This window comes from Aquarana catesbeiana, linkage group LG11, assembly GCF_042186555.1.
Source record: "Aquarana catesbeiana isolate 2022-GZ linkage group LG11, ASM4218655v1, whole genome shotgun sequence".
Lineage (NCBI taxonomy): Eukaryota > Metazoa > Chordata > Amphibia > Anura > Ranidae > Aquarana > Aquarana catesbeiana.
The window spans coordinates 29081671-29217248 of record NC_133334.1 but is presented as its reverse complement, the minus strand read 5'-3'; the positions used below and the strand labels follow the sequence as shown (position 1 = coordinate 29217248).

The 135578-nt window shown below is 45.1% G+C and overlaps 1 protein-coding gene across 7 annotated transcripts; it reads right to left on the bottom strand.

Annotated features, from left to right (window-relative positions):
* Positions 1–21669: 21669 nt before the first annotated feature.
* ACCS (1-aminocyclopropane-1-carboxylate synthase homolog (inactive)) lies at positions 21670–92713 on the bottom strand. Of its 7 annotated transcripts, none has more exons than XM_073604135.1 (16): positions 92436–92706; positions 69446–71260; positions 64254–64786; positions 58303–58362; positions 57778–57848; positions 55214–55283; positions 51962–52028; positions 50072–50169; positions 45608–45685; positions 45401–45501; positions 41046–41135; positions 37229–37274; positions 34183–34324; positions 32906–33048; positions 29290–29443; positions 21670–26167 (listed from the first exon to the last, which is right to left on the bottom strand). In XM_073604135.1, the coding sequence occupies exons 2-16, from the start codon at positions 70074–70076 to the stop codon at positions 25887–25889; spliced, it is 2565 nt and encodes an 854-aa protein (XP_073460236.1). In that variant the 5' UTR covers positions 70077–71260; positions 92436–92706; the 3' UTR covers positions 21670–25886. The 7 variants fall into 7 exon arrangements, with proteins under 7 accessions (XP_073460236.1, XP_073460235.1, XP_073460237.1 ...); XM_073604134.1 differs by lacking the exon at positions 92436–92706 and adding an exon at positions 72003–72386; XM_073604136.1 differs by lacking the exon at positions 69446–71260 and having other exon boundaries at positions 92436–92713.
* Between the last annotated feature and the right edge of the window lie 42865 nt (positions 92714–135578).

Here is a 135578-nt window from a genome sequence, read left to right as displayed (position 1 = left end):
TTACATTACACGGGACCTCTGCACTCGGTGTCACCTACTACTGACCTCTGCACTCAGTGTCACATACTACTGACCTCTGCACTCTGTGTCACCTACTACTGACCTCTGCACTCTGTGTCACATACTACTGACCTCTGAACCCTGTGTCACCTACTACTGACCTCTGCACTCTGTGTCACATACTACTGACCTCTGAACCCTGTGTCACCTACTACTGACCTCTGAACCCTGTGTCACCTACTACTGACCTCTGCACTCTGTGTCACATACTACTGACCTCTGAACCCTGTGTCACCTACTACTGACCTCTGAACCCTGTGTCACCTACTACTGACCTCTGAACCCTGTGTCACCTACTACTGATCTCTGCACTCAGTTTCACATACTACTGACCTCTGCACTCAGTGTTACTCTTGACCCCTGAACTGTAAATGCCAAGTTCCTCACTAAAGCTGATATGGTAGAATAAGTTTATATTTTATGCTGACATTTGTATTATTCTATTTTCCCAACTTTTCTTCAAACCTTCGTCACTTTTTTAATGTGGTTTTTCTAGGTTGAAGCGCCCCGCATGCTGCACCCCGGTGACCTTCAATCTCTTCCACGCCGGTCAGGTAGATCTCCCCCTCTCCAGGGTCGCCTCCCCTTACTTTAAAATGAAGGTACTTTCCCTTTAATGACACATTGCTCTTATATAAAGGTCTCTCAGTAACATTCAAAGTGCATTTCCTGCTGCGGTTTCTCGCTGTCTTACACGGAGGAAGAAGAAGAAGAAGGGACCAGAAATGGAATCATTCGGAGGCTGAGTGCAGCAAACGCTCAGAAGACACATCACACTCAGCGACTGTTCCCACCAGAAGCTGCAGAACTTTCTGTTTTGTTTTCCGTTCTATAAAATGAAACAAGTGAGACCCGGGACTCTCCGATAAAAAACCCCCAAAAAACCCCCCCGGAATCCAACAAACACGCATCACCGTGTTCCCTTTCTGGGCTTCCCCTGCCAACCGGATCCAGGGAGGGGGGGGGGCTTTTCACTCTTCAGTTCATTTACTGGATATTCAGATTCACATCCTCAGAACATCGTCCACGTCGGGATTGCTTTAGAAAGTCTCTGGAACCAACTTACATTTTTTTTTGGCTACAAAAAAAAAAAGATGAGAAGATTTTCCGGTTGTGAATACTCCGTTGGAATCGATCGATAGTTAAGGATCCTTCGCTATGTACCGCAGGTCCGCGGGTTATTTGCTACAGGGGGTTCTGGGGTTACTGGGTACGACTGCCCTGATGGTCTCGGTCCTCACCTCTCGATGGTACAACAATAGAGGATTGTGGGACGAAGTGACAGATAAAGCGAAAGCCACCAATCAGACGGCGCTTTTACAAAACAGCCGAGGTAAGCAGAGTAAGCGAAATCTTCAATTAGACACATTTTGTAATATTTGAATCAGAGTTTTTTTTTTTTTTTAAGTAACTGTTACTATTGTGGGTGATTGAAAATCTTTTTTTTTTTATATTATCTAATCCAGCGTTTCTCATCGGGGTGGTACAGCATTCTGGGGGTACCTTCTGGACTAGTCAGCAGGGCCATCTTAATAGGATCACGGGCCCCCCCCCCGGAAAAGTAATGCCCTGGGGCCCCCTACCAACCTGCCCCAATGTATGCACCTACCCTCAATATTTAAAGTATAAATAGTGGATGGAATTAACCGCTTCAGCCCCGGAAGGTTTTCACCCCCTTCCCGACCAGAGCTCTTTTTGCGATACGGCGCTGCGTCGCTTTAACTGACCATTGCGCGGTCGTGCGACGTCGCACCCAAACAAAATTGACGTCCTTTTTTTCCCACAAATAGAGCTTTCTTTGGGTGGTATTTGATCATTTCTGCGGTTTTTGTGTTTTGCGCTATAAATAAAAAAAGAGCGTAAATTTTGAAAAAAAAACCCACAATATTTTGTACTTTTTGCTATAATAAATATCCCCATTTTTTTTTTTAAAAAGCACATTTTTCCTCATTTTAGGCCGATATATATTCTTCTACATATTTTTGGTTATAAAAATCGCAATAAGCGTATATTAATTGGTTTGCACAAAAGTTATAGCATCCTCAAAATAGGGGATAGATTTATAGCATTTTTTTTTATTATTTTTTTTTTTTACTAGTAATGTCGGCGATCTGCGATTTTTATCATGACTGCGACATTATGGCGGACATATCAGACAATTTTGACACATTTTTGGGACCATTGGCATTTATGCAGCGATCAGTGCTATAAAAATGCATTGATTACTGTAAAAATATCACTGGTAGGGAATGGGGTTACCACTAGGGGGGCGATCAAGGGGTTAATTGTGTTCCCTAGTGTGTGTTCTAACTGAAGGGGGGAGGGGACTGACTAGGGGAGATGACAGATCGCCGTTCATACTTTGTACGAACATGTCGCTTCTCCCCTCAGAAAACCAGGATCTCGCCGCGTTACGAGCAATCGCGGGAGCCCGGCCGTCATGGAGCCTGCTGGGCACTCGCATCGGCCCCAGGGGGGCGAGCTGCGGGCGCGCGTGGCGCGTTAAGGAGTGACGTAACATAACAGCGATTCGCCTGCCTGTGCCGTTCTGCCGCAGTACAACTGCGACAGCTGGTCGGCAAGCGGTTAAACATGTATTTATTAGTACTTTTAATAAAATCGATTTTACACAATAAGAAAACATGCCATAAATCAAAGACTAATCAACACAAAGGGCACAGTATGGGGGGCACAGAAGGTCTGGTCACAGTACAGCTTCTAGGATGCTGCCCAAGACATGGCCGTCCCGGGACATCTTAGTAAAAACGTGACTGTCCCGGCAAAACCGGAACGGTTGCCAAATTTGCTGTAATGCAAGGTTATCATGGGACCCCCATGCACCTGGGGGCCCCTGGGCAATCCCCAGGGGTGCCCAGGCATTAAGACAGCCGTGCCAGGCAGAGGTGTGTCTGCACCCCTTAGTTTGGCGCAGCGTCATGCAGCATTTCCACGAATCAGACTGGGCAGCCAAGGACTGTAATGTGAAAGTAAGGGCTGAGAAGTGTGATTTAAAAGGAAGGGGGAACTGTTGACTCTTGGGTGAAGTGTGTCACAATTTTTTTGAGAATTACAAAATTAAAAAAAAAAAAAAATCACAATTTTTTACATACTGTCACCAGTGCGGTACAGCGTCACCAAACGACTGGTGTGGCAGTGATCAGAGACACTGAATGGTGACAGTATGTAAAAAAAAAAAAAAAACTGCCAGTGACATTTACACTGTAATCAGTGCATTTTTATAGCACTGATCGCTGTATAAACGTCAATGGTCCCAAAAAAGTGCCCGATCTGTCCGCCATAATGTCGCAGTCCCGATAGAAATCGCAGATCACCGCCATTACTAGTTAAAAAAATAAAAATAAATAAATAAATGCCATAAATATAGCCCCTATTTTGTAGACGCTATAACTTTTGTGCAAGCCAATCAATATACCCTTGTTGTGATTTTTTTTTTACCAAAAATATGTAGAAACAATACATATTGACCTAAACTGAGGAAAAAAATTAGTTTTTTTAATAAAATGTATGTGTATATATATATATATATATATATATATATATATATATATATATATACATTTATTTATTATAGCAAAAAGAAAAAAAAAATATATATATTTTTTTTAATTGTCACTCTTTTTTTTGTTTATAGCGCAAAAGATAAAAAATGGTAGAGGTGATCAAATACCACCAAAAGAAAGCTCTATTTGTGGGGGAAAAAAAAAGGATGTCAATATTGTTTTTGTACAAAGTCGCACGACCGCGCAATTGTCAGTTAAAACGACGCAGTGAGGGGAAGATGGCCCCCACCCGTCTCCATAACAATGCAGGGCGGAAGCGACGTCAAAACATCACTTCCGCCCATAGCTCTTAAAGGGCCCTTTTTTTTTTTCAAATGACAACATTTTTTTTTTTCTAGTGTAAATGTGAGATCTGAGGTCTTTTTGACCCCCAGATCTCATATTTAAGAGGTCCTGTCATGCTTTCTTTCTATTACAAGGGATGTTTACATTCCTTGTAATAGGAATAAAAGTGACACAGTTTTTTTTTTTTAAAGAACGGTGTAAAAGTAAAAAATAAAAGGTAAAATAAATAAGAAAAAAATTTGTAAACGCGCCCCGTCCCGCCGAGCTCGCGTGCAGAAGCGAACTCTTACGTGAGTAGTGCCCGCATATGAAAACGGTGTTCAAACCACACATATGAGGTATTGCCACGATCGGTAGAGCGAGAGCAATAATTCTAGCCCTAGACCTCCTCTGTAACTCAAAACATGCAACCTGTAGAATTTTTTAAACGTCGCCTATGGAGATTTTTAAGGGTAAATGTTTGTCGCCATTCCACAAGCAGGCACAATTTTGAAGCGTGACATGTTGGGTATCAATTTACTCGGCGTAACATTATCTTTCACAATATAAAAAAAAAATTGGGCTAACTTTACTGTTGTCTTATTTTTTAATTAAAAAATAATGTATTTTTTCACAAAAAAGTGCGCTTGTAAGACCGCTGCGCAAATACGGTGTGACAGAAAATATTGCAACGACCGCCATTTTATTCTCTAGAGTGTTAGAAAAAAAAAAAAGTATAATGTTTGGGGATTCTAAGTAATTTCCCAGCAAAAAAAAAAAACTGTTTTTAACTTGTAAAGAACAAATCTCAGAAAGAGGCTCGGTCCTAGTGGTTAATACTGCTTTAAGAAATCCTTAGAGTATATTCAGTATATATGACTTTTCTTTTTCTTGTTACAGTTCATGGAGCTCAGATGTTCTTCGCTGGACTATCCTTCGTCATGGCTGCTGCGGGTTCCTGCATCTGCCTGGTTTACTTGTTTTGTCTGAGGCCACCAAGACACCCCCATCCGACCTTCCAGATGCCGAAACCAGGAAGCCTTCTTCTGGCCGTGCTTCCTCCTACGGGTGAGCAGAACTTCTCCTGTAGTCCATTCTGCAGGCCAACAGTCAGGATCTTCACCTAGAACTGATATCACACATACCGCCATTGTTATAACCGCACAGCCCCCCTCTTCTTCCTGCATGCAAACGCAAACACCTTTGCACTTCACTACAAGCTTGTTACTCAACAAATAGAAAGTGAAATATCTTCAATAGAACCGTTTTTTTCTTTCGTTTCATTTTTTTAACACTTTCCCTTGAATTTTTTTCTTCTGACCACTTTTATTCCTGTAATGTAAACATCCCTTGCAGTGGCGGCTGGTGTTTTTTTTTTTGGGGGGGGGGGGGGCGACATACAACCACCCCCCCGGCGGCCGGCAGCACCTCCAACACCCAAGCCTCCCCACCCCCCGCCTGCTCGCTCGCTGTCTTACCCCATCTAGGTGGCAGGCATCAGCAGCAGGCAGCGGCGTCGACATCGGGCAGCTGCCCCTGTGTCCTCTCGTCCATCAAGGTGGGCGTGCGTCTCCTCCCCTCCTTCTAGGCGTCCAAAAGGATCACCTGTCCTTTCAGCCAATTGCCTGACGAGTCTCACGACCCGCTTCCTGAGGATCAGTCTTATAATAGCAAATGTTCATTTGCCATTTTAACACACCTGGGTTCGCATTCTCTGTGCCCCCGAGCCCACATTATTTTGAAGCCTATTAGAGCCTCGGGCTCTAATCATTGCTTTAAAAAAAAAAAAATCCCCCCCCCCCATTTGAATCCATGCTTCCGGCATCCTGAAAGGGGCCGGAGGCATGGATAGGGGGGGGCGGCATCCTTAATGAACGGGCCGCCCCTGATCCCACATGATAGAAATAAGGGAGGACTGGTCCTCTTTGTGGAGACATCAGGGATCTGGGACATCTGGGACCCCAGATCTCTCCTCTACCCTTGAAAGCATCAAATAAAAAATATATATTTATTAATTTGATGCTTTAAAAAAAAAAAGAAAAAATTTACATCCGCCCTAGACCAGAAGTGACATCATGACGTCGCTCCAGTCCTCCTAGATCATAGAGGTGAGGAAAGATGATCTGGTCCCTCCTCACTTCTGTGTCCAGCTGCGTGATCGTTTCTCGGGCTCGGCGGTGAGAACGGTAAGCCCGAGAAACACCAGAGAGCGGTGGGGCGTATGACCCCTCCCGCTGTTTCTGAAAGCGATCCAGCGGTTAATTGGCCGCTCGCATCACTTTTATCTAAAAGAGTTGCTGGCTGCAAGAAAAAATACTGGGATTATGGCTGATGGCTTCAGCCATAACCCTGGTAAACCATTTCAAACCCATAGCGTAAGTGTATGTTAGGGGGGCTTGAAGTGGTTAAGAAGTGGAGGGGCACAATGAGCAAGGAAATACGTTAACTGCCTGCCTTCCTGAATACTCAGATATGGCGGCTCCAGAGTACGGTCAACCAGCAAATATCCACATATTACATTATTCTATGCAGTCCAATAGGTCTCCGATTTGATTCATTTTGGTCTCTATTTGCAGGGTTCTTCTTCTCCGTGGCCTGGACCATCTTCACGTGGCAGCACCGGGAGGTGATAACAACTAACTGGACTAGATTGGGTTTCTCCTACTGGCTGGGGGGTGTAGCATGGACTGCACTGTTGCTTTTACTTCCTTTCCTGTACCTGATGGAGGAATGTGCGCTCACGGCGAGTCACAAACCATTCCTCGTCTGACGGAAGAGATCTCAGAGGGCGGAAGAGATCTCAGAGGATGAAAGAGATCTCAGAGGGCGGAAGAGATCTCAGAGGGCGGAAGAGATCTCAGAGGGCGGAAGAGATCTCAGAGGGCGGAAGAGATCTCAGAGGGCGGAAGAGATCTCCGAGGGCGGAAGAGATCTCAGAGAATGGAGCAACTACAAGTGTGAGATGATAGTGACTGTTCCCCTTTCTTATGATTTCCTGTCCCACTGATGGGTGTCAGACCGCGAAAAAAAACTTCCATGTTACAGATTCATGCCCCTTGTTGTCCTGTAATTAGGATAATTTGTATGTGATTTAATTCTGCACTGACGGTCTTTGAAATTGCCCGGGCCCCTGTTCAAATCCAATCTGGGGACAAAACCGGGGAAAGACTTGGTCCGTGGACTGTCCCCGGGAACCAAGGACATCTGGTCACCCTATTGTAACCCTCTTAATGATTCGTAAGGACAACAGAACAAGTCGACGACATATTGCAACATCTATCTGTTTCCATTCTTCAAGAACGACCTCTTTTAGAGCCGGGATGCTGGATGGAGAGTGATACTCAACTTGTCTCTTCAGGATTCCCCATAGGTGTTCCCCGACTGGGTTCAGATCAGGAGATATACTTGGCAGCTGAATCACTTTCACCCTGTTCTTCAGAAATGCAACAGTGGCCTTAGATGTGTGTTTTGGATCATTGTCATTTCGAAAAAGTGCACGACGACCATGGGCACGGAGTGATGGTAGCATCTTCTCTTTCAATATAGAACATTACATCTGTGAATTCATGATACTATCAATGAAATTCAGCTCCCTGACATCAGCAGCACTCATGCAGCCCCACAGAAGGACACGGCCACCACCATGTCTCACTGTAGGCACCATGCATTTTTCTTTGTACTCCTCACCTTTGAAGCTATCAGTTCCAAAAACATTTATCTTGGTCTCATCACTCCAGAGTCCCAGTAGTCTTCTTCTTTTTCAGCATGGGCCCTGGCAAATTCTAGGTGGTCTTTTTTGTTCATGGGCTTTAGGAGAGCCTTCATGGACAACACCCATGCATGCCATTCCTCTGCAGTGTACGCCGTATTGTGTCTTGGGAAACAATCACCCCAGTTTTGCTTTCTACTTCTTTAGCTAACTGCAGTGAACTTGCATGGCAATTTTCTTCAACCCTTCTCATCAGAAGACGCTCCTGTCGAGGTGATAACTTCCATGGATGGCCTGGACATCTCTGTGAGATGGTTGCAGTTCCATCTTTGTTTTTTCCATCACTTTTGCTACAGGATTCTGACTGATAAGTAAAGCTTTGCTGATCTTCTTGTAGCCTTCACCTTTCTTGTGTAAAGAAATTATTTTCTTTCTCCAGCCTTGTGACATTTCTCTTCCATGTGGTGCCACTGCTGACCGCATGAAATGGGAGGGGTTTTCTTTGTTAAGTAACACCCCTTTTATAATCACCTGTCTGTTGGACAACCTGATTAATAAATAATTACACTCACCTGTAGATGAATTCTTGTTAATTAGGATTTTGTTGTCTAAAATGTAGCTTTGCTCTTAAGACTTTCATTGGGGTGTATTCATTTTTGCAACATGATTTTGAATGAATTTGTTAGGAAAAATACTTTTTTTTGTGTGTGCAAATTAACACATCTTGGTTGCAATCAATGGCCCGCATTTGTGGGAGTATTTTGTAGTATTGTGTCCCGTAGAAAATGGTGATTCTGAAAGGATAGTAAAGGTTTTCTGACAAATCTGTTGGGGTGTACTCATTAATGCTGAGCACTGTATGTCTTACAGTTTATTTTCTTTAGAAAACAGCCACAGCCTGAATAAAAAAAATAAAAAATGTCCCCTGCCAGCATGCTGTAGAGAAGGGCCCTTGCTTTCTAAGTTGAAGCAGTGGTATCTCTGCAGCATATCAACACATATCCTGCCGAGTCAGACCTGTAGCTCTGCATTTAACAAAACCATGCTTTACACAATAATCTAGAATATGGGTGACTGGGGACAAAGAGAAGGCAAATTTATTAAATACTTTCTACAGCTCTGTGTATACAAAGGAGCATGGGGGAGCTCATGTCCCTAATGGGGGTGGTAATGACACAGCCCCCAAATGATCCACAATGGCTCAAAAGTGATATGGTCCAGAAATATTTAGACAGAATAAAGGTGGATAAAGCACCTGGACCAGATGCCATCCACCCATGGATCCTAAAAGAATTGAGCTCTGTCATTTCAAAGCCATTGTTTCTAATATTTAGGGACTCGTTAATGATGGGAATAGTACCACTGGATTGGTGCAGGGCCAATGCGGTGCCCATACTTAAAAAGGGATCAAAGTCTTTACCAAGTAACTAAAGACCTGTTAGTTTAACTTCAGTCGGGAAGATACTGAAGAGTTTAATAAAAGACTGCATAGATGAGTTCTTGTCGGAAAAAAATATTTTAAGCAACAGATGGCATGGATTCACGAAAGACAGAAGTTGTCAGACAAATCTGATTTATTTTTATGAAGAGGTAAGTAAAACCTTGGACAGAGGGGTGGCTGTGGACGTGGTATACTTGGACAGAGGGGTGGCTGTGGATGTGGTATACTTGGACAGAGGGGTGGCTGTGGAAGTGGTATACCTGGACAGAGGGGTGGCTGTGGACGTGGTATACTTGAACAGAGGGGTGGCTGTGGACGTGGTATACTTGGACAGAGGGGTGGCTGTGGATGTGGTATACTTGGACAGAGGGGTGGCTGTGGACGTGATATACTTGGACAGAGGGGTGGCAGTGGACGTGGTATACCTGGACAGAGGGGTGGCTGTGGACGTGGTATACATGAACAGAGGGGTGGTGGTGGACGTGGGATACTTGGATTTCGCAAAAGTGTTCGATAAAGTTCCCCACACACGGCTCATGTGTAAGGGAAAGTCTACAGGCTTGGAAAGATCAATTTATAAATAGAAAACTGGCTAAAAGACAGAATTCAGAGAGTAGTGGTTAATGATTCTTACTCTGAATGGTCTCAGGTTATCAGTGGTGTACCTCAAGGTTCAGTGTTGGGGCACTTACTTTTTAATCTCTTTATAAATGATACAGGGTCTGGGATTAAAAGTACCATTTCATTTTTTGCAAATGACACCAAGCTATGCAGTGGAATAACGTCCTTACAGGACAAGCCGACCTCAATGTACTGTCTAATTTGGGTGACTATGTGGCAAATGAGGTTTGATGTTGATAAATGTAAAGTTATGCACTTGGGGGCTAAGAATATGAATAATACATACTAGGGGGAGTACAACTGGGGGAATCAATGGTGGAGAAGGATCTGGGGGGGTTTTGGTAGATCATAAGCTCAATAATAGCATGCAATGCCAAGCTGCGGTTTCCAAAGTGACCAAAGTCCTTTCTTGTATTAGGAGAGGTATGGACTCCAGAGAGAGAGATATCATTTTGCCCCCTGTACAAATCATTAGTAAGACCTCATCTGGAATATGAAGTTCAGTTTTGGGCACCAGTTCTCAAAAAGGATATCGGGGAACTGGAGAAAGTGCAGAGAAGGGCAACCAAACTGATAGGAGGCATGGGGGAGCTCAGCTATGAGGAAAGATTAGAGGAAATGAATCTATTCTCTTTTGAGAAGAGGAGATTAAGGGGGTATACGATCACCATGTATAAATACATAAGGGGTCCATATAGTGAACTTGGTGTTGAGTTATTCACTTTAAGGTCATCACAGAGGACAAGGGGGCACTCTTTACGCCGAGAGGAAAAGAGATTTCATTTCCAAATACGGAAAGGTTTCTTCACAGTTAGAGCTGCGAAAATGTGGAATAGACTCCCTCCAGAGGTGGTTCTCGCAAGTTCAGTCGATTGCTTTTAAAAAAGGCCTGGATTCTTTCCTAAATCCAATTGCCTCTTGGGGGATCACAAAGGAATTTTTTTCCCCTGCTGTAGCAAATTGGATCATGCTTTGCTGGGGTTTTTCGCCTTCCTCTGGATCTATCGTGGTTGAAGGATTGTGTGTATGGGATTGTAGGATTGTATGTGTCTTTTTTCAACCTGACTAACTATGTAACCATACCTTCCAACTTTTTGAAATTGGAACAAGGGGCACCTATTAGAAAAATGATGTAGGCATAGGACACACCCCTGCCACACCCCCTTAAAGGAAAAATATACAAAACAAATCATTGGTTAAACCCACGTGTTTTTTACCACTACTATTTCTTTATATTGGCTTTGGAAATGTACAAATGCAGCAATTTAGAAATTGGATGAAAGGTTTAGCACTGGGAAACACTTTTGAAAGATAAAAAGTTTCCATTTTATATACAACTATATAGATCAGACCAAAATGAGGGACAAATGAGGAGGAAAGAGGGGCAGAGGGACATTGTTCCAAATCAGGGACAGTCCTTCCAATTAGGGGACAGTTGGGAGCTATGGCAAAACGTTTTCTCCTCTGATTGCAAACCTCTAGCAGGAGGTGTATCAGCAATCACGTGGTCTGAAAACTCAACAAGCAATCGGAACCTTTCGGTTAGTCGACCGTACCTGTGCATAGGCAGCAATTCATGCAAATATGCAGCCCCTCGATGATAAGGATTTCTTAGGATAATCTTTTGTTTTGAGGCATCTTGGCTGAATTTAGCTGACTGAAACTGCAAGTTCGATTAGGCTTAAGGGACCTTTCACGCTGATCAATGGAACAAAAATGCATGAAAAATGTATCCCTTTAAAGTGATATTAAAGTCTTGCTTGTTCTAAAAAAAAAAACCAAAAACATATTATACTTAGCTGCTCTGAGTAATGGTTTTGCACAGAGCAGCCCAGATCCTCTTCTTTTCAGGTCCCACATTGGCGCCCTTGCTTCCTCCCTCCAGCAGGGGGCCCCCACCCGGGCTGAGGCTCTGTGTGTCCATTCACACACGGAGCCACGGCTCGACCCTGCTCCCTCCATCTCCTGATTGGCTCATTGGCTGTGATTGACAGCAGCGGGAACCAATGGCTCCTGCTGCTGCCAAAAGCCAATCGGAAGTGTGAGTCCCTGGAGACACAAGGCTCTCATGGACATTGCTGGATCCAGAGGGTCCTCAGGTGAGTATCGGGGGGGGGGGGGGGACTGCTGCACACAGAAGGTTTTTTACCTTCATGCATAGAATACATGAAGGTAAAAAACCTTGTGCCTTTGCAACCACTTTAAATCCTATGGAATGCTTCACATCAATGTGCTGCATTTTTAAATGTCCTGCATGCTGCATGTTTACAGTGAGGCAAAAAAGTATTTGACCCCCTGCTGATTTTGTACATTTGCCCACTGACAAAGAAATGATCAGTCTATAATTTTAATGGCCGGTTTATTTTAACAGTGAGAGACAGAATAACAACAAAAATATCAAGAAAAAACACATTTCAAAAAAGTTATACGTTTTGACTTGCATTTTAATGAGTGAAATAAGTATTTGATCCCCTATCAAATCAGCAAGATTTCTGGCTCCCAGGTGTCTTCTATACAGGTAATGAGCTGAGATTAGGAGCACTCTCTTAACTACTTAAGGACTGGAAGGATTCGCCCCCTTAATGACCAGGCCATTTTTTGCAATACGGCACTGCGTCGCTTTAACTGACAATTGCGCAGTCGTGCCACTTTGTACCCAAACAAAGTTTGTGTCCTTTTTTTTACCACAAATAGAGCTTTCTTTTGGTGGTATTTGTTCACTTCTGCGGTTATTTTGTGAGCTATAAACAAACAAACAGTGACAATTTTGGCTATAATACATAGAGTCCGCCTGACCCGCGGGCATGCTCCCGCTGGATGCTGTTGGAGCGTGCCCGCGGGTCAGGCGGACTCTGCAACTGCGCGAACCGCTGTACAGCTACGTTGATTCGCACAGGAGAGCAAGCGGTTAATCTCAGCGTGTTACCGGTATCAGATTCCAATCTCTCCACCATGGCCAAGACCAAAGAGCTGTCCAAGGATGTCAGGGAGAAGATTGTAGACCTACACAAGGCTGGAATGGGCTACAAGACCATCGCCAAGCAGCTTGGTGAGAGGGTGACCACAGTTGGTGCGATTATTTGCAAATGGAAGAAACAAAATAACTGTCAATCTCCCTCGGTCTGGGGCTCCATGGAGGATCTCACCTCGTGGAGTTTCAATGATCATGAGAACAGTGAGGAATCAGCCCAGAACTACACAGGAGAATCTTGTCAATGATCTCAAGTCAGCTGGGACCATAGTCACCAAGAAAACAATTGGTAACACACTACACTGTGAAGGACTGAAATCCTGCAGCGCCCGCAAGGTCCCCCTGCTCAAGAAATCACATGTACAGGTCCATCTGAAGTTTGCTAATGAACATCTGAATGATTTAGAGGAGAACTGGGTGAAAGTGTTGTGATCAGATGAGACCAAAATTTAGTTCTTTGGCATCAACTCAACTCGCCGTATTTGGAGGAGGAGGAGGAATGCTGCCTATGACCCCGAGAACACCATCCCCATCATCAAACATGGAGGTGGAAAAACTATGCTTTGGGTGTGTTTTTCTGCTAAGCGGACAGGACAAATTCACCGCATCAAAGGGACAATGGACGGGTCCATGTACTGTCAAATCCTGAGTGAGAACCTTCTTCCCTCAGCCAGGGCATTGAAAATATGCCATGGATGGGTATTCCAACATGACAATGACCCAAAGCACACATCCAAGGCAACAAAGGAGTGGCTCAAGAAGAAGCACATTAAGGTCCTGGAGTGGACTAGCAAGTCTCCAGACCTTAATCCCATAGAAAATATGTGGAGGGAGCTGAAGGTTCGAGTTACCAAACGTCAGCCTTGAAACCTTAATGACTTGGAGAGGATCTGCAAAGAGGACAAAATCCCTCCTGAGATGTGTGAAAACCTGGTGGCCAACTACAAGAAATGTTTGACCTCTGTGATTGCCAACAAGGGTTTTGCCACCAAAAACTAAGTTATGTTTTGTGAAGGGGTCAAATACTTATTTCACTCATTAAAATGCAAATCAATTTATAGCTTCTTTGAAATGCGTTTTTCTGGATATTTTTGTTGTTATTCTGTCTCTCACTGTTAAAATAAACTGACCACTAAAATCATAGACTGATCATTTCTTTGTCAGTGGGGCAAATGTATAAAATCAGCAGGGGATCAAATACTTTTTTCCCTCACTATGGGAGCCTTTCATGCAAATGCATTTTTCTGTGTTTTTACGTTGCTAAAAGTGCAAGAAAAAAATGTCTCTTTAAATCCTATGGGACCGAAAAGTCCTGCATGCCGCATCTTTGGTGCGCTTCTCAAAACCGCACCAAAAACACAGCTCCTCATTGAAATAAATGGTAAACGCTTAAAATTGTACCAAGAAAAGCACCACAATTTACCTTTTTAGTTATTTCTTTTAAGTCGTGTCAATGTGTCACAGGTAACTGCCAACAGAAAATGCACCAAAAACACATAAAAAAACGCATGTTTTTTAATGTGGTTTTTTTTAATGGAGCAGTGTAATAACACCCTTAAAAAAGCACAACAGAAACACACCTCCCCATTGAAATGAATGGAAAACGCATCACAAGCGCATCAAAAATGCACTGCGATTGTGTTTTTGTTGGGCTTTTTGAGTCACGTGTCCATGTTTCACAGATGCACATGGGAGTCGGGCAATCAGAAAATGCACCAAAAATCCATTAAAAACGCATATGCATTTTTTTTTTTGCATTTTTTTAAAATGAAGCAGTTAGAAAGGACCCTTACACAGAGCGGGAAAAAAATATTGGGGAAAATTATTCTGAAATATAAAAACTTTTGTAGGAAATCCCCTTTAAATGAGATGAAGTCTGTTTGCTGCAGGGGGGACTTTTGCTTGTTATTACTATTAATAAAGGTTTTGGGAAAGTGTTCAACATCAACAAACAACATACAAAGTCGCATTAATAAGCGTTCTTGTCTCTGGCAAAAATATTGCGAGCCAGCTGGCTCAGTGCACAAATGCGCCACGTCAGCCAACCCCTCCCGCAACATTCACAGGATGGTTGATGAAATTAAAAAAAAAAGAAACAAAAAGAAAAACAAATATATGAAAATGGATACTTGTAACTTTCATAAAGATACACTGAACCCTCCCAGCAACAAACCTGAACCCAAGTTGTGTCTAGTATTAAAGCGGTTGTAAAGGCAGGACTTTTTTTCCCTGAAGTGACTACCAATAAATGGTGTATTACAATGCATCCGGGAAGTATTCACAGCGCTTCACTTTTTCCACATTTTGTTTTGTTACAGCCTTATTCCAAAATGGATTAAATTGATTATTTTCTTCAAAATTCTACAAACAATACCCCATAATGACAACGTGAAAGAAGTTTGTTTGAAATTTTTGCAAATTTATTAAAAATAAAAAACAAAAAAATCCCATGTACATAAATATTCACAGCCTTTGCCATGACACTCAATAGTGAGCTCAGGTCCATCCTGTTTCCACTGATCATCCTTGAGATGTTTCTACAACTTGATTGGACTCCACCTGTGGTCAATTCAGTTGATTGGACATGATTTGGAAAGGCACACACCTGTCTATATAAGGTCCCACAGTTAACAGTGCATGTCAGAGCACAAACCAAGCCAGGAAGCCCAGGGAATTATCTGTAGACCTCAGAGACAGGATTGTATCGAGGCACAGATCTGGGGAAGGGTACAGAAACATTTCTGCAGCATTGAAGGCCCCAATGAGCACAGTGGCCGTCATCATCCGTAAGTGGAAGAAGTTTGGAACCAACAGGACTCTTCCTATAGCGGGTCACCTGACCAAACTGAGCGATCGGGGGAGAAGGGCCTTAGTCGGGGAGGTGACCAAGAACCTGATGGTCACTCTGACAGAGCTCCAGCATTTCTCTGTGGAGAGAGGAGAACCTTCCAGAAGAACAACCATCTCTGCAGCACTCCACCAATCAGGCCTGTATGGTAGAGTGGCCAGACGGAAGCCATTTGTCAGTAAAAGGCACATGACAGCCCACCTGGAGTTTGCCAAAAGCACCTGAAGGACTCTCAGACCATGAGAAACAAAATTCTCTGGTCTGACGAAACAAGGATTAAACTCTTTGGCCTGAATGGCAAGTGCCATGTCTGGAGGAAACCAGGCACCGCTCATCACCTGGCAGCCTATACCATCCCTACAGTGAAGCATGGTGGTGGCAGCATCATGCTGTGGGGATGTTTTTAAGCGTCAGGAACTGGAAGACTAGTCAGGATCGAGGGAAAGATGAATGTAGCAATGTACAGAGACATCTTTGATGAAAATCTGCTCCAGAGTGCTCTGGACCTCAGATTGGGGTGAAGGTTCATCTTCCAACAGGACAATGACTCTAAACACACAGCCAAGATAACAAAGGGGTGGCTACGGGACAACTCCTGTGAATGTCCTTGAGTGGTGCAGTGAGATCCCAGACTTGAACCCGATTGAACATCCCTGGAGAGATCTGAAAATTGCTGTGCACCGAAGCTCCTCATCCAACTTGATGGAGCTTGAGAGGTCCTGCAAAGAAGAATAGGACAAACTGCCCAAAAATAGGTGTGCCAAGCTTGTAGCATCATACTCAAAAAGATTTGAGGCTGTAATTGGTGCCAAAGGTGCATCAACATGTTCATACTCACTTAGTCACTATGAGATACATTTTCTGTATTCTACAAAAAACCTGGTTGATCCTGCTGCTCTCTATCTACCCCTTCTGTCCATGCCCTCAGTTCAGCTAGGGATTTTGCAGAGCAGTGTTGGCAGCTCTGCACATGCTCAGTTTTCAGTGAGTTTCTATGCTGAGCATTTCCTCCTATCACATCTGAGCAGCCCATGTGACTATAGTGACACATGTGGGAGTACACAGTGGTAAATAACAACCCACTCCCTCCTCCTCCATGCCCACTAACCAGCTAAACAGATTGGGGGCGGGATATTACATGTAGATTAATGGAGGCTTCACCTCCCTCTTGTTCTGGGACACAGGTTGGAGGGGCGTGACTCAGCCTGTGACTGGCAGAAATCCGCCCACAACATGTTATTTCCACAAAATAAAAAAGATTTAATTTCAAATATATACCGTATTTGTATGATAATTTAAAACAGTTTATTGATATTAATTATTTATTTTTACTCTGTATTCCAAAGGCTGTTTTTTTTTTTTTTTGATCTTGAACATGTGACCAGCAGCAGAGAACTAGAAGCTCCTCCTGCTTATGTCCCTGGCCGCTGTCATTAGCTGGGCTAGGATGTTGTCACTCCTGCGCATGTGCGGTTGTTCAATCAGATGTGGCATTGACAAATTTGTACAGTGAGCTGTGCATGCAAGGGTGGACAAGCAGGGAAGTAACTTTAAAGCAGAACTACACTTCATCTGAGCACCACAAACCAAAAATGCAATTTAACCACTTACGGACCGCCCGCTGTCATTATATGTCAGCAATTTGAAGAGGAATATCTTTGGTATGGCAGCAGCTAGCTGCCATAACCCCAGTATCCTCTTCTTTAGTGGGCGGTCCGCTTTCAGATAAAAGTGGTCTCAGCGGCGGATTCACCGCAAGATCACTTTTATTGGGGGCGAGAAAGGCCCCCCTCCGCCACGCTCCGGTGCCCTCCACCGCTTACCGGAGCCGTTGGTAGCGATTTTAAGACCGGTGCACAAACACAGTGTAACAGAAAGTATTGCAACAACCGCCATTTTATTCTCTAGGGTGTTATATATATATATATATATATATATATAATGTTTGGGGGAACTTCTAAGTAATTTTCTAGCAAAAAAAAACAAACTGATTTTAACTTGTAAACAAGTTTGAAAAAATAGGCTTGGTCTTAAAGTGGTTAATTCATTTTTAGTATTCAAAGCGATCTTCCCCATCCATCCATGTCTACATGCTTTATTTTGTTGAGAAATCACCTTGACAAAGAACTAGCATTACTGGCGGTGGCCATCTTGAGGAAGGGCAGATGATTCATGTAGCATTTACTTGCTTTAATCCATCTGCCCTTAGCTCAGGCATGCAAGCAGGAGAGGGTGTGCTTAGCTGAGAAAGCCCCTCCTCCCCTACTGAAGACTCTTTGGATGTAGGTTATCATTTGCCTAGGCATGGAAACCAGGAAGTAACTGAAGAAATGTAAAAACAAGAGTTTAAAACAAGTAAATATGATACTTTCCTATTTACGAATACTAGCAGCAGTGGTGGCTGGTGGTATATTTTTTGTGTGTGTGTGTGTGTGGGGGGGGGGTGGCAAACCATGCACCCATTGTCACCATCACCAGCCCCACACGACCCTCATCTAGTTCAGCGGGCGGTGGCTTCCCCTGCGTCTCCTCCTCCTTGGCATCACGGCGACTTCCACCGTGCGTCTCCTCCCTCCTCCTCCTAGGCGGTCAATAAGATCGCTTCTCCTCTCGGCCAATCGGGGGACAGGTCTCAGGACCCAGGTTCCTGATTGGCCGGGAGAAGAATCAAGGAAGACAATAGCAAGTATTAATTCGCTATTGTTACACAACTGGGTGAGCTCGGGGCACAGTGCTCTGCCCACCCTTTTTTGAAGCTAATTAGAGCCTCGGGCTCTAATCACATAAAAAAAACCTCCATTGGAATCCATGCGTCCGGCGCCCTGCATTTAGATGAGGGGCCGGGTGCATGGATTAGGGGGGCTTATGGATGGGCCGTCACTGACTAGCAGCATGAGGAAAAATAATCAATGTTGATTGAATGAGTGAAGTTCCATTTGAACTAATTTCCTGCCCTCCCACCGTCAAATGATGGAGGGGCGGTGCCACTTTCGTTCTGGGCGGATGTCATATGACGTCGGCCCATTCAAACAAGGCACGCGCGCGATTGGTACCATGCCCAAATACCAGCACAGGAACTTCAAATCCCCCAACTACCAGCACTGGCGTGTCACGTCCCCCAGGAGCCAGGGCCGCTACATATCTCCCAGATGGTCTTGCCCTGATTATCAGTGCCAGTGTCCCTTTAACACAAGTCGGTTATCGGCTCTCTTCTGTTCTCCCCATGCTGTCAGCGTGAGGAAAGAAAAGCCTATAATTGGCTTTTGTTTACTACTGTAATCAGCTGGCATTGGACACAGCTGATCACGTGGTAAAGGGGTGCTGTGATTGGCCCTTTACCCCGATCTGTGATCAACTGAGTCCGAAGGACTTAGCGATCACAGAGCATGCCACCCGCGTGATCACGGGAGGATGTCCATGTACGCCCTCCCAGCAAATTAAGCCTGCGCTGTAGCCGTCTTTCGACTGCAGCACGGGCGGGAAGAGGTTAAAGTTGTCCCACAATATCTAAGAAAGCCTCTAACATCTTGGTTATCTTAGTTACCTTAGCTGACTTAAACCAAAGGAATGTCATTCCAAACTGACCACATAAGTCCTTTATACTACAGTTATAATGTATCATGCATGCGTCTATGATCCCCTGTGTGCCGAGCCATATGAAAAGCAGGCGGGACTCCGTGGTGAAGCAGCATCTTTAGTTAAGTATTCTTGTTATATTTTCTAATATTATTACATTTATTGTCTCTGTCATTACTTGTGACATGTTATAATGTATACGGTATTTGTGTGCTCTCTCTTTGCACATACAACCCAAAAAATGTAAACCATCTCGTAGCCCTGATAAAATAATTTTATATATATAGTTTTTTTTAATATCGAAATATTGAAAAGGAAATTTATCTTTTGCGATAAAATAGTATTAAACACTCAAAAACACGCTTTTTTTTTTTTTTTTTTCTGAAACACCATGATATCTAGGAAGGGTTGCTCCGAAATTTACCTGCCAGGTATAGTTGCCTTGGCCAAGTGTTAGGGATCAATTGATTACACCCTAAATCTGGAATTGCTGCACTTCTCTTCTGTCGCTGGGTGGCATTTCTATTTGTGGCATTGTACTCCCGACGAGGAAACGAAACGTGCGGCGAGTTCACATCCTGCCCTCAATCTTTCGATTTCCATAAGGAACACTCATCATGTACCTGCTGTATGGTTCCAAACACCATTATGTATTTATCTCTATGAATTAAGCTTTATTTGTCATTTATCATGTGTCAGCCTAACCACTTCCGGACCACCGATATCCGTCCTCAATTTGAGGATGGATATCGTTGTTATGGCAGCAACTAGCTGCCATAACCCCAGTATCCTCGTGTACGGCCGGCGGTCCGCTACAAGATAAAAGTGGTCTCTGCGGCGGATTCGCCGCAAGATCACTTTTATCGGCGGTGGGAGAGGCCCCCCTCCCGTCGTGCTCCTGTCCCCTCCGCCACTTACCGGGGCCATTGGCAGCGGTGGAGGCGATCGGATCCTTTCTGTGGCTGTGCATGGAGACGAGCGAGGAGAAGATGGCACCCACCCGTCTCCATGACATTGCAGGGCGGAAGCGACGTCAAAACGTCACTTCCACCCATAGCTCTTAGAGCCCTTTCACACCGGGCCGCCCATAGCGTCGGTGGTAAAGCGTTTTACCGTTGGATTAGCGGCGCATTTCGGTCGCTAGCGGGGAGCTTTTAACCCCCGCTAGCGGCCGAGAAAGGGTTAAAACCGCCCGCAATAGCGGCGTTTTGCCGGCGGTATCCAAGCGCTGCCCCATTGATTTCAATGGGGAGCAGCGGTGGAGGAGCGGTAAACACACCGCTCCTTCACCACTCCAAAGAAGCTGCTGGCAGGACTTTATTTCCTGTCCTGCCAGCGCAGCGCTCCTCGGGCTTTCACACTGGAGACAATGCTGCAGCTGTTTGAGGGCGGATTGCCGGCGCTATTTTTAACGCTATAGCGCCTGCAAAACGCCCTCGGTGTGAAAGGGGTCTTAAAGGGCCATTTTTAAAAAAATAATTTATTTAAATTACAATTTTTTTTTTTTTTTTATTGCATTTTAGTGTAAATATGAGATCTGAGGTCTTTTTGACCCCAGATCTCATATTTAAGAGGACCTGTCATGCTTTATTTCTATTACAATGGATGTTTACAATAAATAAATCTTATTTATTTTACCTTTTGTTTAAAATAAAAAGGTAAAATAAATAAGAATAAAAGAACATTTAAATGCGCCCGGCGCGCCGAGCTCGCGTGCAGAAGTGAACGCATACATGAGTAACGCCCGCATATGAAAACGATGTTCAAACCACACATGTGAGGTATCGCCGCGATCGGTAGAGCGAGAGCAATAATTCTAGCCCTAGACCTCCTCTGTAACTCAAAACATTCAACCTGTATAATTTTTTTTAAACGTCGCCTATGGAGATTTTTAAGGGTAAAAGTTTGTCGCCATTCCACGAGCGGGCGCAATTTTTAAGCGTAACATGTTGGGTATCAATTTACTCGGCGGAACATTATCTTTCACAACATAAAAAAAATTGGTTAACTTTTTGTTGTCTTATTTTTTTTTAATTCAAAAAAGTGTATTCTTTGCAAAAAAAAAGTGCGCTTGTACGACCGCTGCGCAAATACGGTGTGACAAAAAGTATTGCAACGACCGCCATTTTATTCTCTAGGGTGTTCGAAAAAAATGTATAATGTTTGGGGGTTCTAAGTAATTTTCTAGCAAAAAAACTTGTAAACAACACATCTAAAAAAGAGGCCTGGTCCTTATGTGGTTAAAATGGCCTTTTTTGGGATCTGTTCTTATACTGATTGTATTTTGTACCTTGAGATAATGAAATGTTTCAGCTCATAAAATAAATATTTTTACTTACTTTACTCTTATGCGATTTTACATTGTTGCTTTTTTTATTTCAGGTACTTATATAGCGCCGTCAATTTACACAGCGCTTTACATATACATTGTACATTCACATCAGTCCCTACCCTCAAGGAGCTTACAACCTAAGGTTCCTAAGCTTTTTCATTTGTGACACGCCTCATTCAAAGTCCCATAACCAATTTTCCTCTCTGCATTACATACACAAGACTATAAGTTAATTCAACAGCATCTAGAAATAACTTAGAAAAATGAAAGTTTTATTATCACTTTAATGTTTTATAAACCTTGCTTCCAAAGTGTAATTTCGGTGGCCGCCACCGGGGGCAGCCATCCTTGCTCATTACATATACAAGGTCCTTTTTCTGGGTAAGTGCTGAACTGGTGATTGTGTTTCACTGCAAATCTACTGGTCAGACCCAACCGGACGGAATAAACCTCTTTTTAAGGCTAAATAAACCAATTTTCACAGTCATAAAGCAGGGATGCGAATGACATTCTCTGATACACAAATGACCACTAGAGTACGAGTATATGGAGTGCAGGAGCATATGGAATGCAAATAACATAAATAAGGAAGATAAAGATAAGAAAGTGATGTTACCCCCCCCCCCCGGGGTCACACTGGTGCGACTTGTGATCGTTTCAAATCGCATGACAAGTCGCACCCTAATGGACGCTGTCAAATCGGTGCAACTCCGACTCCACGAGAGTCGCACCCATTTTGAAAGTAGTTCCTGCACTACTTCTTGCAAGTTCAGGTGCGACTTGCGTTGACATCTATGCATGAAAAGTAAGATACTGCGGCTCACAGGGGAGTCACACAGACCATAATCCACAAAGCGTGCTGCAAGCGATGGGGGTGCACGCCCTGCCACTGCTAGCAGAGATCAAATAGGAACAAAAAAAGATGAATGGCTGCACACCCAAACAGCGCAATGTCGTCTTTATTGGTATACAAAAATATTGTAAGAACAACCAAGCACGGACAGGCAGGGGATGATGAGGTTGACGCGTTTCAAAACCCTGACAAAGCACGAGCTTCGAGTGAAACGCGTCAACCTCCTCATTTTTGATACCAATAAAGCCGACATTGCTCTGTGTGGGTGTGCAGCCATTCGTCTTTTTTGAAGTTGCACAGATGTTTATCCTAGTCGCACCCGAAGTCGCCCTGACATGCAACTTTGAAATTGTGCGACTTCAAGTGAAGTCGCACGATTTCAAAGTCGGATTGGGTGTGACTGAAGCCCTTTAAAAACGGGTAGGCAAAATTAACTCAAAATGAGCACTTGCTGGAATAATCTCTGTTTATAAACTTTGCAAAAAGTGTAGCAAGAAATGGGAAATGCCTCATTACATCCACCACCCGCTACAATGTTCACCGTTCCCTTATTGCTGAAGTCTCATTGTAGTGCGTTTAAAAGACCCTTTCATGTCAAAATGTTGCTTTATTATGCAAGGCTCTATGGTCGGCCAGCATAGGCTAGGTTCACACAGGTGGCAATCTCTACTACCCCCTATGAAAAGTGATATGTGATAGATCGCTTTACAGAGGGTGGTAGAGCAGTGGCTTCTAGGTGGTTTTTTTTTTTTTTTGCCATCTGTGTGATTTCCCTTCACTTCCTGTCCCATAGCCAAAACAGGAAGTGGGAGGAAATCCTGTAAATTAGGGGAATTCCTTAGGGTCCCCCAGCTTACTAGAGCTAGTGTCCCCATTGGAAGATTTCCCCTCTATTACTTTTCTGGGGGACAACCCAAAATTTGGGGGTTTTCTTTTACTTTCACTGATAATGTTAAAAAATACAAATGGAGATGCCGATTCTACTTAATGGGGGCACAGACAGCAATAAAAACGGACAGGGGTTCTAATCCCTCTCCACTCTATACAAAACAAAACAAAGCTTTGGATTTAGTTATACTTTAAAGTAGGGTTGCACCGATACGGTTTTTATTTTTTATCAGCCAATACAAGTACCGATACTTTCGGGCAAGTACTCGCTGATACTGAGTACCGATACTTTGCAGTGCAATTTGCATCAATACACAAAACGAATGAGCTCAAATCTCACTGCAGAGTCGCATGCGATTTGAACAGGAAGATGGTGCAATTCGGATCGCATGCGCTTTCCCCCACCGCTCCTGTGTGAACCCAGAGTAGAAGGGAAGCGCCATCTAGTGGGCAGTTTATTAAAAAGGTTATAACTCACATTAACCACTTCAGCCCCGAAAGGGTATACCCCCTGATTGACCAGGCCATTTTTTTGCGATACGGCTCTGCGTCGCCTTAACTGACAATTGCGCAGTCGTGCGACGTTGTACCCAAACAATATTGATGTCCTTTTTTTCCCCACAAATGGAACTTTCTTTTGGTGGTATTTGATCACCTCTGCGTTTTTAATTTTTTGCGCTATAAACAAAAAAAGAGCGACAATTTTGAAAAAAAAAAAAATATATTTTTTACTTTTTGCTATAATAAATATCCCATAAAAAAAAAAAATCTTCACCAGTTTAGGCCAATACGTATTCTTCTAATTCTTTCTAACTGTGGGGGGAGGGGACTGACAGGGAGTAGAGAGAGATCGCTGTTCCTGATCACTAGGAACAGCAGATCTCTCTCTACTTCCCTTTCAGAACAGGGATCTGTCTGTTCACATTGACAGATCCCCGTTCTGTCTCTCTCAGGAGCGATCGCGGGTCCCCGGTGGACATCGCAGCCGCCGGCCACACGCTTCAAAAACAGGGTCGCACCCCCTATAGCCCTTAAAGCGGCCACCGTACAGCTACACCGATTCGCGCAGGGGAGCCAACCTGCCGCCGTGGTGTTAAAGTACATATATGCTTAAACCCAACTCTGCACAGTGTCCCCGTCCCGCCGATGATAGAAAACCACGGCCGTTGGAGGAGATGTAAACGCAGTCTGCCCTATACCCACAGGGTTGGGTTTGAGCATACAGTGGAACCTCGGATTACGAGCATAATCCGTTCCAGAACTATGCTCGTAATCCAAAGTACTCGCATATCAAAGCGAGTTTCCCCATTGAAGTCAATGGAAACGAAAATAATTTGTTCCGCATTGACTTCAATGGCATGCAATACCGCATGCAGCCAGAGGCGGGGAGGGGGCGCCGGAGAGCCTCGGAAACAGCCGGAAAGGCCCGAGGACAGTTCAGCTGACCTCGGCAAACCTCGGAAAGGTTTGGGAATGTAGTATTTCCGAGTCTTTCCAAGCATTTCCGAAAGGCTCCGATTGGCTACAATCGGCGCCCCCCCCCCCCACCTCAGGCCAAACGCGGTACTGCACACTGCTTTGGCCTGAATCATGCTCGTTTTGCGAGACAACACTCGCAAACTGAGTTAGGATTTTTCAAAATACAGACGCTCGTTAACCGCAATCCGAGGTTCCACTGTATATGTACTTTAACACCACGGCGGCAGATTGGCTCCCCTGTGCGAATCGCTGTAGCTGAATGATGGACGCTTTATGGGCTATAGGGGGCCAACCCTGGAGTCGATACGCGTGGCCGGCGGCCGCGATGTGCTTCTATCATTGGCGGGACGGGGGCACCATGCAGAGTTAGATTGGAGCAGATATGTACTGTAATGTAAGTTATATAAAATGCCCACTAGATGGCACTTCCCTTCTATACTGGGTTCACACAGGAGTGGTGGGGGGAAAGCGCATGCGATCCGTAGAGGAATCGTACCACATTCCGGTTTAAATCATATGCGATTCTTTGCAGTGCGATTTGCACCCATTCATTTCGCATTGACACAACTCGTACCGCAAAGTATCGGTTTCGGTACCGGGAGCATTTTCACGAGTACTTGTGAAAATACTGGGTATCAGCACCAATACCAATGCATCTCTACTTTAAAGTGTATGTAAAGCCAAAACTTATTTTTTATTGTTAAATATTGTAGGGAAGGGTTACACCCCTATTGGGTAACTCTTTTGCTTCCTGGATCCCGCTGGGGAGATTTCCCTTCACTTCCTGTCCTAGAGACGTGATGGGATATGAGAGGAAATCTCTCCGAAAGGAATGGAAGTCCCATCTTAGAGAGTTGTCTCCACTGGAGAGTTTTCCCTCACCTCTTGCTTTGGTGACAACTCAACATTTTTGGATTTTCCCCTCACTCTTTATCTCACCAGGAAAAATAAAGGGCAAATCTCCCCAACAGGTGCCCAGAGAGCAATAGAAGACCTGATTTATCGGCTTTAACCCTTCTCCACTCAAAATCCAAACTCTAATCCCAAAAAATATCCTTTACATGGACTTTAATAAAGAAGGAACATCTAAGCGCGGCCTTCTACATATTCTATTCTGGCCCCATAGGGCGTTCTAAATCCCTGTAGCTTTTGGCTGTATGTCATTCATAATAGTGGGACCAGCCCACCAGTCTATATGTACAATATAGTGCCAGGACCGCACTGTACAGTGACCGAGATATTGCCCCCCCCCTGCGGTTCCGTTCACTTCTTCCCCATGTAGTTGCTGTAGACCTGGAAGACCTCCGGGTTATGCTTGGCAAAGCTTTCCGCCGTGTTCTGCTGCAGCCAATCCGAGGAGCGCATCTGGTGCTGGAGCTGGACTATGAGGTCGCTCAGGTTGGAGCCGGAGGGTTCGCGGTGGCTGGAGACGTAGATGACCTCGTCGGTGCTGTCTGCCTTACCGTCTTCTTCTGCCTGGTTCCTCTGCTGCAGCTGAAGCTCTTTCTCCCTCAGCTCCAGGACCTTCCGGATCCGCTGCATTCCTGATGGTGGGAAAAAAAAGACACCAATGCAATCTGAAGGGTGATGTGACTGAAGAGAAAACAATTATACTTTGTTATTTAACATAGCGGCCCTTAGTACAAGCCAACATGTTCTAAAAAGGATGTGTACTGCAATCAGGCAAAGTATTAGAACACACAGATCTGCATGGATTTTTTTTCTTGCCTACTTACATACTGAAAGGGCCATTATCTTTATCTTTTAGTGGAAGAATCAAGACATCCCTTAAAAAAAAAAAGGGATGCAAAAGTAATTTTTTTTCTCTTTTTGAAGAGCACTCTGGCTCCTTGGGGGGGGGGGAGCACTCTGGCTCCTGGAGGGGAGGCACTGTGGTTCCTTGGGGGAAGAGCACCGTGGTTCCTGGGTGGGGGCGCTGTGGTTCCTTGGGGGAGGGGCGCTGTAGTTCCTGGTGGGAGAGCACTGTGGTTCCTGGGGGGAGAGCACTGTGATTCCTGGGGGGAGAGCATTGTGGTTCCTGGGGGGAGAGCATTGTGGTTCCTTGAGGGGGGGGGGCACTCTGGCTCCTTGGAGGGTGAGCACTGTGGTTCCTGGGGGGGGGGTGGAGAGCACTGTGGTTCCTGGGGGGGTGGAGAGCACTGTGGTTCCTTGGGGGAAAGCACTGTGGTTCCTGGGGGGAGAGCACTGTGGTTTCTGGGGGGAGAGCACTGTGGTTCCTGGGGGGAGAGCACTGTGGTTCCTTGGGGGAGAGCACTGTGGTTCCTTGGGGGGGGGGGCACCGTGGTTCCTTGGGGGGGGGGGGCACTGTGGTTCCTTGGGGGGGGAGCACTGTGGTTCCTTGGGGGGGAGAACTGTGGTTCCTTGAGGGGACAGAACTGTGGTTCCTGGGGGGGGACAGCACTCTGGCTCCTTGGGGGGGGGGGGGAGCATTGTGGTTCCTGGGGGGGGGGAGAGAGCACTCTGGCTCCTTGGGGAGGGGGCACACTGGTTCCTTGGGGGGGCACTCTGACTCCTTGGGGAGGAGAGCACTGTGGTTCCTTGGGGGAGAGCACTGTGGTTCCTGGGGGGAGAGCACTGTGGTTCCTGGGGGGAGAGCACTGTGGTTCCTGGGGGGAGAGCACTGTGGTTCCTGGGGGGAGAGCACTGTGGTTCCTGGGGGGAGAGCACTGTGGTTCCTGGGGGGAGAGCATTGTGGTTCCTGGGGGGAGAGCATTGTGGCTCCTTGGGGGGGCGAGCACTCTGACTCCTTGGGGGGGCGAGCACTCTGGCTCCTTGGGGGGGCGAGCACTCTGGCTCCTTGGGGGGGCGAGCACTCTGGCTCCTTGGGGGGGCGAGCACTCTGGCTCCTTGGGGGGGCGAGCACTCTGGCTCCTTGGGGGCGTGAGCACTGTAGCTCCTTGGGGGTGGGACTTAAACTTGTTTCATGACCAAAGGTCACTGGTGTCTGCATGCCATGGCCGGATTCAGTAGAGTCAGCATATGTGGGTTAACTAAGCAATATTTCCATGATTTCTGGGTGATTTTAACAAACTTTGTTGCAGATTCCTACCTTTTTGTTATTCTGTGTGTTTCTCCATACCCTTGTGGGAAAATGAGTCTAATGGGAGTGGTTTCATAATTATCAATCAGCTGTTCTCCTGCAGGGCTCTAATGAGGAAAGCTGCTGGGCCTGCATCCCTTTAGACGTGATTTCCAATTGGGAGTATCTCACCAAAAATGACATTTTTGTTGCAGGGGATGCCTGAAATCTGACTTAGCGCAGACTTCTTGGGAAATCAGTGAGCCAATCACACAAGCAGGAAATTATGTTTCTGGGGGTGGGACGTTCTGTCCACATTCTGTGGACAGAACACCCCCAGGTGGCCATATTGCATTTTCAGAAAATTACACAGCTGCAGATTGAAAAGGAAAGGTAATTTTTAATAACATTTAATTACAAATTGACTTGTGTCGCAATTATATATGCATTATTATTTTTTTTTGTTTATTGGCTATTTTTTCCCCCATGAAAGTGGAGTTACCCTTTAATAATTTACACGCAAGGACGTATAAGGCTTTCTTTTGGTACACAGACTACCAAAAGAAAGCCTAACCTGCTTTTTATTGTAGGTTGACAAATGCACCAATGGAAAACTATCTTTTTAGCCCCCCATTTAATTACTTACCGGTGGTGGCCACTCATATCCCAATCCTTGCGGCTGGCCCCTAATCTCCATTCAGGGCGCCGGATGGGTGGATTTCAATTGGAGTTTTTTTTTTTTTTTTAAGCACATGATTAGAGCCCGAGGCTCTAATTGGCTTCTAAAAGGGTGGGCTTGAGGTGCACAGTGACATTAGTGAATTAATATTTTCTGTCTTCCTCCTTCTCCTCCCGGCAAATCAGGAAGCGGGTCCTGAGACCCGATTGGCCAGAAGTCCTAAGACCCGACTGGCCGGGAGTCCTAAGACCCGACTGGCCGGGAGTCCTAAGACCCGACTGGCCGGGAGTCCTAAGACCCGACTGGCCGGGAGTCCTAAGACCCGACTGGCCGGGAGACCTAAGACCCGATTGGCCGGGAGTCCTAAGACCCGATTGGCCGGGAGGAGAAGCGACCGCTGGGACTCAGGAGGAGAGTCGGGGGGGGGGGAGCTGCCGAAGCCACAACCTAAATGGGGTAAGTGCGGGGCTGGCGGGCAGACAGGCAAGCGGGCGATCGATCGAGCGTGCCTGTTGGGAGGAGTTCTGCAAATATCACAATGTAAATTTACAGCCATGTGTATATTGCTGGTGCTATATAAATGCTTGCAGTAATAACACCTTGATGAGTAAGTGTCAGTCTGGAGGAGTGGGCTTTTCTAGGCAGGCTGCGTTTGCATGCATACTGCTCTAGGTAACACCTACCTGTGGTGCTGAGCCTTCATTACATGAAAGAACCAAATCCAATGAATAAAAGGGGCGTGGCCAGGGACAGTCACGGTCAAGAAAATCGCCAGCCCGCCCAGGAAACGAGGCAGGCGCTGACTTCTCATGCACACAGTTGGAAGCTCACAGTGTGCAGTGAAATCAGAGTAAGTCATCTCAGTCCAGGAGAGGAGCCGGGACAACTGTGCAGGACTGAAGGAAAGGATGGAGTTTGGGTGTAATGACCGTCCTCATAGCACTCACCTAGCTGCAGTCGGTGGGTCTTGTCTGAGAATATGACTCGAAACCAACCCGGCTCACAACATTCAAAGGCTTTCCCGCAGGACAGGAGAACTTTGTTATCCAGAAAATGTTGCCACAAAATGACTTCCTCCTCGAAGGTCGGAGCCCTCAGATACTGCAAGATGAAAGGAGAAAGACGAGGTCAGTGCTAGAGATGCTTAGAACACTTTAATCATATGAAGCCAAAGAGACTGTAGGATCCTCGATTTACTCCACAAACCCGTCAAATATCCACTTTCCAATTGGCCCATTGCAGCTTTATTGCTATATGGGGTCGTTCTGCGCAGAATCATGTATATATACACGTGATCCTGCTCTTCCAGGTAGGGGGCGCAGGCGCGCTGCTTCTGCTGTGATTAGTCGCAGCAGAAGCCAATCAGCGGGTGCCGGCCAATGGATGACTGCCGGCACCCGCTGATCAGCGAGGTGACAGACTAGACAAAGCTCCGTAAACAGTGGCGGCTGGTGTTTTTATTGTGGGGGGGGGGGGGGGGCGGGGCGGCAAACAAACCCCCGCCCTGAGCGGCACCCACCTCGCGTCGTTTCCCGGTTGGTCTGGCGGGTGGTGGGTGGCAAGCAGCGTGGTGCAGCGGCTCCGTGTCCTCTCCTCCATGGCGGCTTCCAGCTCCTCCCCTCCTCCTCTTAGGCATCCAATAGGATCACCTGTCCTTTCAGCCAACTGGGTGACCGGTGTCAATGCCAGCTTCCTGATTGGCTGGGAGGAGGATCAGTGTTACAACAGCGAATATTTATTCGCTGTTGTAACACACCAGGGTGGGATCGGAGCACACTCTCTATGACCCAAGCCCACACTATATTGAAGCCTATTAGAGCCTCTGGCTCTAATCAGGTGCTTAAAAAAAAAACAGCCCCTCCGCATTGGAATCCATGCGCCACTGTCCTGAAAGGGGCCGAATGCATGATTGGGGGGGGGGGGGGGGGGGGTGGTGATGGACAGGGGGGCGGCGCCTGTGCTCCCTTAATGGACGGGCCGCCCCTGTCTGTAAACACATCCCTTAGTAAAAGCACCACATAATATACAAAAACACTGGCTAGGCACACATTTAACCTTTTGATCACCGTACATTTTTAACCTCTTCCCAGCCAGTGTCATTAGTACAGTGACAGTGCATATTTTTAGCACTGATCACTGTAATAAATGTCAGTGGTTCCCTCAAAGTGTCAAAAGTGTTAGTTATTGTCAGATTGCCCGCCATACTATCACAGTCGCTGATTGCCGCCATTACTAGTATCAAAAAAAAAAAAAAAAATTCCAGTATATATTCCATAATTTGTAGACGCTTTAACCATTGTGCAAAGCAATCAATATACACTTATTGGGATTTTTTAACCAAAAAATATGTAGCAGAATACATATTGGCCTAAATTTATGAAGAAATTGGATTTTTTTAATATTTTTTTTATTGCAGAGAGTAAAAAAATATTGTTTCTTTTTCTAAATTGTCGGCCGTTTTTTGTTTATAGCGCAAAAAATAACAATACGCAAAGATGATCAAACAACACCAAAAGTAAGCTCTATTTGTAAAGGGGAAAATTATATAAAAAATTGTCAGTTAAAGTAACGCAGTGCTGTATCGCAAAATATGGCCTAGTCAGGAAGGGGGGTAAATCTTGCAGAGGGCAAGTAGATATTTAAAGTGTAGCAATGGATAAAATAAAAAATGACATATATGATGCAATCTGTCACCAGCAGTAACACAGCAGGCTTTATTTTTCTGAGACCCCCCCCCCCCCCATAACATAGTTGATCCTGCCAGTAGATCTGCAATTCTTTTACTTCCTTCACCAGGCCAAGCTGTCCAAAAAAAAAAAAAAAAAGTGACAGTTATAGTGGTTAGGACAGAACATATAGTCCTGCTGGGGGTGCTTACAATAGTCAGGTTCTATTCATATGGTTTAAAGATTTTTTTTTCCCCCCAAAACAACATTGCTGCGACTGCTTAGAAAAAAAAAAAAAATGGTATAGCCATTTGTCTGGTGAATCTGCATATACAGTTTTACTGCTACAGGGCGGCCGCTGTGTGCAGGATCACATGTATATTATAGTTATATACACACACGTGATCCTGCACTTCCAGGTAGGGGGCGCGAATGCACGCTCCCACTGGAGTCCGCCAGCCAATCATCATCCACAGTGACAGAATGACGACCTGCCTATGTAAACAAGGCAGATCGCCATTCTGTCAGTAGGGAAGGCATGGATCCTGTGTCTCTGCAAAGCATTGACATGGATCCATGGCTTCCCCTAGTAAAAGCCCCTCCCCCACCGTACACTAAAATACTGGTCAGGCACACAGTCAGTGGCGGCTGGTATTTTTTCTGTTTGGGGGGGGGGGGGGCAGCAAACAACCGATCTGCCCCCCCCCCCCGGCCAACTCAAACCCCCCCATCCTCCCTGCTGACTGCCGGTCGCTTCACCGGCACTTACCCCACCTAGGTGGCAGGGGATCGGGCATCCGAGGAGCAGCAGCTGGGATCAGGCATCTGAAGAGCGGCAGGGATCGGGGCACCAAGAAGCAGCGGGGTTTGGGCATCCAGGCATCGGGCTAGGGGCTCTTCTCCTCCTCGCTTACGCCGTGCGTCTCCTCCCCTCCTCCTAGGCATCCAATAGGATCGCCTGTCCTTTCAGCCAATCGGGTGACGAGTATCACAGCCGCTTCCCGATTGGCCAGGAGGAGGATCAGTGTTGCAACAGTGAATACTCATTCTCTGTTGCAACACAACTGGGTGGGCTGCAGGCGCAATGCTCTGCATCCCGAGCCCACCCTATTTTTAAGCCTATTAGAGCCTCTGGCTCTAATCAGGTGCTTCAAAAAAAAAAAAAAAAAACAAAAACAAAAAACCCTGCCACAGTAATTCATGCGCCCAGTGCCCTAAAAGGGGCCGGGCACATGGATAGGGGGGGCAGCGCCCATTCACCCACAATGGATGGGCCGCCCCTGCAGACAGTTAACTCTTTGATCACCCCTGATGTTAACCCCTTCCCAGCCAGTGTCAGTACAGTGACAGTGAATATTTGTAGCACTGATCACTGTATTTGTGTCACTGGTCCCCAAATAGTGTCAAAAGTGTCAGTTAGTGTCCAATTTGTCTGCCGCAATATTGCAGTCCCGATATAAGTTGCTGATCGCCGACATTACTAGTAAAAAAAAAAAAAAAAAAATATCCCATAGTTTGTAGACGCTAAACTAATCAATTTACGCTTATTGGGATTTTTTTTAACCAAAGACATGTAGAAGAATACATACTGGCCTAAACTGATGAAGAAATTAGATTTTTAAAAAATTTTTTATTGGATATGTTTTTTAGAATTGTCGTCCTTTTTTTTTTTGTTTGTTTATAGCGCAGAAGTGATCAAATACCACCAAAAGAAAGCTCTATTTGTGGGGAAAAAAAGAAATACATTTTATTTGGGTACAGTGTCGCACGACCGCGCAATTGTCAGGTAAATTAACGCAGTTCGTATCGTAGAAAAATGGCCTGGTCAGGTAGGGGGGTGGTAAATCTAAGTGGTAAAACGAGAACACATACGGCAGATACACCATTCAACTCTCACCTTCCGAAAGTCAATCCAGATGAAAAATCCGGCTCCTCGGTTTAGGAAGGGAACATGAAGAGCTCGGAGTTCGTCCGCCACAAAGTCCTGGGCAGCCCGCAGGCGAGTGTGGTTCACCCGCAAGTAAGTCTGGTTAATCCAGTCTGTTATAGAACAAGCAGGGAAATAGAAGTATATAAAGATATTGTTAGAATAGAACTATGAGGCATAGTATGATATACAAAGCTGGTTTATAGCACAGATAAAGCCTAAGGGACCTTTCACACTTGTGCGACTTGTCTGAGCCCTTCGTTCCCTCGGCGGGGACGCGCTGTCTCTCTGTCCCGGGTTCAAGGCTCTTGATTGGATAGATTGATAGCAGCGCAGCCATTGGCTCCCGCTGCTGTCAATCAAATCCAATGATGTGGGCGCCGGGGGGGGGGGGGGGTGCCCAAGTCCGGCATTCTGTGTCTATAGACGCAAATGCTGGACTCGGGAGCGCGCCCGCAAAGTAACCCCCCCCCCAGGGAGGGCGCTTCACAAAGGGGGTTATCTGATGCAGGAAGGAGCCACAAGAGCCGCCGGGGGACCCCAGAAGACGAGGATCGAGGCCACTCTGTGCAAAATTAACTGCACAGTGTAAGTATGATATGTTTGTTATTTAAAACAAAAAAAAAATCGAAGGTTTAAGGGTGTCGCTTTAAGGGTAGATATAGGAACGCTGTCTTGCAAGATGAACAGAATTCAAGCCTCTGGGGTGTGCAGTACCGCATTTGGCCAGACGTGCGGGGGCGCCGGTGACGCTCGGAAACACTCCGTTTCCTGAGTGGTCTCCGAGAGTCTCCGGCGCCCCCGCACGTCTGGCCAAATGCGGTACTGCATAGACAAGCAGTGGCTGTGGAACGGATTATCTGAGTTTCCATTATTTCCTATGGGGAAACTCGCTTTGATATACGAGTGCTTTGGATTACACGCATTCTTCTAGATCTAATTATGCTCGTAATCCAAGGTATTACTGTATTTCACTTCACTTCCTGTTTAGGTGACAAAATGCATGACATGCCATCCATGGGGCATAAGGCTCAAATGATAACACATCTGGATAATAATACTTTTAAAAAAAAATTAAAAATTGTTATTGACAGCCGAGTCCAATGAGATTTGAAAGTTACAGTCACATGACAAAAATACAGATCCTTGTGCTAACGTTTCTATGTATTGAACCAATAGACAGCAATTAAAACCTGACGGGGTTCTACTTTAGGATAGCACTACCCCCAATCGACATCCCATCTCACCGCGGTCACGAAGCAGCTGAGCCATCTTGTACTGAATAGGTCCACAGACCCCATGAAAGTAGCAGAGAGAGGCCACTCCATTGCAGACATCTTGATTCTGGGAGTAGAGGGTGCCGAAACGCACCCCGGAGACAGCAAAGTCCTGAGGGGAAAAGGAGGATCTGATGAGGCAAGGGGCTTCCTATGTCAATCGAAACAATTTATTACAATGCATATAAGCTTGATGGCAGGGGGAAAAAAAAAGACACACACAAAGCCACCAGTACTTTAATCACTTGCGGATTTCGAGCGTAAGAGATATGTACTAAAAAACTTCAAGTGGTTGTAAACCTCAGACATGAAATATGAACAAAGCATATGTGTGTACTTGCCTCAATCCAGAGCACTAAGTGTTATTTCTCTCTTCTGCCTCATTCCTCTGCTATCTATACGAGTCACATCTGACATGTTTTCCTGACACCCAGAGAAAAAAAGAGGTGACAGAGGAGGGAGCTCCAGCACACAGCCTATAATTTACAGTCTCAGCACTGTACCTGTGTGCAGGGGGTGTGCCGCTCAGACAAACTGTATAAATTCTGCACTTTGAACGGCCGTAGACAGAAGAGAGGGCTACAGATAAACGGGTACAGCTTATGTAGGAGGATTTGCTTCATCTCTGTATATCACCTGAGGCCAGTCACTTCACTGGGTCTATGTAAGGGTTTACAACCACTTTGAGTTTTTAATATGTATTTATATATATATATTTATATGTATACATTTTTATGACGCATTACTTATGTCCGGCTCCCTTAGCTCTGTTGCCACTATGCTCCTCCTTATTTATTACCAGAAATTACTGGCTGTCAAAATGACAGCCGGTAATTGCTTTGTATTAAACAGCAAAAGTGCTTGTCAAACACTCCGATGTAAAATGATACTTGCAGATTGTTGTAGATCGAAACCCATTTGTTTTTGGTTATGGTGTCTCTTTGGGGAGATGTTCTTCCTGTCCTGAGACACAACAGGAAGTTAGAAGAAATCTCTCCAAAAGAGGGAAAATCTTCTCTTAGGCTAGGGGTCTCCAAACTTTCTAAAAGGGGGGCTGGACTGTCAGCATTGGGAGTAGAAAAGGTCCTGACCAGTGGCGTAGCGTGGGTTTTCAGCGCCCGGGGCCAGGCAAGTAATTTCGCCCCCTAACCGTGTTTTTTTTGTTAAATACCCCCACCTTGATCACACCCCCATTTCAACCTCCCCCCCCTTATTCTGATCACACCCCCCACATACCCCCACCCTGATAACACCCCTCAGATAACCCCCTAATCTGATCACATAACACCACCCCCCCTCTAGATCCCTCCACTCTGATCACACCTCCAGATCCCTTCCAGATCCCTCCACTCTGATCACGCCTCCAAATCCCCCCAGATCCCTCCACTCTGATCACACCTCCAGATCCCTTCCAGATCCCTCCACTCTGATCACGCCTCCAGATCCCTCCACTCTGATCACACCTCCAGATCCCTCCACTCTGATCACACCTCCAGATCCCTCCACTCTGATCACACCTCCAGATCCCCCCAGATCCCTCCACTTTGATCACACCTCCAGATCCCTCCACTCTGATCACAACTCCATATCCCCCCAGATCCCTCCACTCTGATCACACCTCCAGATCCCTCCACTCTGATCACACCTCCAGATCCCTCCACTCTGATCACACCTCCAGATCCCCCCAGATGCCTCCACTTTGATCACACCTCCAGATCCCCCCAGATCCCTCCACTCTGATCACAACTCCATATCCCCCCAGATCCCTCCACTCTGATCACACCTCCAGATCCCTCCACTCTGATCACACCTCCAGATCCCTCCACTCTGATCACACCTCCAGATCCCTCCACTCTGATCACACCTCCAGATCCCCCCCAGATCCCTCCACTTTGATCACACCTCCAGATCCCTCCACTCTGATCATTCTTCCAGATCCCCCCCAGATCCCTCCACTCTGATCACACCTCCAGATCCCTCCACTCTGATCACACCTCCAGATCCCTCCACTCTGATAACACCTCCAGATCCCCCCAGATCCCTCCACTCTGATCACACCTCCAGATCCCTCCACTCTGATCACACCTCCAGATCCCCCCAGATCCCTCCACTCTGATCACACCTCCAGATCCCCCCAGATCCCTCCACTCTGATCACATCTCCAGATCCCCCCAGATCCCTCCACTCTGATCACACCTCCAGATCCCTCCACTCTGATCACACCTCCAGATCCCTCCACTCTGATCATGCCTCCAGATCCCCCCAGATCCCTCCACTCTGATCACATCTCCAGATCCCCCCAGATCCCTCCACTCTGATCACACCTCCAGATCCCTCCACTCTGATCATGCCTCCAGATCTCCCCAGATCCCTCCACTCTGATCACACCTCCAGATCCCTCCACTCTGATCATGCCTCCAGATCTCCCCAGATCCCTCCACTCTGATCACACCTCCAGATCCCTCCACTCTGATCATGCCTCCAGATCTCCCCAGATCCCTCCACTCTGATCACACCCCCAGATCCCTCCACTCTGATCACAGCTCCAGATCATTGTATACACCCCCCCCCCTTGTTGGGCGTCATTGGGAGGACTCGTGCCCCATCTTTGGTGTCATTGGGAGGACTTCTGCCCCCTCATTGGTGTCAGTGGGGGGAGGGGGGAATATGCCCCATTGTTGGTATTAGTGGATGACAACCATGTCCCAAGGGTCGGATAAAAGGAAGCAAAGGGCTGCATCTGGACCCCAGTCCGTGGTTTGGAGACCACCGTCCTAGACAGCGGTCACTGGAACAGGGGTCTCCATTGGAAGATTCACCTCCATTTCTGTTCTGATGACAACTAGAAATTTTGGATTTTTTCTCACTTTCAGTCCTGTTGATAATGGTAAACTAGGACAAACCGAGAGAGGAGACACAGACAAGAATAAAAAACTGACACAGCTCTTTTATACTTCATAGGAAACAAAAAAGTTGGCACACACAGAGTTCCTAGGAGCATGCTTACTGCACTTACCTTACTAATCCCCCACATCACATGGGTCCTTTGGGGGTCAGGAAGCCTGTGAATACACAAAACTTGTAAATAAATCAAATATTAGGCAGTGAAAAAAAAAAAAAAATCAATTGAGAAAAAAATAATGTTTTTATACAAATAGCCATTTTTGAAAGTTAATCGACCATTTGAAACTGTGAACTGTACCCAGAAAGTGGTAATCCTCTAAAATAAAACGTCACCTTTGTTGGGAAATCCTACAGTCTGTTATAAACCAAAAGGGATAAAATATTCTAAAAAGAGTAACCAAAGGTTTGAAGGCTATCCACAATTTATTTATTACAGGTACTTATATAGCGCCGTCAATTTACGCAGCGATTTACACACACACATATACATTATATATATATTTCAATCAATGTGCAGACTGAAATATTAACCTTGCGTCTAAAAATGTGTTCTAGAATGTTATACAAGTTCCTTCCGGAATGTTATACAAGTGAAAACTCCTTCTGGAATGGTCTGTAGAGCCCCAATGTGTCTTTTTTTTTTTTCTTTTTTCTTCAGGGTATGGTCGGTAAAGAACTCTTTCATCCTGAAGCCTGGCCAAAAACTGGCATGGGGGTCTAGAAAAAATATGCTGTTTAAATGTCACTGTCAGGAAAGACGTCTGCGTGGTACAGCTGCCGTTCCCAGACACACACCTGTGTGCAGGCGCCAACAAGGAACGAGCAGAACAGCCACAGGCACATCTGCGAACGCGCATGCGTGACCGCGCGCGCGCGCCTGTCACCAGGACTGGCGCCAAACGGCCTATTTAAGTGGAGCTTCAGCGCTGTCTAATTGCTGCTTGGTCTAAAACATTTATGTGAATCCTGATTCCTTCGTTTGACTTCTGATACTGATCCGGCTTGCTCCCGACTACCCCTGTCTGCTTCCCGCTCTGACCCCTGGCTTTACTACGGACTTCGTCTCTGCCTGCTGCTCCTGTTTGCCCTGCATCTGTTGCCAACCCTGCCCGTGACCCGACTACACTCCTGCCTGCCATTTATGCCTGATCTGCATGTCTGTTACCGACCAGGCTCATCTCACCCCGCTTCCAGCTCTTCCAGCCTGCTACAGCTCCTTCAGTGCAGCTCAGCACCTCCAGGTTCCTGCTTCCTGTTGTGCATCCAGTCTGTCATCTGCCAAGTCTGCCAGCCTGTCTGCTGCCTCTCCTGCCAACTACCAGCCAAGTCCGGCTTCCCGCCTGTGAGTTCCTGGCTACTACCTGTACAGACTTCTGGACTGATCCTAGGCACCCTTACCCCGTCGTGCTCCAGTGGATGCTGTCTCATTATCAGTGGCTCTTAAGCTGGAGCTGTACGAGAGGCCTTCCTCTACAGGTCAGGCTCAACCAGGTACGTGACAGTCACAGCATTTGCACAGCCATCGCAAATACTGTCCATAACCACTTGCCGACCGCTGCACGCCGATATACGTCGGCACAATGGCAGCGGTGGGCAAATGGGCTTACCTGTACGTCCCCTTTAATTGGCGGGGCTAGCAGGCACACGCGCGTGCCCACCACGTGATCGTGCCTGCGGGTTTCGCAGACTCGATGTCCGCTGGTGTCCCGCAATCGTGTCACGGAGCTGCAGAGCGGGGAGATGTAAACAAGGGATTTCCCCGTTCTGCCTAGTGACATGACAGAGATCTACTGCTCCCTGTCATCGGGAGCAGCGATCTCTGTCATGTTCTAGTGAGGTAACCCCCCCCCCCCCCACAGTTAGAATCACTCCCTAGGACACACTTAACCCCTTGATCGCCCCCTATCCTTCCCTGCCAGTGCCATTTACACAGTAATCAGTGCATTTTTATAGCACTGATCGCTGTATAAATGACAATGATCCCAAAATAGTGTCAAAAGTGTCCGATGTGTCCGCCATAATGTCGCAGTCAGGATAAAAATCGCAGATCACCGCCATTACTACTATAAAAAACAAATAATAACATTGCCATAAATCTATCCCCTATCTAAAACTTTTGCGCAAACCAATCAATATACGCTTATTGGGATTTTTTTACCAAAAATATGTAGAATAGTGCATATCGGCCTAAACTGAGGAAAACTTTTTTTTTTTTATATTTTTTTTAGGGATATTAATTATAGCAAAAAGTAAAACATATTGCTTTTTTTTCAAAATTTACGCTCTTTTTTTGCTTAAAGCGCAAAAAATAAAAACCGCAGAGGTGATCAAATACCACCAAAAGAAAGCTCTATTTGTGGGGAAAAAAAAGGACGTCAATTTTGTTTTGATGTAGCGTCGCATGGCTGGGCAATTGTCAGTTAAAGCGGCGCAGAGCCGAATCGCAAAAAGTGCTCTGGTCAGGAAGGGGGTAAAATCTTCTGGGGCTGAAGTGGTTAATGTGTCTACTATCTCTATTTCCTATGATTGTCGGCTCCACCTAGAGGCCATGATGTGGTATTTTTCTGAAATACCTCAATCGGGAAAAAAAAAAAGAATAATAACCACTAGATGGAGCTGTGATCCTAGGACATAAATATGAAAGACACATTAAGGGGATTATTTGTGCCAGGTGTGGGAATGCTGTGACATCTGCATAGTTATTTTTTTTATAAATAGACCCCTAATTGCCATGTTGGACATGATTTACTGACAGTAAGCCTAGAGCTGGCCATACACTGTAAAAATCCCTGCTTCTCCAGTCCATGCTAAAAAGGCATAAATAGGCAAATCTCTCCTGCCAGCTATTGTATTCTTACAGCTGGCACCCATGGCTGTCAGAATACCTAAACAGTGACTGAATCTGATTGGATGCAGCCAATGTTCGGCCAACAATTTTCTGCCTGGCTCCTTTGATTTTCAGATCAAAGTTGGTCGAAATCCGCTCTGTGTACGGCCAGCTTAACACAGATACAATGAAAAAAAGGGTGGTTGTGTTTTTCTCATTCTGTAAAAAATGCTGTGGCTCCTTGGGGGTGGGGCTTAATCACTATACACCTCTGTGCTTTCTGAAGGAAGGCTGACAGTGGAAACTTGGCTTCAAGTTAAAGTTCATCTGTAGACCATCAAAAAATGTTACTCTAGGGCAGTGTTTCTCAACTCCCAGTCCTCAAGGCGCCCCAACAAGTCATGTTTTCAGGATTTACCTCAGGCTGGGTTCACACTGGAACACGCAGCAGCTCACAGCGTCTGTCCGGTGCGTCTCCGTTCACCATTTCAGGTCCAATTTCAGCCCGAATTTTGAGCTGAATTTGGACCTGAAACGGACCAAAAGACGCACAGAGGACCCGTTCAATTGGTACCAGAGCCTCTGCGGAGATGTGTGAACCGGCTCCATAGAGAGCCCGTCACAATCTCCTGACATGCGAATTGGCTGCGGGGAAACCCACCTCCAATTCGCACTGGTGTGAACCCAGCCCCAGATGAAACAGCTGTGGTAATTACTAAGGCAGGGAAACTGATCAGATCACCTGTGCAAAATAATGATAAGCCGGAAAACATGACCTGTTGGGGCGACTTGAGGACTGGAGTTGAGAAACACTGATCTAGGGTACCCTTTGAAAAACAAGCATCATACAGTGCCAATCATTAGCATCTCCACCGCATGATCGTCCTTGGTTCCCGAGTGGGCGATAACTCTCAGATAGCAGGTGGGAGGAGTTTACCTTTGTTTATGCAAATATCGACTTTCATAAAGTCTGAAATTGCACAGGAAGCAGTGAAGAGCGAGGTGCCGACCATAAAGGCCCTACCTGGCATTTTATAGGGTTTACTATCCTACAGGTCTGTTTTACATCGGAGATCGAAAGCAGCATGGGTTATAGACTTACTTATCATAGCTCAGGACGCTCTGGAATGTTGACGATCCATCAAAAACTGACAGCATATAAATCTCATCTACTATAACATGCAGTGAGTGCCTACAAGAGAAAAGAGTAAAGCTTTATACATCAAAAGTCATCTTGCGAGAGAGCATGCAGCAAAGATCCTTGAGAACTTTTTTCTTTAGCTTTGGTAGTGCTTTGGACTTTCTTCTTCATGTCCTCCCAGTTGGGGAGATTTGCCTTCACTTCCTTTCGCTAGGAGAGGTAATAAAGGGAAATCTCCCCAACTGGGACACAGACAGTAATATGACAGTAAAGACTAGTCCTTGTTGAAGTAAAAATACTAATATTGGTTGTATCCCCTTTGGAGAGATGACCCCTTTCTTCTTGTCCTGGTGACGCCTCATGCTTAGACAGAAAATTTGACGAAATCTCTCTAGTAGGGACACAAACAGCTTTTGCTGTCTGTGTCCCTACTAGAGAGATTTCGTCAAACTCAGATGTTTTAACTATTTTCTGATACTATCCGAAACATAAAAAAAAAATGACTACAAGTGTTTCTGTGCAGTCATAAGGCAGACAGATCTCCTGACTGGTTGATCTCCAAATTGTGACACAACATGTGGATTTGAGCTACAGCTCAGCACCCCCACTGCAGTATCTATCTCCATTGGTACTCTCTGTCTACAAGTGTACCTCCAGCTCCTGTGTCATCAATCCAGCACCCCCAGTGACTCCAACAGCGTCTCCAGTACCCATGTCACCTACTGACTTTAGTGCACCCAACATTCAAAAGAGCACCTCCAGTCTCTGTGCCATCTTGTGACTAGAGCATGCCCTGTGACTCCAAGAGGGCTTCCAGTGTAGTCCAAAAAACACGTTAGCGCTAAACCCATGGGGAATCTTTAATCCTGCTTCTTTCCTCAATGCTCATCAAGGGTGCAGGCCTCCACCCGACTGGGAAGCTCTCCAAACGAACTGCAAAACACATACAGGGGAGCGCAACCACCTCGTGCGTTACCATTGATAAACTTTATTAAATCCACAAATGGATACTCACATGCCATTAAACAACATCAAGCAAAAATAATCTGCTCCAGCTTGAATGCAATGTATTGACTCATCCTAGGAACAGATGGTTGGCCTGCTGACCTGTTTCGGGGGTCAAGTCCCATTCCTCAGAGCTAAACCACCCTCACACTAGATGTTTAACTAAAGGAAATTTAAAGTGAGGTCCTTCGCGCTACTAATTAAGTGAATATATGATATAAACTAATGTGAAGTCGGTGAAATCGCTGCAGGATCTAAAGTGTACACTTAGAAACACAAAAAAGGGTAAATAATAATAAAAGTGATCCGTGCAGACTTCTAACACATTAATATTGAGGTGAAATAATCCAAATCCTTGGTAAAAAAGTAAACACAGTAATTGAAATCCAAAATGAGTGTGTATACATTAAAAAAAAAAAAAGTCCTAATCAAGGTGATAAATTAGTGACAATAATCATGAGTGTCCATAATCCTGGTGAATCTTCTAAATAGACAATTATGTTGTGAAATTGATGTTAATCTTCGTGACTAGATAGTCACTAGGGGTGCAACGGATCAAAAAACTCACGGATCAGATCGAGTCATTTAGTTAAATGTGAAAATCAGAGGTGTTCTGTCACATTAGCAACCATGTAAGGTCAGCAGGTTTGCTGCTGCTTTTAAAAAGTAACATCTAAACAGTCCGTTGGATTTACAAATACTGTATTTAAGCATATAAGCTCCGTTTTGTGTTGAAAATAATTGTGAAATCTAAAACGCCGGTGGGTGTAACAAGATGTCCGCTTGCCCCCTTCTCACTCTATCATTACTATGCAGGAGTGTGGGGTGTAGCAAGATGGCGGCGACGAAACGTCACTTCCTGACGAGACAGCGGCCGCCACCGGGTGTACCAAGATGGCCGCCGCTCTGGAGCTAGGCCGAGGCAGCGGAGCACTCCGCGGATCGCGTGGTGTGCCGATCCGAACAGGTTGACCCGTTGGGATCACGGATCGGTGACGATCCGTTGCACCTCTATTAGTCACATAATGCTCCCAGAGCTCTTACCTCCATATGGAGAACAATATGCCTTAGATCGGATCGCCTGTATATTGTCCGTGTTTCCAATCAATGTCCGTGTGGATGGTTATGGACATGGTTCACGATCTGCTGAATAAACCTTCTCCCATGGATTGGCCAGAAGTCTGAGAGACAGGAAGTGATGCAAGGAGCGTGTTTGACACATGGATACACACAGATAAGTTTGTTTTTATCTTTTTAAATGTAAGAGGCAACTTGGCATTTCTAATAAACTGTATTATCTTTACATATTACACTATGGGAGGCCTGTTTTCTTTTATTTCTTTTAATGGCGAATATTGAACGTCCATAATGGAACCACGAGACCCTGAGGCTAACCAAAGCTGTCAGCAGGGAGAAGGTTTATTCTGCAGATCGCGAACCACGTCCATAACCATCCACACGGACATCGAGTGGAAACACGGACGATATACAGGCGATCCCATCTCAGGATACCGTTCTAAGCCTTATTGTTCTCCATCTGGAGGTAAGAGCTCTGGGAGGATTACGTGACTATCTAGTCACGAAGATTAACATTAATTTCACAACATAATTGTCTATTTAGAAGATTCACCAGGATTATAGACACTCATGATTATTGTCACTAATTTATCACTTTGATTTGGACCTTTTTTTTGATGTATACACACTCATTTTGGATTTCAATTACTGTGTTTACTTTTTTACCAAGAATTTGGATTATTTCACCTCAATATTAATGTGTTAGAAGTCTGCACGGATCACTTTTATTATCACTCACACTAGATGGCCTTTTGTATGGTCAACCAAAAGGCCATCTATTTTGAGGCTGGTTTAGCTCTGTCCTCGTCCTAGGACGAGTCACATTGCGTTCAAGCTGGAGCAGATCATGTTTGCTTGATGTGGTTTAATGGCATGTGAGTATCCATGTTTCTATGTGGACTTAATAAAAGTTTATCAATGCACGAGGTGGTTGTGCCCTCTTGTGTGTGTTTTTTGCAGTTCGCCAAGAGTGCTTCCAGTCCATATGTCACCTAGTGACTCCAATACGCCCAGTGGCCTAAATTACTCCAAGTGCACCTCCAGATCCCATGTCATCTTGTGACTCCAGCACACTCAGCGACTCCAAGGGTACCTCCAGTCCCCGTGTCATCTAGTGACTTTGGTGCGCCCAGTGCCACCAGTAACTCCAAGTGTTCCTTTGCCATCTTGTGACCGTAGCATGCCCAGTGGCTTCAAGAATGCTTCCAGTCTATGTGTCATCTAGTGACTCCAGTGCCCCAAGCGACTCCAACAGCACTTTCAGGCTCCACGCCATCTAGCGACTCCAGTGCCCCAAATGACTGCAAGAATGCTTCCGGACCCTTGTTATCTAGTGACTCCAGTGCACCTTGTGCCTCAAGTGACACCAAGAGCATCTCCATTCCCCTTGTTATCTAGTGACTCCATGGCACCCAGCGCTACAAGTGACCCCAAGGGCACCTCTAGTGCACCTCAAGGGCACCCAGTGCTACAAGTGACCCCAAGGACACCTCTAGTGTTATCTACCGACTCTAGTGCCCCCAAATGACTTCAAGAGTGCTTCCAACCCCCTTGTCATCTAGCAACTCCAGTGCACCTTATGCCTCAAGTGACTCCAAGAGCACCTCTATTCCCCTGGTCATCAAGCGACACAATGCACCCAGTGCCACAAGTGACTCCAAGAGCACCTCCAGTAACCATGCCATCTAGTGACTACAGTGCATCCAGTGCCCCCAAGAGTATCTCTAGTCCCTGCTCCATCTAGTGACTCCAGTGTGCCCAGTGCCCCAAGTGACCACAGAGCACCTCCAGTCCCCATGCCATTTAGTGACTCCAGTGCACCCAGTGCCCCAAGTATCCCCAAAAGCACCGCCAGTCCCAATGCCATGTAGTGACTCTAGTGCACCCAGAGCCCCCAAGTGACCCCAAGAGCACCTCCAGTCCCCATGCCATCTGGTGACTGCAGTGTGCCCAGTGTCCCAAGTGACTCCAAGTGCCCCTCCAGTCCCCCTGTATTCTAGTGACATGTCAGTGACATGCAGAGCCCACTACGCCCCTACATCTCCTGGACAGTCCTTCTCTTGATGGATACAGACCACTGCTTGTGACAAGTTCTAGTTTCTCTGCTTAATAATAATACTGATATATCTTGGCAAAAGTGTGAAGCCAAGGACAGTATAAGCAAAATGCAAACACAATAGAGACATTCAGCACAGAGCCGCAGCCCTGCAAGACAAAGTCACATCACACTGCACCTTTTGGCAAACTCCAGGAAGTCCAACATTTCGGAAGCAGAGTAGATGTCTCCCAGAGGATTGTGAGGATTTATCAGGATAAGAGCCTTCACAGTGGTGCCCTGGAAGAAACACAGCAGGGTATGGCTATGGTTCTGCCAGCAGAGAGCGACACAAACTGCCATTCATATCACACAGTACACACTATGCTCAGAGTCACACACTCACCTCCTCTCTGGCCATCTGCAGAGCTGACTCCAGCTTCTGCACAGTGAGTTGGAAAGGCCGGGTCTCCGAAGATGTTACCTGACAACCAGAGACACTTAGATTTCATTTCTTGAACACAACTTCATTTGATTTTCTTGAATACAGTAATATTTTCTAATCCTCCTTTATATACACTCACCGGCCCCTTTATTTGGTGAACCTGTTCAATTGCTTGGTAACACAAATTGCTAATCAGCCAATCACATGGCAGCAACTCAGTGCATTTAGCCATCTAGACTTGGTGAAGATGACTTGCTGAAGTTCAAACCGAGCATCAGAATGGGGAAGAAAGGGGATTTAAGTGACTTTGAACGCTGCATGGTTGTTGGTGCCAGCATTTTAAAAACTGCTGATCTACTGGGATTTTGAATGAATGAATAAAGCGCTACATATGCGAACCAAATCGCCTCAGGGCACTTTTGCCGCCAGTGTCTGTCTGGGTCTTCAGAAGAGATGGGTCTTGAGCTGCTTCCTGAAGGCCAGATGGTTTTCTTCTGAGCGGATGTCCGCAGGTAAATCGTTCCATAGCCGTGGTCCTTTGGACTGCGAACCTTCATTCGCCTTTTAATTTATAACGGGTCTTTGGGATGTGGTTAGTTGACCGGAGAGGGCGACCTGGGGTGTAGTGCTTTATTTTGTCGCAGAGGTATTGCGGGGCTTTTCCTTGTGTACATTTGTGAGTGAGGCAGAGGGTCCTAAATGTAAACCGGTCCCTTCACCACCAGGCAATGGAGGGTCCTCAGGGACGGGGTGATTGATTCCCTGGGTTTTTTTTCCAGTTACCAGTCTGGCTGCTGCGTTCTGGACAATTTGTAGACGTGAAATTTGGTATTTTGGAAGTCCTAGATAGAGGGAATTTGCGTAGTCGAGTCGGGAATTGATGATTGTTCCAATTACTGCTGATGTATCTCCTTCCAGGCAGAGGCGTTGCTAGGGGGGAGCGGTCCGCACCTGGGTGACACCCGCCAGAGGGTAACACCCATGGGTAGCGGCACCGCTAACACTGCCCGCTGCCCTACACTAATCTGCTCCTCTCAGATCTCTCGTGTCCCTCACCGGTGCGAACTGAACCCTCCTCCTCCTCCCACATCCACACAGGAGGAGGAGAGCGAAGGACACCGCTGTGTGTATCCGTCCGAACTGTTCTGAGGTCTGTACACTTTACTATGTGTAGTCTAGATGGACATGGGGGGACGCTATGGGAGGGCAGAGAGGGTGTCTGTACTGATGGGGGGGGGGGGGTCTGCACTGAGGGGGAGGGGGTGTCTATACTGATGGGGGGGTCTGCATTGAGGGGGGTGTTTATACTGAGGGGGGTCTGCATCGAGGGTGATGTTTATACTGATTGGGGGAGGGGTCTGCACTAAGGGGGTCTATACTGATGGGGGAGTCTGCACTGAGGGGGGGTGTCTATACTAATAAAGAGGGTCTGAACTGAGATGGGGGGTGCATACTGATGGAGGGTTAGTCTGCACTGAGATGGGGGTGTATACACTGATAGGGGGGAGGTCTGCACTAAGGGGGGTCTATACTGATGGGAGGTCTGCATTGAGGGGGGTGTCTATATGATGGAGGGGTCTGCACTGAGGGGGGTGTCTATACTGATGGGGGGGTCTGTACTTAGTGACGGATCTGTACTGAGGGGTGGGTCTATACTTATAGAGGGGGGTCTGTACTGAGGGGGGGTCTATACTGAGGGGGGAGGTCTATACTGAAGGAGGGGGTCTATACTCATGGAGGGAGATCTATACTGTGGGAGGGAGATCTGTACTTAGTGGGGGGGGGCTCTATACTGAAGGAGGGGTGTCTGTACTGAGGGGGAGGTCTATACTCATGGAGGGGGGTCTGTACTGAGGGAGGGGGATCTATACTGCGGGAGGAAGATCTGTGCTTAGTGGGGGGGGGGGTCTATACTGAGAGAGGGGGGTCTGTACTGAGGGAGGACAATAGTTTGTGGAGGGGGGGGTGACACCAATTTTTTCCGCACCGGGTGACACCAACCCTAGTGATGCCACTGCCTCCGGGATGAAGGGGATGAGTCTACGCAATAGGCGAAGAAGGTAGTGGGATCCACTAACTACTGATCCTATTTGTGCATCCATCGTCATGTCTGAGTCAAAGATGACTCCGAGGCTTTTGGCTTTAGTGTTGGGGGTGATGGGTTTGTCCGAGAATGGGGTGTGGTGTGGACATTGTGCCAGGGTTTTTGTTTCGGTTTGCGAGGGGGACGAGGAGTTCTGTTTTGGATCCATTGAGTTTAAGGGAGCTCTCCGTCATCTAATCGTCGATCAATGAGAGACAGTTTTCCAGTGCCTGGTATTGGTCTTTTTTGCTGGTGATGCGTAGGTAGAGTTGGATGTCATCCGCGTAGGAGTAATAAAGTAGGTCCTGGTTGCTGATGATTTTGAGGAGTGGTCGGAGATAGATGTTAAAGAGCACAGACGACAGGGGTGATCCTTGAGGGACTCCGCATGTCATTTTTCGTGCTTCCAAAGTGAAAGCTCCTAGTTTCACTTTCTGAGATCGGTTCTCTAGGAAGGATGCGAACCAGGGTAAGTCTGAGTCTGCAACTCCAGCTACTTCTGTGAGACGAGCGAGCAGTGTTTTCACACACAACCATCTCTTGGGTTTACAGAGAATGGTCCGAAAAAGAGAAAATATCCAGTGAGCGGCAGTTGTGTGGAGGAAAATGCCTTGTTGATGTCAGAGGTCAGAGGAGAATGGGCAGACTGGTTCCAGATAATAAAAAGGCAACGGCAACTAAAATAACCACTTGTTACACACAAGGTATGATAATACCATCTCTGAACGCACAACACATCGAACCTTGAAGCAGAATACCACACCGGGTGCCACTCCTGTCAGCTAAGAACAGGAAACTGAGGCTACAATTCACACAGGATCACCAAAATGGGAAGATCGGAAAAACGTTGCCTGGTCTGATGAGTCTGGATTTCAGCTGCGACATTCAGATGGTCGGTCAGAATTTGGTGTAAACAACATGAAAGCATGGATCCATCCTGCCTTGTATCACCGGTTCAGGCTGGTGGTGTAATGGTGTGGGGGATATTTTGTTGGCACACTTTGGGTTGAATGAAAAAAAAAAAAGAAGAAGATTCGCTTCCCCCATCCACACACTCGGCTGTAGCCGGCAGCACTGATTGAGTGAAATAAACCCGACAGGCTGGTTGCACAGAAATCGATCAAGAGATCGACTTCTATGTGACCAGCCTGCCCATAGGTGGATCGGAATTTTGCCGGTCCCTGCTTGACCACCGAATTTCAATCCATCCATGGCTGGTTTTAAAGTGGTTCTAAAGGCTCAATGTTTTTTTACCTTCATGCAGTCTATGTATGAAGGTAAAAATCAGTGGTGGCCTCTCCATTAGGGGCGCTGCCCCCCTAATCCATGCACCCAGCCCCTAATCTACATGCAGGGCACCGGACCCATGGACTCCAATCGGGTTGTTTTCTTTTAGAAGCACATGATTAGAGCCTGAGACTCTAATTGGCTTCAAAAAAGGGTGGAGTCTGGGCGCAAAGCACAGTGCCCTGAGCCCACCCAGTTGTGTGAAAATAGCGAATTAATATCCGCTATTGCCTTCCTGATTCTTCTCCCGGTCAATCAGGAAGCAAGCCCTGAGACCCGAGTGGCCGAGAGGAGAAGAGATTGTATTGGCCGCCGAGGAGGAGACACAGGGGGGGGGGTTTGGGTGTTACACTGCCGATCGACAGGGGGGGTATTTTGACTGAAAGGGGGGGGGGGGACCTGACTGACTGACCGACTGAACCGGCCAGGGGGTTCGTGTGGTTTGTTTGCTGATTTCCCCCCACCCGCCCACCCCCCCGCCCCCCCAAAAAAATTGGTGCACCAGCCACCACTGGTAAAAATCCTTCAGTGTGCAACAGTCCCCCTAATACTTACCTGAGCCCCATTGCGATCCAGCGATGTGCACAAGAGCTTGGCTCTCCGGTAACTATCCCTCAACATTGGCTGAAAACAGCAGAGGGAGCCATTGCCTCCTGCTGCTGTTAAATCACAGCCAGTGAGCCAATGAGAAAAGAGGGGGGCGGGGCCAAGTTGTGGCTCTGTGTGTGAATGGACACGCAGAGCAGCAGATTGGGAGTGAGCCTGAATGGGCGCCCCCACAGCAAGGTGTTTGCTGTGAGGACACTTGGCTAGGAGGGAGGGGCCAGGAGCGCCAGCGGGGGACCTGAAAAGAGGAGCCGCTCTGTGCAAAACCATTACACAGAGCAGGTAAGTATAACAGGTTTGTTATTTTAAAACAAAAAAAACAAAAAATCTTGCCTCTAATATCACTTTAATGAAATACCCGTTTTGGGTGGATTTGCATATAATCCCTGTAATCTCTTTCATGATTGATTTGCAGATTAATGAAGACATCACAGAGCCCAGTTGCTCACCTTGCTCGTTAGGTGCACATAGGCCAGCTTAACACCGCTGTACAGGAAAATACTTTGTGTGATTCCTCCATAGAACGGGGTGGCAATGAGAATGGAATCTGTGACACAAGAATGAAGAAGAGGAGACAGTTACTGCAAAACCTCAAACAAGGTCAAGACATTGACTACAAGCGGCGCGTAAAGTGACTTCAACTCGTGTTCAGAATATACAAGGAAACCGTATAAATTGTCATATACACATCTACGGGGGTTCCTGTCCTAAGACAAGAGAGCTCTGGGCTTTGCAATAAGCAGACACCCAACACATCTGTCATTAACCACTTCAGCCCCCGGAAGGTTTTACCCCCCTCCCTGACCAGAGCACTTTTTACAATTTGGCACTGCGTCGCTTTAACTGGTAATTGCGCGGTCATGCAACGCTGTACCCAAACGAAATTCACGTCCTTTTTTTGCCCACAAATAGAGCTTTTTTGGTGGTATTTGATCACCTCTGCGATTTTTATTTTTTGCGCTATAAACAAACAAGAGCGACAGTTTTGAAAAAAAATAAAATTATATATATATATATATATATATATATATATATATATATATATATATATATATATATATATATATATATATATATATTTTTTTTTTTTTTTTTTTTTTTTTTTTTACTTTTTGCTATAATACATATCCCAAAAAAAAAGAATGTATTCATCAGTTTAGGCCGATATATATTCTTCTACTTGTTTTAGTTAAAAAAAAAAAAAAAAATCATAATAATAGGCGTATATTGATTGGTTTGCGCAAAAGTTATCGCGTCTAAAAACTATGGGATAGAGTTAGGGAGTTTTTTTTTTTTTTTTTTTACTAGTAATGGCAGCGATCTGCAATTTTTTGCAGGACTGCGACATTTGCGGTGGACAAATCTGACCCCAAATGACACTTTTTGGGGACTGGTGACATTAATACATTGATCAGTGCTACAAAAATGCATGGTTTAATGTAAAAATGACACTGGCAAGGTAGGGGTTAACATTAGGGGGCGATCAAGGGGTTAAATGTGTTCCCTGGCTGTGTTCTAACGCTAGGAGGGGATGGGCTGGCAGGGACATGACAGAGATCACTGGGAACAGCAGATCTCCGTCATGTCTCCTGTCAAAACGGGGATCCGCTTGGTTACAAAGGCAGATCCCTGTTCTGACTCTGTACTAGGCGATAGCAGACGGACCTCGAGTTCGCCCGCGACCCGCAACTGCGCGAGCTACCATAAACCTACGGCGATTTGCGCAAGAGAGCCGACCTGCCGCCCGTATAATGACGGCGTCTGGTTGGCAAGTGGTTAAGGTGGTTGTAAACTTCAGACATGAAATATGAACAAAGCATATCCCTTCATAGTGTATACTTGTCTTTATCCAGAGCACTAACTGTAATTTCTGTCTGCTGCCTCCTTCCTTTGCCATCAGCATTAGTCACTTCTGACAAGTCTTCCTGACACCAAGAGAAAAGCGGTGACAGGGGAGGGAGCGCCAGAGCCTCAGCTCTGTTCCTGTGTGAAGGGGGGGTGTGTCCCTTCCCTCCAATCAGCTGTCAGAGTTCTCCTCACTGAGCTCTGCAGAGAGTAACTTCAGCTCTCCGCACCCTTTTTTCTGAACTCTCAGACAAGCTTTAAAATTCAGCACTCTGAACAGATGTAGAGAAGAGAAGACTGCAGGTAAACAGGTACCACCCACGTAGGAGGATTTGTTTTATTTCTGTGTATCACCCGAGGGCAATAACTTCCCTGGGTGTATGGAAGGGTTTACAACCACTTTAAGACAGATCAGAAACACAAAATAAAACATTTCTAAAAAAAAAGCACCTTAATCATCACTATTTCTAGAAATCATACGGACGTCAGCTCACCTCCAGCATCACAGAGGACAGCCGCCAGAGCCGAGAACAAGGAGCCACAGCCGTTCAATATGACCACCTGGGAGACAGAAGGAGACTTGTTACAATTCTACTGAAACAATCAGTGGGCAAACCCTGTACCATGTATAGAACACCCAGAGAAAACCCTGTACCATGTATAGAACACCCAGAGAAAACCCTGTACCATGTATAGAACACCCAGAGAAAACTTTGTACCATGTATAGAGCACCCAGAGAAAACCCTGTGCCATGTATAAAACACCCAGAGCCAAACCTGTACCATGTATAGAACACCCAGAGAAAACCTTGTAGCATGTATAGAATACCCAGAGAAAACCCTGTACCATGTATAGAAAACTCAGAGCGAACCTTGTACCATGTACAGTATAGAACAGTGTTTCTCAACTCCAGTCCTCAAGGCGCCCCAACAGGTCATGTTTTCAGGATTTCCCTCAGATGAAATGTCTGTGGTAATTACTAAGGCAGTGAAACTGATCAAATCACCTGTGAAAATCAATGGATATCCTGAAAACATGACCTGTTGGGGCTTCTTGAGGACTGGAGTTGAGAAACACTGGTATAGAACACCCAGAGCCAACCCTGTACCATGTATAGAACACCCAGAGCCAACCCTGTACCATGTATAGAACACCCAGAGCCAACCCTGTACCATGTATAGAACACCCAGAGCCAACCCTGTACCATGTATAGGACACCCAGAACCAACCCTGTACCATGTATAGAACACCCAGAGCCAACCCTGTACCATGTATAGAACACCCAGAGCCAACCCTGTACCATGTATAGGACACCCAGAGCCAACCCTGTACCATGTATAGAACACCCAGAGCCAACCCTGTACCATGTATAGAACACCCAGAGCCAACCCTGTACCATGTATAGAACACCCAGAGAAAACCCTGTACCATGTATAGAACGGGGAGATGGAATATACCAGCTTAGAATCTATAAATCCTGCTTTATGGCATCATGGGCTTAGAATAAAGATTTGTTCCATTTATATCAGAGTATAATATAATCAGCTAGAACATGGATAGACCTGCCACAATGTATCAGTGTATAGCCACCCAGAACACCGATAGACCAATACAATGTATCAGTGTATAGCTACCCAGAAGATCAATAGACTCATTACAATGTATCAGTATAAAGTTACCCAGAACAGATCTGTTACAATGTATCAGTGTATGATAACCACCCGAAACTGTATGATATATCTACCCAGAACACTGGCAGACATTGACACACCTGTTACAATGTATCGGTATATAATATAACAACCCGGAACTGTTTAATATTATATACATGTATCAGTATATGCTAGACCTGCTACAATGTATCAGTATATATCTGACAAGCTTTGACAATGTGTAAGGGTGTAATAGAACAGCTTGCAAACAGGGCTGGTCCTACCATGGGTCCCACTGGGTCCATTGGACCCAGGCGGCACTTTGAGAGGGGCGACAAATTGACTTCTGATCCCTGCAATCTGAGCACAACGCACTCCTGAACCCTTCGTTCTGAGCGCAACGCACTCCTGAACCCTGCGCTCTGAGCGCAACGCACTCCTGAATCCTGCGTTCTGAGCGCAACGCACTCCTGAACCCTGCGTCCTGAGCGCAACGCACTCCTGAACCCTGCGTCCTGAGCGCAACGCACTCCTGAACCCTGCGCTCTGAGCGCAACGCACTCCTGAACCCTGCGTTCTGAGCGCAACACACTCCTGAACCCTGCGTTCTGAGCGCAACGCACTCCTGAACCCTGCGTTCTGAGCGCAACGCACTCCTGATCCCTGCGTTCTGAGCGCAACGCACTCCTGATCCCTGCGTTCTGAGCGCAACGCACTCCTGATCCCTGCGTTCTGAGCGCAACGCACTCCTGATCCCTGCGTTCTGAGCGCAACGCACTCCTGATCCCTGCGTTCTGAGCGCAACGCACTCCTGATCCCTGCGTTCTGAGCGCAACGCACTCCTGATCCCTGCGTTCTGAGTGCAACGCACTCCTGATCCCTGCGTCCTGAGCGCAACGCACTCCTGATCCCTGCGTCCTGAGCGCAACGCACTCCTGATCCCTGCGTCCTGAGCGCAACGCACTCCTGATCCCTGCGTTCTGAGCGCAACGCACTCCTGATCCCTGCGTTCTGAGCGCAACGCACTCCTGATCCCTGCGTTCTGAGCGCAACACACTCCTGATCCCTGCGTTCTGAGCGCAACACACTCCTGATCCCTGCGTTCTAAGCGCAACGCACTCCTGATCCCTGCGTTCTGAGCGCAACGCACTCCTGATCCCTGCGTGCTGAGAGCAACGCACTCCTGATCCCTGCGTTCTGAGCGCAATGCACTCCTGATCCCTGCGTGCTGAGAGCAACGCACTCCTGATCCCTGCGTGCTGACAGCAACGCACTCCTGAACCCTGCGTTCCAAGCGCAACGCACTCCTGAACCCTGCGTTCCAAGCACAACGCACTCCTGAACCCTGCGTTCTGAGCGCAACGCACTCCTGATCCCTGCATTCCGAGCGCAACGCACTCCTGATCCCTGCGTTCTGAGCACAACGCACTCCTGATCCCTGCGTTTTGAGCACAACGCACTCCTGATCCCTGCATTCTGAGCACAACGCACTTCTGATCCCTGCGTTCTGAGAGCAGTGTTTAAAATTTAATTTTAGTTTTAATTACCGTGATATAAAATAATAGATGTGGGGGCCTTTTGATGGGAGTAATTTTTTTGTTTTTTTTGGGGGGGGGCGCATTTAATTCTTGGACCCAGGCAGCATAATCACAATGTCTTGGGCCAGCCCTGCTTGGAAATATATTATATATCCACCTGGAACATAAACCGGAGGGATATATAATATATGTACAGAGAGACCCATTACAATGTTTCATTCAAAATCTAACAACCTGGAACTATAAATTATATATATATATATATATATATATATATATAGAACAGAGATTAGTCATGGATCATGGAATTACCTAGAACTTTGGCAGACCTGTTACATTGTATCAGTGTTATGATATAACTGCCCATCATCACTCCATACACCACAACTCCGTATTAACAAATTCAGAAAGCAGATGTTGGCATCCCGGAGTGGAGTGGATGGAGGACAGGCAGAGGGTATACTAATGATCTCTTATGGCCAGCCTAACAAACTTCTAATGAAAGACCCAACAGACTATCTCACTAACAGCAAACCCCCCACAGTTATTACTTACGTTTTCTGAATTTAAAGGAATGGGGGATTTACAGTAATAAGTAAAAAAACGAGCCACTTCTTCTCTTAAACTGAAAGAAAGAAAAAAATACAGGATAATGGCAAAATAAAGAGGTTCAAGTCTCTACAAGTGATTTCACTTGTGGGAGGTTCAGGAGCCAACCTATGGGGTTCACTCTCTATATAGGCCGGTCTGATAGTAACTTCTAAGCCACTAATAGGTTTCCGAAGCCAGACCTGCTCGTTCCAGGACTCATTTGTCCCCAAAAAACCCTCATCAGTAAAGTGAACCCCACCTTTTGGCATAGGCCTCCACATAAGGCAGCTTCTTATTGCAATGCCAGATTTCCATATATTCTTCAGGTCAACAACTAAGAATAGAATAGAATTTGCAGAAAAAAAAAAAATTAGCAGTAGCTGACCGTGTAGCTTAGTGTTATATAAGATTCTGGAGTAGAGCTGCTGCTGAAGTTCCACATTTGGAAATCACATGGTAGTCATCACTTTTAACATTATAACACCAAGACTCAAAAGTTGGGCCCCCTACTGAATAATGGACAAGGCTGGAGACTGCTATTTTCATTACACTGGCTTTCTTAAAGTAAGCCAGTGCTGATAGTATTGGACAGCCAACACCATAAGGCAGCCTTTCTCAATGTTTTCAACACAGATGAACCCTTAAAGGATAAGTTCCCCTTTTAACAAATAATAACAAATAATAATGAAAGCACATATTTTGCAGGTAAAAAAAATGTGCATTTATTATTTTTTGGTTTTGAAACCTATAAAGCATTGCACCAGCGATCAGCAGATCGCTGGTGTCATGCAGGTCTCCCCCTGAGGAAGTCACATGACCCAGTGGCGTAACACATAGGGAAGGGGTTTGAAGATGTCACGGCGCTCTTCGGAGTGTGGTAACGGTGTAGCAACAACAACATGAACGAGTGAGAGGACTGCCGATTTTTTGCATATTCTGGAGCTTATGTGAGATATAGTGTGAGATATCTTTTTTAGTTAAAAACAACAAACATGTTATGCTTACCTGCTCTATGCAGTTGATTTTGCACAGAGCGGCCCTGATCTTCCTTTTCTCGGGTCCCTCTTCTGTTATCCTGGCCCCTGCCTCCTGTTGAGTGCTCCCACAGCAAGCAGCCTGCTATGGGGACATGCCACAGTTCCCTGTGTCCATTCAGACACGCAGCCACGGCACGGCCCCGCCCCCATCTTCGCCTCATTGGCTGACTGACTTTTATTGACAACAGCGGGAGCCAATGGCACCACGCTGCTGTCTCAGCCAATGAGGGGAGTCCCGGCCAGCCAAGTGTCTTGTGCAACATCGCTGGATCTAGAGGGACCTCGGGTAGGTATTAGGGGAGCTGCAGTATACAGAAGGCTTTTTTATCTTGATGCATGGAATGACAGCTGCCAAAGCTTGGGGGAAAAGTGACTCCTGCATGCAGCTCAGAACAGTACGGCCTCCCGCTCTCCTCTGTATAAGTAGAAGAGTAAAGCTGCAGAGGAGATTGCTGGGATGGCAGTGGTGTGAAGGGGAGAGGGGTACAGTCAGTATCGGCTAGTGTTTTTTTCTTTGGGGGAGGCGGCAAACAGCAACCCCGCAGGAGTACGGTCGGGACATCAAAGCCCCGCACTTACCCCATCTAGAAAGCGGGCGGGCAGCGTGTCCGGCGAGCGGCAGCTTTTTTTCCTTCCTCCTTCTGTGGATCACGGCGGCTTCCACCGTGCATCTCCCTCCTCCTCCTAGGCGTCCAATAGGATCGCCTGTCCTTTCAGCCAACCAGAAAACAGGCATCAGACCCGCGCTTCCTGATTGGCGGAGAGGAGATTCAGTGTTAGAAAAGTGAACATTCATTTGCTTTTCTAACACACCTGGGTGGGCTCCGAGCGCAATGCTCTGCACCACAGGCCCACCCTATTTTAAAGCCTATTAGAGCCTCTGGCTCTAATCAAGTGCTTCAAAAAAAAAAAAAAAACACCCCCCGCCGCTGTAATTCATGTGCCCGGCGTCCTGAAAGGGGCCGGGCGCATGAAAAGGGGGTGGCAGCGACGATGGGAAAGGGAGGCGCCCCCTTGCGCTCTTAATGGACGGGCCGCCCCTGGGTGCAGTGGACAGGAGAACACCACTGTGGGGGTGGTAAGGTGAAGGGGGGGGGGCAGAGGACACTGCTGTCGGGGGTGAGATGTGAGGGAGAACACCACTGTGTGGGGGGGGGGTAATGTGAAGGGGGGGGGGCAGAGGACACTGCTGTCGGGGGTGAGATGTGAGGGAGAACACCACTGTGTGGGGGGGGGGGTAATGTGAAGGGGGGGGGGCAGAGGACACTGCTGTGGGAGCATTAATGTGAAGGGGGGCAAAGGAAACCAGTATCCTGCCACCAAAAGGGTCTACAGTCTCCCCACCTCCGATGCCTCACACAGGACTGGTTTTCCTAGGAGATGCATTGCAGAAACAGATGTTGGAATGTTATCCGTCTATTCCCCCACACTTTAGAGTCAAAGCCCTTTCTACGAATACATCTATATATAAATACATAGTGATATACTCACAATCCATGGCCCTTCCAGTCTGGGTACTGCAGCAGGGGAGGCTCAACCACATTCATGTCACTTTGGGTCAACTGTATGAATACAAAAAGACACAGGATCTTGTAGACTATCACTGAACAGACCCCCCCCCATCCCCTCCCCCCATCCCCTCCGTATAAAACTTTGCCTCTGTGCAGAAGGTAAAGACCACTCCCTGCTGCTCTCTCTCCTTGTACAGGGTGACAGTCATCTCCATCCCGCGCACAGTCATCGCCAGTGATCGGTGGGTGCCAGCGGACATCGAGTGCCTGGCACCTGCAGATCATCTTCTGCAGCAGAAGCAGACTGCCTGCGGTGCACATGCATGCCCCCTGCAGGCGGAAGTGCAGGATGGCGTGTATATTTACACGCCATCCTGTGCAGAGCTGACGCCCTGTAGCGGTAAAATTGCTATAGGGCGGCCAGCAAGTGGTTAAACTTTTGACCACCAAGGAGTACATTCAATGATTTCAGTATAGTCAGCGCTGGAAGAACATGAAAACTCACCCGTTTAGACATCAGGTCAAAGCAGAGCTTGTTCTCACTGGTGCCAAAGTTGATGATGCCCTGTGCAGAGTCACAGATATTATTAATTACACGGAGTACAGAACTAGACAACATTATAGCATTAAATCAGAGCTGAACAAACTGCTGGAATAAATATGCAATGAGCAAGTTGGAGGCACAAACTGGAGGGCGACTCAAAGACCAATTCCAGGTATGGCAATTTCTACATTAGTGACACTGGTCCAGCTTCCGGGTCCGATGCCAAGCGGTTGAATGACACAAGAGGTTAGCCGCTCGGCACCGGCGCCATTCGGACAATGCTCTGCATTTTCTCAATGAAGGGGAAACATTCTCTGATTGGCGAGGTGGAAAGGTGGGACCAGGGTGGATATAAATTAATGATTTTTTTTTTAAAACATCAAAAAAAAAAAAAAAAAAAATTATTTTTTTATTTAACCACTTCAATACCGGGCATTTTCACCCCCTTCCTGCCCAGGCCAGTTTTCACTTTTCTGCGCTGTCACATTTTAAATGACAATTGCGCTGTCACGCAGCACTGTACCCAAATAAAATTTTTATCATTTTTTTCCTCACAAATAGAGTTTTCTTTTGGTGGTATTTGATCACCTCTATGGTTTTTATTTTTTGCGCTATAAACAAAAGAGCGACAAGTTTGAAAAAAAACACAATATTTTTTACTTTTTGCTATAATAAATATCCCAATTTAAAAAAAATAATAATAATTTCCTCAGTTTAGGCTGATATGTATTCTTCTACATATCTTTGGTAAAAAAAAAAAAAAATCGCAATAAGCGTATATTGACTGGTTTGCACAAAAGTTATAGGGGATAGATTTATGCCACTTTTATTATTATTATTTTATTTTTACTAGTAATGGCGGCGATCTGCGGTTTTTATCGTGACTGTGACATTGCCATGGACACATCGGACACTTTTAAAACTATTTTGGGACCATTGTCATCTATACAGCGATCAGTGCTATAAAAATGCACTGATTACTGTATAAACGTCACTGGCAGGGAAGGGGTTAACACTAGGAGGTAATCAAGGGGCTAAATGTGTTTCCTAGGGAGTGATTCTAACTGTAGGGGGAGGGGACTGACAAGTGGAGGAGACCGATCGGTGCTCCTCTGTACTGGGAACACACGATCGGTCTCCTCTCTCCTGACAGGACGTGGATCTGTGTGTTTACAACACAGATCCACGTCCCGGCTCTGTTACCAGCAATTGCGGCCGCCGGCTCCCGAGTGACGTGGCGGGCGCGTGCGCCCGCGCCCCCTAGATGGCCGGGAAGCCCAGGGCTTCATGCCCACCCAGGATGGGAGATCCCTCCTGCGGACATCATTTGACAATAGCTGCGATGTGAAGCGGTTAAATCTGATTTTTTTTTTTCAAATTTATTTAATAAAATGCTTTTGGAGTAAAAATCTATCTAAAGATAGTTTTCTATTTAAGATACAATAATAAATTTTGGTTTATTCTGCATGAAATGGAGCTTAGTTATGTAGCACGAGGCTGTATATTCTGCAATATTTACATTTTTGGTAAACTCATTCAATGAATCCAAGCTGAGATAACATGCACTGCATTGATGCATTCACATAATTTCACAGTAAACATGAGATAAAACAAAGTTCAGGAATATTCCTTTATTCCATTGTTTTGCAAATCTATGTACACTACAAACTGTATGATTGAATCCGTTAAATCTGATATTGCTGTTTTACTAACCTGACAGCTTATTATTCTAATTAGAAAACCTTCATTTTGTTTGCAAATATTAAAGATTCTAACTACCAGCAAGAATAAGCCTTTACATTTAAAGAGCACCCGTCATTTCAGATCCATCATCATGGCAGCGCCTGTTAGCGGGCATCCACTCACCTGCTGCCGCTACGTCCCTCACCTTGTTGTGTCACTGCCACATCACCAGCCGCCCCATTAAAGTAAATGGGACTGTCGGACAGTCAACAGCGGGTCAGAGGAGGAGCCTCTGCGGGACAGAAATGACAGTTGCTCTTTAACAATTATGATTTAAATCAAATCCACCGTGGGCAGGACAATGACGTCATGATCGCCACCTCATCCAATCATGTCTACATATATATGGCCCTGGCTGGCACAGTGAAAGAGAAGTGTGTAAGCTCCTCGCTTATGGCAGAGCCGGTAAGAGGGAGATCTTTCCGATATTCTCACTGGCACACAGAGCGATAATGCGAATGTGCACAGGCACATCCGGCACACACTGTGCGCACACGCGCAAAGCTGGGACAAGGGGTGGGCAAGAGGGGCAGCTGCCCTGGGCGCAGTGGTTTACTGTAGGGAAGAGGGTGCCCTCCTTCTGTTATAACGCTGACAGGAGGAGTGACAGCGGCACGGATTTGGACAAGCGAGTGACTGCTGGGCGTAGGATCCCCTAAGCTTGCAGATCATGAACAGAGAAGGGGGGGGGGGGTGCAGCTTGGCATCTTTGCGCTGGATGTCCTCGTCCTGGCACTGCGCATGCCTATGCGGGCAAGACAAACTATTTAACACTAGTAGGAATGATTGAAATGATCAGCTTTAATTTATTGACGTAAAACCTTTATCCCAAAAGGAAAAATCTGTTTGCTGTAACTGATTATAAAGTGTTAGCTGGAGTTTGGCTTCAATTTGATGGTGTATTTAACCACTTCAGCCCCGGACCATTTGGCTGGCAAAAGACCAGAGCACTTTTTGCGATTCGGCACTGCGTCGCTTTAACTGACAATTGCGCGGTCGCGCGACGTGGCTCCCAAACAAAATTGACTTCATTTTTTTCCCACAAACAGAGCTTTCTTTTGGTGGTATTTGATCACCTCTGCGGTTTTTATTTTTTGCACTATAAACAAAAAAAGAGCGACAGTTTTGAAAAAAAAGCAATATTTTTACTTTTTGCTATAATAAATATCCTCAAAAAATATACAAAAAAACATTTTTTTTCCTCAGTTTAGGCCGATATGTATTCTTCTACATATTTTTGGTTAAAAAAAATAAAAAAATAAAAAATAAAAAAAATCGCAATAAGCGTTTATTGATTGGTTTGCGCAAAAGTTATAGTCTACAAAATACGGGATAGTTTTATGGCATTTTTAGTAATAATTTTTATTTTTACTAATCGGCGATCTGCGACTTTTATTGTGACTGCGGCATTATGGCAGACACATCGGACAATTTTGACACATTAATACAGCGATCAATGCGATTAAATTGCACTGATTACTGTAAAAATGACACTGGCAGTGAAGGGGTTAACCACTAGGGGGCGGGGAGGGGTTAAGTGTGTCCTAGGGAGTGATTCTAACTGTGGGGGGAGGGGCTATGTGTGACACGACACTGATCACCGCTCCCGATCACAGGGAGCAGAGATCAGTGACAGTGTAACTAGGCAGAACAGGGAGATGCTTGTTTACATCAGCATCTCCCCGTTCTTCCTCTCCGTTGAGACGATCGCGGGTATCCCCGCAGACATCGAGTTCGCGGGACCCGCAATCCGACTCACGGTGCTCGCGACGGCACGGTGGCAAATTCATAGGGACGTACAGGTACGCCCGTTTGCCTGTCTGTGCCATTCTGCCGACGTACATCGGTGTGCGCCGGTTGCTATGTGGTTAAATCTGCTAATACATTTAACACCCCCCCCCCCCCCCACAGACTGAAAATGCTGCTGTCTGCTGCGCCTCCTGTGTTCCCCTATAAGAGTGCCCCCACTCCGGATGAAAGAGGTGCTTTACTGGCCAGATCACCAGGTGAACAAACAGGCAATGCGCATGCGCGAGCCGCGCAACGTGCCATGACTGGCCGGGCAATCATCTGACATGTCCCAGATGATTTGCTGAGAGGGAGGTGATCTCCCTTCCGGTGCCGCGGAGCCCCGGGAGGAAGTGGGAGCTGGGACCCTCCAAAAAGAGGGGATCCGCTCCCCCCCCCCAAAAAAAAAAATGACATGCCAAATGTGGCATTTCAGAAGGTCACCTTCCCTTAAAGCCGAAGTTCTATTTTTGGGTGGAACTCCGCTTTAAAAGATAGTCACAGTGCCCCAGGCAGGTAGGCCGTTGGCAGTGCCACCGAGGCTACTAGAATTTAGTTAAGCCCCTATAGCAGGGGTCTCCAAACTTTGCAAACAAAGGGCCAGTTTACTGTTCTTCAGACTTTAGGGGGGGGCCGGATTGTGGTCAGTGGGGATAATGATGATTTAATAATATAAAAATGATATAAACAAGGCCAAGGATAAATCCAAGGAAAGATCCAAGCCTACTTACCGGCCGTCAGCGGGTTGTAAGCGGGCTGGTCGGTGAGTAAGCTTGGATCTTTCCTTGGATTTATCCTTGGCCTTGTTTATATCATATGTTCCCTTCCAATGCTACTTGCTGCAATGGCCAGTTATAGGTCGGGGTAGTGGAGACCTTTATATTGTATTAATATTATTATTATATTGGTCAGGCAACGCACTGACACCTGCAGCCATTGTGCGATTTGCTGGGTGTTCAATGTGCCTCTGTACCTTTAAGAAGGGGTGGGCTCCCTTCAGTGCACCTGCCCTCCACCTATCCATCAGAACGCATGTGCTTCAATGAATGCATGTGGGGGGAATAGTGCCCCACCATTGGGGGTTAGTGGGAGGAATAGTGCCCCACCGTTGGGGGTCAGTGGGAGGAATAGTGCCCCACCGTTGGGGGTCAGTGGGAGGAATAGTGCCCCACCGTTGGGGGTCAGTGGGAGGAATAGTGCCCCACCGTTGGGGGTCAGTGGGAGGAATAGTGCCCCACCGTTGGGGATCAGTGGGAGGAATAGTGCCCCACCGTTGGGGGTCAGTGGGAGGAATAGTGCCCCACCGTTGGGGGTCAGTGGGAGGAATAGTGCCCCACCGTTGGGGGTCAGTGGGAGGAATAGTGCCCCACCGTTGGGGGTCAGTGGGAGGAATAGTGCCCCACCGTTGGGGATCAGTGGGAGGAATAGTGCCCCACCGTTGGGGGTCAGTGGGAGGAATAGTGCCCCACCGTTGGGGGTCAGTGGGAGGAATAGTGCCCCACCGTTGGGGGTCAGTGGGAGGAATAGTGCCCCACCGTTGGGGGTCAGTGGGAGGAATAGTGCCCCACCGTTGGGGGTCAGTGGGAGGAATAGTGCCCCACCGTTGGGGGTCAGTGGGAGGAATAGTGCCCCACCGTTGGGGGTCAGTGGGAGGAATAGTGCCCCACCGTTGGGGGTCAGTGGGAGGAATAGTGCCCCACCGTTGGGGGTCAGTGGGAGGAATAGTGCCCCACCGTTGGGGGTCAGTGGGAGGAATAGTGCCCCACCGTTGGGGGTCAGTGGGAGGAATAGTGCCCCACCGTTGGGGGTCAGTGGGAGGAATAGTGCCCCACCGTTGGGGGTCAGTGGGAGGAATAGTGCCCCACCGTTGGGGGTCAGTGGGAGGAATAGTGCCCCACCGTTGGGGGTCAGTGGGAGGAATAGTGCCCCACCGTTGGGGGTCAGTGGGAGGAATAGTGCCCCACCATTGGGGGTCAGTGGGAGGAATAGTGCCCCATCATTGGTGTCAGTGGGAGGAATAGTGCCCCATCATTGGTGTCAGTGGGAGGAATAGTGCCCCATCATTGGTGTCAGTGGGAGGAATAGTGCCCCATCATTGGTGTCAGTGGGAGGCATAGTGCCCCATCATTGGTGTCAGTGGGTGGAATAGTGCCCCAAGGGCCGGATAAAGGCAAGCAAAGGCCCACATCTGGCCCTCGGGCCGCAATTTTCAGACCCCTGTCCTATAGTAAGGACCCTTTATTTGCCGGTCTGGACATGTTGAACCCCATCTCTCAAATGAAGACTATTTAGAAACATTAGATATTGGCAACAGCCTGAGAAACATTTTGGAGGCATTCTTACAACACAATAAAAGAGGTATTATAATAAAAATAGCTCACATTGGGGTTCTTGTCCTCATCATACTTGTCTTCATGATATGCTCTGTACCCCTCCTCAGAGGAGCCCCGGAAACCAGACAGGATGTTGCCACGACTGGACAGGTAGGGGCTGCAGTACTGCTTACAATTGTACATATCTCCTATTTCCGGCTCTTGGACTTTGCTTGTAGAGGCTCTCTTCAGAAGGTCGCCTTCTGGTGGAAAGGCAGAATTTGATGGCGGCATTGGTATGGACTCTTCTCCGCCTTGACGTATCATGCCCAGCATCTGGGCGAACACAGTGAACATGCGCAACTCGTGCTGGCGGTCCAGCTGCAGCCTCCGCTCCTCCAGACGAAGCCTCCGTTCCTCGGCCTCCTGCTCCTGCACCATCCTCCGTTCCTCCAGTTGGAGAAAGCGTTCTTCTGAGGCTCGCTGAGCCATTAGCATCTGGGCGACGAGGTCCTCCAGCGGCTCCAGGGGTTTCCTCTTCCTCCAGAACTGCGGATGAGTGCTCTGACCCGAGGAGCCCGCCATATTGGATTCACTAAAACCTGGAGGAGATCAATAAAAAGAATGATTCTAGATGTTGTCTAAGTTATGCGTAAACACTAGTGAGGTTATCTGTTACAAGACCAAATCTATCAAATGAAACATATTCTATGGCTGTCTAGTTCCTTGACTTCATCAGTCTGGTTGCAGGCTTTCTAGGGAACAAAAAGCATCTCATCCATAGTTCTGTTCAATTATACTGCTGCCCATAACCAAAGCCTGAGAGAATTCAAAGTCTGGCCAATGGCGGTGAGTTAAGGTTTGGTCCAAACCCAATTCGGTTTGGACCTACAAGAAACCGTCACAGGATAACAATGGCATTGTCCAAATATGACCATGTTGGGTCATTGAGGTCACCAGCATCCCATTCCTTAGTTACGTGTGGCTGCAGGGCAGGGAATTTCCTGGCCGCAACCGATGGGTCCAACGTCCTGCTATCATGTGACACTCCGACCCTTAGCTTTTCACTACTGACCATTCTTGTGGACAAGAACCCCTTTTTATACAGGAGAATTAATTGTTTTTTTTGGTCAAGTCTACACATATGGAGGGTGGCCACCAGTACATGCAAAGTTCTTTCCTATGGAGGTAGTTCAGTAAAATACCACCAATGTGACCACTAGATGGAGCTGACGTTAATAGGAAATAAACATATTAGGCAAATTACGGGGATTTTTTAATGCTTGATATGGTTGCACAGATTTTTTTTTAGAATAGACCTCAAAGTTTTCTGGTCTCACATTTTCTCACCGGTGTCCCTATTTGTTTATCAGGTAAGTCTTACTAGGTTTAGGGGAGTTGTTCTGCATTTATCTACAAAAATTGTTTGCCATGTACCATTTAAAAAGGCCTCTCTACCCAAATTGATGAATACTTGCACCCCTCGGGTACAAACTGACCTCCGGCCTTCCCATCAGTTTTTGCTGACACCACCAATGGGGCACGATTCCTGCCATTGACACCACCAATGGGACACAATTCCTGCCACTGACACCACCAATGGGACACAATTCTTGCCATTGACACCACCAATGGGACACAATTCCTTCCATTGACACCACCAATGGGGCACAATTCCTGCCATTGACACCACCAATGGGACACAATTTCTGACACTGCCAATGGGGCACAATTCCTGCCATTGACACCACCAATGGGACAAAATTCCTGCCATTGACACCACCAATGGGGCACAATTCCTGCCATTGACACCACCAATGGGGCACAATTTCTGACACCGCCAATGGGGCACAATTCCTGCCATTGACACCACCAATGGGACACAATTCCTTCCATTGACACCACCAATGGGGCACAATTCCTGCCATTGACACCACCAATGGGACACAATTTCTGACACTGCCAATGGGGCACAATTCCTGCCATTGACACCACCAATGGGACAAAATTCCTGCCATTGACACCACCAATGGGGCACAATTCCTGCCATTGACACCACCAATGGGGCACAATTCCTGCCATTGACACCACCAATGGGACACAATTTCTGACACCGCCAATGGGGCACAATTCCTGCCATTGACACCACCAATGGGACACAATTCCTTCCATTGACACCACCAATGGGGCACAATTCCTGCCATTGACACCACCATAGGGGCACAATTCCTGCCACTGACACCACCAATGGGACACAATTTCTGACACCACCAATGGGGCACAATTCCTGCCATTGACACAACCGATAGGGCACAATTCCTGCCATTGACACCGCTAATGGCATGCAATTCCTGCCACTGACACCACCAATGGGGCACAATTCCTGCCACTGACACAACCAATGGGGCACAATTCCTGCCACTGACACAACCAATGGGGCACAATTCCTGCCACTGACACAACCAATGGGGCACAATTCCTGCCACTGACACAACCAATGGGGCACAATTCCTGCCATTGACACAACCAATGGGACACAATTCCTGCCACTGACACCACCAATGGGACACAATTCCTGCCATTGACACCAACTATTTCTCTCCCTAATATCAAAGATCAGGCATTGTTTACTCCCACTGGTCACAGTCTGCCCCCCCCCTAATATCCAGAGGACAGTAAACTGGCCCTTTCTTTAGAACTTTTGGAGACCCCTGCCCTAGCCGCTTCCTCCCCAGCCTGACTGTCCCTGGTCTGCCACCGTTCATCCATTGGATTTCAGTTCTTTCAATCACAGAGTCTCATGGGGTGGTCTACATGCACATGTAGCCTGCCTAGAACCCCCACTCCCTCAGACTGACAACCACCCATCGAGGCAATACAATATCTGCAAGAGCCAGCCCACTACTTGTATCAGGGCTGAGGGCCCTTGAGAGGGGTCCTAACTCTTAGGGCCCTTGAGGGTGCTGATGTTTTTTTAGGAAACCATGTACCTGCCATTCCCTCCCACCAGCCATGATCTGCCTGCATTGCATAGAGAAGCACAGAGACCCAGTGAGGACATTGCTGTGTCCAAAATAAGGTATGTAATAAAAACAGAAAAGTTGAATTAAAAAATGTCATTTGCATTTTAACGGTGGGTGTGGGAGAAGGAACCAGGGGGGTCAAAATAAAGCAGATTAAGCTTCAGCTAGGGATTGGATAAATCCCAAGAGCTAGATATCAAATGAGACTAAAAAAAAATGGCAGTTGCCATCTAACTTTTCATTTACGGTAGTTGTCAGTGAAAGCTCGAACTCGCTGTTGGCTCCTAAACTGAACTCTGCGGTTCCTGAATTTTGCAATAAATTTGACCCCAATGAGTTAAAGAAGAACTCTCAGAAATTCATAACTACACATGAAAAAGTTCCTAATATGACTCGATATACAGCGAGGATCTTGATTTAAAATTCACAGGGATTCAGTTGGTAATTCAGTTTACAGGGGTTCAGTTAGTATTTTCTTCTGGCTGAGGTCAGAATCTCATGTTTGCACTATAACACACCGAAGACCCCTTTTATATCACAGTTCCCCTGTACATCAGTGTCTTCAGGCCCTCTTCACATCTCAGCTCCCCCTTTACATCACATCACCCTTTTAAACAGTCCAACAGTGTCCTCTGTTCCTCTTTACATCACAATGCCCCTTTACATTACAGTGCCCCTTTTACACATCACAGTGCACCCCTTGATGCATCAAAGTGCCCCCCTTGATGCATCACAGTGCACCCCTTGATGCATCACAGTGCCCCCTTAAACATAGCAGTGTCCCCCTTTACATCACCATGCCCCCTTTAAACATCATAGTGTTCCCTCTTTACATCAGCATGCTCCTTTACATCAGCATGCCCCTTTACATTACAGTGCCCCCCTTTACATCAGCATTCCACTTAAACATAGCAGTGCCCCCTTTACATCACCATGCCCCCTTTAAACATCGCAGTATCCCCCTTTACATCACGTGCCCCTTTAAACATCACAGTGTTCCCTCTTAACATCAGCATGCTTCTTTACATTACAATGCCCCCCTTTACATCAGCATGCCCCTTTACATTACAGTGCCCCCCTTTACATCAGCATGCCCCTTAAACATAGCAGTGTCCCCCTTTACATCACCATGCCCCCTTTAAACATCACAGTATCTGCTTTTACACATCACAGTGTTCCCTCTTTACATCAGCATGCCCCTTTACATTACAGTGCCCCCCTTTACATCAGCATGCCCCTTAAACATAGTTTCCCCCTTTAAACATCAGTGTCCCCCTTTACATCACGTGCCCCCTTTAAACATCACAGTGGTCCCTCTTTACATCAGCATGCCCCCTTACATCACAGTGCCCCCCTTTACATCACAGTACCCCTTTACATCACAGTGCCCCCTTTGAACATCAGTGTCCCCCTTAACAGGTCATCATGCAAACTCCCCTGCACAGTCCTACCAAGGTAGAGGCACACAGCTGCTGCGTGTTCTCCCTTGGTTCGCCTGCCCAGTTGCCGCTGTCATCCTCACAGCGGGCGGGGGTAGGAGGTGCTGCATATTGGGATGGTGGGCGGGAGTTGCCAAACGTACTAAATTAACTAGCGGGTGATTACCGGCTTGTTCCTATGAAAAGATTCCCGTCCTCTGTGCCGATATGCAGCACCTCCTGCACCCCCCCCCCGCCATCTGTCAGGATGATATGGGCGGCCCGGGTGGTCGCCCCTATCATCCTCACAGTGAGAGAGAACACCCAGGTTGATTAGTGGCACAGTGGCGGTCCGGACAGTACTGTCGCTCGGTCCGGGTTCAGACCGCGGTCTGCCATTTAGTGAACCCTGATATACAGTAACTGCAGAAACTATATATATAGTCAATGAAGAACAGTCCTTGAGCACCTGGGAAGTGACTAGACTAAAGGGGTGCAGTCTGGGAGATATATTGTCATCAGTCTACTGCAGGTCACAAAGGTGAAAGGTAGAAAGGAGAAATGACCTATGTGAGGCAACATGCCTAGAACAGGCATGGAGATTCACAGTTTTGAGTCAGCATCTCAGTCTCATTAGTAGGATAGCAGAACAAAAATGGTGCTGTCCTTCTGGGCAGAAACACAGTTAAATCAACAGTCAGTGGATATTATGGCCTTTGAAGTGCTACACTTATACATTACTTAGCATGCAAGCACAAAGGTCCACTTTAAGGAAACGTTCTACGGCCACTAAATTGTGTTGAAACATGCAGTCTCCTACCTGAGGGGGATACGCTGACCTCAGCAGTGACCTCCACTCTCGATATGGGCGAGTCTTGGCCTCCTCTATCCAGCATGCCTTGTTCATCGTCTTCTTGCTCTCCCCCAGAATCATGTATATACGTCATAGAAGGGGGTTCTGGACTCAGACACTGTTCATCAGACTGCACATCCTCACATTTGATTTCCATCATTTCTGAGTGTGTCTGAGAATGAGCATACTGAGTGAACGGACCATGGAATCCATCAGGGAGGGAGTTCTGGAGCACATGCTGGTTCAAGATGCCCCCAGGGCCTAGAGACCCATAAGAGAGGGTTGGACGGTGAGTTAACACCCTGTCCATTACTTCATAAAACTTCCAAGCTCTTCCACCTCGCAGGGTCTTGCTATTGTCCTTCAGCCTTCGATACTCCAGCTTCATCTTCTTGATCTTCTCTCGGCACTGGTCCCCAGTCCTGTGAATCCCTTTATCCCTCAAGGCATCAGCAATCCGGTTGAAGACATGCTGATTTCGAAGACAGCTCTCCAGTTCCATCTGCACTGACTCATTTCCCCATAGCTGTAGAAGTTCCACCACCTCTGGGTCTGACCAGTTACTCCCTCGTTCATATTTCTTCCCTCTGAAATCCATACCCAAAAGAGAAGGAAATGTGGAACAGTGGGATAGAACTAGGTATGTAATGAGGAGTGACCACCACAGTCAAAGAGGCTTTTCTAAACTTCAGAACCTGGATCCACCAAAAAGTCAAGGAACATTCCTCATCATTTTCTTTCTCCAACTTTTACAAGGTCAAGTGGTGCCTTCTGTAATTCCAAATGGACTTGCCCAACAGGAGTTCTGAATTTAATAAAGAAAGTAGAGCCAATGATCCTAATGGGTCTAAGGAATTCTCAAAGGCCTTCCACACCTTGTAGACCAAGGTGACCGTCCCAGTGGCTTGGCCCAATCTCAGATATTAGGACCAACTTGTTAAAAATAGATTTAAAATTCTCAACAATAGGAGAGTTCTGAAGTGAGCAAAGGAAGGAACCCAAAAAATATAAGGCAACCTCAAAGACCTTCCACAGTTAGCCTTAGTTGACCGTCTCAGTGGCCTGAGTCTGAACCTAAATATTGAAATTAAATGTCTTTAAATTTCTCAACAAAATGAGTGTTCCGAAGGGAATAAAGGAAGAATGCCAACGATCCTAAATAATCTTGGAAAATAAGACCTCCCACAACTTGTAGACCAAGGTGACCATTCTAGTGGCTTGACCTTGAACCCAGATCTTAGGACCAGCTCAGTGAAGTGTCTTTCATTTCTCAAAAAAATGAGAATTCCAAAGGGAGTAAAGGAAGCAGAGCCAACGATCCTAAAGGCTCTTGAAAAAACACGGAAGACCTTCCTCAACTTGTAGACCAAGGTGATCGTTCTAGTGACTTCACCTTGAACCCAGATCTTAGGACGAGTTCAGTAAAATGTATTTCATTTCTCAACAAAATTAGGAGTTCCTAAGTTGATAATGGAAGCAGAGCCAACGAAAAACCTTGAAGACCTTCCACAACTTGTAGACCAAGGTGACCGACCCAGTGGCTTGACCTTCAACCCAGATCTTAGGATCAGCTCAACTAAATGTCTTTCATGCCTCAACAAAATTAGAGTTCCTAAGTTGATAATGGAAGCAGAGCCAACAATCCCACAGGATTTTCCAGCATTTCCCAAAGGAAAGCAATCTCCGAGACCTCAATCTTCAGTTGACAAAAGGCGACCGTTTTTCGTGGCTTGGCCCCCAAACCCAAATCAGATTATTGGAATGTCTTCAGTATGGTCATAACTATATTAATATATAAAAAGTTAGTTGTATCTGTATATGGGAGACAATGGATTCTGTAGAACAATTACAATACAATGAAGTATAATTTGGGGGGCTAGAAAAAGACCTTCAAATTCGAAATGTTAAATAAAAGGGTCTTCTTCTGGGCAGGATCGGTTGGTTCTGGTTATAGTACGGCAAACCCAGGTTAATAATGGATTTGTAGCAATGCAATATAGTAAATATTATTATTTGCAGCCTAACAAACTAATTTCCGTAACTTTGTTTCAAAACAAGTCTATCAGTTATGGAGATATCTCGAAAATATGAGCAAAAAGCCGTACAAGCTGACCATAAGGATACAATGTAACAATATTAGAGGTCTTTAGAACCAAATTGTAACACTTCATTCTGAAGACCATCCTAGGGACTGAAGTGTGCAGAATGAGGATACAATGTATCATCCACCATAAGATGGTCAGTAGAGGAGATGATCATCTTATGGAGGTCCTATGGATTGGCTGTGGCCCAGGCAAGTAATAATCATGAACTATTGTGGGATTTATAATATGGGCTGGTCTAACACGGGTTAATTCTTAGTGGGGGGAGGGGCAATCCAACGATGACACAATGTAACACCCATAAGATGACAGGTAGGAGATGGGGGAAGGGAGGAGGTCCTATAAAAATAGACTCAAAATTACATCCGACAATTGAAAAGTTTGACTCTAGCTGACATTATTATGGGATGGATTCCACTTACACACATGGGGTGGCTTAGCACGGGTTAATTGTGATGGTGGGGGGAGGGGCGGTGGGATGAAGATACATTGGAATACAATGTAACAAGTAGAGGAGATCGGAGATAGAAGGAGAAGAATGGACGGTGATCACTGGAGATGGGGGGAGGGGAGGGTTGCAGCGCATCAATGACCCGATCGGTGAGTCTCCGCCCGGTTCTGGCCCGCTTCCGCCCGGCACGGCCCGGTTCGGCTCAGTCTAGACTGGTTGGGAGGCGGTAGGACGGATCCGGGGTGGGTAGATCACATCCGGGTCCGTGCACATGCGTGCTGCATTATTCCGGGATAACTTTGGTCCGTGTCAGTCATCCGGGAGGGACTGAGACATCCCCCCCCCCACACCTCCTCCCCCTGCCCCCAGCTGGAGAGCGCTGCCGCCACCTGCTGGGCACTGAGGGGACTGCAGGCAGGACAGAGCGCTGCCATCCCTATCGCTGACACTAGAGGGGGACAGTGGGAAGCATTATAGCTTTATTATATATTAACTGGATATATAACTTTTTTTTTTAAATATTTTATATAAACGTGTATATTTTTTATATTATCGATTACATTGTATAAAAAATGTTTTAAAATATATAAAAAAATATTAAATAGCAATATTTTTTGTTATATATGTTTTCTTTTACATATGCATTGGGGGCATTATATCTTTATAATATATAGCTATTTTAAATATAAACTTCACATTTTATGTAAACATATGTGTTTATCTTACCATTATCTATTAAATAGTATAAAATGTTTTAAAAATGTATATTGAAATATACAAATAGTAATTTTTTTTCTATTATATATGTATTTTATATATAACAGTGGGTGGTGTATATATGTGTATATATATGTATATATATATATATATATATATATATATATATATATATATATATATATATAAAATATAATACCTCCCATTGTTGTATATAATTGAAAAATGATTTTATATATAAATCATTTTTCAATTATATACAACAATGGGAGGTATTATATCTTTATAATATAAAAATATATATATATATATATATATAATGCCACCCACTGTTATATATAAAATACATATATAATAGAAAAAAAATTTACTACTTGTATATTTGAATATACATTTTAATAAATTTTTATACTATTTAATAGATAATGGTAAGATAAATATATATGTTTACATAACATTTTACGTTTACATTTAAAATAAAATATTTATATTAAAGATATAGATATATGTTATTATATATATATATATATATATATATATATAGTTAGAATTATAAAAACACACAAACAATAACAGAAATTTGAAAAAAATAAAAAAATTTATATATATATATATATATATATATATATATATATATATATATATATATATATATATAAATAATTTTTTTTTTTCAAATTTCTGTTATTGTTTGTGTGTTTTTATAATTCTAACTTGTGTATGTATATAATAACATATATTTAGAATAATAATATATATATAATGCCCCCCACTGTATAATTATATATATATATATATATAACACTTGGGGGCGTCATATCCTTAATATATATATATACATACATACCCACACAGTACCTCACAAAAGTGAGTACACCCCTCACATTTTTGTAAATCTTTTCTTCTACCTTTTCATGTGACAACACTGAAGAAATGACACTTGTCTACAATGTAAAGTAGTGAGTGTACAGCTTGTATAACAGTGTAAATTTGTTGTCCCCTCAAAATAACTCAACACACAGCCATTAATGTCTAAACCACTGGCAACAAAAGTGAGTACACCCCTAAGTGGAAATGTGCAAATTGGGCCCAAGGTGTAAATATTTTGTGTGGCCACCATTATTTTCCAGCACTGCCTTAACCCTCTTGGGCATGGAGTTCACCAGAGCTTCACAGGTTACCACTGGAGTCCTCTTCCACTCCTCCATGATGACATCACAGAGCTGGTGGATGTTAGAGACCTTGTGCTCCTCCACCTTCCGTTTGAGGATGTCCCACAGATGATCAATAGGGTTTAGGTCTGGAGACATGCTTGGCCAGTCCATCACCTTTACCCTCAGCTTCTTTAGTAAGGCAGTGGTCATCTTGGAGGTGTGTTTGGGGTCGTTATCATGTTGGAATACTGCCCTGCGGCCCAGTCTCTGAAGGGAGGGGATCATGCTCTGCTTCAGTATGTCACAGTACATGTTGGCATTCATGGTTCCCTCAATGATCTGTAGCTCCCCAGTGCTGGCGTCTTATCAGATTAGGCGACCCATCATATTTTGAAACGGAAGTGACATTCTGTTGCCGCCATCTTGCTACACCCGCCACTCGTCCCCAGTAAGGATACAGTGAGAAGGCGGCAAGCGGACATCTTGTTACACCCACCGGAGTCTGGCATTTCACACTTATTTTAACCACTAAAAACGGAGCTTATATAGTGACATTCAGTGTTTTTAAATCCGTCAGGCTGTTTTGATGTTGAATTGTAAAATCAGCAGTGCTCTGTCAGATTAGCAAACCTGTGAGATCAGCAGGCTTGCCGCTGCTTTTACAATTCAGCATCAAAACAGCCTGACGGATTTAAAAACACTGAATGTCACTATATAAGCTCCGTTTTTAGTGGTTAAAATAAGTGTGAAATGCCAGACTCCGGTGGGTGTAACAAGATGTCCGCTTGCCGCCTTCTCACTGTATCCTTACTGGGGACGAGTGCCGGGTGTAGCAAGATGGCGGCGGAACGTCACTTCTGTTTTAAAATCTGACGGGCCGCTTAGTCTGATGAAACAGCGGCAGCCCCAGACCATGACACTCCCACCACCATGCTTGACTGTAGACAAGACACACGTGTCTTTGTACTCCTCACCTGGTTGCCGCCGCACACGCTTGTCACCATCTGAACCACCTGAGAACAATGCGCACTCACCCGGATCAGATGACCTCAGGAAGCCAGAGGACAGACAGCACTCCATGTTTAAACCATCAAAGCAGGACATCCTCTCTGAGACACCATCAGTAATATATGTGTCTGGAGCTCAATAAAGGTAAACGGACAGTAAAAGTAATAACTAATAGTGCGCAATTTATTAATATTACCAACAAAGGTCCCAACAAACCAATGCAGTGAAATGATATTGCTCCAAAACTGAATCCCCTCCCTGTGTTACTCCACCACCTGTGAACAATGTGCACTCATCACTTAGGGCTTGTTTACACCCTCTGAATAGCAATCCACAGTGGATCACTTTTCAGGGGGCATTTGAATGGTGGTGAGGAGTAAGGATGAGCTCCGGCGTGTTCGCACAGCCCACGTGCAGAGCCCGCCAGGAAGTTGGCACCGCGCTGCGCTAATCACAGGCAGTGAGACGTTTCCCGATCTCTGCAGCCGCACATCAGGGACAATGTCTCACTGCCTGTGATTAGTGCAAAGCAGTGCCGACTTCCTGGCGGGCTCTACACGTGGGCTGTGCGAACACGCCGGAGCTCATCCTTAGCCAACAGTCTGTCATCACACAATTCCCTGCCGAAAATCTCATTGTGTGTACGAGGCTTTAGTCCGTAGGGTTCAATATTGAGTTGGCCTACCCTTTGCAGCTATAACAGCTTCAACTCTTCTGGGAAGGCTGTCCACAAGGTTTAGGAGGGTGTCTATGGGAATGTTTGACCATTCTTCCAGAAGCGCATTTGTGAGGTCAGGCACTGATGTTGGACGAGAAGGCCTGGCTCGCAGTCTCCACTCTAATTCATCCCAAAGGTGTTCTATCGGGTTGAGGTCAGGACTTCCACCCCAAACTCTCTCATCCATGTCTCTATGGACCTTGCTTTGTGGACTGGTGCGCAGTCATGTTGGAACAGGAAGGGGCCATCTCCAAACTGTTCCCACAAAGTTGGGAGCATGAAATTGTCCAAAATGTCTTGGAATGCTGACACCTTAAGAGTTCCCTTCACTGGAACTAAGGGGCCAAGTCCAACCCATGAAAAATAACCCCACACCATAATCCCCCCTCCACCAAATGATTTGGACCAGTGCACAAAGCAAGGTCCATAAAGACTTGGATGAGCGAGTTTGGGGTGGAGGAACTTGACTGGCCTGCACAGAGTCCTGACCTCAACCCGATAAAACATCTTTGGGATGAATTAGAGTGGAGACTGCAAGCCAGGTTTTCTCGTCCAACATCAGTGCCTGACCTCACAAACGCACTTCTGGAAGAATGGTCAAACATTCCCATAGACCAGGAATATGCAATTAGCGGACCTCCAGCTGTTGCAAAACTACAAGTCCCCTCATGCCTCTGCCTCTGGGTGTCATGCTTGTGGGTGTCAGAGTCTTGCTATGCCTCATGGGACTTGTAGTTCTGCAACAGCTGGAGGTCCGCTAACTGCATATCTCTGCCATAGACACACTCCTAAACCTTGTGGACGGCCTTCCCAGAAGAGTTGAAGCTGTTATAGCTACAATGGGTGGGCCAACTCAATATTGAACCCTACGGACTAAAGCCTCGTACACACGACTGGTTTTCTCGTCGGAATAAACTCTGAAGGTTTTTCCAACGGAGTTCCGACGGAATTCCGCTCAAGCGGTCTTGCCTACACACGGGTCACACCAAAGAACGCGGTGACGTACAACACGTACGACGGGACTAGAAAAAGGAAGTTCAATAGCCAGTAGCCAATATCTTCCGTCTCGTACTTGCTTCAGAGCATGCGTCGTTTTAGGTCCGTCGGAACAGCATACAGACGATCGGTTTTCCCGATAGGAATTGGTTCCGTCGGAAATATTTAGAACATGTTCTCTTTCTAGGTCCGTCAGAATTTTCGACGTAAAAAGTCAGATGGGGCACACACACGATCAGAATATACGATGAAAAGCTCCCGTCTGACTTGTTCTGTCGGACATTCCGCTCGTGTGTACGCGGTATTAGACTGGGATGCCATTAAAGTTGATGTGCGTGTAAAGGCAGGCGTCCCAATACTTTTGACAATATAGTGGCTGATGCTAGGTCCATTTTGGCCATGCCAAGACTTTCCAGCAGAGGGCGCACATCCCCCTCTGATGGCACCCAGTGAATGAAGTTCTTGTTCCCCACATTGCAGTGATCTGTTTATATATAGGAGTCTAAACAACTGGAGGCGTGACGTCAGCCGGGGGGTTATGCAGTCAACAAGTGGTTTACGCCATGACCATGTGGAACATCTTATTCATTTCACCCATAGAGGACACATTTTAATCAAAGCTGCTCGCAACATGCTGATTGTTTGTGTATGAAGAGCCAATGGCTACATAAGAAAAGGCATATTTATCATCCGGCTCTCACGTATGAACTGTGTACGTTGTCACATAGCTCCCAACTGTCCCGGATTTCGAGGGACTGTCCCTGATTTGGAGCAATGTCCCTCTGTCCCTCATTCCTCCTCATTTGTCCCTCATTTCGGTCTGATCTCTATAGTTGTATATAAAATGCACTTTTTATCTATCAAAAAGTGTTTCCCAGCGCTAAACCTTTCATCCGATTTCTAAATTGCTGCATTTGTAAATTTCATAAGGAATAGTATTTGTAAAAAAAAACACTCATGGGTTTAAATCTTTTTTTGTTGTTGTATAGTTCTCCTTTAAGAGGCGTGGCAGGGGGCGTGTCCTATGCCTTCATATATTTGCTGATAGGTGTCCCTCGTTCCCATCTCAAAAGGTTAGGAGGTTTGTTGTTATAGAGCAGGGGTCTCCAAACTGCGGCCCAAGGGCCAGATGTGGCCCTTTGCGGGCTTTTATCTGGACCTTGGGGCACTATTCCTCCAAATGATACGAGGCTCCAGCAATGGGGCACTATGTCTTCCACTGATACCAATGATGGGATACTTTTCCTCCTACTAATACGAATGATGGGGCACTTCTCCTCATACTGACCACTAACCCTGAGGCCATATTTATTCTCACTGATGCGGGGCTCGGGAAAATTTCTACCCCCACTGGCCACAATTCGGCCCTCCTAAAGTCTGAAGGACAGTAGACTGGCCCCTTGTTTAAAACGTTTGGAGACCCCTGTTTCCTTATGAATGAGCCAAAGTTATCAAGAACGTCCCCGTCCTTGGTCCTTGTTTAGGCACTTCCTGTTACAGGATGACAACTCTCTGGTCTCTCCCCACAATTGTTCTCCTACGTTGTCACCCTGTTACACACATTCCCAATGGAGGTAACAAGTGGTCATGATGAAGCCATAGCTCCCAACTCTCCCTGATTTCGAGGGACTGTCCCTGATTTGGAGCAATGTCCCTCTTCTGTCCCTCATTCCTCCTCATGTGTCCCTCATTTTGGTCTGATCTGTATAGATGTATATAAAATGCTCTTTTTATCTCTCAAAAAGTGTTTCCCAGTGCTAAACCTTTCATCTGATTTCTAAATTGCTGCATTTGTAAATTCCAAAAGCCAATATAAAGGAATAGTAGTGGTAAAAAAAGCACTTGTGGGTTTAACCAATCTTGTTTTTTTTTTTGTACAATTCTCCTTTAAGGGGGCGTGGCAAGAGGTGTGTCCTATGCCTGCATACTTTTGCTGATAGGTGTCCCTCATTCCCATCTCAAAAATTTGGGAGGTGTGATGAAGCACATTATACAGACATGGGCCCACAATGGGGACCCCCCTGCTCTTTATGAAAAGCCCATGGACGATTACATAAGGAAAGACATATTTATGTTTCGGCTCTCACGTTTAACCACTTGAGGACCAGGCCTGTTCTGGCACTTTTGGTTTACAAGTTTAAATCAGTATTTTCTGCTAGGAAATTACTTATAATCCCCAGATATTATTATTTTTTTCTTAGCAGAGACCCTAGGGAATAAAATGGCGATCGTTGCACTTTTTTATGTCACACGGTATTTGCACAGCGGTTTTTCAAACGCACTTTTTCTGTAAAAAAATACACTTTGAGTTAAAAAAACAAAAACTAAACACAATATTTATCCAAATGTTTTCGTATATTGTGAAAGATGATATTACCCTGAGTAAATAGATACCTAACATGTCACACTTTAACCGCTTCAGCCCCGGAAGATTTTACCCCCTTCCTGACCAGAGCACTCTTTTGCAATTCGGCACTGCGTTGCTTTAACTGACAATTGCGCGGTCGTGCGACCTTGCACCCAAACAAATTTGACGTCCTTTTTTCCCCACAAATAGAGCTTTCTTTTGGTGGTATTTGATCATCTATGTGGTTTTTATTTTTTGCTCTATAAACAAAAAAAGAGCGACAATTTTGAAAAAAAGCAATATTTTTTACTTTTTGCTATGTTAAATATCCCCCAAAAATATAGAAAAAAAACAAATTTATTCCTCAGTTTAGGCCGATATGTAATCTTCTACATATTTTTGATAAAAAAAAAATAACAATAAGTGTATATTGATTGCTTTGTGCAAAAGTTATAGCGTCTACAAAATAGGGGATAATTTGATGGCATTTTTATTATTCATTTTTTTTTATTAGTAATGGTGGCGATCTGCGATTTTTATCCGGACTGCGACATTATGGCGGACACATCGGACACTTTTGACTATTTTGGGACAATTGTCATTTATACATCGATCAGTGCTATAAAAATGCACTGATTACTGTGTAAATGACACTGGCAGTGAAAGGGTTAACCACTAGGGGGTGATGAAGGGGTTAAGTGTGTCCTAGGGAGTGATTCTAACTGTGGGGGGGGGGGGTGGGCTTCAACTCACATGACAGCGATCACTGCCCCCAATGACAGGGAGCAGTGATCTTTGTCATGTCACTAGGCAGAGTGGGGAAATGTATATACTTATATAGCGCCGTCAATTTACACAGCGCTTTACATATACATTGTACATTCACATCGGTCCCTACCCTCAAGGAGCTTACAATCTAAGGTCCCTAACTCATATTCATACATACTAGGGACAATTTTAGGATCTAATTAACCTACCAGCATGTCTTTGGAGTGTGGGAGGAAACCGGAGTACCCGGAGGAAACCCACGCAGGCACAGGGAGAACATGCAAACTCCAGGCAGGTAGTGTCATGGTTGGGATTTGAACCAGCGACCCTTCTTACTGCTAGGCGAGAGTGCTACCCACTACACCACTGTGCCACCCTACTGCCTTGTCTACATAGGCACTTCCCCGTTCTGTGGCTCCATGACACGGTCGCCAGGAGACCGGCAGACATCGAGTCTGTGGGTCCCGCGGGCACAGTTACACTGTACGCGGTGGCCCCGCCATTTAAAGGGGGCATACAGGTATGCCCATTTGCCCACCGCTGCCATTGTGCCGACCTTTAACTTTAAAAGGAAAAGATTTTTTTTTAAAATTTTTTTTGATCTTTTGCTTTAAAAATAAATAAATAATTATTTACTTCCAGCCTGGACCGGAAGTGGCGTCATAACGTCCCTCTGGTCCTCCAAGACCATAGAAGCGATCAGAGTATCTACTCTTTGATCGCCTATAGGAGCAGCTGGCTGCACCGTCGGATCGTTTCTTGGGTGAATCGGTGGAAAAGGTAAGCTTTTCAAAAGTGAAATCCATGTGGATATAAAAGACACAAAGGAAAGGAGTCTATTAATAAAGCGTCTGTTTGTGCAGGTGAGACAAACTTTCATACATTTAGAAAGAAAATTGCCGTATTTTTTTTAATCTAAAGTTCCTATATCATCAGCGCCATCTAGTGGCCATACCATGTTTTTTTTTTCCTGATCAAGGTACTTATGGGAAAAAATTGTGGTCAGTAGGTGACGCCGAACTGGGAACTACATACATTGGAGAAAATACAGTGATTTTTGATTCGTAATGTGAGGATGTTTGCTGCATTTTCACAGTGAACATTTTTTTTACATCTACTGTAAAAAGAATGTGACCCTGTGATCATTTATACATCACTACATTTATTTATTTTTTTATTACTTGACTGTGATCTGGTATCAAGCTCTTTCAGTCCCTGTACAGCAGAGCTGGAGTGTGAGAGGAAGAAGCAACATAGGGAGCCCACCTGTTCATCTGCTGACAAGAAGCATGCTGATAGGTGGAGAGAGCAGAGAAACAGAGATATGAGCTCATCCTCTGTGCTGCTTCTCTTTTCACTGTCTTGTCACAGGTTGGGGCATGTCCAGGTGGGTTGAATGATGCTGGCCATCAGACTAAGGACATCTAGTGGCAGAGATAAAGTGCTGAGGGGCAATCTCTGGACTGAAGGTGACTATAGCAGCAAAAGTGATTGGGGCATATCCAAGATGGGTTGAATAATGTTGACCATCAGACTGAGGACCTCTAGTGGCAGAGATAAAGTGCTGCAGGGAAATCTCTGGACTGAAGGTGACTATAGCAGCAAAAGTGATTGGGGCATGTCCGGGATGGGTTGAATGATGCTGGCCACCAGACTGAGGACCTCTAGTGGCAGAGATAAAGTGCTGCAGGGAAATCTCTGGACTGAAGGTGACTATAGTAGCAAAAGTGATTGAGGCATATCTGGGATGGGTTGAATGATGTTGGCCATCAGACTGAGGACCTCTAGTGGCAGAGATAAAGTGCTGCAGGGAAATCTCTAGACTGAAGGTGACTATAGCAGCAAAAGTGATTGGGGTATGTCCGGGATGGGTTGAATGATGCTGGCCATCAGACTGAGGACATCTAGTGGCAAAGATAAAGTGTTGGGTGGAACTCTCTGGACTGAAGGTGACTATAGCAGCAAAAGTGATTGGGGTATGTCCGGGATGGGTTGAATAATGTTGGCCATCAGACTGAGGACATCTAGTGGCAGAGATAAAGTGCTGAGGGGCAATCTCTAGACTGAAGGTGACTATAGCAGCAAAAGTGATTGGGGCATGTCTGGTATGGGTTGAATGATGCTGGCCATCAGACTAAGGACATCTAGTGGCAGAGATAAAGTGCTGAGGGGCAATCTCTGGACTGAAGGTGACTATAGCAGCAAAAGTGATTGGGGCATATCCAAGATGGGTTGAATAATGTTGGCCATCAGACTGAGGACCTCTAGTGGCAGAGATAAAGTGCTGCAGGGAAATCTCTGGGTTGAAGTTGACTATAGCAGCAAAAGTGATTGGGGCATATCTGGGATGGGTTAAATAATGTTGGCCATCAGACTGAGGACCTCTAGTGGCAGAGATAAAGTGCTGCAGGGAAATCTCTGGACTGAAGGTGACTATAGTAGCAAAAGTGATTGAGGCATATCTAGGATGGGTTGAATGATGTTGGCCATCAGACTGAGGACATCTAGTGGCAAAGATAAAGTGCTGCGGGGAAATCTCTAGACTGAAGGTGACTATAGCAGCAAAAGTGATTGGGGCATGTCCGGGATGGGATGAATGATGCTGGCCATCAGACTGAGGACATCTAGTGGCAAAGATAAAGTGTTGGGTGGAACTCTCTGGACTGAAGGTGACTATAGCAGCAAAAGTGATTGGGGCATGTCCGGGATGGGTTGAATAATGTTGGCCATCAGACTGAGGACATCTAGTGGCAGAGATAAAGTGCTGAGGGGCAATCTCTAGACTGAAGGTGACTATAGCAGCAAAAGTGATTGGGGCATGTCCGGGATGGGTTGAATGATGCTGGCCATCAGACTGAGGACATCTAGTGGCAAAGATAAAGTGCTGCAGGGAAATCTCTGGACTGAAGGTGACTATAGCAGCAAAAGTGATTGGGGCATGTCCGGGATGGGTTGAATGATGTTGACCATCAGACTGAGGACCTCTAGTGGCAGAGATAAAGTGTTGGGTGGAACTCTCTGGACTGAATGTGGCAATATCAGCAAAAGTGATTGGGGCATGTCCGGGATGGTTTGAATGATGTTGGCCATCAGACTGAGGACATCTAGTGGCAGAGATAAAGGGAAATCTCTGGACTGAAGGTAGCAGCAAAAGTGATTTTTTTTTTTTGGGCTATTCGTTTTTTTGGGGGGCTGGAGTTCTGCTTTAAACCTGAAACAGACCTTAGGAGCGGTATTCTTTGTGAGTATTCTATTCTATGATGCTGCATAATCCTCCCGGGATTAAAGGGATGTTACACTTGTCATGCTCAGGGGGGCAGTGCTGTCTCCTCTGTGGTACCGTGTGAAGTGGCCTGGCTGTATTTGGTCATCGGATTTGCAGAGCAGAAGATAGATTTCTGTACGCATTTGAAGCAGTGCCGGGCAGCCAGCTTCCAAACCAAACTCCCGTTTCCTGCCAAGAACATGTTTATGCGTCCCGACCAACGCTGTGCCTTACCTCCCAGCCCCTGCGCTTAACCCCTGAGAGATCAGGACTCCGCACACGGAACACTCCAGATTCATCGGGATCATGAGGGCAATGTTTCACCAAGTGTGGTCACCCAGCGGACGTCATCCCGATAATATCAAAACATCCACCTGGATCATGTCAAGTTCTCACTTCTGCCTTGCAGCACCTTGGTTCAGATCCAGACCAGAACACTATCTGCATGGAGTTTGCATGTTCTCCTTGTGGTTGTGTAGGCTTCCTCTGGGTCCTCCAGTTTCCTTTTACACTCCAGAGACTAGCTGGTAGATTAATTGGCTCAACTGCGTGGCCATGGTGGCTTCTTCACCGCCTAAGTGCTTTGATTCTGAAGGGAGAAAAAAGGGAACTTTTCCTGAGAGAGACGCCCTGGGCTGACCTCTCATTCTGCAAATGCGGCTTGTTCCCCTATTATACTAACCCCCTGGGCCCATGCACACTATGTGCGAGATAATGCATTTCAAGACACATTGGTGCAATGCAATACCATTCAGGAGAATACCACACTATGGCCACTAGATGGCACTGACGATCAAAGGAAATAGACAAATTAGGGGGATCATTTATTATGGCTCTGCAAATTCTGGAGACATTTTTCTAGTTGGACCCCAAAGTCTTACAGCCTGAGTAGAAAAGCCTGTCCCCTGCCTGCAAGCTGTAAAGAAGGACCCCTGCTCTCTGTGTGGAAACAGTGGTCTCTCTGTTTAGGTCCCGAATGCCCCCTGATGAGTCATATATTGTATATGCATGATTTAGCATACTAGGTATTGAGGCCGGTGGGGGCGGGGGGGGGGGGGGGCGGTGCTGGGACCCGAGTACCAGTCACTATGACCTCAGTGCATGTTCAACATTGGACGCCTGCACCGCAGCAGCCAATGACGAGGTGCGGCTAGGGTTGGCACCTTTTCTTCCAGTCAAATCCGAACACTTTAGCGATGTACAGCAATTTTTTTTTTTATAGTATAAACTATACATATATTTTTGCAATTAAATAACATTTCTAATCATATGAAGTGAATAACAAGACTCACCCTTTACATCAGAGTCCACAGAGTTCTCCTTTTACATCTGAATCTGCAGAGTTCCTTTTTCACATCTAAACTTGCAGAGTTCCCTTTTACTGTAAGGGGGGACTTTGCAGACTCTGATGTAAGGGAGAACTCTGGGGACTCTAACATAAGGGATGCTCTGGGAACCCTGATTTAAGGGGAAACACTGAGAACTCTAATGTATGGAGGGGACTCTGATGTAAGGGGGGAACACTGTGGCCTCTGGTGTAAAGGAGAACTCTGATGTAAGGGGTGCTCTGAGAACCCTGATTTACCTAAGTGTACTCACTCAGAGGCAGGAGAGAGAAGGGGGGAGACTTCAGTCACAGACAGGGATGGATGGTGAGCTCACTCACCCCTTGGCAGTCAGCACCTCTCATCCAGATGTATCTGAGGCTGCTGGACTTCAAACTTTCCTTTTCTGAGGTACAGCGCTGGGGATTGGAGTGTGGGCAGACACAGAGGGGTGGGGCGGGAGGAAGAGGAGCAGATCGAGCCCTCTCTCCTGTCTGTGTGTGTTTGGGGGGGGGGGAATTGTAAGTGTTGGCTTTGGGCAGTGTGAAAGAGAGTGTAACAGACACTCTTGGCTTGGACAACTGCAGCCAGCAACCCTGCTGGGAAGCCATATCAGGTCTGAATTGTTTCGGGGTTTCAGTCAATCTGAAACCCGGACGCATGATTCCAAACCCGAACTGTCCGGGTGAATCCCGGACAGGTGGCAACCCTAGGTGCAGCCCTAGCAACCAAGGTGATGTACAGCCCATGCCACGTAGCATCCTAGCACCCAACCAAAGGGGAAAGGGGAGCAAAAATGGACACCTTTTGGAGGCCACCACCCTTCGGTCTATGCAATCTAAGAGAGGTGTGGCATGCAGCCCAACGCACATAAAGCGAACAATAGCTTGCATTCAACAGACCCTAAAATACGTATGCAGTCAGTGAAGTCTAAATGACTCTCACCAGAGCCCCCCAAACCTCCGACAATGTCCCACATCACCCCCAAACCTCTCACACAGCCATGGCGTCATTCTCATCCTCGCCCGTTCACTTTCAGCAGCCGATGACACATGACCACCAGAGGGAGCCTGTGAGTTAAACACATTAATCAAAATATAAAAGAGCAAGCCGCTACGAATGGGAAAGTCACGCCGAAAACCGCTTTCCATCGGATGGTCACAATAATAAATCAGAAAGAGTATTCAGCGAAAACAAACTCGCATGGGAAGCCTTAGATGAAAGCTTTCACTTATGTGGCAGTGGGGCAATCGTCCAGCTCCGCAGGAGGTGATGATAACCCAATGCCCGCCAATGATGATAATAAGAAAACACTCGCCCCCTGGCAGCCAAAAGAACATTACGGGTAATGCAGTAATAAACCCAAAAACAAATATTTCGACCACCTCATTGTTGATCCAATCTGTTGGATTGAATCTTAATAAAAAACTTTAAGAAAAACAAATATTTCTTATATTGCAGCGTACCAATCATTTGGCTGCATTCGTTTTCTTTTTTTAGTCTCTTTTTTTTTTTCTTTTCTTTATTTTCACCTGGCGATCTGGCCAGTAATGCCTGTAATTTGTTAGCTTCCTTTCACAGACCAAGCTGTCCAGCAAAAATGGCAGTTAGAGGGTTGGGACAAACCATTTAACACTGACAGGGGTGCTTACAATGATCAACTTTTATTTATTCATGTAAAACCTTTATCCCAAAAGAGAAAAAAAAACAAAACAAACATTTGCTGTAACTGATTATAAAGTGCTGCAGATGCTGAGAAAGCATTTGACCATGTAGACTGGTCATACTTTTGGGTGGTGTTGGAGACTTTGGAGATGGGACTGCATATGCTAGCTTGGATCGTGGCATTATATCCCACTCAGTGACAGATGCTCATTAGGGGCACAGGGGCACCGCCCCCCCTTAATCCATGCGCCCAGCGCCTAATTTATAGGCAGGGCGCCGGACGCATGGATTCCAATGGGGTTTTTTTTTTTTGAAGCACCTGATTAGAGCCAGGGTCTTTAATTGGCTTCAAAAAGGGTGGGCTCAGGGCGCAGAGCGCTGTGCCCCGAGCCCACCCACTTGTGTGACAATGGCGAATGAACATTCGCTATTGACTTCCTGATTCTCCTCCTGGCCAATAAGGAAGCAGGTCCTGAGACCCGATTGGCTGAGAGGAGACACACGGGATTCCATTCTCTATCCTCCCACGTCATCCAGGCACGACTGACACTTCGGCTCGGCTCAGCTGCCCTGGTCTCCGGTCTAGCTCCCCGCAGGGGTAAGTGCGGGGCTGGTGGGGCAGACGGACAAACGAGCGAGCGATGGGGGGTGGGGCTTGGTGGGGGACCGACTGACCAAACCGTGGGGGGTGGCGGGGGGTGGCTTGTTCGCCGCCTCCCCCCCCTCCAAAATGGAGCACACCGGCCACCACTGATGCCACTCCTAGTGCCCAGGTTAAGGTGAATGGTCTCTTCTCCTCTAGGTTCCCGATCAGGAATGGCAGGAGACAGGGGTGTCCCCTTTCGCCCCTTTTGTTCGCCTTGGTCTTAGAACACTTTTTGAAATCTGTAAGGGGCGAACACTAGACATGTGCACTGTCAAAAAAAAAAAACGTTTGTTTTCTTTTCTTTGGTTTTTTTTGCTTTTTTTGGAAATTCGAAAATTCAAAAATTCGGAAATTCAAAATTTGAAAGTTCAGAAATTCAAAAAACTTGAATTTTCCGATTTTGGAATTTCAGAATTTTTGGAAATTGGAAAATTTGGATTTTCGAATTTCTGAACTTTCAAATTTCGAATTTCAGAATTTCAGAATTTTTGAATTTTTGAAAATTAGAAAATTAGAAAGTATGAAAAAAAGAAAATCAGTAAAATTTGAAATAATAACTAATAATAACTAACAATTAATAACTAACTATTAAATGATAGGTTTTGGAATTTCCTTTCAAATCTGGCTGTTTGTGAACGTAACGAATACGGGTTTTGGATTTTTTGGATTTTCATTCTTTTGAATTTTCATATTTTCATTCTTATTGTCGGATTTTCAAATTTCCAAATTTTTGAATTTTCAAATTTCCGAAATTCGGAATTTCGAATTTTCGAATGTCCGAAATTTCCAATTTCTGAAGTTTAGAATTTTCCAATTTGGAAATTTCGGAAATTGGAAAATTCTAAGTTTCAGAAATTGAAAATTTCAGAAATTCGAAATTGGAAAAATCGAAAATTCGAAATTTTGGAAATTCAGAAATTGAAAAATTTGGAAATTTGGAAATTTCAGAATTAACTAATTTGTCAAAATTAGTTAAAAAAAACAAATTCGGAGCTAAAGCCTGAGGCTCTAATTGGCTTCAAAATTGGCGCAGAGCACTGCAAGCTGCGGGCCATGTGCAGCGAGGAGCAGCAGGTGGAGGAGCGGAGGGGCAGCAACAGCCTCTTCCCGGAACCCTGCCCTGGATTCAGCACCGACACCACCACCTCGTCCTCCTCCCCGCACCTCTACCGAGCAACAGCGAGAGGAGGCCGCCCGGAGCCAAACAACAGCATCAACCCGGGGGCTTCGTGGTTTCCCCCAAACACCAACTCATCAAGATTGACAGCTAAGGATAAGTTAAGGCCATGGATCTCCGCCTTCCCGCCCTGGAAGCCAGCGCTATCTCACGAAACGCGTCGAGAGATAAGTCCAAGAACTTATTTACTATGGATTATGTGCAATATATGTAACCATCCCTACTTTATGTGTATTATTGCTGAGCTTTCAGCATTTTATCTTCAATGTGAGTCTTTTTTGACGGCTTTCTGACCGCCCTATAGCACTTTTACTGCTACAGTGCGGCAGCTGTGTGCAGGATCACGTATAGTGTCTATATACATGATCCTGCACTTTAGCCCGCAGGTGATAATTCACAGCAGAAGCCGATCTGAGGATGCCGGGAACTCGATGTACTCCGGCACCCGCCGATCGTTGGCAATACACCGAAAACTGAAATATGTAAACAAGGCATCTCTCAGTTGTGACGGGGGGGGAGGGATCAATCTTGTGTTCCTGCAAAGGGACTAGAATCAAACTCTTCCCCTAGTTAAAGCAGCAGACTGTGTACACAAGAACACTGGCTAGGCACACATTTAACCCTTTGATCGTCCTAGATGTTTAACGCACTTCCCAGCCAGTGTCGTTAGTACAGTGACAGTGCATATTTTTAGCACTGATCACTGTATTAGTGTCACTGGTTCCCAGGAAGTGTCAGTTAGTGTCCAATTAATCCGCCGCAATATTGAAGTCCTGGTCGCTGATCGAGTACTAGTATAAAAAAAAAAAAATTTGTAAATAAAAATTCTAAATTCTAAAATTCTAAAAATATATCCCATAGTTTTTGGACATTTGGGATTTTCTTTTACCAAAAATATATAGCAGAATACATATTGGCCTAAATTTGAAGATATTTGATTTAAAATAAAAAAATATTGGATGTGTTTTATAGCAGATTTTATTTGGGTACAGCGTTGCACGACCGCGCAATTGTCAGTTAAAGTAACGCAGTGCCGTATCGCAAAAAAAAAAAACCCTGGTCATGAAGGGCAGTAAATCTTCCGGAGGTGAAGTGGTTAATTCTCAGTGCAGGCTGTGAGGTGTGAGCGGCAGGTTTGTGCAGACATTTGACCTCCGGCGTTATGAACTCGGTGGATGATTGTTATAGAGCACAATGTTCCAAGGATCATTCTTCCTGCTTATCTCTCTGTTTTCCAGTTGTTCGATGTCCAGCAGCGATGGAAGAACTCCCACTGATCGATGGAAAGTTTCGGGCGTGCCGGCACAAAGCCGCAGCAGCTTCTTAAATCCCCCAAAAAAAACCCAACGGAATCAAAATAGAATCAATCCGTGATTCTCAGATTGTATAAGCAGAGGTTCCCATGTGACCTTCAGTTAGCGTGTTCCATAAAACGTCCTATTTCCCCGAATGATAGAAGATTATTTTGGATCCAGTTGCATTAGGTCAGTGGTCTAAAAAACTGCGGCCCAAGGCTCGATGTTGACCTTTGCTTGCTTTTGATTCGGCTCTTGGGGCATTTTTGCCCCCCCACTGGCAGCAACAGTGTGGTATAGTTCCTGCCACTGACACTGACAATGGGGCACTATTCCTCCCACTGACACCAATGATGGGGCACTATTCCTCCCACTGACACCAATGATGGGGCACTATTCCTCCCACTGACACCAATGATGGGGCACTATTCCTCCCACTGACACCAATGATGGGACTCTATTCAACACGGGGATGGTGGAAATCCCTCATAATGGGCACAGCAGGTGTACAGACCTGGGAACTCAGTTTAGGGATGGTGGGAATCCCTCATAATGGGCACAGAAGGTGTGCAGACCTGGTAACTCAGCACAGGGATGATGGGAGCCCCTAATATCGGGCACAGCAGGCGTACAGACCCAGGAACTCAGCTCAGGGATGATGGGAACCCCTCATGATGGGCACAGTAAGTGTGCAGACCCAGGAACTCAGAGGAGCTGCGGTTGCTATGGGCGATGAGACTGGATATGTTGATCAGGAGATCAGGGGAGGAGTTGCGGTTGCTATGGCGATGAGACTGGATATGTTGATCAGGGGAGGAGCTGTGGTTGCTATGGGTGATTAGACTGGATATGTTGATCAGGGGAGGAGTTGCGGTTGCTATGGGTGATGAGACTGGATATGTTAATCAGGGGAGGAGCTGCGGTTGCTATGGGCGATGAGACTGGATATGTTGATCAGGGGAAGAGCTGCGGTTGCTATGGGCAATGAGACTGGATATGTTGATCAGGGGAGGAGCAGTGGTTGCTATGGGCGATGAGACTGGATATGTTGATCAGGGGAAGAGCTGCGGTTGCTATGGGCAATGAGACTGGATATGTTGATCAGGGGAGGAGCAGTGGTTGCTATGGGCGATGAGACTGGATATGTTGATCAGGGGAGGAGTTGCGGTTGCTATGGGCGATGAGACTGGATATGTTGATCAGGGGAGGAGTTGCGGTTGCTATGGGCGATGAGACTGGATATGTTGATCAGGGGAGGAGCTGCAGTTGCTATGGGTGATGAGACTGGATATGTTGATCAGGAGATCAGGTGAGGAGCTGCGGTTGCTATGGGCGATGAGACTGGATATGTTGATCAGGAGATCAGGTGAGGAGCTGCGGTTGCTATGGGCGATGAGACTGGATATGTTAATAAATGAGCCCCACTGGGACGCTGTCAGGGGGATCACAACAACAGGCAATTATTTCTTCATAAAATCCAGCTGTCGGGGTGAACCGCTGGCCCCTGGATGCCGGGCTCTGAGTCACATATCTATCTGCTCCCAGACCCTCTCAGATTGGGTTAAGATCGGCTCTGCGGGCTCCCAGCCAGGAAAACAAGTTTCAAAACACAGACCGATAAAACATGTGTTTCCATGGCGACGTCCCAGAGTTCCGCTGGCAGAACACACGACTTTCTCTCCAAATATTCCCTGCAGGGTTCTGCAGCGATCGGCCTGAGAGCCGGAATGATGCAAAATCATCCGGGAAACACGGGAGGGGGGGGGGGGATCCATCAAAGAGGACCTGTCACTACAGCAACACTGCCGGGCCTGTCATCCTCATCCTTGTTTACTGATTCAAATTAAACTATGTACAGAATTAAAATTGATGCCGTTTCTTTTTAGTATTAACATTAATCCTGCCAATGGATCCGATAACCTTCCACTTCCGGTAACCAGGTGACAACACTTCCCCCCCCCCTTTGCTATGCTATATTGTAAACAAACGAGGGCCTTTCGGTGCACTTAAGAGAAAGTGGGTGTTAAATAAATAAGCCCCATCATTGGTGTCAATGAGAGTAATAATAACCCCCGGCATTGGCAGCCTCAGAGGGCACAATAATAATCCCCAATGGTGTCAGAGGCTACAGAAACAACCCCAGCTTTATTGTCAGAGGCCATGATAATAATCCACAACAATGGTGTCAGAGGATGCAATAAAAACCCTACATTGGTGTCAGTGGCATTCTGATTTAAATCCTGACAGCATTGGTGGTCAGTGGTAGTAAAATGTACTCCCCCTGCATTGCCGGTCAATGACAAAGAAATGTACCTCCCACTATTAGTGGCCAGTGACAGTAAAATGTCCCATCCCAGCATTGGTGGTCAGTGGCAGTGAAATGTATAACTCCCAGCATTGGTGGTCAGTGGCAGTGACATGTATAATCCCCAGCATTGGTAGTCAGTGGCAGTGACATGTATATCCCCCAGCATTGGTTGTCAGTGGCAGTGACATGTATAATCCCCAGCATTGGTAGTCAGTGACAGTGACACGTATAACTCCCAGCATTGGTTGTCAGTGGCAGTGACATGTATAACTCCCAGCATTGGTTGTCAGTGGCAGTGACATGTATAACTCCCAGCATTGGTTGTCAGTGGCAGTGACATGTATAACCCCCAGCATTGGTTGTCAGTGGCAGTGACATGTATAACCCCCAGCATTGGTAGTCAGTGGCAGTGACATGTATAACCCCCAGCATTGGTTGTCAGTGGCAGTGACATGTATAACCCCCAGCATTGGTAGTCAGTGGCAGTGACATGTATAACCCCTAGCATTGGTAGTCAGTGGCAGTGACATGTATAACCCCTAGCATTGGTAGTCAGTGACAGTGAAATGTATAACTCCCAGCATTGGTAGTCAGTGGCAGTGAAATGTATAACTCCCAGCATTGGTAGTCAGTTAACAGGGTATAAGGCAACTATGGTAGGGCTGGAATGTGCCGGTATGCCACGCCTGGAGGTGTCCCTGCACGGTAACGGTGCTTTTCGGCTAGATCATATGATGAAAAGTGTCTGGACTCTAGATTGGCAGTTTCTACACATCAAAAGCATCCCATGGTCAGCTTGGGTTAAAAGTGGGTAAGGTGAACCTAGAATTAAAGTGCTACTCTATGATACTGCAATCCAGATAAATGCTTATTGCAAAATCAAATGAGAAGCGTATACACAGCCAGCATGCTTCAGGGGGTTAAGCCTTGCCCCTTCTTCAGGGTCTGAAAGATGGGGAACAATGTATGTGGACCCGACCTACCAATGGAAATGCTAGTACAGGCACATACTCACCAGCAGCTGGTTGTGCAGCCATGCAGGTTTAAATGGAGTGTAAAACTGAACTCGGAGATAAGCAAATATTGTCTACATACAAGAGTCAGGAGTTCCTCCTTCAATCTCGGTGTGCCTTGTGTATTTCTTCCAGATCTCTGCAGTAATCCAGTGTGAGACTTTCCCTCTGTAATAAAGACCGCTCACTGCTGCTCTCTCTCCTTGTGCAGGGTGACTGGTCTTCTCTCCACCCCCTCCTGTAGTTTTCTGCAGGTGGCCTGGAGTGGGTGGAGCTGCTGGGCCCCTCCCACAGCTTTGCTCTCTCTCTTTGTGCAGAGTGACTGGTCCTGTCTCCGCCCCCTCCTGTAGTTTTCTGCAGGTGGCCTGGAGTGGGTGGAGCTGCTAGGCCCCTCCCACAGCTCTGCTCTCTGCACAGGCTATGTACAGCCCAGTGATGATGTCAAATTAATATCTGCAGTTCAAAAGGCATTTGTTGCACACAAAGTAGATTTGTGGCCATTAAGCAAGATATTTTCAGTGAAGGTTTTTGGGAGATATAGAGATATAAAAAAAAAAATATATAAATACCTTTTTTCCCTTTTTTTATAAATGATCACATTCCCACTGTTCTCAGCTGCATACGAGCTGGAGGGGAGAAGCAGCAGCACACTGAGCTTCCCAGTAAAGGCTGTGCAGTGGGTGGGTGTCAGGACTCAGGACAAAGTCGGATCATTGGAAGAAAGCAGGTTCAGCTCCTAGCACATCTAGAGAACTGACCATGCTGTGCTCCCATGCCTAGCATGGTCAGTTTTTGATAGGAAAGCAGAGAGAACACCAGGGATTTCACGTAAAGGAAGCAATACAAAGAGAACAGGATACCTTTTCATACAAGTACATGGTACAGCAGCCACATATCAGGAATATGAAATGTTGGGTTGACATATTCTTTAAACCCAAAAGCAAACATTGATTATATTGCGGCTTACAATTTCTTGGAAGTGACGGCTGCATTAGTTTTCTTTTTTTAGGCTTTCTTTTTTTCTTTTTTCACCTGGTGATCAAGCCAGTAAGTCTGTTATTTTTTTCAAAAGAAGAACCTTTCTTGCAGATTTATCAAGCTACAGGGATGAGACAAACTATTTAACACTGGCAGTGGTGCTTACAGTGATCAGCTTTTATTTATTTAGTTATTTATATAACTCCTTTATCCCAAAAAAAAAAAAAAAAATAGCTGTAACTGATTATAAAGTGTGAGCTGGAGTTTGGCTTCAATTTGTTAGTGTATCTAAATCTGCTAGTACATCTAATGCCGCGTACACACGGTCGGACTTTTCGTCTACAAAAGTCCGACGGACGCTGACGGACCAAATCCGGCAGACAATTTGATCGTGTGTGGGCTTCATCGGACCTGCAGCGGACTTTTTCGGTCGAAAATCTGACGGACAGATTTGGAACATGCTTCAAATCTTTCCGACGGACAAAAACCCGACGCTAGGGCAGCTATTGGCTACTGGCTATGAACTTCCTTGTTTTAGTCCGGTGTACGTCATCACGTACGAATCAGTCGGACTTTTGTGTGATTGTATGTAGGCAAGTCCGTTCGTTAGAAAGTCCGACGCAAGTCCGTCGACAGTCCGTCGAAAGTCAAAAGCCAAAAAGTCCGACCGTGTGTACGCGGCATAACACTCCCCTCCCCTCCAGGACTTACGATGCTGCTGCCCAAAGGTGTCTCTGTTGCTCCTTCATCCAGAGTGGGGGCGCTCTAATACAGGGGGTGTGTTACTGGCCGGATCACCAGCGGGAAGCAGAGGGGGGGGGGGGGTCTAAAAAAGAAGACAAATGCAGCCACCACATGGAAAGATTGATATGCTGCAATATAATACATTGTTGGGTTTGGGTTTAATACCTTTAAAGTGTTACTAAACCCAGGACTCTGCATTCACTATATCTGACCTCCCACAGTACACAGAACATGGAAATGCAATTATTTTAGTAAATATAAACTGCTAAATACCTTTTCTCATCAGCAGTATATAGCAGTCTTGTGACCTTTATCAGTGCCTGATTAAAGCTTGTAGGAGGAGTTTTCATTCTCCTCTGACTGTCCTATGAGGCTGCAGGACCCCTGACCCTCTGTCTGGGCAGTGCTGATTGGCCCTGTGCTGATCACATGCACTTTTTTCCCCAAAAAAACAAAAAAAAACTCTCTAGTAAATACACACCAAACTGAGCATGTGCAGAGTGACTCCAAAGGCTCTGTCTTATCAGGAGATGGATTGGGGACAGGGGAAGAAGGGGAGGATCAGAGAAGACAGAATCAAACAGCATTTTTGCACAATGCGGAGGATTAACCCCTTAGGTTCCACAGTGAGTATAACGAGCATGCTTTACTGCATATACAGAGTGATTTTACTGTTTTGTATCTAAACCCAGGATCAAAAATGTAATATATTGTAGCTTACCGTTCCTGTGGTGGCTGCATTTGTTTTCTTTTTTTTCTTTTTTTTATTATTATTATTATTTTTTTTAATCTAAGTACATTTTCTGTAAGTGCAGAAAAATATCCGTTGCTCCTGCCCAGATTTTCCGGTTGCGGGTTTAGTAACACTTTAAGGCTGGATTCACATACAGTGAGGGAAAAAAGGTTTTCTGATTTTGTACATTTGCCCACTGACAAAGAATCGATCAGTCTGTAATTTTAATGGTAGGTTTAAAAAAATATCCCTTTCTTCATGTGTTCAATACTTTTTCCCTGTGCCATTCCATTTTATTACACATAACTTCATTTCTGAACTCATTTCTTTTGGAGTCTTTGTATGTATGGATTGCATGGGTTGTTACCGACATGTGCTGAACATTTCATGACAATAGCACCTTTAGAAATACACTATATTACCAAAAGTATTGGGACGCCTGCCTTTACACACACATGAAATTTAATGGCATCTCAGTCTTATGCTGGCCATACACTATACGAAAAATCGGCCGAAAAATCGTTCGTATGGACACTTCGTTCGTTTTTCGGCAAGTTAGTGGGTACAAATCGATAATCGTTTGTGACGTTTTTGTGGAAAAAAAACGAACGGCATGTTTGGAAAATTTCTGCCGAACGTACGATAAATTGCAAGGTTAATGTGTTTCCCGTCCGAACTGCCTGCACTAGGTATATGTAAAAAAACGAACACAAAATTATTTATTCATGTCCACTGAACAGATTATCGGACATTATATGATGGCACGATCGTTTGCGGTCACGGTCGAACGTTCGTTTTTCGAAAATGGGTTCGGCCGATTTTCTGTATAGTGTATGGCCAGCATTACTCTGTAGGGTCAATATTGAGTTGGCTCCGCCCTTTGCAACTATAACAGCTTCAACTCTTCTGGGAAGGCTGTCCACAAGGTTTAGGAGCGTGTCTATGGGAATGTTTGACCATTCCTCCAGAAGCGCATTTGTGAGGTCAGGCACTGATGTTGGACGAGAAGGCCTGGCTCGCAGTGTCCGGTATAATTCATCTCAAAGGTGTCCTATCGGGTTGAGGTCAGGACTCTGTGCAGGCCAGTCAAGTTCCTCCACCCCAAACTCGCTCATCCATGTCTCTATGGACCTTCCTTTGTGGACTGGTGCGCAGTCATGTTGGAACAGGAAGGGGCCATCCCCAACTGTTCCCACAAAGTTGGGAGCATGAAATTGTCCAGAATGTCTTGGTATGCTGACGCCTTAAGAGTTCCCTTCACTGGAACTAAGGGGCCAAGCCCAACCCCTGGAAAACAACCCCCACACCATAATCCCCCCTCCACCAAATGATTTGGACCAGTGCACAAAGCAAGGTCCATAAAGACATGGATGAGAGAGTTTGGGGTGGAGGAACTTGACTGGCCTGCACAGAGTCCTGACCTCAACCTGATAGAATACCTTTGGGATGAATTAGAGCGGAGACCATAGCTCCCAACTGTCCCTGATTTGGAGCAATGTCCCTCTGTCCCTCATTCTTCTTCATTTGTCCCTCATTTCGGTCTGATCTATATATATGTATATAAAATGCACTTTTATCTATCAAAAAGTGTTTTCCAGCGCTAAACCTTTCATCTGATTTCTAAATTGCTGCATTTGTAAGTTCCAAAAGCCAATATAAAGGAATAGTAGAGGTAAAAAAAGCACTTGTGGGTTTAACCAATCTTGTTTTTTTGTACAATTCTCCTTTAAGGGGGCGTGGCAAGGGGGTGTGTCCTATTCCTGCATACTTTTGCTGATAGGTGTCCCTCATTCCCATCTCAAAAAGTTGGGAGGTATGGCGGAGACTGCGAGCCAGACCTTCTCGTCCAACATCAGTGCCTGACCTCACAAATGCGCTTCTGGAAGAATGATCAAACCTTCCCATAGACACACTCCTAAACCTTGTGGACGGCCTTCCCAGAAGAGTTGAAGCTGTTATAGCTGCAAAGGGCGGGGCCAACTCAATATTGAACCCTACGGACTAGGACTGGGATGCCATTAAAGTTCATGTGTGTGTAAAGGCAGGCGTCCCAATACTTTTGGTAGTATAGTGAAGTTGTCACCCTATAACAGAAGGTTCCAGAACAAGGAGGGATCATCAGGGATTCCTTGAAGAATGGTCGAAAATTCCCATAGACACACTCCTAAACCTTGTGGACGGCCTTCCCAGAAGAGTTGAAGCTGTTATAGCTGTAAAGGGCGGGCCAACTCAATATTGAACCCTACGGCCTGAGACTGGAAAGTCGTTAAAGTTCATGTGTGTGTAAAGGCAGGCGTCCCAATACTTTTGACAGTATAGTGAATATTTCCCTAGAAAAATGGTGACGTGTTCAATACTTATTTTACCCGCTGTACATATTACCAATAAGCTGATGTGACACCTTAACTTTAACTAGGGTGTCCCTTTAAGCTGACATTGCCTGGAATATTGTTTCAACATCCAGGTTTATCAGCTGCCCAGAAGAGGCATTTGCAGCAAGATAAAAGGACGGGGACAGCTGCTTGCACAACGTGGGGATTTGGCAGTCATCGGGGTCAACAACAAACCAGCGTTCAAGTTTCACAAACCGGCTCCTTTTATCAGAAATTTACTGGATGGAGCCGGAGCCGCTGGCATCGCTTCCCGGAGCTCCGCGGGAAGGTTCTGTGACTTCCCCCTGCCTGGCGGAACACCCTGAGCCGGCTTACACTCTTGGGAGACAGTTTATTAAATTGGCAACATTTTGACATGGCTTTTGACAACTTATAAACAGCAAAAGTTCTCTATTTTTCCCCTTTTTTTTCTAGCAGAAGCTTATCACTTCATACTCAGCATAATCCGCTGTTGTTTATTGGAAATATTGCGAAATGTAAACTGTGTAGACTTTTACAAGTTTTTTTTTAAAAATAAGTATTTGATTGTAATTTTTTTTAAACAAACGCACACGGACAATTCTCTCGTATGTTTATAAGAAAAAATTTGCATAGCAATTCATCCAGTGAAAGTGCATGTACATGCATTCTGTGCTAATGGGGCAAAAGTTGAACATTATTAGGATATTTCCTGTGCTGGATAAATGTTTTTCATTGATTTAAAATGGAAAATACTCAATGTGTCCACTAGATGGTGCTAATTATCATAGGATTTTCCTATGGTGTGGAACTCCTGCACAGGGGCCGCTGATAAGGCAGTACAGCCAGCCCTCCTGTACTGGGCCCGGGACCCATCAGTTCAAAATGGGGGGCCTGGCCACCTGTCGAGCAGAAGGGGCTGGCTGTACTGCCTTATTGCTGATAGTTGTGGCTACCCCTGCAGTGCTGCCAGCTTCTCCTCCTTTTTCTATCTCTGGCTGTGCTGCAGGGGGATCGATATCTGCGCCCCCATAACCCTGCTGTCTGCCACCCCTGTGTGTCCCCCTTTCCTGCAATATTGGTGTCTTCCCTCCTCTCCTGCCGGCTGCTGATGCGCAGGCATACAGGGGGACTGTTTCAGGATGGAGGTTGGGAGTGGGGGGGAGGTAAATATGCCCTATTTTCTGGCCCCTTCCTTTCCTGAATGAACAAAATGAGCGATCACTACAGATCGATCCTGTGCCCATGCATCACTGAAGCATAGTAAACTGTGTTTACTATGCTTCAGTTTGTGAATGAACAGGAAGCCTCAGAGTGCTTTCTCTTCATTCATCTCCAGTGTAGCTGAGGCTGCAGAGAAAGGAACTGGGGAATCTATGTCCTCAGTCCCTTTCTCAGTTTCCAACATGTGGCGGCTGGTGCAAACAACCCCCCTGGGCCACCGGTGGAGCGGCACTACCCATCACCCGTGGCACTACCCCCTCGCGGCACTAACACAGCCCCCCATCCACCACCACCCGCTGTCCTTACCTTGGTTGCAGGCGGTGAGAGTGTGGCGGGGGGAGCTGCTCTGGTGACCAGTGTCCTCTCCTGGAGCAGCTTCCGCGGTGTCTCCTCTCCCCACCTCCCGGCGCTAGGCGTCCAATAGAATCGCCTGATATTTTGGCCAATCGGGAAACAGGTTTCGTACCTGCTTACTGATTGGCTGGGAGGAGGATTAGTGTTGCAACAGTGAATTTTCATTCGCTGTTGCAACACACCTGGGTGGGCTCCAGACGCAATGCTCTGCGTCCCGAGTCCACCATATTTTAAAGCCTATTAGAGCCTATGGCTGTGATCAGGTTCTTCAAAAAAAAAATCCTGGCCGCTCTAATTCATATGCCTGGTGAATCGAAAGGGGCCAGACACATGAATAGGGGGCGGCAGCGGCAGCCGTGGATAGAATGAATCTATCCGCTGCATATAGGGGGGTGAAGAGGATAGGGGGGGGTGGCGCCCGGGCGCCCCTAATGGATGGGCCGCCCCTGGTCTCAAATATGAGATATCAGGGGTTTGATATTTTACCAAAGGCGGGGGGCCCCGTCAGGTAGGCTGTATGGGGCCCCATGATTTCTAACAGCAGCCCATCTCCTGCATAAACGTGTTTTGCATAAGGAGAGGCAGGGTGAGCTGAGCTCCTGGGTTGCTCCTGGTAGAGGGGAGTAGGATGAGCTGCTGAGTCACTTCTAGTAGAAGGGGAGCAAGGTGAGCTGAGCCGTTGAGTCACTTCTGGGAGAGGGGAGGAGGTGGAGCAGAGCTGCTGAGTTATTTCTTTTTAGAGGGAAGCAGAGTGATCTGAGCTGCTGAGTCACTCCTTGTAGCGGGGAGCAAGCTGAGCTGAGCTGTTGAGTCACTTCTGGTAGAGGGGAGCAGAATGGGCTGAGTGAGCTGAGTTGCCGAGTCATTAATGAGAGGGAGGAGAACATTAAACTGAGCTGTTGAGTCACTGCTTGTTGAGGGGAGCAGGAAGAGCAGAGATGCTGAGTTATTTATTTTTTAGAGGGAAGCAGGGTGAGCTGAGCTGCTGAGTCACTCCTGGTAGAAGGGAGTAGGATGAGCTCAGCTGTTGAGTCACTTCTGGTAGAGGGGGAGCAAGGTGAGTTGAGCTGTTGAGCCACTGCTGGGAGAGGGGAGCAGGAAGAACAGAGCTGATGAGTTATTTATTTTTAGAGGGAAGCAGGGTAAGTTGAGCTGTTGAGCCACTTCTGGTAGAGGGGAACAGAGTGGGCCGAGTTGCAGTGTCATTACTGGGAGGGGGGAGAACAGTGAGCTAAGATTATGAGTTATTGTTGTAAGGAGGGGAAAATTGGGTGAGCTGAGCTACTGAGATACTATTTGGAGGGGAAGTTATGCTACTAAGTTACTAAGTAGTCCCTAATGTGCTGTGGAGGCAGTGTGAGATGAGTTGCTGAGACATTGCTAGGAGGGTTATCAGGGGAAGCTGAGCTGCTTAGTCATTGCTGGAAAGGGGGAGCTGAGATACTGAGTGCCTGCTGGAAGAGGGAGCTGAGATACTGAGTCCCTCCTGGAAGGGGGAGCTGAGATACTGATTCCCTCCTGGAAGGGGGAGCTGAGATACTGAGTCCCTCCTGGAAGGGGGAGCTGAGATACTGAGTCCCTCCTGGAAGGGGGAGCTGAGATACTGAGTCCCTCCTGGAAGGGGGAGCTGAGATACTGAGTCCCTCCTGGAAGGGGGAGCTGAGATACTGAGTCCCTCCTGGAAGGGGGAGCTGAGATACTGAGTCCCTGCTGGAAGGGGGAGCTGGTAGTTAAATGAACCATTTGAACAATTTCAGTTCTTCTTCTGTGAATTTTTGAAGATGAATTGCTCCACAAAGTATGTAGCTACAGAGGCCAGTGATGGCTTGTTTTATAGCTCATTATTCCTTGTAAATAATATGTTCTACTCTAACTAATAAAATAAAAATCAATATTTTAACTTTTTTTTTATTAGAAAAAAAAATCGAGCAGCTGAATGTTAAAGTGGCCGCACTTCCTCAGTTGCCCTTTGCGCATGGCAGTCCATTTCAATGGCGAAGTCATCAAAGTGTTGGAGAGGATGTCATTCACAAGGGACTATTGCACACATGTGGTGGTTCTGTCCAGTCATTTAACCATATTGGTCCAGAGTAGCATGTTTAATAGCTATGATTTCATGTTGCTCTATACTTTTAAACCCCTGGGTATGTTTATTTAATGGCTCTAAAGTCTCATATAAAGATTATCGGTATAGTTAATCCCTTTGTTTATTAAATTCCGCAAAGAATAATGTGTCTTTATGTTGGACGCCATCGTTAGCCCCTCCCATTATGTTATGGTTTAATCCGATAAATCATACACTGCTTATGGAGGAATTATTACAGCGCAATCATCAACTTCTGCATTCTTATATATGGGATGTTTGGAGAGAATTTAAAATATTTATAGACTATATATAGGCTTGTTTTCCCCTCAAGGTATTTATTTACTGACCCCTGAGGTAGGTGTTCCCTCTTATCATATAGTTGCACACCAAGGAGAGATTACTCGTATTTTATAAATGATGTCTGGCTTTATCGATGCTCCCCCGTTTTCAACTTTTTTTATTTCCTCCAATTCTTTTTTGTTTATATATATATATATATATATATATATATATATATATATATATTTAATTTCTTTTTTATATATCTCTTTATTCATTTTTTTTCTATATATGTTTAATAGAATTAGAGAAAAAGAAATATATAGAAAAAAATGAATAAAGAGATATATAAAAAAGAAATTAAATATATATATATATATATATATATATATATATATATATATATATAAACAAAAAAGAATTGGAGGAAATATATATATATATATTATATATCTTTTTATTCATTTTTTTCTATATATTTCTTTTTTTCTGCAATTATTTTATACATATATATATCTTATTTAAAGTTAAAATAGCAGAACTATAATGTTTGGCTTGATGGAGACAGAGAATTAATTGTTTTTCATGAACATCATATTGATCTGGATTTTTTTCTCTCCTTATAATAAAAATTAATTGAATAAGAAAAAAGAACGTGTAAACACCTAAAGTGTAACTGCACTTTTGTTGAAGAAAAAAAAACCTTCCGGGTACTCTATGTACATTGCAAGGATTTTAACAAACTTTGTAGCAGAGTCTTAAACTGCCCATAAATGGATTGAAGCAGGAACTGACGGAATTTCGATCCATCTATGGCCGTTCCTGCCCAACAGAAGTCAATCTAATGATCGACTTCTGTTGAACGGGGCAGCTGGAAAACATTTGTATTCTGACAGCTGACGAGTTCTGTTGTCAGAATACAATAGCACAGCTGAAGGATTCCTCCTTCCACTTTGCATGTGTTTTTTTTTTGTTTTTTTTTTGCCCGCTGGCTAATCGAAAAAAACGAAAAAAAAACTGAGGCATCTATGGCCAGCCTTACTATTTTCCATTCTGAAGAAAAGCTCTTGGTTCCTTGCAAGCAGAACTGGTTAAGTGGTTAGCACTTCTCCCTAGCAGCACTGGGGTTGTCAGTTTGAATCCCAACCAGGACGCTACTTGCTTGAAGTTTGTATATTCTCCCTGTGCCTGTGTGGGTTTCCTTTGGTTCCATGCCCCACACACCAAAAGACATGCTGATAGGTTATTTGGCCGCTGTCAAAATTGGGCCTAGTATGTGTACGGTATGTATGAGATAGGGACCTTAGATCGTAAGTTCCTTGAGATCAGGGACTGATGTGGATGTACAATATATATGTAAATTGACAGGGCTCTATAATTACCTGTAATAAACAAATATATTCCAGAATGGGAGTGTCAAAATTCATTATAACCTCCTGTTGTACTTTCAGTGTCCTATAGAGGAGAGTTGCAGTGTCTGCACCCCTTTAGAAGTATCTCACCAAAAATTACATTTTTAGGCACTCTCTATTACAGGGGGTGCCTACATTTTTATTTGTATGTTAGTGCAGACGTTTGAGAAAACCAGCAAACCAATTACACAAGCAGGAAATTACATTTCTGAGTGCGTTTTGTACACCAACTTTGTACAGAGCGCCTCCAGGTTGCCATATTGCATTCTATGACAGTTTTGGACAATTACAGCAGCTTCAGATTGGAATGGAAACATAATTTTTTTAATAGCATTAAATTACAAAATGGCTTGCGTGGCAATTTTATATGCTTTATTATTATTATTATTAACCATTATTAATAAATTATTAATTAAATAATTATTAATTATGGTTAAAATAATATCATAATAATAAGAGGAATTCCCCTCTAAATGTCCCTGCCTGGATCACTGCATTATGAACTTGATGGTGTTTATTGTATAAAAGAAGTAAAGTTCAAAGTTACATATTTCTATTTTATTTTTATTTTTTATTGATTTATTTATTTTGCAGCAGTTTACAAGCACTTGAGCTGGTCTGAGAACTATCTGCGTAAACTCAGAAATCTGATCTGTGTTTGTTTGTTTAATGAATATTCGGACTTGAATCGAAGCCCAAGAAAAGTCCAAGAGCAGGAATTCAATGTAAGATGGGATCTGTGGGAAAGGCAAATAATTAATGAAAGAAAGGTCTATTAATATACAAATGCAGCTCGGTGCCAACTGTAGGCACAGCTCTCTACAAATATTTAATAATATTAAAAATAGGCTCATCCCTCACTTCAGGATGCAAATAATTCAACCACCTGGTTTAAGTTGGCATTGAAAGAAGATTCTATTTAATGGCAGAAGCAGGAAGCGCTTCCGCTATAATAGCAGAAAAACTGGGCTGGGTACATTCTAGTTTACTCCTAAACCTAAAGCAGATCCAAACCAGGTCACTAAAACCACGTTGATGCAATTCCAAAAGTTGTTTTTAATCTCCTTAAATCTGCAGCTTTCTAGGAATCCCTGACGATCCCTCCTTGTTCTGGCACTTTCTGTTTATGGGGTGACAACTGTCTCCTAATTGTGCTCCTGTGTTGTCACTGTGTCACATACGCCCCCTAGAGGAGACTACAAGTGGCCGCGCCCTCGCACATTGCACAGGCCTGTCCCACCACCGCTGTCACTATCAGAAAACAGAGTAATGATATACAGCTAATGTTGGAGCAAGTGGAGGAGAGCAGCAGCACTGCAGTGCAAGAAAGAACTCATTTACACTTGCAGTGATCTCTGAGGAGCGATCTGCATTCGGATCGTCTTTCAAAAAGCATTGGACAGGCATTGAGGAGGGATTGTATTGCCTCATCACTGCTACTTTTAACCCCGTAAGTAACGGGCCATGCATTGCACGCGATTGCGGGAAGAGGGCAGCCCCATTCACTCTCAAAAATCAGTTTTATATTTTATAAATAGTTGCAAAAAAGATTGAAGGTTCCCCATGGGGTTTTTAAGCAGCAAATATGAATCGGAAAGAGTTTTATATAAAGAGGGTGCAGGTAGGGACGACTTTTCAGCAGAATCCAGGATCACAAGTGGGGGAATCTTCTGTTTTGCTCTTTTAAAGAAGTCTCTGGATAAACGAGTCCACACGGTATAGAGGGTAAATATAAAGTGACTACCTCAGACTAATACATGTACAGGATATATTAAATAATATTAAAATGTTGTTTTTTTCTGATGTACTTATAGAAATATAAGGACCCCCTGAGGAAAAACATGACCCAATAAGGTCGAAATGCGTTGGGGTTTTTTCCAACATCGGATAATATAACCATGTTCAATATTGCAGGTAGCATCATTGGATGCATACCTACTACAATAATTCTCAAACATTACTAATTGTCTGACTTGTTATCCAACCCTTTGTGTCTCATATCATGTAAACCGGAGCTCATGTTTTAAACCTTTGTACTGTTTAATCTATGTCCAGAGTATTTTGTTAATAAAACCTATTTTTTATATAAAACTCTTTCCGATTCATATTTGCTGCTAAAAAACCCCATGGGGAACCTTCAATCTTTTTTGCAACTATATGTTTCAGGGTGTGCAGCCTTATCAGACTCTCTATAGGTGTCATCCTATGTTTATATTTTATAAATTAATGAAAAATATTTCAGTGAATGAATAAGCTTTATTTGGAGCTTCTTTTGTAATCAGCATCATATGATTCAGAACTTCAGCAAAACAAAGCAAATAAATTCCAAATAAAAAATTAGAACATAATGGTCCCTATCAGAATCCTCATTACATCAGAATCCCTATCGGAGTCTACCCTTATATTCGAGTCCCCCTTAGATCAGGGTCGCCATCAGAGTTCCCCCTTATGTCAGGGTCCCTATCAGAGCCCCCCTCTACTACACTGGGGTCCCTATCAGAGTTCCCCCTTGCATCAGGGTCCCCATCAGAATCCCCTCTACATTGGAGTCCCCATCAGAGTTCTACCTTACATCAGGGTCCCCATCAGAGTCCCCTTTATATTGGGATCCCCATCTCAGTCACCCTTCCATCAGGGTCGCCATCAGAGTCCCCCCTTATTGCAGAGCCCCTCCCCTACACTGGGGTTCCCATCAGAGTTCCCCCTCACATCAAGGTCCCCATCAGAGTCACTTCTACATTGGGGTCCCCATCTTAGTTCCCCCTTATATCAGGGTCCCCATCAGAGTCCCCTCTATTTGTGTGTACTCATCTGAGTCACCCCTTACATTAGGGTCCCCATCAGAGTCCCCTCTACATTGGGGGTTCCAACTGAGTCCCCCTTACATGAAGGTCCCTATCAGAGTCCCCTCTACATTGGGGTGCCCATTAGAGTCCCCCCTTACATTAGGGTCCCCATCAGAGTCCCCTCTACATTGGGGTCCCCATCAGAGTTACTCCTATGGTCCACGGGCCGTAGTTTGGAGACCCCCGATCCAGGTCTTGGTATGGCCAGTAGTAGTTAGTCACATTTAACTAGACTAGTCCTAAAATGCTAAAGAAGTTTCACATCTTCTCCAAGCCATCTAAAGATCCTGACATTCATTGGAAGTAAAGAACTGGCTTGGAGAAGGTATGAAACTTCAACATTACAGAACAAGCATGTGGTTGGCTGTTAGGATGCTGGTGGTGCTAGCAATGATGGTACAATGACAGTGTAGCCGGGGGGGAACCTGCCCTGAAAACTGAATTGAGGATTGTGAATGTTGGGAGAAACAGATATCGTAGACTCATCTAAAGACCTGTATGAAACCTATGTGAAAGGTCGATCTTCCTAATTGCTGGACAGAGAACATCTTGCCATAGGCTGGATTTGATCCGCAGGCCGTAGAGACCCCTGATCCAGGTCTTGGTATGGCTAGTAGTAGTTAGTCACATTGAACTAGACTAGTCCTAAAATGCTAAAGAAGTTTCATATCTTCTCCAAGCCAGCTACAGATCCTGACATTCATTGGAAGTAAAGAACTGGCTTGGAGAAGATATGAAACTTCTTCAACATTACAGAACAAGCATGTGATTGGCTGTTAGGATGCTGGTGGTACTAACAATGATGGTACAATGACAGTGTAGCCAGGAAAAGCTGCCCTGAAAACTGAATTGAGAGCTGTGAATGATGGGAGAAACAGATACCGTAGACTCACCTAAAGACCTGTATGAGACCTATGTGAAAGGTCAATCTTTCTAGTTGCGGGGCCAGAGATTATCTTGCCATAGGCCGGATTTGGTCCACAGGATGTAGTTTGGGCGCCCCTGATCCAGGTCTTGGTATGGCTAGTAGTAGTTAGTCACATTAAACTAGACTAGTCCTAAAATGTTAAAGAAGTTTCATATCTTCTCCAAGCCATCTAAAGATCCTGACATTCATTGGAAGTAAAGAAGTGGCTTGGAGAAGATATGAAACTTCTTCAACATTACAGAACAAGCATGTGATTGGCTGTTAGGATGCTGGTGGTACTAACATTGATGGTACAATGACAGTGTAGCCGGGGGAACCTGCCCTGAAAACTGAATTGAGGGTTGTGAATGTTGGGAGAAACAGATACCGTAGACTCACCTAAAGACCTGTAGGAGACCTATGTGAAAGGTCGATCTTCCTAGTTGCGGGGCCAGAGATTATCTTGCCATAGGCCGGATTTGGTCCACAGGATGTAGTTTGGGCACCCCTGATCCAGGTCTTGGTATGGCTAGTAGTAGTTAGTCACATTCAACTAGACTAGTCCTAAAATGTTAAAGAAGTTTTAAATCTTCTCCAAGCCATCTAAAGATCCTGACATTCATTGGAAGTAAAGAAGTGGCTTGGAGAAGATATAAAACTTCTTTAACATTACAGAACAAGTCCAAATAACACTGCTACAAGCTTTCCCTTCGGACTTGTTTTCAAACAGACGTGCAGAGAGGCCTGTCACCTCCGGATAAATCAGAAGTTTCAGTCTCAGTTCATTTTTAGTCACATAACTCAATTTGTCCCGCAGCTTGTCATCAGACCCAGAGTTTCCACTAGCCTTGTAATTCTGTCAACATTCTGGATCGGGAAAAACATATTTAACTGCAATATACAAGATATATTGTATAAAACATCAATACATTTAAAGAACATTTTAAACATTTTTTTTTTTACTTATTGGATACACATTCATGTATAAAAAAAATTGTGCCAATCTTCTTCTTCTTTTTTTAATCTTTACAGTATTTTGTTTAAAAAGCAAGGCTGAATGGTACAATACTATACAGCATAGATACATAATGGTCAGCCATATCTAAATAGTATATTACAGCATTAGAGGTCAATATCATCTGTTGAGTATCAATCAATGGTCTAACTTTTAGACATTTACATTCACTGCTAATTTTTTGGTATCTTTTGCTTCCTCCGTTTTTGTGTTTTTATGGCAACTGGGTTGCCATACATTGTATGTAGACAGATAGAGAGGTCAAAAACACTATGTGATATAAAATAAATGATACACTATATAATTACCCTCACCAATAGTGTAATCAAATAGCAGCGCTGAAAACCTAAAACATACCCTAATTCAAAAAAATTTTTTTGTATATACAGTGATTGCTCAATGTGATAACTAAAAGTGATAATATTATGTGTCCATAATAAAGAACCAAACAGTGTTTCTAATGAACACTCCTCATGCAATTCATTTGTGTATGACAGCAGAAAAAATTTAAAAAAATCAATAAAAAAGTCCAAACATAAATAGTGACATAGTGAAGTAATGGTGACAATATCAAAATTATAATCTTCAATGATGATATCTTCCACCACACCGCTGTGAATGTGATTCCACTCCCCTTCAGCGAGCAAACTCACCAGCTTTTTTTGCCTTACACTCTCGTGTTTGGCTTGTAGGCTTTTCCCACACAGTGGGGGTAAAGTGATAACCTCCAATCAATATCCGTATGGTAAACCGCAGTATATAAGCAAATGCTCTCTGATGGTCTGGCCACTGTAAGGTCTCCTCTCTCCTGGCTGAGCGTTTGATGTGACTGCCGCTTGTCAGCGCTGCTGGGCGGGGATACGGTCCATGGCTGGGAGGAGAAAGGCTAGTGGGCGGGGATACGGTCCATGAATGGTAAGAGAAAGACTAGCCTTTCACACCCAGACCAAATTTGACTAATTTGCATGCCTAAGCAATGCTACGTTGACTAATAGGCCTTTTATTTGGTATGTATTTAAAAAATAAATGCAGTTTTTTTTTTATTATAGGCTTACAAAAGGGAAAACTGTGAAATAAAAGTATTTTGAAATTTAATTTTTTCAGCATTGGTTTGATTCCTTTAACACTTGTATTTCCTTCTGTGTGCACTGAAAAGGGAATTGTTTGGCAACCTAATTTGGAAAAGTTTGGTTCACCAACAAACCTCATGTGATCACCAAATCATGGCTGTCATGGTGATCACATGATTGGAAATCACGATATATAGAATTAGCTGAGACTGTAGATGTCAGGGACAGGGTGATCTGACAGCGTGGAGCGTGCACCTGTGCACACTCCTAGCTGTCAAATGAGGAATGTACGTAAATGTTCCTCCAAGATTGGGACTTATGCCTGGGAAATAATAACTTACAGACTACATTGCTTCACTTTAAAACATTTCCTGATGTAATGAACTGCAAAGTGATTTTAGGATGTCTGATTTTTACCAGCTGGAGACCTGCTTAATTTAATCGTTAAAGTGTATATAAACCAGAATAATAAACTGCTTTTATTTGGTTCCTTTTTTCAATTACATATACTATTGGTAGTTTTTTGTTCTATCTGTTCAATAGAAGAAAAATAATACCTGTTGACCCCTCCAGAAATGTTGTCAGCTGATAACTTCCTGTACTAATCAGTTACATTGTTCCCAGCTATCTCTGAGCATCTGAGCTCTTTCAATTTCCCATCTTTCTATGTTATGGAGACGAGGAGAGGGGGAGGTTATAGTAGTCCTGTCCTTGGGGGGGCAACGCTGCTTCTCCATAGAATGAGTGAATGTTGTCACCTTAGAACAGGAAGTGAAGTGGACCTCCAGCCAAAAGTCACAAGATAAAAATGAAAGCTCAATAACCAGTTGAGGACACTGGGTGTGCTACACATGCCCAAAAGCACACGGGGTGTGTGGAGTATGCATAGTCCTTTTGCCCTGCTCATTCCCCCCCCCCCCCCAACCTTTACAGGCAATTACCAGCTGTCAAAATGAGAGCCAGGGACTTGCTATGTGTCAGGAAGGCATGAGGTCACAGTACAGAAGAAGCCTCAAGACATACACAGTTGCACAGGCGCAGTTGTGCATTTGCCCAATTTCCTGTGAATAGCCGTTCGCGCATGCATATACGCGGATGCACTGTGCGCGCCCATCACTAATGCTGGCACCAATGAGACTTTTTAAACTGGAGAAGTTCTATTAGCCAGTGCTGTCTGATCTACAGCTTTTACCTGTGTTCCTGTTTCTGTTCCTATGCTGACTTCTGTTATTGACCCGGCTTGCCCTGACCTTGCTTTATTTGCTACCTGCCCTGACCCTGGCCTGTCTTTGGATTTGCTCTGCCTTCTGCTCATCTGCCTAATTCTACATCGATGACTTCTGCATGTATCCTCACCATTTTCTGCCTGCCGTATATGCCTGTATCTGACCGTCTGTTGCTGACCTGGCATTCAGTCATCCACCCGTCCTGCTCTGCATGCTACCTGGACCCTGCTGGTCCTGCACCTGCATGTCAAGCACCTGCCGCCTTCTGTCTGCCCCAATCCAGGATCTGCTGCCACCTGCTGTTCCAGCGTTCTGACCCGTCTCTGGTGACGCACCTGCTACCCACTGCCATGGCTGATGGACATCTCACAGGCACTCATACCTTGCCGTGCTTTTGCGGCCACTGTGGTCCCAGAGCTGGGGCTGTACGAGAGGCCTTCTTCTACACGTCAGGCTCTGCCACAAGGTACATGACACTATGGAAACACAGTCGCTGTAGAAGCTGCTGCTGTCTAAAAAATAGACTGCTTGACACAGTGTTTATAAACATCGCTCAGAGGAAGATATAGGCCCTTACACACAGGGCGGGCTCCGTTGGAGTCCGCCTGCTCAGTGGGGAATCTGTCCACTGAGCAGGTGGATGACCGTTCCGTGTCCACTTTGTTTATGTAGAGCAGACACAGCCCACTCTCCTCTATGGGTGGTCGAATGTAAACAGACTATTTGTCCGTTTACACCCGACTGCCATCCGATCCGCCAGGCGTCTGTTTTTAGACTGTATGGATCGGATGTTGGCGGGTGTCAATGGACATAAAGTATGTCCGTTGAAACCTACCGCTCCATAGAGGAGACCGGAAGGTCCACCCATGTGAAAAGGCACATAGAGAGATACAAAGTAACATTGTTTATAAATATTGCTCAGACAGGAGATGGAAAGATACAAAGTAACAAAAGTAACATTGTTTGTAAACATTGATCACATGGGAGATAGAGAGATACATAAAGTAACATTATTTAATTCATCTGCAGATCATGGAATGAGCTTCAATCCGTTTTTTTAATCTCTTGCTGTTTATGTAACACATATGTAGGAGGGTGGGCTTTAATGCTGAGGTTTAGGTACTGAGCGCGCGCTCACTGTGCGCTCCCAGCATAGAGTCCGAGATGTCAGACAGCTCTTGGTACTTAAGATCAGAACCAGTGGGAGTAGCTCCCAATCATGTGACCACTGTAACAGCCAATCACAATGGTCAAATTAGACATACCTTCCTGCCCTCCAGGCATAATAGCCCAGTTAAAGAGATGGGGGGTGGCCAGGATAGTGTTTTAAAAAAAATTGTCTCTATTAACCCTTACTCTACAGTAATACTTAACTGCTTCTTCCCATCTTCCTTTTAACTCTTATTTTTCTGCTGATTTCTTTGTTTATTTTTTATTAACCATTACAAATGCGATTTTTTTTCCCCTTTTTATTTCATTATTTTTTAATAGAACATGCAAAATTGAAAAATATTCATTTGCATGTTACTTTGCAATGCTTTGTACCATTTTAAAAAAGAGCAATGATAAATTAAAAATGATACTTTTTATATACAGTAAAACTATTTTTTTCTGAGTAGAAAACCGTGTGTGGTTTTTTTTTAGTTCCATTTTTTTTTATGTTTATGGTTTTTTTTATATGTATCAATTTTTTTTGCTAAACAAAATCACACAAAAAGAAAACCTAATTTGTTCTTAAAAATATATAGATGTATTACTTTGTTTAATTTAAGTAAATATCAGAGAATTGCCAAACAAACAGGCCCATACCAGAAATATAAAAGTTATATAAAAGTTGGGGGGGGGAGGGGTGCAGATGTGAGAGCTGAAGTGGTTCTAAAAATAAAATTAGTTACATAGTTACATAGTAGGTGAGGTTGAAAAAAGACACAAGTCCATCAAGTCCAACCTATGTGTGTGATTATGTGTCAGTATTGCATTGTATATCCCTGTATGTTGTGGTCATTCAGGTGATTATCTAATAGTTTCTTGAAGCTATCAATGCTCCCCGCTGAGACCACCGCCTGTGAAAGGGAATTCCACATCCTTGCCGCTCTTACAGTAAAGAACCCTCTACGTAGTTTAAGGTTAAACCTGTTTTCTTCTCATTTTAATGAGTGGCCACGAGTCTTGTTAAACGCTCTTCTGCAAAAAAGTTTTATCCCTATTGTGGGGTCACCAGTCCGGTATTTGTAAATTGAAATCATCTTCTCCAGAGACAATAAGTTCAGTGCTCGCAACCTTTCCTCATAACTAAGATCCTCCAGACCCTTTATTAGCTTTGTTGCCCTTCTTTGTACTCGCTCCATTTCCAGTACATCCTTCCTGAGGACTGGTGCCCAGAACTGGACCGCATACTCTAGGTGCGGCCGGACCAGAGTCTTGTAGAGCGGGAGAATTATCGTTTTATCTCTGGAGTTGATCCCCTTTTAATGCATGCCAATATTCTGTTTGCTTTGTTAGCAGCAGCTTGGCATTGCCTGCCATTGCTGAGCCTATCATCTACTAGGACCCCCAGGTCCTTTTCCATCCTAGATTCCCCCAAAGGTTCTCCCCCCAGTGTATAGATTGCATTCATATTTTTGCCACCCAAATGCATTATTTTACATTTTTCTACATTGAACCTCATTTGCCATGTAGTCGCCCACCCCATTAATTTGTTCAGATCTTTTTGCAAGGTTTCCACGTCCTGCGGAGAAGTTATTGCCCTGCTTAGCTTAGTATCGTCTGCAAATACAGAGATTGAACTGTTTATCCCATCCTCCAGATCGTTTATGAACAAATTAAATAGGATTGGTCCAAGCACAGAACCCTGGGGAACCCCATTACCCACCCCTGACCATTCCGAGTACTCCCCATTTATCACCACCCTCTGAACTCGCCCTTGTAGCCAGTTTTCAATCCATGTACTCACCCTATGGTCAATGCCAATGGACCTTATTTTGTACAGTAAACGTTTATGGGGAACTGTGTCAAATGCTTTTGCAAAATCCAGATACACCACGTCTACGGGCCTTCCTTTATCTAGATGGCAACTCACCTCCTCATAGAAGGTTAATAGATTGGTTTGGCAAGAACGATTCTTCATGAATCCATGCTGATTACTGCTAATGATACCGTTCGTATTACTAAAATCCTGTATATAGTCCCTTATCATCCCCTCCAAGAGTTTACATACTATTGATGTTAGGCTAACTGGTCTGTAATTCCCAGGGATGTATTTTGGGCCCTTTTTAAATATTGGTGCTACATTGGCTTTTCTCCAATCAGCTGGTACCATTCCAGTCAGTAGACTATCTGTAAAAATTAGGAACAACGGTCTGGCAATCACCTGACTGAGTTCCCTAAGTACCCTCGGATGCAAGCCATCTGGTCCCGGTGATTTATTAATGTTAAGTTTCTCAAGTCTAATTTTAATTCCGTCCTCTGTTAACCATGGAGGTACTTCCTGTGTTGTGTCATGAGGATAAACACTGCAGTTTTGGTTACTGAAGCCCCCGATTCACACGTGAAGACTGAGGAGAAGAATAAATTCAATACCTTCGCCATCTCCCCATCCTTTGTAACCAGATGTCCTTCCTCATTCTTTATGGGGCCAATATGGTCTGTCCTCCCTTTTTTACTGTTTACATACTTAAAGAATTTCTTGGGATTTTTTTTGCTCTCCTCCGCTATGTGTCTTTCATGTTCTATCTTAGCTGTCCTAATTGCACCCTTACATTTCCTGTTGCATTCTTTATAAAGTCTGAATGCTGAGGATGATCCCTCAACCTTGTATTTTTTGAAGGCCTTCTCCTTTGCTTTTATATGCATTTTTACATTGGAGTTAAGCCATCCAGGACTTTTGTTCGCTCTTTTAAATTTATTACCCAATGGGATACATTGGCTAATGCCCTTATTTAATATGCTCTTAAAGCAAACCCATCTCTCCTCCGTATTCTTTGTTCCTAATATTTTATCCCAGTTTATGCCTTTTAGCAAGGTTTGTAGTTTAGGGAAGTTGGCTCTTTTGAAATTCAGTGTCTTTGCATTCCCTTTATGTTTCCTATTTGTGTGATTTATACTGAAACTAATTGACCTGTGATCGCTGTTACCTAAATTGCCCCGCATTTCCACATCCGTGATCAGGTCTGTATTGTTGGTAATCAGTAGATCCAGTAATGTCTTATTTCTAGTTGGTGCGTCTACCATCTGACCCATAAAATTGTCCTGCAAGACATTAAGGAACTGGCGAGCCTTAAATGAATGCGCGGTTCCCTCCGCCCAGTCTATGTCTGGATAATTAAAATCCCCCATTATGATAACACTTCCCATCCTTGCTGCTACTCCAATTTGTGATAGGAGATCCGTCTCCACTTCCTCCCTCAGGTTAGGGGGCCTATAGCATACTCCCAGTATTATTTTCCCCTTAGCTTCATCCCTTTGGAGCTCTACCCATAAAGATTCCACCTACTCCCTAGCCCCCTTAGTGATGTCATCTCTCACATTCACTTGTACATTATTCTTGATATATAGGCATACCCCTCCCCCTTTTTTACCCTCTCTATCCTTGCGGTATAGGGTATACCCTTGAATGTTTGCCAGCCAATCATGAGAGCTGTTGAACCAGGTCTCTGAAATTCCCACAAAATCCAAATCCTCCTCGTACAACAGTATCTCTAGTTCACCCATCTTGTCCACCATGCTCCTGGCATTGGTGAACATGCCACATAGTTTAGACCGGTCGCATATTGTCCTCGTATTGGGTGTTTCAAGATTGCAACTTGGACTTGCTACTATACTCACCTTGTGTTTTTGTGCTTTGGTTAACCTACCACTAATGCCCCCAATACTACCCTCTGGAATATCTTCCGCGCTGGCTATCTCTGCCTCTGGACCCTCCCCCCATCGCCTAGTTTAAAAACCCCTCTAACTTTTTGGCCATCTTCCTTCCCAACAGATCTGCACCCTCCTCATTTAGGTGCAGTCCGTCCCTTCTATAGTACTGGTGACTGACGGAGAAGTCAGCCCAGTCCTCCAGGAACCCAAACCCCTCCTTACTACACCAGCTCTTCAGCCACTTGTTTACTTCCCTAATCTCCCTCTTCCTTTCTGGTGTGGCTCGATGTACCGGTAGTATTCCTGAGAATACTACCTTGGAGGTCCTTTTCCTCAATTTAGCTCCTAAGTCCCTAAAATCGTTCTTTAGGACACTCCATCTGCCTCTGACTCTGACTTTGTCATTGGTGCCAACGTGCACCATGACAGCCGGGTCTTCCCCAGCCCCTCCCAGTAATCTGTCCACAAGATCCGTGATGTGCCGAACCCGAGCGCCCGGTAGACAACATACTGTTCGGTGCTTCAGGTCTTGGTCACAGATTGCCCTCTCTGTGCTTCTAAGAATTGAGTCCCCTACCACCAGAATCTGTCTTTCCTTTCCCTTCTCTTCCCCCCCACTCTCACTGGAGGAGTTCTTCCCCCGGCAGCTAGGAGAGTCCCTCATCTCCAGCAGTGCTGGTCCTTGACTGGTTTCACCAATGTCACTCAAAGTAGCGTACTTATTGGGATGCTCCAGTCCTGGATCGGCCTCTCTGGCACTTCCCCCTCTACCCCTCCTGACTGTCACCCATCTACTCTTTACTAGTGCCTGCACCTCTTTGTCTCCACCCGCCTCTGTGCTGGCCCCTGCCGGCACCTGCCGTGTACGTTCCTGGCTCACCTTTAGTATGGAGGGACTTCTCAGTGCTGACAGTTGCTTCCCCAGATTCAGAACCTGGGCTTCCAGGGAAACAATGTGCTTACATTTTGCACAGCAGTACTATTCGCCCTCGATCGGATGATCAAGGAACGCATACATGCGGCAAGATGTACAAAGAGTCACCTCTCCACACCCGCCGGGCATCGTACCTATTAAATTTAGTGAGGATTGGGGATTTTACCCTGTCCAAATTACCTAACAGCTAGCTTCCTGACACTAATACTCAAGACAATACACAGGTACACAACAAGACAATACACAGGTACTCACAGACAAAAATAATGAAACCTTTTTTTTTTTTTTTTTTGCTTCCAAGTTCAGCTTCAGTCCAGGGATTTCCCACATGGTATATTTTTTCTGCAGCTAGCTTGAGGCTCAGCATCATTCAATCCACTTCCTCAGAGCCAAGGTCATCCTGGACTCACCCCCCAGCTGTGACTGGACAGTGAAAGGAGAAGCAGCACAGTGATGGCAATATCTTTCTGTCATTCTGCTTTCTACTCCTATCAGCACATGAACTACTTGGCTTCTTGTTCTGCTTCTCCCTTTTTCAATCTGAGCTCTGCTGTACAGGGACTGCAAGTAGGGTTGCCACCTGCCCGGGATTCACCCGGACAGTTCGGGTTTTGGAATCATGTGCCTGGGTTTCAGATTGCCTGAAACCCGGACACATTATTTAGACTGGACTATGGCTTCCCAGCAGGGTTGCTGGCTGCAGTTGTCTGAGCTGAGAGTGTCTGTTACACTTTCTTTCACACTGCCCAAAGCCAGCACTAACAATCCCCCCCCAAACACACACAAACAGGAGAGGAGAGAGGGCTCGATCTGCACCTCTTCCTTCCGCCCCTCCCCCTCTGTGTCTGCGCGTACTCCAATCCCCGACGCTGTGCCTCAGAAAAGGAATGTGGGAGTGGGAAATTTGAAGTCCAGCAGCCTCAGCTACATCTGGATGAGAGGTGCTGACTGCCAAGGGGTGAGTGAGCTCACCATCCATCCCTGCCTGTAACTGAAATCCCCCCCCCCCTTCTCCTGCCTCTGAGTGAGTACACTAAGGTAAATCAGGGTTCTCAGAGCAACCCTTACTAGACATGTGTGCCGTCATTAATTTTGTTTTGTTGCGTTCTGTTTTGTATTCGAATTAATTAGTAGTTCGTAATTCGTGTCTGAAATTCAATTTGGATTAATACGAAATATGAATTTTCGTTAGAGGGGCTCCCCCCATCCCTGTGCTGTGCTCATTATAAGGAGCTCCCCCCATCCCTGTGCTATGCTCATTATAAGGAGCTCCCACCATCCCTGTGCTGTGCTCATTATAAGGAGCTCCCCCCATCCCTGTGCTGTGCTCATTATGAGGGGCTCCCCCCATCCCTGTGCTGTGCTCATTATGAGGGGCTCCCACCATCCCTGTGCTGTGCTCATTATAAGGAGCTCCCACCATCCCTGTGCTGTGCTCATTATAAGGAGCTCCCCCCATCCCTGTGCTGTGCTCATTATGAGGGGCTCCCCCCATCCCTGTGCTGTGCTCATTATGAGGGGCTCCCACCATCCCTGTGCTGTGCTCATTATAAGGAGCTCCCCCCATCCCTGTGCTGTGCTCATTATGAGGGGCTCCCCCCATCCCTGTGCTGTGCTCATTATGAGGGGCTCCCACCATCCCTGTGCTGTGCTCATTATGAGGGGCTCCCACCATCCCTGTGCTGTGCTCATTATGAGGGGCTCCCCCATCCCTGTGCTGTGCTCATTATGAGGGGCTCCCCCCATCCCTGTGCTGTGCTCATTATGAGGGGCTCCCACCATCCCTGTGCTGTGCTTATTATGAGGGGCTCCCCCCATCCCTGTGCTGTGCTCATTATGAGAGGCTCCCACCATCCCTGTGCTATGCTCATTATAAGGGGCTCCCACCATACCTGTGCTGTGCTCATTATGAGGGGCTCCCACCATCCTTGTGCTGTGCTCATTATGAGGGGCTCCCCCCATCCCTGTGCTGTGTTCATTATGAGGGGCTCCCACCATCCCTGTGCTGTGCTCATTATGAGGGGCTCCCCCCATCCCTGTGCTGTGCTCATTATGAGGGGCTCCCACCATCCCTGTGCTGTGCTCATTATGAGGGGCTCCCCCCATCCCTGTGCTGTGCTCATTATGAGGGGCTCCCACCATCCCTGTGCTGTGCTCATTATGAGGGGCTCCCCCCATCCCTGTGCTATGCTCATTATAAGGGGCTCCCACCATCCCTGTGCTGTGCTCATTATGAGGGGCTTCCCCCATCCCTGTGCTGTGCTCATTATGAGGGGCTCCCACCATCCCTGTGCTATGCTCATTATAAGGGGCTCCCACCATCCCTGTGCTGTGCTCATTATGAGGGGCTCCCACCATCCTTGTGCTGTGCTCATTATGAGGGGCTCCCACCATCCCTGTGCTGTGCTCATTATGAGGGGCTCCCACCATCCCTGTGCTGTGCTCATTATGAGGGGCTCCCCCCATCCCTGTGCTGTGCTCATTATGAGGGGCTCCCCCCATCCCTGTGCTGTGCTCATTATGAGGGGCTCCCACCATCCCTGTGCTGTGCTCATTATGAGGGGCTCTCACCATCCCTGTGCTGTGGTGACTTCCTGGGGTTTTTAACTTCATCATAAGGAATAATCGTAATTAACGAACATTCTCGTTTCCGTTGTAACGGAATTTGGATCTGAAATTCGTAAACGAAATTTCGTATTTCGTAGAAAATTCGGAACCATAGCAATTTGTATTTCGGATCCTCCCGAATGTACAAATTTACGGAAATTTGTACGAATTTTCGATTCGTACGAAACTAATCGCACATGTCTACCCCTTACATCAGAGTTCTCCTTTACACCAGAGGCCACAGTGTTCACCTTACATCAGAGTCCTCTCCGTACATCAGAGTTCTCAGTGTTCCCCCCTTAGATCAGGGTTCCCAGAGGATCCCTTATGTCAGAGTCCCCAGAGTTCTTCCTTACATCAGAGTCTGCAGAGTCCCCCCCTTACAGTGATAGGGACCTCTATGAGTTCAGATGTAAAAAAGGAACTCTGTGGATTCTGATGTAAAGGGGGACTCTTGTTATTAACTTCATATGATTAGAAATGTTATTTCATAGCAAAATATATGTATAATTTATACTATAAAACAAATTTGCTGTGCGCCTCGAAAGTGTTCGGGTTTGACTTGAAGAGAAGGTGGCGACCCTAACTGCAAGAGGCCTGAAACCCGATGACATTCAGGTACTTCCACTGTTTCGCTTTTAATAAACACATTTAATGGCGTATTGATGGTCACAGAGTTGCATTCATTTGTGTCTTTTCTATCTGCTGGAGTTCATTTCTAATGGACAAGAAGGGGGAGTGCTCTGTACTCTGTGCCCCTTGGCTGTGTATTAAAGGTAATAATATGATTATGAGATAATGTGGGCTCTCGGTGCCTTCATTGACGTCACATCAAATTGTTGTCTAAGTGGAATAATGTGCAGACACAAAGCACTGCGTGTGGGCCGTATAGATGTGCAATGAGTTAATATCCCAAGAGATGGGGGGGGGGGGGGGTCATTAACACCCCCTCCCTTCATCACCCAGGCAGTGTCAGTCGCAGCATAGAACACACAGGGAACGTTCAGCTGCCCGGCAGGCACAAATCTGCGCACAGCTGATGGTTAGTGAAGGCCGCACATGGCATAGAAAGAGAAGCCGAGAGAGAGGAGAGCCGGTTAGCAGGAGAATTGACAGTGTTTGTTATACCAATAGTCTACGCTCAGTGGTGGGGGGGGGGGGGGTGTTCTGCCCCCCTAAGCAACAGCCTTTTATTAGGGACCCAAATGATGATCCAAAAGCTCAGCTCTAGATTTTTCACACCCAGAAAAGGACCAATGCTTGATAAAATACCTAATTTTATATTTTTTTCATGCACCATGAAATTTTATATTAAAAAAATAAATAAATTATATATATATATATATATATATATATATATATATATATATATATATGCACACATACACTATATTACCAAAAGTATTGGGACACCTGCCTTTACACACACATGAACTTTAATGGCATCCCAGTCTTAGTCCGTAGGGTTCAATATTGAGTTGGCCCACCCTTTGCAGCTATAACACCTTCAACTCTTCTGGGAAGGCTGTCCGCAAGGTTTAGGAGTGTGTCTATGGGAATGTTTGACCATTCTTCCAGAAGCGCATTTGTGAGGTCAGGCACTGATGTTGGACGAAAAGGCCTGGCTCGCATTCTTCGCACTAATTCATCCCAAAGGTGTTCTATCGGGTTGAGGTCAGGACAGTTCCTCCACCCCAAACTCGCTCATCCATGTCTTTATGGACCTTGCTTTGTGCACTGGTCCAAATCATTTGGTGGAGAGGGGATTATGGTGTGGGGATAATTTTCAGGGGTTGAGCTTGGCCCCTTAGTTCCAGTGAAGGGAACTCTTAAAGTGATTGTAAAGGATCGTTTTACATTTTTAAAAAAATAACAAACATATCATACTTACCTCCACTGTGCAGCTCGTTTTGCACAGAGTGGCCCTGAACGTCGTCTTCTGGGGTCCCTCCGGCGGCTCTCGCGGCTCCTCCCCGCATCAGATAACCCCCTAGGAGAAGCGCTCTCCCGAGGGGGTTACCTTGCGGGCGCGCTCCCGAGTCCAGCATTTGTGTCCATAGACACGAATTCTGGACTCGGCCCTGCCCCCCTGCCGCCCGTGTCATTGGATTTGATTGACAGCAGCGGGAGCCAATGGCTGCGCTGCTATCAATCTATACAATCCAGAGCCGGGACCCCATGGAGAGAGGGACAGCACGTCCCCGCCGAAGAGATGAAGGGGCTCGGGTAAGTAAAACGGGGGGGGGGGGGGGCTGGTGACTGCCAGGTGTTTTTTCACCTTATTGCATCCTACCCTGTTTCCCCGAAAATAAGACCTAGCGTGATTGTCAGTGATGGCTGCAATATAAACCCTACCCCCAAAAAAGCCCTACCCTGTTTCCCCGAAAATAAGCCCTACCGTGAAAATAAGGGCTTATATTGCAACCATCACCGACAATCACGCTAGGTTTTATTTTCGGGGAAACAGGGTAGGATGCATTAAGGTGAAAAAACACGAGGGTTTACAACCCCTTTAAGGCGTCAGAATACCAAGACATTTTGGAAAATTTCATACTCCAAACTTTGTGGGAACAGTTTGGGGATGGCCCCTTCCTGTTCCAACATGACTGAGCACCAGTGCACAAAGCAAGGTCCATAAAGACATGGATAAACAAGTTTGGGGTGGAGGAACTTCACTGGCCTGCGCAGAGTCCTGACCTCAACCCGATAGAACACCTTTGGGATGAATTAGAGTGGAGACTGCGAGCCAGGCCTTCTCGTCCAACATCAGTGCCTGACCTCACAAATGCGCTTCTGGAAGAATGGTCAAACATTCCCATAGACACACTCCTAAACCTTGAGGACAGCCTTCCCAGAAGAGTTGAAGCTGTTATAGCTGCAAAGGGAGAGCTAACTCAATATTGAACCCTACGGACTAAGACTGGGATACCATTAAAGTGGTTGTAAACCCTCATGGTTTTTCACCTTAGTGCATTCTATGCATTAAAGTGAAAAACCTTCTGTCATACAGCAGCCCCCCCTGACCCCCTGTTTTACTTACCTGAACCCGGTCTTTATGGCCCCGGGGATGGGCACATCAGTTCTAGCCAGTGTCTCATGTCCTGATTGGATACATTAATAGCAGCACAGTGGTTTGCTCCCACTGCTGTCAATCAAATCCAACGACGCTGGCGCCGCAGGCCATGTCCTGCTGTCTGTGTCAATAGACGCAGCAGCAGAACTTGGGAGAGCGCCCGCACGGGTGTCCCGAAGGAGAGCGCTTCTCCAACGGGGCACTCAAGAAGAGGAGGAGTCATGAGCGCCGCTTAGGGACCCCAGAAGAGGAGGATCGGGCCGCTTTGTGCAAAACCAACTGCACAGAAGAGGTATGGCATGTTTGTAATTTATAAAAAAAAACAAAAAAAAAATGAGGGCTTAGTAACTCTTTAAAGTTCATGTGTGTGTACAGGCAGGCTTCCAAATACTTTTGGCAACATAGTGTATATACAGTATATATATATATATATATATATATATATATACACAGTAGCTCACAAAAGTGAGTGCACCCCTCACATTTTTGTAAATATTTTATTCTATCTTTTCATGTGACAACACTGAAGAAATTACACTTTGCTACAATGTAAAGTAGTGAGTGTACAGCTTGTATAACAGTGTAAATTTGTTGTCCCCTCAAAATAACTCAACACACAGCCATTAATGTCTAAACCGCTGGCAACAAAAGTGTGTACACCCCTAAGTGAAAATGTCTGAATTGGGCCCAATTAGCCATTTACTCTCCTCGGTGTCATGTGACTTGTTAGTGTTACGAGGTCTCAGGTGTGAATAGGGAGCAGGTGTGTTAAATTTGGTGTTATCGCTCTCTCTTTCATACTGGTCACTGGAAGTTCAACATGGCACCTCATTGCAAAGAACTCTCTGAGGATCTGAAAAAAAGAATTGTTGCTCTACATAAAGATGGCCTAGGCTATAAGAAGATTGCCAAGACCCTGAAACTGAGCTGCAGCACAATGGCCAAGAGCATACAGCGGTTTAACAGGACAGGTTCCACTCAGAACAGGCCTCACCATGGTCCACCAAAGGAGTTGAGGTCACGTGCTCAGCATCATATCCAGAGGTTGTCTTTGGGAAATAGATGTATGAGTGCTGCCAGCATTGCTGCAGAGGTTGAAGGGGTGGGGGGTCAGCCTGTCAGTGCTTAGACCATACGCCGCACACTGCATCAAATTGGTCTGCATGACTGTTGTCCCAGAAGGAAGACTCTTCTAAAGCTGATGTACAAGAAAGCCCGCAAACAGTTTGCTGAAGACAAGCAGACTAAGGACATGGATTACTGGAACCATGTCCTGTGGTCTGATGAGACCAAGATAAACTTATTTGGTTCAGATGGTGACAAGCGTGTGTGGTGGCAACCAGGTGAGCAGCACAAAGACAAGTGTGTCTTGCCTACAGTCAAGCATGGTGGTGGGAGTGTCATGGTCTGGGGCTGCATGAGTGCTGCCGACACTGGGGAGCTACAGATCATTGAGGGAACCATGAATGCCAACATGTACTGTGACATACTGAAGCAGAGCATGATCCCCTCCCTTCCAAAACTGGGCTGCAGGGCAGTATTCCAACATAACAACACCAAACACACCTCCAAGATGATCACTGCCTTGCTAAAGAATCTGATGGTAAAAGTGATGGACTGGCAAAGCATGTCTCCAGACCTAAACCCTATTGAGCATCTGTGGGACATCCTCAAACGGAAGGTGGAGGAGCACAAGATCTCTAACATCCACCAGCTCCGTGATGTCATCATGGAGGAGCGGAAGAGGACTCCAGTGGTAACCTGTGAAGCTCTGGTGAACTCCATGCCCAAGAGGGTTAAGGCAGTGCTGGAAAATAATGGTGGCCACACAAAATATTGACACTTTGGGCCCAATTTGGACATTTTCACTTAGGGGTGCACTCACTTTTGTTGCGAAAGGTTTAGACATTAATGGCTGTGTGTTGAGTTATTTTGAGGGGACAGCAAATTTACACTGTTATACAAGCTGTACACTCACTACTTTACATTGTAGCAAAGTGTCATTTCTTCAGTGTTGTCATATGAAAAGATAGAAGAAAATATTTACAAAAAGTTGAGGGGTGTACTCACTTTTGTGAGATACTGTATACATATATTGTATATAGTATATTTTTGGAAAACTAAAAATTAAACAAATATTCTAAATAAAAAAACAAAGTAGTTAAAATACAATAAATAAGAAAAATAAAATATTTAATTTAAGATAAAATAGGAATAAATAAAATAATTAAAGTGAAATAAAACAAAATTTTTAAAAACATATTTAAAATACAATAAAAACAAATTTAAAAATTTAAATTAATAAAAAAATATAAACTTTTTAAAAACAAAAATAAATAAATAAAAGAATTAAAACAATAGCTGAAGTTGAGCTTTAACACAAACCTGTGCTTTGTCGATTCAAGGTGAAAACAAGTATTTTATTTTATTTTTCAAAAGGCAATTGTTTGTAATTCAGTGTCCTCTCACTGCCTGGCTGGTAAAAATGTTGTCAGCAAGACAGAATGTGAGAGAAAATCTCTCTAATGGAGCCCTTGATAATAGTAAAAACCCAACAGGGGTTCTAATCCTTCCTCTGCCTTCTGCCAGCATTGCAAAGAAAAAGCACAAAAACCCAGTGATGACATCAATGAGCCTAAAATAAGGTACTGAATGTAATGAAAACGGAAACTTGTTATTTAAAATTTAATTAGCAAGTTGATGAAGGAGGGGAGGGGCAATGGAAGGCAAAATATAAGCAGATTAAACCTTGGCTTTAAGTGATATTTATTAGGATAATTAAATTTCAGTTTAGAAAATTTTATTTGTTTCCCTTTAGGATTCAGTTGTCCCGAATACTCGGGTTTTCTACTGACCATATTTCCGCTCATACAGACCAAATATAGAAGAGAACAGGAGTGGTGTTTGTTTACAAAGTACGGCGCTATTTTTAGCCTAATTAGTGTGCGTTAAATACATACACACAGCTCGCCAATAGAGCGGGCATCAAGGAGAAGTCGGGCCTCTTGAGCTGTTTCAAATTGATGAAGAATAAATACTCTTAGCAAAGGGAGGAAAAAATAACAATGTCGCAGTCCTTCATCCACGGGACGTTGTGGAAAAATGGCGAGCGAAGAAACAATTCCGTTATTGTTTATCGGTAGGATTAATACGCAAACCACATCCTGCGTTGGGTGGACAATGAGGTCACAGTGACTTCACCTTCATTAAAGGGAAAATAGAATTTGTTACTATTTGATTTTTTTATTGCATTATTAAGGAACTTTTACTCTCATGCTGCGTACACACGAGCGGAAATTCCGCCAGCAAAAGTCCGACGAGAGCTTTTGGTCCGAAAATGCGACCGTGTGTATGCTCCATCGGACTTTTGCTGGCGGAATTCCAGCCAGCAAAAGATTGAGAGCATGTTCTCAAATTTTTCGGTTGGAAAAAGTTCTGATCTGAAATTCCGTTTGTCTGTACCTATTCCGACGCACAAAATTCCCACGCATGCTCGGAAGCATCAAACTTAATTTTCTCGGCTCTTTGTAGTGTTGTATGTCACCGCGTTCTTGACGGTCGAAAGTTCAGCGAACTTTTGTGTGACCGTGTGTGTGCAAGCCAAGCTTCAGCGGAATTCCGTCGGAAAAACCATCCAAGATTTTTCAAATGGAAATTCCGCTCGTGTGTACGTGGCCTAAGTGATATTGGTAAACAGGACAAATAGAGAGGGTGACTCTCCCTAACAGGGGTTCTAATCCCTGTCCACTCTGTCCAAAACGAAAAATGTTTAACCACCGCCTTCCCAGGCCTATTCTAACACTTCACTCCTACATGTAAAAATCTTTTTTTTTTTTTGCTCGAAAATTACTTAGAAGCCCCAAACATTATTTTTATATATATATATATATATATATATATATATATATATATATATATATATATATATATATATATATATATAATATATATATATATATATATATATATATATATATATATATATATATATATATAGACCCTATAGAATAAAATGGTGGGTGTTGCAATTTTTAATGTCATACGGTATTTGCGCAGCGGTTTTTCAAACGCATTTAAAAAAAAAAAAAAAACCCACTTTCATGAATTAAAAAAAACAAAAACAAAAACAGTGAAGTTAGCCCAATTATTTTATATAATGTGAAAGATGATGTTATGTCAAGTAAATAGCTACCTAACATGTCACACTTTAAAATTGCGTCTGCCCGTGGAATGGCGCCAAACTACAGTACTTAAAAATCTCCATAGGCGACGCTTTAAATGACTTTACAGGTTACCAGTTTAGAGTTGCAAAGAAGGTCTGGCAGTAGAATTATTGCTCCCGCTCTGACGTTCGTGACAATACCTCACATGTGTGGTGCGATCATCGTTTACATATGCGTGCGGAAGTAACGTATACGTTCACATTTGCGCGTACGCACATTGGGACAGGGGGCGCTTTAATTTATTGTTATTATTTTTTTACGCAATTTTTTATTTTTTTTTACTAACTTTATTGTCATCACAAGGGATGAACAACATCCAGTGACGGCCGGTCGGTCGGGTACGGAGCACTTACCCCATCTATTGGGGGGGCAGCGCTTCTCCTAGGTTTCACTGGCAGCTTCGCCTGCTCTCCGCGGGCATCGCGGCGGCTTCCCCTTTCCTTGCTCTCCATAACTTCCATTTCTTCCCTCCTCCTATTATTTTTTTTTTTTCTTACTTACCTTTTCTGAAGTACTGAGTGTACTTCCGTCCTAGCTCAGCCACGGCCCAGGGCGTCATTTCCTCTTCTCCCCTGCTGCCTTCTGGGACCTGTGTGTGTCCTAGAAGATGACGGGACCATTCAGAAAGCGTCGCGTGACTCGCTCAAGCGCAGTAGGAAGCCTGGAGGCTCCACTGCCGGTTTCCCTTCGTTGGAATGGTGGCGCCTGCACCCGATCCGATGGACAGATCGGCCTCAGGGGGCCGACATCAGGGGCTCCCTGGACAGGTAAGTGTTCTTATTAAAAGTCAGCAGCTACAGTATTTGTAGCTGCTGACTTAAAAAAAAATAATACATTTACGGCGTGAAGAGAGGGAAGAGATATGTAGTCCTAACACAGTTTATGTAGTCCCAAACACATTCCCTTTCCTAGGGTGTCCTCAGTACGGCTCAGTACAGTTGTCACCCTAGGACAGGAAGTATGTTAATGGCAGGATTACAGGGTTGAAAAAAGGGAACAAAAGTGAAAAAAAAAAAACAAATGTAGCCACCGCATCTAAGGACCGGTAGGCTGCAATACTATAAACTGGGTTTAGCTACTCTTTAATGTTCTTTGTATTTACATTTTGTTTCTTTTGTGGTGTATTTTATTGTTATTTGTGTACTGTCACTTTTTTTATTTTTATTTTACTTTTTTCACTATTTTTATAAGGGTTGATAAGAGCTTCCGAAACTCTCAGGAGCTATTTAAAGCCCAAGGCACCCCTAAAGACTCAGTCGTTTGTATCCTTCCTTGAATCTCGGTGAGCTTTGTGTATTTCTTTCAGATCTGTGCAGTAATCCAGTGTGAGACTTTCCCTCTGTAATAAAGACCGCTCACTGCTGCTCTCTTAACTTGTGCAGTGGGACTGGTCTTGTCTCCGCCCCCTCCTGTAATTTTCTAAAGGCAGCCTGGAGTGGGTGGAGCCTGATGGGTCCCTCCCACAGCTCTCTGCACAGGCCATGTACAGCACAGTGATGATGTCACTGCTACTTTTACAAGGTCATACCTGGGTTTGCAAAGGCATTTTGTGCCCAAAAAGTGGATTTATATCCTTTTTGGCTACTGAAGAATATATGTACATGAAATTATTTCCTGAGAGGAAGACCGATGACAGTTTTAGGTGGATCTCACTCCAGGCGGGATGAATCCAGAATGACTCCAAATGCTCTCACCAGGATCAGGGAGTCACCGCACCACTCAGCAGACAATGAGCCAAAGTACCCAAAAAGAAAAACTCGCTATAGTGTAAAACCAAGTAGACTTTAATGGTAAAAAAATATATTGCACTTACAGCAAGGAGCAGAATTGTAGGCAAAGATAAAAAGCCGGCCGTGCCCCAGGACGACGTCCTCTTTGACGAAACGCGACGGGGCAGGGACGTGTTGACGTCACCATGTTGTTTTATCCTGGAAGGATGGGTGGTTTATGCAAGCTGGCCGGCTTTTTATCTTCTGCTTCTTGCTGTAAGTGCAATAACATTTTTTACCATTAAAGTCTAGTTGGTTTTTACACTATAGCGAGTTTTTCTTTTTTGATACTTATTGGCCTTATTGTCCGCTGAGTGGTGAGGTGACTCCCTGATCCTTGTGAGAGTATTTGGACGTCATTCTGGCTTCATCCCTCCTGGAGTGAGATCCATCTAAAGTTGTCATCGGTCTTCCTCTCAGGATAAAGGCCCTGGTTGGGTTTAAGCCGCAAGTTCTAAAAGCTCGCCATCTGGTAAGCAGGTTTTTCGTGTGGTGGAGTGTACTCACAGTGTGGTGGGATCTTTTTATGGATTGTCACGATGAATATTCACATGGACACTTACTTTTCTGCTTCTCTGGTTCATATACTAGATTTCCTATATGGACATTCAATCGCTGAAATCAATTTATATATATTTTATTCACTAGTATTAGTGGAAGCTCAGCTTCTTTGTTTTGTAACATAATATCAATGTACAGGACCAGGGGTCTCCGAAGTTTCTAAATAAAGGGCCAGTTTATTGTCCTTCAGACTTTAGGGGGGCCGCACTGTGGCCATTGGGAGTAGCAAGGGTCTCCACTGTTTGTTTCATTGGTGTCACTGGGAGGAATTGTGCTCCATCGTTGGGGTCATTGGGAAGAAATAGTGCCCCATCATTGGGGTCATTGGGGAGGAATTATGCCCCATTGTTGGTGTCACTGGAAGGAATTGTGCCCCATCGTTGGTGTCATTGGGGAAGAATAGTGCCCCATCCTTGGTGTCATTGGAAGGAATTGTGCCCCATCGTTGGAGTCATTGGGGAAGAATAGTGCCCTATCACTGGGGTCATTGGGAAGAAATAGTGCCCCATCATTGGGGTCATTGGGGAGGAATTATGCCCCATTGTTGGTGTCACTGGAAGGAATTGTGCCCCATCGTTGGTGTCATTGGAAGGAATTGTGCCCCATCATTGGTGTCATTGGGGAAGAATAGTGCCCCATCATTGGGGTCATTGGGAAGAAATAGTGCCCCGTCATTGGGGTCATTAGGGAGGAATTATGCCCCATCGTTAGTGTCACTGGAAGGAATTGTGCCCCATCATTGGTGTCATTGGAAGGAATTGTGCTCCATTGTTGGTGTCATTGGGGAAGAATAGTGCCCCATCGTTGGTGTCATTGGAAGAAATTGTGTCCCTTCACTGGTGTCAGTAGGGGGAAATTATGCCCCATTGTTGGTATCAGTGGATAGCGCCCCAAGGGCCAGATAAAAGTAAGCAAAGGGCATCAGTTTGGAGACCACTGTACTGGATCATCAAAGGGAAAGGCATAAAGCTAAATACCAACATATATAAGAAGCCTTTTACCCAAGAAAACATTTGAACAGCAGCTACCTTCCCCCCTTCCTACTTCTCTGCTATATGAATGTATATAGAGGCTGCCATTACTTTTTATAGCCTGGTATCCTATAGGCTTTGGATGGTTGATAGTATAATTTAGCATATGGTATGGTTTGATGGATTGACATGATAGGCGGGGCCTATCCGGATGGGTGTGGCAGGCTCCTGTGGGCGTCCGCCCTGACATGTGAACGGCTTTATATAGAGGGAATCTAGAGAAGGCTAGCCTGCTATTGCTGAGGCTCTGATGAAGAGGGTACTCCCTCGAAACGCGTAAGCCGCTTGAGATGCCATCTGGTTCCTCTTAACATCCGGTCCAGGTTAAAGGTGTCTAGAAGACACGGTTCCGAATTTTTGGAGCAACATTAAGCCCTTTTTTTAACGTTTGTGAGTATGACTTTTGTTTTTACTATTTAAATAAATTTTATCTTTGGTAATGCACAAGGTCGGTGCGCCCTCCCTGTTTTTTTTTATGTGTTTCAGCTCTAAGGACACCCATTGTTCTGAGGAGGGCAGCAAGACCTTTGACATTCCATATTTTATCCAAAGGGATGGCTACACCACTTACACATGGACTAAGCTCCTGATATTATATGGTGATATTAGCACTGGAGCTGAATTGGTGCCCAAAAGCAATAAACAGAACAGTGGCTTAGTGGTTAGCAGCACTTTTGTCTTGCAGCACTGGGGCCCTTGGCTCCAATCCCAGCCAGGATGCTAGCTGCATGGAGTTTGTATGTTCTCCATGTGTTTTTGTGGGTTCCACTTCCACAGACATCCTGTAGGGATGGTAATTGTCTGCTGTCTATTTCGGTCCCAGTATGTGTGTGAGATAAGGACCTTAGAGTGTAAGCTTCTTTAGGGCAGGGACTGACAAGTATGTAAAGTGACAGCACTACATGAATGCCAATTTATACGGTTTAAACCGGGGTTGTAGACCCCCCTCTAAACAAACCAGTTTGTCCTTTGCTATGTAATGCAGCTCTCCCCTCTAGCACAGATTGGCCCGGGCCGGGCCTGGCTGGCTCAGTCGGATTCGGTATCTGCTTCTCGTCAGCCAGGACACGGCTCAGACGTCTGACTACGCAGAAAGATAAAATGTGTCCTGCGCCGGTCCAGAAAGAGTCTCTGTGTATTTCTGTACAAGGAAAATTCTATGGCAACTAAAATCAGCCAGGATTAGACGGCACGGAGATAAATCAGCCGCCAGACAGGCAAAGCTATGACAAAAACAGAACTTTTTTTTAACTGGTTCAGATTCAGCCGAAAAAATATAAAAGAATGCAAATTATTTTTTTATTGCAAGTGTAATATAGGCAAAGGGGGAAATTGGGATTGGATGGAGAGCTATATCGTCCAAATCATTTGGTGGAGGGGGGATTATGGTGTGGGGTTGTTTTTCAGGGGTTGGGTTTGGCCTCTTAGTTCCAGTGAAGGGAACTATTAAGGCGTCAGCATACCAAGACATTTTGGACAATTTCATGTTCCCAACTTTGTGGGAACAGTTTGGGGACGGCCCCTTCCTGTCCCAACATGACTGCCCACCAGTGCACAAAGCAAGGTCCATAAAGACATGGATGAGCGAGTTTGGGGTGGAGGAACTTGACTGGCCTGCAGAGTCCCGACCTTAACCCAATAGAACACCTTTGTATATGACTTGATTTAATATGTGCTTATGCTTGGCAATACAGTAATTCACAGGTCAGATGATAGGAGTTTTAAAAAGTCCCAAAATCAAAAATTGAATTGAGGTCAACCCGTTCCAGAAGTATTTTTTGACCTGGGTATTTGGGACTACTTCGTTTCTTTGCTGGCTAGCTTGAAACTGTGGGGTCCCCCTTCGTGTTCTTTGCCCATGTGCAACTTCCCTTGTTTGCTAGTTTCAAACGGATCAGAGCAACTGACTTTTCCTTCCTTTTCCTTCCTTGACTGGAGCACCCCTTTAAATCCATGGTATGGCTTTCAAATCATTCATTTAGATCACCACTAGACTATTCCACATGCAGGCCAAAGATTAAATATAGTTTTGGATCTCCTGCCTGGCTCTCAGCGCGGGGCTCCCCTTGGTGTAAGGTGATACTAAATCACCACATAGCATGTGTGATCTGTCCCCACAACCACCACCTCTTGGTATCGATCGGGGTCACAGCTCTGAATTCACAGACATCTGAACAGGTCCCTCTTCAGCAGTGACGACCTGGTATTATCACAAGGCAGGGGGGGGGGGGCTCTGGTATTCTAACCGCATCACCCCTCCAGGCCGGAGTCTCATGCTCCAAGTCACCACCTGATCCACTATTTCTAAAGCAGAGTACATGTGCTAATCACCTGATAATTTGTAACCTTCAAACCTCGTTAGTCATTGCTTTTGGCTTGGTGTACCTCTGTTAACCTGTTCAGGTCTACACAAATCAGCGAAGGAAAAATAAGATACATTTCAATCAAAACTCATTGGAATTTTGGGCAGAATAGGGAAGTGCTAGAGCATTCCCGCATAGTTTGGAAAGAAAGTGATGGAGAAATGCCTTCAAGCTACAAAAATGGAAAATTGTATCAATTGCCACCATAATTTTCATTCTCTGGTGCCTAAACATGGCGGCAAACATGTGATAGTGGCTCAACCCCAGCTACTCATAGGACTACTGATATTTATAAATGTTTCTCCCCCATTCTTGTAAATAGCATCAACATTAGAGGGTGGGACATTGTATGCTTCGGCACCAAGAGTATCGTTACAATTTTCCGTCTTTCTGGGACCAACATGGCAGCATGGCCATTGTAAATGACTAGCCACATGGGAAGGCAAAATGAAAAGAATTGAATTAGAAACAGAAGGAAAAAGAAGTAGCCACAACTCTGCTGCTGAAATCCACCGTGAAGGAAGCTTGGGTGCTCCCGCCAAACAGTGCCTCCTGCCCTCCAAACCCTTCCAGCAGACCGAAAGCTAATACCAGCCCTTTTACCCCTATCCTCATACACAGACAAGATGTTGAGGTAAAACCAAAGAAATTACTCTTTACTGAACAGAAAAACAGGTTTTTATACACTTCAAAAGTAGGGCAGTCACCACATAAACAATAAAACCAAATATTACCCTAAATATCACACAATGGGTATATAATGAGGTAGAGTTGGCACAAGGCTAATACCATCATGTAGGAACCTCCAAGAGTTAGCCAACAGACAGAAACAATAGGCGACTCAATTAACTCAATTAACAATGGGAATTCACACCTAGGAGGCACACAATAAGACAAAGACACTTAATACATAACACCTTAAACAGACTATAGCAGGAGACACTAGTATCAGGTTGCTTTGACCTGATCACATTGACATCTGTTCTGAGTCTCACAGTTAGGATCAGTCATTGCTGGTTTGGGCATAGAGCCCCCCCCCCCAAATATGTACCCTGGTCCTCCAGTTCCCAGAGTCTGTGTGTTTTGGGGAGACATGGACTTGAATCCAAAGCAAGGCCACTCCAAGGGTCCCCCAGGCACACACCTCCCAAAGAGTAGTGCTCCCTTAAAAGCCAGGGCCCATAGTCAGTAGGCAAGAGGCCACACTGCAGTCCCCTCCAAAAGCCCCTGTCCTGGTTGAGTCTGTCAAATCCACTAACACCCAGGTTTCAGGGGCCACAACCAAATAGACCCTCAACGGATGGCCTCCTGAGAAGAACCAGCAAAGGTTGCCCAGAATGCTGCCGTTCCTCTGGTCGAATGGGCAGACAGCACTGGAGAATCACTCAGGGCCCACAATGTAATGTGCCAGGAATATATGGAAAAACAACCAAAGAGACCCCCAACGGATGGCCTCCTGAGAAGCACCAGCAAAGGTTGCCCAGAATGCTGCCATTCCTCTGGTCGAATGGGCAGACAGCACTGGAGAATCATCCATTAGCCGTGTATGTCCTGTGGATCAGCTTGTCACTGGTGATGTTAGTGGCAGTTAGTTAGTTCCCCCCCCCCAGTGTCAGTTAGTGTCAGATTGACCGCCGCAGTATCATAGTCCCATTATAAGTCGCTGATCGCCGCCATTAGTAGTATAAAAAAAAAACTAAAAATAGAAACAAATTCCAGTATAAATACCAGCTTGTAGGCACTACAATGTTCATGCAAACCAATCAATAAACCCTTATTGAGATTTTTTTTCTTTATCAAAAACATGTCGCAGAATACATTTTGGCCAAAATTTATAAAGAAATTAGATTTTTTTTTTTTTTATTGGTTATGTTTTATAAAAGAAAGTTTTTTTTTCATTTATATCACAAAAATACGATCAAATGCCACCAAAAGAAAGCTCTGTTTGTGTGGGGAAAAAAAAAAAAAGAGATAAATTTAATTTGGGTACAGCATTGCATGACCGCACGATCACCAGTTATAGACGCGCAGTGCTGAACATGTTGTTGCTTTTCAGCTCGGAGTGTCCCTTTTTTTAATTCTGGTGTCCTCCATTGTATAAAAGTACCTGAAGGTTTATATTTAGTCTGGCAGCTGTGTGATTGCTAATGAAGAGTCAGGGACGGAATGAATGGGCCATTACAGAGCCGTATCATTGCGATCTGTTTACAGCAGTACAGCATGACCTGGCGAATGTATTCCTGTTGCTCAGTGACCAGTAATGTAATTATGACATCAGACGTATTTCTGATGGCTGACCCAGGTAGCAACCCTGAGCATTCTTCTCTGTTATGCCGGGGATATCCTGCTGACATCAGGTTACTGTCATTCCTCCCACACTGTCGGATCACAAGCCTATCCAGTTATCCACGGCTCCCGAATTAGTCAGTGAAAAAACCCCTTTTATACAAGCCCAGTGACATTTATTAAACATGAAAGAGGGACAACTTTGAAGTGTATGCCCAACCAAAAAAACATATTTTCTGTTTTGAATAGGGTAGTGTAGGGTTAGAGCCCACGTTAAATAGTTACATAGTTAGTCAGGTTGGAAAAAGACACAAGTCCATCTAGTTAAACCTATAATAGGGAAAAAAAATATATATATCTATATATATATATATATATAGATATATCTATATATATATATATATATATAGATATATCTATATATATCAATCATACAATCCCATATACACAATCTTATACCTAAAGTTAATCCAGAGGAAGGCGAAAAACCCCAGCAAAGCATGATCTGATTTGCTCCAGCAGGAGGAAAAATTCCTTCCTGTAGACAAATTTAATTATCCGAAATAACAATGCTGCATCTAAACGAATGGAACAGAAGAAATTAATAATAAATAATAATAAAACGTTTTTTATTATTGATATTATTGGTATTTAATAACTTCGAAGTGTATGCCCAACCAAAAAACATATTTTCTGTTTTGAATAGGGTGGTGTAGGTTTAGAGCCCACGTTAAATAGTTACATAGTTAGTCAGGTTGAAAAAAGACACAAGTCCATCTAGTTAAACTTATAAAAGGGAAAAAAATAATATATATATATCATACAATCCCATATACACAATCCTATACCTAAAGTTACTCCAGAGGAAGGCGAAAAACCCCAGCAAAGCATGATCTGATTTGCCCCAGCAGGGGGAAAAAATTCCTTCCTGTAGACATGTGCACTGCTGAAAAATGTGTTCGTTTTTGTTTTTAATTTTTTTTTTTTCGGGTCATTTGTAAATTCGTAAATTCGAAAATCCGAAAATTCGAAAATCCGAAAATAAGAAATAAAAAATGAAAATTCGAAAGCTAACTAACTAATAATAACTAACTATTAAATTATAGGTATTGGAATTTCCTTTTAAATTTGGCTGTTAGTGAACGTAACAAATACAAATTTATCCGAAGTTCTGAATTATCCATATTAACGAATGCCGTATCTAAACAAATGGAACAGAACAAATTATTAATAAATAATAATAATAAAAAAGTTTTTATTATATTATTATTATTGTTACTTATTATTAATTCGTTTAGATATGGCATTCGTTATTTCGGATAATTCGTAACTTTGGATAAATTCGTATTCATTATGTTCACTAACAGCCAAATTTGAAAGGAAATTCCAATACCTATAATTTAATAGTTAGTTATTATTTTGAATTTTAGGATTTTTGTTCTTTTTTTCTGATTTTGGAATTTCCAAATTTTCCAATTTACAAATTTATGAATTATTATGAACTGCGATCATAACGATCATAACGAATGACCTGAAAAAACGAAAAAAACAAATGAAATTCCAATACCTATAATTTAATAGTTAGTTATTATTTCAGATTTTTCAAATTTTCAGGTATTTGGATTTTCTAATTTTGAATTTCCGAATTTCTGATTTTTCGAATATTTCTTCTGAAAAAAACGAATTAGGAATGAAACAAATTGCACATGTCTACCTTCCCGATCCCATGAGAGGTAATCAGGTATTCCCTGGATCAACTTTACCTATAAATGTCAGTACCCAATTATATTATGTACACCTAGGAAAGAATCCAGCCATCTACTCTGGAGGGAGTCTATTCCACATTTTCACAGCTCTTACTGTGAAGAAATCTTTCAGTATTTGGAGATAAAATCTCTTTTCCACCAGATGCAAAGAGTGCCCCCTTGTCCTCTGTGATGACCTTAAAGTGAATAACTCAACACCAAGTTCACCATATGGACCACTTAAATATTTGTACATTGTGATCGTATCCCCCCTAATCTCCTCTTCTCAATAGAGAATAAATGCAGTTCCTCTAATCTTTCCTCATAGCTGAGCTCCTCCATGCCTCTTATCAGTTTGGTCAGGGCCGGGTTTAATATTGATTGGGTCTTGGGCAAACATTTTCCTGGGACCTCCTGAATCCACTTATCAACTATTTGCGGGCAGTGCAGCCTCAAGGGGCAGCTGTTTTG

Excerpts from the sequence above, each read along its gene's own strand:
- ACCS (XM_073604135.1), bottom strand. The coding sequence starts at position 70,076 with ATGGATTTCAGAGGGAAGAAATATGAACGAGGGAGTAACTGGTCAGAC. Across the intron at positions 57,849-58,302 it reads TTGACCTGATGTCTAAACGG|TTGACCCAAAGTGACATGAA; the intron begins GTGAGTTTTCAT and ends GTATTCATACAG. Across the intron at positions 34,325-37,228 it reads TGATGTGGGGGATTAGTAAG|GACTTTGCTGTCTCCGGGGT; the intron begins GTAAGTGCAGTA and ends TTTTCCCCTCAG.